Raw genomic sequence first — 127473 nt, forward strand, 5'->3', positions numbered from 1 at the left:
ACTCAATTAGGCCAGTAACCTTCAGAAAGTCAAAAGCTTGGCTGGTGTGACACATGTTCCATTTAATGCAGCAGTGGGTTATCTTCTGCAGTTGGAAGCCAGATCCCTGTGTGGGAAAAACTGCATCCAATTTTGTTTCTTGTAGTTGCTGACCATTTACATTTGGAAAATGAACAGGGCACGTTCTTTATGATAGGAAGTTATTTGATCTTTTTGTTCAATCTAATTCCATTAATCAAGGTGTTTTGCTGACTGAGAGTTGTTTTTTTTAATGTAAGGTGATTACTATGTTCTCAATGGCAACAAGTTCTGGATTACCAATGGGCCTGATGCTGATGTCCTCATTGTTTATGGCAAAACGGACATTAATGCCAAGCCGGCTTCCCGTGGTATCACCGCGTTCATTGTGGAGAAGGTAACATTTTGTCCTGTAATGTCCTTCTGGGGATATTTAGCGCATTAGACGTTTGTAAATGACAATTACTTTCTCTCTACGTTCAGTGATTGAAAAGATTGGCTCAGGGCTGCATCAGAGTCAAGATTAGAGTGGAGCTGGAAAAACACAACAGGTCAGGCAGTATCCGAGGAGCAGGAAAATCAACATTTCCAGCAGGAGCCCTTAATCAGGAATGAGGCTGGAAGCCTCGGGGATGAGGCTGGGGAGAAGGTAGTTGAGAGTGCAGTAGGTGGATGGAGGAAGAGGTAAAGGTGATAGGTCGGAGAGGAGGGTGGAGCGAACAGGTGGGAAGGGAGATTGGCAAGTAGGACAGGTCATGAGGATGGTGTTGAGCTGGAAGATTGGAACTGGGGGAAGGTGGGGGAGGGGAAATGAGGAAACTGATGAAGTCCACGTTGATGCCCCAGGGCTGAAGGGTTCTGAGGTGGAAGATGAGGGGTGCTCTTCCTGCAGGCGTCGGGTGGGGAGGGAGAGGGGTGGATGAGGCCCAGGACCTGCATGTCCTCAGCAGACAGGGGGCCGGCGGGGGAAGTTAAAATGTTCGGCCATGGGGCAGTGGGGTTGATTGGTGTGGGTGTCCTGGAGATGTTCCCTAAAGCGCTCTGCGAGAAGGCATCCAGTGAGTCTTGGCAAAGTGCTGTCCTCTCTCACGTGATCAGGTATCAGCTGATAGAGCTCACGGCTGGGAGTGGTGATCATGGGTCCTTGTGTGTGGAGCTCACAGCAATCGTGGCATTGTGTGTGTATATGAAACTCAGGCTGGGAGCAGTAATCGAAGCTGTGTGTGTATATGGAGCTCAGGCTGGGAGCAGTAATCCTGGCTGTGTGTGTGTGTGTATATGGAGCTCAGGCTAGGAGCATTAATCGGGGCTCTGTATGTATATGGAGCTCAGGCTGGGACCAATAATCGGGCTGAGTGTGTATATGGAGCTCAGGCTGGGAGCAGTAATCGGGGCTCTATCTATGTATATGGAGCTCAGGCCAGGAGCAGTAATCGGGCTGTGTGTGTGTATATGGAGCTCAGGCTGGGAGCAGTAATCGAGCTGTGTGTGTATATGGAGCTCAGGCTGGGAGCAGTAATCGGGGCTCTGTATGTGTATATGGAGCTCAGGCTGGGAGCAGTAATCGGGCTGTGTGTGTATATGGAGCTCAGGCTAGGAGCAGTAATCGGGGCTCTGTGTGTATATGGAGCTCAGGCTGTGAGCAGTAATCGGGCTGTGTGTGTATATGGAGCTCAGGCTGGGAGCAGTAATTCCGGCTGTATGTATATATGGAGCTCAGGCGAGGAGCAGTAATCCGGGCTGAGTGTGTATATGGAGCTCAGGCTGGGAGCAGTAATCGGGCTGTGTGTGTATATGGAGCTCAGGCTAGGAGCAGTAATCGGGGCTGTGTGTGTATATATGGAGCTCAGGCTAGGAGCAGTAATCAGGGCTCTGTATGTATATGGAGCTCAGGCTGGGAGCAGTAATCGGGGCTCCATGTACATGGACCTCGGGCCAGGAGCAGTAATCGGGCTGTGCGTGTGTGTATATGGAGCTCAGGCTAGGAGCAGTAATCGGGCTCTGTGTATGTATATGGAGATCAGGCTAGGAGCAGTAATCGGGGCTCTGTGTGTGTATATGGAGCTCAGGCTAGGAGCAGTAATTGGGCTGTGTGTGTATATGGAGCTCAGGCTGGGAGCAGTAATCGGGCTGTGTGTATATATGGAGCTCAGGCTGGTAGCAGTAATCGGGGCTGTGTGTGTGATTATGGAGCTCAGGCTGGGAGCAGTAATCGCAGCTCAGTGTGTGCAGTTGGAGCTCAGGCTGGGAGCAGTAATCGGGCTGTGTGTATATATGGAGCTCAGGCTGGTAGCAGTAATCGGGGCTGTGTGTGTGATTATGGAGCTCAGGCTGGGAGCAGTAATCGCGGCTCAGTGTGTGTATATGGAGCTCAGGCTGGGAGCAGTAATCGGGCTGTGTGTGTATATGGAGCTCAGGCTGGGAGCAGTAATCGGGCTGTGTGTATATATGGAGCTCAGGCTGGGAGCAGTAATCGGGCTGTGTGTGTATATGGAGCTCAGGCTAGGAGCAGTAATCAGGGCTCTGTGTATGTATATGGAGCTCAGGCTAGGAGCAGTAATCGGGCTCTGTGTATGTATATGGAGATCAGGCTGGGAGCAGTAATCGCGGCTCAGTGTGTGTATATGGAGCTCAGGCTGGGAGCAGTAATCGGGCTGTGTGTGTATATGGAGCTCAGGCTGGGAGCAGTAATCGGGCTGTGTGTGTATATGGAGCTCAGGCTGGGAGCAGTAATCGGGCTGTGTGTATATATGGAGCTCAGGCTGGGTGCAGTAATCGGGCTGTGTGTATATATGGAGCTCATGCTGGGAGCAGTAATCGGGGCTGTGTGTGTGATTATGGAGCTCAGGCTGGGAGCAGTAATCGAGCTGTGTGTGTATATATGGAGCTCAGGCTGGGAGCAGTAATCGGGCTGTGAGTGTATATGGAGCTCAGGCTGGGAGCAGTAATCGGGCTGTGTGTGTATATGGAGCTCAGGCTGGGAGCAGTAATCGGGCTGTGTGTGTATATGGAGCTCAGGCTGGGAGCAGTAATCGGGCTGTGTGTGTATATGGAGCTCAGGCTGGGAGCAGTAATCGGGGCTCTGTGTGTATATATGGAGCTCAGGCTGGGAGCAGTAATCGGGGCTCTGTATGTGTATATGGAGCTCAGGCTGGGAGCAGTAATCGTGCTGTGTGTTTATATGGAGCTCAGGCTGGGAGCAGTAATCGGGCTGTGTGTGTATATGGAGCTCAGGCTGGGAGCAGTAATCGAGCTGTGTGTATATATGGAGCTCATGCTGGGAGCAGTAATCGGGGCTGTGTGTGTATATATGGAGCTCAGGCTGGGAGCAGTAATCGGGGCTCTGTGTGTGTATATGGAGCTAGGTGAGATGGAAACAATGGTTTTATATACCAAAAGATGTGGTTTAGACTATCCCCAAAATAGCTGCGTTCTTCCACTTTGACCCTGTTGTAAGTCAGGAATTAGATCTTTCTACATGCTGCCAAGAATGTCTGTCAATGTCTACCTTCTCATCAAAATCAACCAACTGGACTGTCTGGCCGTACTTTTGTTTCATCTGTTACTGCCTGACCAAAGCTATTTTGTCCTGTCTGGTCCAGTCCCTTCTCACTTACATCCACCATTCTTCTGACACTCTGTCAGCCTTCAAAGATTACAGTTTACACACGCCAGCTCCCTCAATGTCACCTTGGGCATGCAATCTCTTTATACGTCCATTCCCCCCCCCCTCCATCAGGATGGTCTCAGGGCTCTCCACTTCTTCCTGGAGCAAAGACCTGGACCATCCCCATCTACCACCACCCTCCTCTGCCTGGCCGAGCTCACCCTCACCCTAAACAACTTCTCTTCTAACTCCTCTCCCTTTCTCCAAGTCAAGGGGTGGCCATGGGTACCCGCATGTACTCAGTTATGCCTATCTCTTTGTGGGGTATGTGGAACATTCCTTGTTCCAGTCCTGCTCCAGGCCCTGCCAATGTCACTTTCTGCAGTACATCAATTATATTGATGGTGCTATTTCCCCCCGCTTGTCTGGTACTGGAAAAATTAATCAGTTTGCTTCCAATTTCCATTCTTTCCTCACCTTCACCTGATCTATCTCCTGACTCCTCCCTTACTTGACATTTCTGTTTCTATTTCTGAGGATAGGCTGGCCACCAACATCAGGGAAAGTGAGGATCGCAGGTGCTGGAGATCAGAGTTGAGACTGTGGTACTGGAAAAGCACAGCAGGTCAGGCAGCATCCGAGGAGCAACAGAATCGCCGTTTCGAGCATAAGATCTTCATCAGGAAGAAGCGTTGATTTTTCTGCTCCTTGGATGCTGCCTAACCTGCTGTGTTTTTCCAGCACACACTTACGACTCTGACCACGAATGTCCACTACAAACGCACCAACTCCCACAGTTACCTCGACTATACATCCTCTCACCCTGCCATTCTCCTAGTTTCTCTGTCTCTGTCGCATCTCTGATGATGCTGTCTGCCACCTTCTTCCTCAACCAAGGATTCCCCCGCACTGTGGTTGACAGGGCTGTGTCGGACCCATTTCCTCCACTTCTTCCCTCCCACAATTATAACAGGGTCCCTCTTTTTCTTATACTCCCACCCTCCCTTGTCAGTATTTTTGCAGGAGTCCTTCCCTTCTAAGGCCCCATACATATATGTCCCCATTCCCCCCCCTTTCGTTTGTTCTCTCTACGCCCTTTTCTCTCTCAGTCTGTCTCTGTCTCTCTCTGTGTCACTTCCACTGACCCCCTCTGTTCCCCCTTCTCTGTCTCATTTCACCCCACCGTCTCATCTTCTCTCCCCACCCCCCCAAACTCATCACCTCCCTCACTCACCCTTCTGTCACTGTCTCATTTTCCCTCTCCTCTCTCTCCTGCCCTTCAGTTGCTCTCTTTTGCCTCCCCTCTCTCTGCCCCCTTGCTCCCTCCTCACTTCCTCTTCCCTCCCCCCCATTCTCCCTCCTCCCTGCTCTTTCCCCCCACTCTCTCACCCCTCGCTCTGCCCAACTCCCAGTCCCTCCCTCTCTCTCTCTCTCTCCCACCTATACCTCTCCCCCCAGCCTTCTCCCTTTCCCCCCACCTTTTCCAAGCTGTTTCTTGATTAAAGGACTCAAAATATAAACTCTGTTTTCTCTATATTGTGTCTGACTTGCTAATTGACCAAGTTGATTACAGGAGGGCTGATTATACACATCTACCTGCTTTCTCCATTAAAACCTTGTTCCAGTGTGGCTCAGAGTATTTGTCCATGCAGCCACGGTTCGTAATATTTGGTGACCTTTTCTATCTCATGCTTTATTTTTGGTATCCCCTTTACCCCTTGTTTGTCTTTAAGGGCATGCCTGGATTCAGTACGGCTCAGAAGCTGGATAAACTGGGAATGAGAGGCTCCAACACGTGTGAGCTAGTCTTTGAAGACTGCAAAGTGCCAGGTATTAAACTGTTCAATTTTTGGCTCTAATTTGGTACAAGTGGATTCAAGACTAACTTCGAAAAGTAATTACAGTACTACAGTTATTAGTTGATCTCATGTAAAAGTTAACCCCCTTTTTTCTTCCAAATAACCTGGAATTTTCCATATATCTCGTGTAAAGGTCGACCCTAGATCAACATTTATGAGTCAGTATGCCGGTCATCACATCCCGCTCCAGCTTTCCAGTTTGCTGGTTGTTCTGCTCTGCTCCTGGTCTTCCAGTCTGCTGGCTGTTGTCTACTGCTCTGGGTTTTCAGAATTACCATAATTAGTTTTTTTTATTCGTTTAGAGATCACTTGGGCTTCTGCTCATGATACGATAGGAAGTTTGACGGGCATGAATTTCAGACCCGCAAAAGTAGCATCCATGTAGTAGTCGACCCCATAAATTTAACCTTAAAAGGTAATCAAAAAAATTTGACTATTACTTGAGTATACACTAAGTTAAAAATCACATAACACCAGGTTATTGTCCAGCAGGTTTATTTGGAAGCCACCTGGTGAAGGAGTGGCACTCCAAAAGCTAATGCTTCCAAATAAACCTGTTGGACTATAACCTGGTGTGTGATTTTTAACCTTGTCCACCCCTGTCCAACACCGCCGCCTCCAAGTCATTGAGTATATATGGTAGGTAAAATGTTGAAAAGGAAAAAGAAAAATTTGAAATGGATAAGAAGCAGGGACGAATGGGGTTATTTGGATAGCCCTTACAAAGGTCTTGCACAGGCAAGATGGGCTGAATCACTTCCTTCCAAACTGATGGAAACTGATTTGTCAATTCGGCAGGTCTAGCCCTTGAGGATGTTGTAAGGATCTGCTTCATAAATGTTTGATATATCATTCTGTGGCCATGCAACAGATAGTCGAACACTGCTCACCACTCCTTTCTTTCTCCAATCCGGATACAGACTAATAAAACTACAGTTATCAGTTACATTAGGGTAAGTGAGGCAAACATGTGTGAGTGGATCTGTTTTGTACTTGCACAGTACATTATAAAAATGTTGCCTTGTTCCCCCAACTATTTTCAAATCATACAACAATAGACAGTCCAATTTGCAGTTAAATGTTTATGCCAGTCAGCTTCATGAATTTTAATAAGTACTGGAGTAAATCAAATTGACAGGGTTCTTGTGACCTTTGATTTTTGTGCTGAAGAAAGTGACCAGGTACAAATCTCTGAAGTGATTAGATACACAGTGCATTAAGGATTCCTAGTAAACAAAGTAACTAAGGTGATGTAACTTTTACAAAGGTCTGTTGCTATATTGGGGAGTGTCTGCCTCACTTGCATACACAGCTGCAGCACTGACCTGAACCCACTTCTTAAAGACATGATGTTCATGTATCTACATGATATCTGTGATTTCAGCCAAAAATATCTTGGGAGAATTGAACAAAGGAGTCTATGTTTTGATGAGTGGTCTCGACTTGGAGCGACTTGTGCTGTCTGCTGGCCCTCTTGGGTAAGTAGTGATCTTCACTCAATTATCATTGTTCATGTGTCTCATCCTCTGAACAAATGCTTGACAGTCTGATATGAAAGACATTGTTAAAATGCAAAGAGGCACTTTTCAGTCAGTATATCTCAGATCTGAACTTTGCACTACTGGTTTCTGCTCTGAAATCCAGTGGGACTTTGAATGATTTTCTGCACTAGCTGAGATTACCATGAAGGTCCAGGCTTCTCAACTTTGCCCCTGACCAGAGATGTGGTAATGCTCAAGCAATACCCTCATTCTGTGAATAAATAAAATAGTTCGACTACTACCGGGTACAGCTAGGCAATTTAACGACAAGAGGCATGTCAGCTGAGCCAGTTTCTTTCCAGGCATGTGGCATCAATCAGGGTTCATTGGCATCATTGACCATAAGGCCATCTGCCCCTTCGAGTCATAGAGATATACAGCATGGAAACAGACCTTTCAGTCCAACTCATTCATGCTGACCAGATTTCTTGAAATATTCCAGTCCCATTTGCCAGCACCTGGCCCGTATCCTCGAAACCCTTCCTATTCATATACCCATCCAGGTGCCTTTTAAATGTTGTAATTGTACTAGCCTCCACCTCAGGAAGAAGGGCTTATGCCCGAAACGTCGATTCTCCTGTTCCCTGGATGCTGCCTGACCTGCTGCGCTTTTCCCGCAACACATTTTCAGCTCTGATCTCCAGCATCTGCAGACCTCACTTTCTCCTCTGACACCTAAAGAGCAAGCTATTTGTTACGACTTCCTTTGTCTGAAAGTGCACTCAAACCAATTTTTGTTGAGGAATCTTAAGTAACCTGGAATCATTGTGTAGACCACCTTGAGGATGACAAGGCTAATGCATACATGAAATAGGAGCAGGAGTAGGCCATTCAGCCCATTATGGCTGATCATCAAATGCGGAGTTGGTACAGGACATTGGTGAGGCCCCTTCTGGAGGACAGTGTCCAGTTCCAGTCGCCGAGTCATGGGAAGGTTCTTATTAAGCTGGAGAGGGTTTAGAAGAGATTTACCGGGATGTTGCTGGGTGTAGAGGTTTGAGTTATAAAGAAAGGCTGGATAGGCTGGGACTTTTTTTCACTGGAGCGTAGGAAGTTGAGAGGTAACTATACAAAAGTTTAGAAAATCATGAGGGCTATCAATAGGGTTAATAGTAGGTGCATTTTCCCTAGGGTAGGGAATTTCAAGACTAGGAGACACATTTTTAAGGTGAGAGGAAAAAGATTTTAAAAAAGACATGAGGGGCAACTTCTTTATACAGAGGATAGTTTGTGTGTGGAATGAACTTCCTGAGGAAGTAGCGGATGTGGGTACAATGAAAACATTTAAAAGACATTTGGGTGAATACATAATAGGAAAGGTTTGGAGGGATATGGGCCAGGAGCAGGCAGGTGGGACTAGTTTAGTTTGGAACTATGGTCAGCATGGACTGGTTGGGTCGAAGGGTCTGTTTCCTTGCTATATAACTCAATGACTCTATCATCCTTTCCCAATCAACATTTACATAATACTCTGCCATTCTGCTTTTCTTATCAAATTACACAACTTCACCCATATCCATGTTACACTGCATCTGCCACACATATGCCCACTCACTCCACTTATCAAAGTCACTCTGAAGTCTCTTTACATCCTCCACACCACTTACAATCCTAGTTTCGTGGATGGCTGGGACCCAAGCACTCATCCACTGTCATTACCTTCCACTCCAGAATGACCCAGCTATGCCTCTCTATTTACTGCTAACCAGTTCTCAATCTATGGCAGTATATTACCCCCCAACCCTACGTGCTTTGATTTTGCACATTAACCTCTTTATGTGAGACTTCATCAAAACCTTTCTGAATATCTAAATATAGCACATCCAGTATTTCTCCCTCATTTAGACTAGTCATCTCCTTAAAAAATCTAGTAGGTTTGTTAAAAATGGCTTCCTTTTCACAAATCTATGTTAACTTTGTCTAATCCCATTGGTATTTTCTACATTCCATTGAATAGATTTCAGTATTTCAGCTACAACTGTTAAGGTGACCAGACAGTGATTCCCAATATCTCCCCCCCTCTGCTTTTTTAAAGAGTGGAGCTACATCTGCCATAGACTGTTCCAGAATCTGAAGGTTGTTGAAACATAATAAACACATCCAGTGTTTATTACTGGATACTTACTTCCACATAGATTGGTGCCACAGTCTTGGCTGTCACTGCATTCCCTCGAAGAACAATGTCCCTGTCAGAGGAGAGGGAAATTGTCCAGAGGACTCCTGCTTGACTGACTTTTACTCTGTTGGACGGTCACTGATTCCCTTTCTACCTGTGCACATTTTACTGCAGTGCAACCACTTTGTAATATGTGCCAATCACAAAGAGAGCAAGGTAAATTAAGACTCGGTATGAATAGTCAAATTTCGATTTTTAAATGCCTGTAGATTTAGAAACAAATGCCAGAGCATAGTACACTGTGGAGCAAGCGCAGGTAAATAGAATCAGTATAGTTTGGTGTTTGTTGGTAGGCATATACATGGCAGACCGAAGGGCTTGTTTCTATGCTGCATGACTCTAAGTCAAAGGAAGACTGAGAGTTAGCGTCCTACAGTATACTTTTTGGGATCTGGGAAAGAATGAGACGCCTGGGATTTGGCTCTTCAGTTTGATTTAACATGTTCACATTTACTGTCCATTTGTAGCATCATGCAGGCCGTGCTGGACCATGCTCTCCCTTACTTGCATGTCCGAGAGGCGTTTGGTCAGAAGATTGGAGAGTTTCAGGTAAGGTACCACAGAGCCTTTGAATATAAATGGAATAGCAATCTCACTAATTTTGTTATTGCTTGTGCGGAACTCTGAGGTTTGTCCATGGCAGCAGTGTCCAGAACTGGAATTTGATGCTAGGAAGGGTGTCAGCATGCAGACATCCGGAGCAGCCATGCAGCTTCGAGGGAGCGCTGAATGTGAGAAATATACACTTTTTATTTTAATAAATTCATTCTTCCTACTTCCTCACGTTAGGACACACATTGCTGCAGATCCAAAAGGACAAGGCAAAAAACATTCTCCAAAAAACCCAAAGCATTGCAGTTGCTTGAACTCGGAAACAGAAACTGAAATTGTTGGAAAATCTCAGCAGGTCTGGCAGCATCTGTGGAGAAAAATCCAGAGTTAATGTTTCGGGTCTGGTGACCCTTGCTCAGAACAAAAAAAACAGAAAATGGGGAGAAGAGATCGGAAGGTCAGACAGTAACTGAGGAGAGACAAACAGAGTTAACATTTTAAGCTTTGTGATCTCTCAATGCATCTTGTTGTGTGAGCAAAGCACTTTGAGAAATCAACTTTAAATATATAAGGAAAGAAGCCGAAGTAAATATAGGCATTTTAGAGAACCAAGGCTGGGAAAATAATAATGGGGAAGCAGGAATTGCAGTGTAGTTGAAAAAATAATTTTTATCAGGCTTCACTGTGGAAGACACTAACAACATTTCAAAATTAATTAAAAACATACCAAAGAGCAAAAGAAGAAAAGGTAATAAATTTAACCATCAATAGAGGAAAAAGTGCTAGGGAAATTAATGAGATTAATTGCTGATAAGTCTTCTGGAACTGATGGGATGTGTCCCAGGATAATGAGGGAAGTAGCTAGAGAAATAGTGGCTGCACAGGTAGGCATCTTCCAAGAGCCCTTAGTTTCTGGGAAGTCCCAGAGGATTGAAAACTGGACAGCAGAACTGGGATAAGGGGGCATTTTCAGGATGAACTTTGTGAATGAGACAAAAATAGGTGGGAAGGAAAATGGTGAGGATGGCACAAAGGGATTATAGGCAGTTTTAAGTAAGTGGGCAAAAATCCCTCTTGAACAGGAATCCAATCTTCCATCACTTTGTTCATGTTTAGCCAGAACAATTTCTTATGTTCTGTTGTTTCCTTTAACTCAGTGTCATTTGTCTGCTAACCTTCCTGTGAAGTACCTGGGAGTGTAAGGGCACTATAGAAATGGACCCTGCCCAGGTATGATCACCCTAAATATGGTTAAAAGAACTCTAATTTTAGAGGATAAAATCATCTTAACAGCACAACCTTAGCCATTTTGGACATCATAAACCTAGCAATTGAGTTTTGTTTCCACTTTGAGCGTCTAGGTTTGAATCTGACTCATTGACCTGCTATTGACAGAAATGAGAAGCCTTTCCCTAATTTTAGCATTTCTCTCTGTCTTACTCTCCTGTTCTTCCATTGACCTCAATCTTTGGTGCAGTTATATGTTCATGACAATGTTTTTGTTTTGTCCGTGTATATATTCATTTTACCCAGAGCAATGTTGGGAGTTGTAATGAGATGGGCCAACTGTTGTATCTCCTTGATGTGTTTAACTTGATATTTGTTGCACTGCCTCCTTTACTGCAGCTTTTACAAGGCAAGATGGCTGACATGTATACCAACCTGAGTGCCTGCAGGCAGTACGTATACAACGTGGCAAGAGCTTGTGACATGGGACACATGAGTGCAAAGGTAAGGCTAGAGGAAGTTGAAGTTTATCCTTGTGGACCACTGTATGAGCAGCCTCATTGTCAACAAAAGCCTAGTATGTAATCACTTTCTAAAATGTTTGCACAAAGTCTTGCCTCACTCATGACTTGAGTCTGAGGTTGAATTCAGCATAATCTGCTGATTGTAGGAGTCTGACTTGATACAAGTTGGAGCAGCTTCAATCTAGTCCCTTGTGGATGTACCATAGCGATGATTGGCATTAAGGTTGAAATCTCACCTACTGAATGGCTCGTATGGGAAATTAGAAATGACCACACAGCTACAGTAGAGTCATAGTCATAGAGTTTTACAGGATGGAAAGAGGCCGTTCGGCCCATCATGTCCGTGCCGTTCATCTAGTCCCACCATGACAAGTGTTGTCCACTGTTGAACTAAAGACAGGTTATTGGGCAGGATTGAGGGAGATTTCTGGGTTGAACAATGCTGTATTAGATTAAACAATGCTTAATGTTAACTTGGTGACGGTGATAATGACATCTCACCTTGACAGTCAGAAATTCACATCACCACCTATATGTTGTTCTGCAACAGCTTTGTGGCTTCCTGGAGTGGGAAGCACACTTTCAATGAATGTCTAATCTTTGTTTTGATAGTTTGAACAATCAGAGTTGGATGCCTATGGAGAAGCAATACATTGATGTTTAAAATAAACACTTTTTTAAAAACTCATTGCAGCCTCACTGAGGATAGCGGCATAATTGGAAATATCATGCTACTGCGGTAAGAATGCTTACAGTTTAGGTACATTTTGCAACCTTCTAGGAAATGCAGGGACGAAAGGATTCCTTAAGAATGTGTAGAGAAACTTAAAGAAAAATTTCTAACAGGACACTTGTCTCTCATGATGAAATCTGTTTAAGGGCTCCTTCAGCAGAAAATTGGTAGCAGAAAGCCTATGTGCGCTCTCAAACAGTCCTATGGTGTCGCTCGCTTGAGAATTGTAGAGGTTTCAAGGTACACTGGTCTCTATCTCAACTGCTCCCCATGTGAAAGTATTCCAGGGTCTCACTGAAGATGTTGTGAGAATTCCCTTCAAGCTGCAGTATTCAAATAGTGACCATTTGGCACATTTCCCTTACCAGAGGAAATAATCTTTCCCTTCATTCTGTCAAATCTCTTTAACATTTCTTTTTAAATCTGCTGTTTGTTTTTTTTCTTTTATTTAAACTAACCAAGATCTTTTATGAATCCACATCTCTATTTCCCAAGTTATCTATTTTTATTCCTGGGATGTTGGTGTTGCTGGTAGGACCATTATTTGTTGATTGCCCTTAATTGCTCAAAACCTGGTGGCTTGCTCAGCAATTCCAGAGGGCAGTTCAGAGTCAACCACATTATTGTGGATCTAAAGTCATATGTAGGCTGGAACTATGGCAGATTAGTGACAGCAGATTGGCTATATTAGTTATTCACGTTTTTTTAATGATAATTATAGAAGTTATTAAATGAATTGCAATTCTACCAGCTGCAGTAATGTGATTTGATGCTCCTGTCCCCAGAGCTGGAGTGCCAGTCCAATGATACTACCACTGCACCATTGTTTCCCCTTTTCCAAGTGCAGTATCAGTACCCTTTCCCACACGTCCTTGCTTTGATGTTATTTTCCTTTCTGCTTTCACTGCTGCTTGTTTTATATCTTGTTTAGTTGTGCTTTTGATTTAAAACATCTTTCAAGCAAAGACTTAAAAAAAAGCTTACTGATCAAATGTAGTTCAAATGCTGTGTACAAACAATTGTAATTAATGATTAAAATTATCTATATGCCTGTTTCTTCTTTCTCAATGTTTAATAGTCAGTGCAAGATTTTAAATTGCAGCCACCCCTACTATTATCTTTTTTGGGTGGATCCATAGTGTTATTCAAAACAGAAGAGAAAACTGCAGTGTCCTGGGCAGTATCAATTCCTCAACCAACACCACTAAAACAGATTATCATACTTTATATTCTCATATTTCTGTTGAGGGAACTAGCTGTGCACAAATAGGCTGCTGCATTTCCTACATTACAACAGTGACTACACTTCCAAAGTATATTAGAGTCATAAAGGTCTACAGCATGGAAACAGGCCCTTGGGTTCACCTAACCCATGCTACCCAGTTTTCACAATTAAACTAGTCCCATTTTCCTGTGTTTGGTCCATATCCCTCCATACCTATCCCATCCTTGTACCTGTTCAAATGTTGCTCAAATGACAAAATTGTACTCACTTCCACCACTAAGGTGTCACCTTTATTCTGATAAAACCTGAAGTTTCTTGGGGCAGGGATTTACATATTAATCAAAACCTGCACCTCCATTCTAACTGATTAAAAACTCGATAGCCATCTGGGTTTGTTCAGTACATTTGCATAAGTTGCATGACCCTTTGATCTTTGCCTATAAATTCTGTGTCCAATGTATTCTGTCTCACTAGCTGCCTGAGAAAGTTTGCGGTTTCAAGTAAACTTGTTGGACTGTAAGCTCTTGTCATGTGATTGTTGACTTTGTCCACGCCAGTCCAATAGCGGCGCCTCCACCTCATGACCACTATCTCTGGCAGACCATTCCAGACACTTATTACCCTCTGTGAAAACAAAATGCCACTCTGGACTCTTTTGTATCTCTCCCCTCTTACCCTAAACCTATGCCCACTGATTTTAGACTCCCCTGACATTGGGAAGAGTGAGTTTTGAGAAGATTTGTAGCTTAGTTTGAGGTTCTGGATGTAGGTTTGCTCGCTGAGCTGGAAGATTCATTTCCAGATGTTTCGTCACCCTACTAGGTAACATCTTCAGTAAAGGCTTCACCTGGAGGCCCACTGAAGATGTTACCTAGTAGGGTGATGAAATGTCTGGAAATGAATCTTCCAACTCAGCAAGCCAACCTACGTCCAGATTGGGAAGAGTTATTGGCAATCTACCTTATCTATGCCTCTCATGATTTTATAAACTTCTACCAGGTCACCCCTCATCTCCTATGGTCCAGGAAAAAGGTCCCAGCCTATATTATTGGAGACAAAGTGGCTTAGAACATTCTGAGGCCTTGGAAGCTGCTGCTATGTATAAAGATTATGCCTTTTCACATATTAGAAATCTGCACGACATTGAGATCCATCAGGTCGGTTCTGTGAGATATTGTGCAGTGTGGAGTATTGATCAAGAGATTGTACACTTTGGGTCCAGTTATCTAACACACTTTTGAGACCAAAGTATCACCAGAGCTAGAACCTCATTTACCTCACCTTCCTTTTTCAGGATTGTGCTGGTGTGATTCTCTATGCAGCAGAGGCAGCGACTAAAGTTGCCCTGGACGGCATTCAGTGTCTAGGTGAGTGCTCTCTCCTTTAAATGATTGATTGAGGGTGAAGGGTTGAGAACAACCCAGTGAGGCCACCACAACAGTGAGAGAGGGAAAGCAAATAATAATTGGCTAAGAAAAGGCTGACTGTAGTAGTCCCCGCACGTCAGAGCAAGTTGGAACAGGGAACCTCTGCAGTGTCTTCATAGTCAAATGCTGTTTGGAAGAGTGCCTAGGGTGGAAATTTTGGAATTGCCAAAGGCAATTGAATTATTTGATAGGCTAGGTAGAGAGAAAGCATCTTCTCTTGTTGGGGAGTTCAGAACAATGGGGCTCAGTGTTAAAATTCGGGCTGATGTCAGGATGTTTTTTTTTGTTTACACATGCCTAATGGAACTTTACACTTGCCTCTCTCAAAAAAGCTATTGCGATTCTGCCAACCAAACGTTTGAAAGCAAGGCTGATAGGTTATTGTTGGGTAAGCCTGTTAAAGGATAATGATCCAAGCTGACAGAGTCTTGGATCTAATGGGACGGTGGAAGATGATTGGGGTGCGGCAGTAGCTGAATGATCCTAAGTACTGGTGGCTTGGGAAGATCGAGAAGCCAAATACTCAGGAGGACTTGCCAGATTTATGCAGAGAGAGCAACATTTCAGCTGGAGAAACTTTATAAGCTGGAAGTGAAAGATGCGTCAGTTTTCAAATGACCAATGTTTTCTCATTTTCTGTCTCACTGTAAAGGAGATGTAAGTGAACCCCTGAAAATGAAGGAATCATAGATGGACCTGCACATTGCAAAAAGTTTGGGGGGACGAAGGGTGGACAAAAGTATTTGTCATAGTGTTTCTGATTTTCTTTCTGATGCAACCTCTTTCCATTTCTTCCCATTACACATAATACAGCTGAACTAATCTCTACTTTTGTCAATTAAAGATTCAAATTCAAATTCTCAAACTGCCATGGCAAGACTGAAACTCTGAGTTACCATAAACCATAAAATTAACCATTATAATAGGACCTTCACCCTATAGAGTGTAAGATCTGATGTCTACTGCTGTGCTTTGTAATTTGTCTAATAATTGGGATTGGGAACTGGCTGAGTAAAGACATGGTCTTCTTGGAACTTACGCAGACAATATGGTTTTTGCTAATCATCTCTTGTGCTAATCTGCTCGTACCTATGTATTTGCAATTGCAGGCGGCAATGGATACATCAATGACTACCCTATGGGTCGCTTTCTACGGGATGCCAAGCTGTATGAAATAGGAGCTGGAACCAGTGAAGTCAGGAGACTCATCATTGGGAGAGCATTTAACGCCATTTACAAATAACCTAATTTCCCAACCACTCCCTAAAGACAAGGCCTCGTATGTGTCTCTTCATTCTACACATCGCACAACTTAGTGCATTGCAGCAATATTTCATTAATTTTTTAAGATGTGTGTACCCATTGTATTTTGAAGTGCCTTGGACTCTATCAGGACATCCAACGTTCATAGAAATATCGGTTGCAAGGCTAGAATTGTGGTAAAATCATGAATATTGATTTCAATCGAATATTCGTGTTCAATGGAACAGGAAGGAGAGCATTCTGCAGTTAGCAGAGCAACAGGATGCTCTATGCAATACAAAAATTGGTTCTGCATCATCACTCTGGTCTGTTGGTTAATGCGCTGTGTGATGTTTTATTAATTTGCAGACGAGAAATGAAATGCAAATGTCACAGGATTATCCCTCTGCACCACCTCATACTTATGTGACAGGATTATTCAGTGTTGCTGGTGCAGTTGCATATAATCTATACATACCACCTTTCCTTCAGGATCTCATTGTACTTTTCAAGTGTTCAGCTGTCATTGTTGCAAAAACTAGAATGCGAGAGTCAGCAGATGGTTGACTTTCCTTCCAGAGCAGCGACAAAGTTGCAAGCTGTCCAAAGCGGGTCCCCCTTTGTTCAAAATAATAAATGCAACCCCATCTCCCCTGGCGTTGCTCACAATAGGTCAGAGGGTTTCAGGAGAGTTGTACTGTGTATCACTCATTATATTATCCTGCTGTGGTGGAGTTTTGTATATAATTAACCTTCCCCTCAAGACTGGAAGGTCTCTGCAAAATCTGAGATCAGTCAGAGTCACATCATTAAAATGGGAAGTGCTTGACTCGAGACCAGAAAACAGCATTTAATCTTGCTACTACATAACATTTCAGAGTGAGATATCCCACTTGTGACAGGCTCTGGAAAGTGGATGAGCTTTGTCCAATTTTTACTTTTAATGCTGGTTTTATTCAATCTGGGGGTGTGGGTGTCACAGGCAGGACAGGCATTTATTGCCCATGCTTAGTTGGTCGTGGTAGCTCATCTTTGAACCGTGATTTTGATACAACCGAGTGTCTTAGCAAGACCCTTCAGTTCCCATTCAACCATGTTGGTGCAGGTCAGGAGTCATGTGTAAGATAGATTAGGTAAAAACTGCAGGTGTTGTTCCGTTGGACACCTTTTTGGATTTTGTTTCAGATTTCTGTGTTTTTTTTTGTGTGGTCTCAAACCGCTAAGTCTGATTTCTGTCCTGGAGGAACAGGATGTTTGCGAGAAAACCAGTGACACACATACCAAGGAGCGAGAGAGAACCTGCTCACTGCTTCATGTCACGTCTCCACACTAACTATCAGCCTCACAATTAGACTCCTAAATTTGGGAGTCTTAAAAAGTGCTGAGGAACAAGCCCTTGGTGTTCAATTTGTTTATTATTAAGGTGTGTTCACTGCTGTTGCAACTCAGTGTATTTTGCAGGAAGCCATTGAGCTAGTGGGATCTATGAGTAGAGTAACACATTGTCAACCCAGCTCCTGTTATACAGATGTTGGCTGGAACTGCAGCTGTACTCGATGGTAATAGTAAAGCAGGGGTCTGTTTTATCTTCTGTTTGTTTTTCTAAGGTGAACAACAGCTTGTCTTTTATATCACACCTTTTAACAGTAAAATGTCCAAAGGTGCTCCAAAGGAGCGTAGTGAGCCAGTCATTTGATACAGCCTCAGGAGGAAGCATGACAAGTGGTGACCAAGTACTTTGATCAAAGAGGTAGGTTTTAAACAGCAACTTTTAAAAGCAGAGAGGGATGGATAGCTAATTCCAAAGGTTAAAGCCTTAAGCAGCTGAAGGCATGGCAAGTTAATGGGAACATGGAACATAGGCACAGGAATGCACAAAATCATCTTGGATAAAATTAAAATTACAGTGTTTAATTTTCCAGGTTCTCTTATTCCCAAATGAACCTGCCTATTCCTGAGAGAAATGTAACAAAACTGGACTTGGAAGAAGAATAAACTGTGATAGATTTGAGCCTCCAAACCCTTTACATCCTTGTCTTTTTAGATATTCAATGGGTCTTGCCTGCGAGTGGTTAAATTTCCATTAAATTATATTTCCTTTCAGTATATCTTGCAGCTCTTATCTTTTGGGAAGCTTAACACGTAGAAACCCACCTGTCACCAGTTCTGGAGTTTCCAGTTGTAACCTGCCAAGAAGCATGTGATGCACAATGTGAAAGCCATGTAACAGGAGTGTATAAGTGTGGGCTGAGGGGAAAGAATAGAGAAGCTAAAATTCTTCAATCTGGAGGTGGGGGTGGGTGGGGGAGAGGGAGGTTAATTTCACTGAAGTATAAAATATAAAATGATTTGCACTCAGAACATTGCTTCAGGGTAAGTCAACAAGTTGAATAGAGGGGATTGTGCGTAAAGGAGTGACAAGACCATTTACCAGAGAGATGAACTGAACCCTCTGCTTGCTCTGGTCATCTGTATAATCATTGGTGAAATCTGGCTGCATGCAACGCTGTGGAATCTGCTCACTTGTGCACTGTGCCACTTGTACTGTTCCTTGTGACACACACAATGAGTATACACGATGGGTCTAAATGCAAGGTTACCTACTCTGGTTTAAAGTCACATTGCTTGACTACCCTACATTCCCACCGGTGGTCATGCCTTTCCGCAAAGAATTCCTTCATAACCCGATTAAATAAATCTTGAATGTCAAAGCATTTTATTTCAATCTCCGATATTGTTATAACAATTAATGTGGTGATTATATAAAATGATGAATCACTTTTATGCCCCCTTGACGTTTCTCTGGATTTGTCTGCAGCACTCTAGTCCTAACCCTAACCCGAACCCTACTGCAGATTTGCAACTCTAGTCTGCTGTGAATGGTTGTATATATATCAATCAAAGTTGAAAGATCAGGTGCTCTTGAGGATAGATTGTTTGAAGCATTCATCAATTAACTCTTTTGTCTCAGGTCATTCACTCTTGATTCTTGGATAGGTGGTGCTTGATTTACTAATCTGAACTATGTCTACAGTCAGATTAAAGAAGCGTTTTACGAGGCATTCAGCTCTGGGTTGTCTTGACACAGGGATGGAATTATATCCGAAGAGACTGGAGAGTGATGATAAAAAAGTGATGTCTTCATGTGGTGATTGTATCTGATGACCTCTTTATTTGGGTCACAGAGCGCTACAGATACCTTTTAATGTTCAGTTCCTTCTCTCTCAATAAATACCTACATTCAGCAGCAAGCGTTAATGTCACACTTTGAAGAGTAAAATACCCCAAGACATTCGCAGGGAGTTATCAAACACAATTTAATAATGTACCACATAAAATGATGAGGGCAAATAACCAAAAATGTGGTCAACAAGGTAAGGTTGTAAGGAATATCTTAATGGAGAAAAAGAGAAGTCGAGAGATACACAGAGGGGATTCCAGAATTGGGGCTTTTCACTCAGTTGTAAGTAACTAATGCATACTTATTGTTTAACTTACTGCTGGATGTCTGTTTAAATTGAATGGACCTAATCTGTAATAACTTCAGATTTGGATATAGTCTTGTTGCTTGTAGTTGCATTCACTCTGAATGACAACACCAATGTGATCTCCTATCAGGGAATTACTTTTAATCATTGAATACTCTGTGGGATATTTATGAGTAGACTATAGATGTGATTATACAGTTGATTCAATAAAAGCTATGTGCAACATCTTTTGGTATTCTATATTTGATGAAGTGCGTGGGAGGAGCAGCTCATGGTGGTATTTGGCTGTTTGCTGCAGTAAAGTGGGTTATCAAGCAAATGGACCAGGAACAGTGCTGTCCTATGAAGCCCTAGGTTTGCTAATTCAGGACAGACGGGATTAAAAAGGCAAGACATCCATGTGTTGACAATTGTATATTGTGATACAGGTTTGTTCATCTATGTTGTGTGTGCTATTGTATCTGATGATGGTTACATCAATAACAGAATCTTTGATGAGGTATGCCCAAAGGTGAATTGGATTTCAGAGAAGACATGCTACACACTCAAGGAATTTAACTCTAGGCAGGAAAACCCGGGAATAAGTATTGAATTCACTGGAGACAGACCTAAAAGGATCTCAAAGGAATTTCTGATAATGACATGAATCACAAGAGTCAGTCATGTGAAAAAGCTCTGTACATATACAGCCACTAATGGCTATTGCTTGATATCAAGTGGTAAATTCATATTGATCTGCAGGTTAGAGCAGAGCTATTTATAATTCTGCCACAGTGTATACCCTTGTAGTTAATGTTTATGTTTCAGATATTGTTCTGTATTGAATACCATTACTAATAGGAAAATATACCTTCCAGCATGTGTTTGGACAGCTCTAATTTAGGATTTTAGGTTAGGATAATATCCATTTAAGGCTATTATCCTAGTTTTTAAAAGAAGGTCACATCAGAGCCAGGGAACTATGTGCTCAGCAGCTTGATATTCCTTAGTAAGAAGATTCGAGACGGGATTGGAAAAGATCCCCTTTGTGATCAACAGGAAAGGGAAGAGTATTAGAAATTCAAAATGTCACTTCTAGGGGTAAAAACCATAGCTTACTGTGTCAAATTAGAATTTTACATGATGCCACTAAGGTAGGAGTTGAGAAAAGTTCATGAGATGCTGCCTGGCTGATGTTGTAGAAAGCCTGTGATTAGATGCCTCATGAGGTCATTTCATAAGGTAGATTCTTGCGATATCAACAGAAATTTAAAATGAAGGATTGTGAATCATTGCCAATCTGGCAGCTAAAATGTTCAAGGTTGCAGATGCAATTCAGCCTGGAGACCAGCTTATTTAGTGGGATACCCAGGATTGGTTCTAGGCAATGTTCCTACATGTTGAGACAAGTGATGTGCAGGTAGTCCTTGCTGTGTGATAAATAATATGGGGATGCAGTCACGGATGAATATTTATAGTGTCTGCACACAATTAAATGTTGAAGGAAATATCTGTTCCATCAGCTACTCTTCATTATCTGGAATTATTAACCCTGGCAGCTATGCTGGGGCAAAACCTTTATAAGACTTAAGACCTCAAAGAATGCTCAATGTACTTGCATAATCTTGCAGCAGTCACGCACAATCTTCTGGCCTGTTTCCCAGTGAAAGCTCAGGGCCAACTTAGTGAAATCATGACAAAAGCTAATGGTGGTGTGTTTCTATTATCATCATTCAGTATAAATCAAAAAATACATTGATGCTGCAGGTTGCTACTCAGGCTACATCCATCTGTTGTACCCAGTTTTTAGGCCTTTAGAACTTAGAATATGAAAGCACAGTACAAGCCCTTAGGCCCTTAATATTGCGCCGACCTGTGAAACCTATACAAAGCCCATCGAACCTACACTATTCCATTCTCGTCCATGTGCCGATCCAATCACCATTTAAATGCCCTTAAAGTTGGCGAGTCTACAACCGTTGCAGGCAGTGCGTTCCAATCTTTACTACTCTCTAAGTAAAGAAACTACCTCTGACATCTGTCCTGTATGTATCACCCCTCGTGCTAGTCATCACCACCCTAGGAAAAAAGGCTCTCACTGTCCACCCAATCTAACCCTCTGATTGTCTTATGTCTCAATTAAATCAACCTCCTTCTCCCTAACGAAAACAGCCTCAGGTCCCTCAGCCTTTCCTCGTAAGACCATCCCTCCATACCAAGCAAAATCCTAGTAAATCTCTTCTGAACTCTTTCCAAAGCTTCCACATCCTTCCTATAAGGTGGCGACCAGACTGCACGCAATACTCCCAAGTGCGGCCACACCAGAGATTTATAAGCTGCAGCATGACGTCATGGTTCTGAAATGCCATTCCTCTATTAATAAATGCCGACACACCATATGCCTTCTTAATAGCCCTATCAACCTGGGTGGCAACTTTGAGGGATCTATGTATATGATCTCCAAAATCTCTCCTCATCTACACTACCAAGAATCTTACCGTTAGCCCAGTACTCTGCATTCCTGTTACTCCTTCCAATATGAATCACCTCACACTTTTCTGCATTAAACTCCATTTGCCACCTCTCAGCCCAGCTCTGCAGCTTATCTATGTCCCTATGTAACCTACAATATCCTTTGGCACAATCCACAACTCCATCGAATTTTGTGTCATCTGCAAATTTACTAACCAGTCCTTCTATGCCCTCATCCAGGTAGTTTATAAAAATGACAAACAGCAGTGGACCCAAAACAGCTCCTTGTGGTACACCACTAGTAAAGGAACTCCGGGATGGACATTTCCCATCAACCACCACCCTCTGTCTTCTTTCATCTAGCCAATTTCTGATCCAAACTGCTAAGTTGCCCTCAATCCTATGCCTCTGTATTTTGTGCAGTAATCTACCATGGAGAGCCTTATCAAACACCTTACTGAAATCCATATATACCACATTAATAGCTTTACCCTTGTTCATCTGTTTAGTCACTTTCTCAAATAACTCAATAAGGCTGGTGAGGCTTGACCTACAATTCACAAAACCTGCCCTAATCCAACTTATTCCTATCGAGATGATTATAAATCCTATCTCTTGCAACCTTTTCCAACACTTTACCCACATCTCAAGTAAGACTCACTGTTCTATAATTACTAGGGTTGTCTCTACTCCAATACTTGAACAAGGGGACAAGATTTGCTATTCTCCAGACTTCTAGTACTATTCCTGTAGATGTTGACAACATGAAGATCAAAGCCAAGGCTTGGACAATCTCCTCCCTGGCTTCCCAGAGAATCCTAGGATAAATCCCATCCAGCCCAAGAGACTTATCTATTTTCACACTTCCCAGAATTTCTAACACCACGTTCTTGTGAACCTCAATCCCATCTAGTCTAGTATCCCATTTCTCAGTATTCTCCTCGGCAACATTGTCTTTTTCCAGTGTGAATACTGATGAAAAATATTCATTTGGCACTTCCTCTACCTCTTCTGACTCCACGCACAACTTCCTACTCCTGTCCTTGATTGGCCCTAATCTTACTCTAGTCATTCTTTTATCCCTTATGTGCTTATAGAAAGCTTTAGGGTTTTCCCTGATCCAATCCGCCAACAGGTTATCATGTCCTCTCCTCACTCATCTTACCTCTCTCGTTAGGTCCTTCCTGGCTACCTTGTAACTTGTACCTTTGTTTGGGGATTATTGGCGATTTGTAATGCACATGAGTAAGAAAAAAGCTGTGCGAATGATCAATAGTGTCAAGACCTCCGGTCAATTTAAGATTCTTGTTGAATTTAGAGCAACATGAATGTGGAGACAGCTAATAGAGGTGTGTAATGCAGCTGTAGAGTATCTGTATTGATGGCCAGGAGCTCAGTAAATGTCTAGCTATCAGGCTGCAGCCACCATGAGATGTGGTCAGAACTAGATGGATTCTTTCAATGGTTCATTTTGCCTGTTGGCATAAAAACATGCCAAAATGAGAGGCAGATTTTACACTATTACTACACTTCTAATGACTTAATTGGCTGGCAAGCGTTTTGGCAAATTGTGTGGAAGGCACTTTAACTCAATCCCCTGAGAACAGGCAATGTTCATAAAAGTTTGATCCAAATGCTGTTCACCTCCTGCTATTTCTGATGCAGAGGAGTACACCATTATTGATAATGGAGTGTCTACCTTTCCTGTGTGGATAGACATCACAGCAAGCAAATGTTTCCAATTCATCCTCAAACTTAAAGTTCTGTTCAGGACCCACCTAACTCCACATACACCCTGATAGGTGAAGTGGCCAGAGGCATTACTCAGCTCACAACCTGTGACTGATTATACATTGCTACCATTGCACCACAAAGATAAGGACAAATCAACATCTATCCACATACCCCAAATATTATTCCTTGGAACTGACTATTGTGTAGTTGCAATAATGATCATGTCTGATACTATAACAGGAGATATAATTATGTCAAGGCAAAATATAAAGATGATGGAAATCTGAACCATAAACACGAGTTGCTGTTTACAGTTCAAATCCAGTATGACTTTACTTCTTTCTTCACAGATGTTGCCAGACCTCCTGAGTTTCTCCAGCATTCTCTGTGTTCCATATCAGATCAGATACCATTTAGACTCTAGCTCATTATCAATAGCCTTGCATCCTGTCCTTGACGATGACCCATTTTGATCCAGTCTTATAGGGGTGGGGTTTCCAATGCCTATGGATGCAGTTCATCTCCGGCATAAACACAAACTGTGGTTCTAATATCACTGCTTGCTCTCCTCAGTCAATCAGTCCAGAATCTCAAACACTCAAATCAATCTGGTTAAAAGGTCCCTGTTGGGCAGAAACCCTGAACTCATTCAATTGCTGATGAATGTCCTCCAACACATACTGGAGACAAGCATCCTCCTCAACACAAAAATGCTGCATCCATTTACCTGTTCTCTGATGAAGCCATTGTAACTGCTATAGTTTTCGTGATTAAAATCCTATTGGATACCAAATGTCACTGTTATGGTTTTTTGTTTGGCATGAAACTGATCATGAAGAAATGTGTAATGTGTTCCATTGTGACATAGATAAATCACCTGTAACAGCCGTGGAAAACAGTGCGATTGAGCCAATGTCGTATAACAGTTAAAAATGCAAGCAAACAGCTTATCTGATTGAGTTACTATCGTATAATAGTTAAATTTGTTTCTGCTGCTGATAGGGTTCCATGACTAACAGAGTGTTGAACAAACTTATATAAACACATAGCTGAAAATGTGTTGCTGGAAAAGCGCAGCAGGTCAGGCAGCATCCAAGGAACAGGGGAATCGACGTTTAACACGTACACAAGCTACCACAAACCAGGCCTAACTGATGTTGCAACGGTTCAAGTGACTTACTGATGGAATGTCATGTTGTGATTGGCTTATTGTGTTGCTAAGGCTTGAAAATTACATATAATTAAGATAAGCTATCAGTGTCTTCATGTTTAAAAATGTAATCCGACCTTACAATCGACATAGTTACACACTTATTCTCAGCAGCCAGAATGTAACAGTCACTGCTTCTTAATAAAAATTCTTTAATTTTTACCGATTGATGACTGGTCATTCTAAGAAGAAAAAGACAGTATCCAACAAGCCTAAAGTCCAAGTAACCCCCCCTTAAATTTTATTTAGCTGGGGAAAAGTCGCCTTTTTTTTGTAAAACTGTCTCAGAAATTCACAAAATGATGGTCTCAGGGAAACAGATAACAGCCTATTCCAAAGGAGAGAGAAATAACCTTAAACAACACCTGCTTACAGGTAAAAATTGAGAAAAGTAAGAGTTCAGTTTACATCCCTCCCCAGTGCACAGCACTCAGGAAACTTTTATTAAGTAATGAAAGGTAATACTTAAAATAAACAAGACAGCGTTATATTCACTCAGTGTTGGTCTCATTTCCCAATTTAGATTAGGGAGCAAGATCCTTATCCTCAGTTTCAAACTTAGTGTATGGTTTTTGTGCTGGTTAGAATATACGACATAGAACATAAAACAGTACAGACCCTTCGACCCTCAATGTTGTGCTGGCCTTTTATGCTACTCTAAGATCAGACTAACCTACATACCCTTCATTGTACTATCTTCCATGTGCCGTGCCTATCCAAGAGTCACTTAAATGGCCCTAATGTATCTGACTCTACTACGACTGCCAGCAGTGCATTCCACCCATCCACCAATCTCTGTGTAAAGAACCTACCTCCAATCACCTTAAAATGATGCCCTCTTGTGATCGCCATTTCCGTCCTGGGAAAAAGTCTCTGACTATCCACTCCAGCTATGCCTCTCAACATCTTGTACACCTCTAGCAAGTCACCTCTCATCCTTTTACACTCTAATGAGAAAAAACCCTAGCTCCCTCAACTTTTCTTCATGAGACATGCCCTCCAGGCAGGCAGCATGCTGGTAAATCTCCTCTGCACAATATTCCAAATGTGCTCTAACCAGGGCTCATAGAGCTGCAGCATAATTTATCTCTTTTTGGGCCACAATACGTGTGATTAATCAGTGACATTCCTGAACTTGTTGACATCTTTAATCTCTCCTTGCTACGATCTGAAGTCCCCATCTCCTTCAAGGAGACCTCAACCACCGTGGGGCCGGAGAAAATTCATGCAGCGTGCCTCAATGACTGCAGCTGCCCGGTGGCTCTGACCTCCATAATTACAAAGTGCTTTAAGAGGTTAGTCATGGCTCACATCAACTCCAGCCTCCCAAATTGCCTAGATCCTTTGCAATTTGTTTACCAGTGCAACAAGTCCACAGCAGATGTCATCTCCCTGGCCCCACACTCATCCCTGGAACCGCTGGATAACATGTCAGGCACGTACTTATTGACTACAGCTCTGCCTTCAACACTATAATTCCAACCAAATCGATCTCTAAACTCCGAGACCTAGGTCTCGCTCCCATTCTGTAACTGGATCCTCAACTTCCTGATCCATAGACTACAATCAGTGAGAAGAGGCAACAAGGTCTCCTCACCATAATTCTCAACAGCGGTACACTGCAAGGTTGTGTACTCCTTATACATTCATGACTGTATGGCCAAATTCTGCCCGACCTCCATTTACAAGTTTGCTGATGACATCACCATTGTGGATCTCAAACAACAATAGTACAGAATGTAGGAAAGAGATTGAGTGCATAGCGGTATGATGTAAAGGCAACAATCTCTCCACTAATGTCAGCAAAATGAAGGAGCTGCTCATTGACTTCAGGAAGTGGGGTGGAGGGCACGCCCCTGTCTGCATCGGTGGTACTGAGGTGGAGAGCATCAAGTTCCTGGGAGTGATGATCGCCAACAATCTGTCCTGGTCCACCCACATCGAGGCGATAGTCAAGAAAGCAGAACAACAGCTCTACTTCCTCAGGAGGTTAAGGAAATTCAGTATCTCCGCAAAGGCTCTTACCAATTTTTATAGATGCACCATAGAAAGCATCCTATCTGGGTGCATCACAGCTTGGTGTGGCAACTGCTCTGCCCAAGACTACAAGAGACTACAGAGAGTTGTGAACACAGCCCAGTCCATCACACAAGCCTTCCATCTATTGACTCCATCTATACATCCCATTGCCTGGGGAAACTGGGCAACATAATCAAAGAGCCCTCCCACCCTGGTTATACTCTCTTCCAGCCTCCTCCATCAGGCCGAAGATATAAACGTTTGAATTAACATTTGAACAGATTCAAGAACAGCTCCTTCCCCGCTGTTGTAGACTTTTGAACACACCCCTCAAATGTTAATTCTGATCTCTCTCTGCACCTTCTCTGTGCCTGTAACACTGTATTCTGCACTCTGTTCTGCCATCCTGAAGCACTTTGTATGTACAATCTGCTTGTGTGGCATGCAAAACAACCTTCTTTACTGTATCTCAATACATGTGACAACAATAAATCAAACTCAAACTCAAACTCTGGTCTAGGTGGCACGGGACCAATTTCTCATTGTTATTTGAGAGTGACGCTCATCTTTGGATGTCATTTCCCCAATCATATCACTGACCTTTACTTATGGGAACTTGCCCCTCATCATAGCCTTCTTCTGTTATTTCATTACATGTTATGGATTTCCACTGAGATAATAGGGCACCGTGCAACATTTTCTTTGTCCTTTTGTTTGGGAAAAAGAGAGTATGTGTTGTCACGTACTGATTAGTAATTGGGCTCATCATTCCAAATGACAGAATTGGTGCATAAGCATTTATTCGGTTGCGTATGGGTCTTTGTGGTGCAGTGTTATGGACCAGATCAGATCCCCTCAAAATATTTTAAGAAGGTGGCCTAGATCCTAACTTTTTTCTTATTATAAAGTGGGTGTTCCGGGTGTGAAGTGACGAGCAAACTATTCGACATTAAGCAAACTACAATTTATTTAAACTCTACAGTTAAAATACAAATGAAAGAAAGAGGAACTTAGAATAACTTAACTACTGGAAAACTTAACTGAATAATTAAGTTTGGCACCTCTGCCTTTACAACTTCTCTTCAAAAAACCCAGGACAAAATAACCTTCTTAAAGTACAGCATCGTCATAGCAGTAAAAGTGTTCTTACCTCCAAGCTAGAAGGTCTGGGTTCAAGGCCACAGAGGTGTGTTGTAATATTTCCAAACTGGTTGATCAAAGTACCTATTATTTAGAGCACTCATTAGATCGGTGTGGTTTTGTTAAAGGGAACCATTTGCTAATAATGACTGCTGTTGCTGAGGACGTGTTAGATCTGTAACAGCAAAAGTCATGTAGTTGCTCACTACCTTAAAGAGATTACAAAGTAGGTAATACGTAAAATCTATCCAGATGCTCAATGTGTTAGAGCTCAGGAAGAATGTACGCTTCTGAAGGACAGCACGACACATTCAACAGATATATGTTCACAAGTAATAAAAGTCAAAATCACCTAGAATGATCAAAAAAGTTATCACAGAACCTTAATTCTGATGAAAAGGTAAATACAATTGTTATAAAACTGAAAAGAAAATGATTACTTCAACTTAAGATACCATAAGTTTAAAGGCTAAATAGTTTAGGACCGATTCAATCTTTCAACGATATTACTCTGCAGAACTGATCCTTTGGACACCAGCTCAGCACCGCCAAAGACCGATAGGTTTGAATTCTTGGGGAGTACCATGAGTATCATATTTGGATCAATCGATGTTAAGAGACATTGTAGCGTTTGCTCAGTAATTGAACTGTACCTCTCTCCCAGGTATCCATCATTCTGTAGATAAACCATGTGAACCCTCCAATTAAATTGCAGTTTGAAGTCACTGCCAGGTATTCATTATTCTGTATATAAACCATATGAACCCCTCGAAAAGATTCTAGTCTGGAATTCAAACCCCAGTATCCATTATTCTCTCAGTGTACAGTCCCTCAGTATACAGTCTCTCTTGCAGTGTATAGTCACTCAGTATATAGTCACTCTCTAAGTGTACATTCTCTTAATGTACAGTCTCTCAGTTCACAGTCTCTCTCAAAGTACAGTCTCTCTCTGTGTACAGTCTCTCAATGTAATTTCTCTCTGTGTAGAGTCCCTCTCTCTAAATGATCTCTCAATGTACACTCTCTTAGTGTATAGTCTATCAGTGTACTGTCTCACTCTCTCTCTGTACAGTCTCGAAGTATACAGTCTCTCTCTCTGTCCAGTCCCTAGTGTACAGTCTCTTAGTGTACAATCTCTCTGTGTATAATCTCTCAAAGTATAGTCTCTCTGTGTGTACAGTCTCTCTCAGTGTACAGTCTCTTGCTCTGTACATTCTCTCAGTGTAAGTCTCTCAATGTACAGTCTCTTTTAGTGTACAGTCTCTCTCTGAATACAGTCTCTGTGTACAGTCTGACAGTGTACAGTCTCTCTGTGTACAGTCTCCCTCTCTCTGTACACTCTCTGTGTAGTCTTTCACTGTGCAGTCTCTCTCAGTATAGTCTCTCAGTGTAGTCTTCTCAGTGTACAGTCTGTCTCTGTATATAGTCTCTAGCTGTTTACAGTCTGTCAGTGTACAGTCACCCTCTCAGTGTTTTCTCTCTCTGTGTACAGTCTCTCACTATACAGTCTCTGTCAGTGGACAATCTCTCAGTATACAGTCTTTCAGTGTAGACTCTCTCTCTGTACAGTCTCCCAGTGTGGAGTCCCTCTCTCAGTGTAGTCTCTCTCTCTGTAAAGTCTCTCACTTTACAGTCTCTCTCTCTAAGTACAGTCTCTCGGTGTACAGTCTCTCAGTGTACAGTCTCTCCTCAGTGTACAACCTCTGTCTCTGTACAGTCTCTCAGTGTATAATGTCTTGGTGTACAGTCCCTTGGTATACAATCTCCCAGTACACAGTCTCTCAGTGTAAAGTCTCTCCCTGTGTACAGTCTCTCTCAGTGTACAGTCTCTTTCTCTGTACAGTCTCTCAGTGTACAGTTTCATGCTGTGTACAGTTTCTCAGTGTACAGTCTCTCTCATGGTATAGTCTCTCAGTGTAGTCTTCCTCAGTTGATAGTCTGTCTCTGTACAGTTTCTCAGTGTACAGTCTCTGCATATAGTTAGCTGTAAACAGTCTGTCAGTGTACAACCTCCCTCTGAGTGTACAGCCTCTCTCTGTGTACAGTCTCTCAGTGTACAGTCTCTGTCAGTGGACAATCTCTCAGTGTACAATCTCTCTCTGTGTAGTCTCTCTCTGTACAGTCTCTCAGTGTACAATCTCTCTGTGTACAGTTTCTCCCTCAGTGTACAACCTCTGTCTCTGTACAGTCTCTCAGTGTACAGTCTCTCTGTGTACAGTCTCTCTCAGTATACAGGCTCTCTGTCTCTGTACAGTCTTTTAGTGTACAGTCTTCCTCAGTATACAGGCTCTCTGTACAGTCTTTCAGTGTACAATCTCCCAATGTACAGTCTTTCTCCGTGCAGCCTCTTTCAGTGTTCAGTCTCTGTACAGTCTCTCAGCGTACAGTCTCCTTCAGTGTACAACCTCTGTCTGTATAGTCTCGGTGTACCGTCTCTCTGTGTCCAGTCTTTCTCAGTATACAGGCTCTCTCTCTGTACAGTCTTTCAGTGTACAGTCTCTCTCTCTCAGTGTAGTCTCTCTGTACAGTCTTTCTCTGTACAGTCTCTCTCTCTCTCCGTAAAGTCTCTCGGTGTCCAGTCTCTGTCAGTCTGAGCGGTGCTGTCGCGGAGCACGATGTGCTCAGGATGCGGTTGATTGAAGGCGGCCAATGACGGGGGAGGCGCTGGGAGGTGATGCTGGGGGTTGGCCTGGATCTCGGAGGCACACACTCACACAGATAGAGAGAGGGGGAGGGATAGAGCGGTGTACTGGGGCTGGCTGAGAGTGTGCCGGAGCCGGGCTTCTCTCTCTCTGTGTGTGTGTCCCTCCTCTCCCTGCAGCTCAGGAGGAGCCTGGGCAGAGAGAGAGAGAGAGAGAGACCCTTCCTCGGTTGGTGCCTGGGGAATGGGGAGGTGCCTGTACATTTCTCCTGCTCCTGTGTGTGCCTGTAGCAGCAGCAGCAGCAGCTCTCCCCCGCCATGAAGCGGTGCCTGCCCCTGCTGTGGGATCTCCCTGTGCAGTAAGGCAGCATTACCCACCCTCTCTCCAACACCCACTCAGGACAGCAACTCTTCCCCCCTCCCCTCCCCTCCCCCCGGTGCAGCATCTCCAGCCCGGGCTCCGCTTGGCTGTATGACTCCGGGATCGACTCTCACCATCGCCTTCCTGCTTCTCCCGCTTACCTGCGGTAAGTTTGCTTTTTGTTTTTTTTAAAAAAAAGACAAAAAAATATTGGGGTCCAGCACCAAGATGGGCTGAAGCCGAGTGGCTCCTCGAGGGTTTCCGAAGTTTTGCAAACTTTTCGTTTCCCGTGGTGTCAGGTGTGGGTGGGTTGGTGTTCCTGGCTGGAGGGTGGCCTTTAATTTCATAGAGTGAGAAAGGGGGAGGAGGGCTATTCCAATCTGCTCACCCTACACCCCCCCCCCCCCCCCCATGCTCTGACTGTGGTTTTGCTCAGGTGAGTGTCTGTGTCTGGAAGGTCACTCTCTGCCACGCACCCCAGTTCCTGGTGGTGTTCACTGGAGCAGGCAACTCCACTCCACCCTCCCCTCCCCTCCCAACCCTCACCAAACAAACCCCCTCTCAGCTGGGGAGAGAGCCCCATGGTGTCATGTACATTTTGTAAAAGAGTTTCAGAAAGAATGTTTGTGATTTTTCATAGAGATGTACAGCACGGAAACAGATCCTTTGGTCCAACTAGTCCCACCTGCCAGCACCCAGCCCATATCCCTCCAAACCCTTCCTATTCATATACCCATTCAAATGCCTCTTAAATGTTGCAATTGTATCAGCCTCCACCACTTCCTCTGGCAGCTCATTCCATACACGTAACACCCTCTGCGTGAAAAAGTTGCCCCTTAGGTCTCTTTTTAAATCTTGCCCCTGTCACCTAAATCTATGCTGTCCAGTTTTGGAACCCCCCACATTGGCTATTCACCCCATCCATTTTCCTCATGGTTTTATAAACCTCTATAAGGACATCCCTCAGCCTCTGGCTCTCCAGGGAAAATAGACTTCTGTCTCAGCGACGTCTCATACCAATGACATTTCATCACAGTGACCTCTAATCTCAGTGGCCTCACGTTAGTGTGACCTCTCAATGCAGTGATCTCATCTCAGTGTCGTCCTTTTGAAGGCAGCTCTCAGTGACCTTTAATCTCAATGACCTTTCATCACAGTGACCTCTGATCTCAGAAATTTCTCATACAGTGATGACTGATCTCAGTGATTTCTATCAGTGACCTTTGACCTCAGTGATATCTATATCAGTGGTCTCTGGTCTCAGTGAACTCTAATGTCAGTGACCTCATCATAGTGACTTCAGATCTCAGTGTCCTTACCCTGCAGTGATCTCTGAACTCAGTGACATCTGTCTCAGGGAGCTCTGGCCTCCGAACTCTAATCTCAGTGACTTTTGATCTCAGTGTCCTTTACTTCCAATGACCTCTGATCTCAGTGACCTCCCATCACATTGGCATCTAATCTTTGTGACCTCTGACATCTCAGTAACCTCTCATTGTAATGACCTCTGGTCTCAGTAACTTCTCATTACAGTGACCTGTTAGTGACCTCTCATCTCAGAGACCTCTCATACAGTGACCTCTGATCTCAGTGATTTGTCTTCACAGTGACCTCTGACATCAATGAGTTCTATCTCAGTGACCTTTGGTCTTGGTGAACTCTAATCTCAGTGACCTCTCATCTCAATGACCTCCACCTACTGTGACCCCAATCTCAGTGACCTTCCATCAAAGTGAGCTCTAATCTTGTAGCTGGCTTGTTGCAGTGACCTCTCATGCATGCTGACGATATGAAATTGCAATGACATCATTGACATTAACCTGTACAGGGCTGACAGCGTTTCACTGTTACCTGTGTTCTGTGTAAATGATACAAGACCGTGGTGACAACAGACTGACAGAAAGAGTGGGGCCATTCCAAAGCTTCGGGTTATAGATTCATCCACCAGTGCAAAGCCAGAGAAAGTGAGGACGCAAACATATTGGAGTCAGAGCAATTGATAAAGGTCACAGCACAGATTGAGGAAAAAGGCATCTGTGGTTCCTGGGGTTTAGAAATAGGGGGCTCATAGTGGAAAAGCATAGAAGTGATGATAAATCTAAATCAAACCGGGTTCAGCCTTCACAGCAGTCTTGCACGCTGTACTGGGCCATTCATTTTAAAATGTAGGTGATTGTCTTCGAAAGTGTACAGAAAAGATTTCCGCAGTTGGTTTCAGAGATGAAGATTGTGTGTTGCTGGATATGGTTGTCCACCTTAAGGAGGAGATCTGATACTGACGTTCAGAATCGTGACAGATACAGAGCGGATAAAGAGTTGACGTTGCATCGGTGGAAGATTGGTAAACAGAAGACAATTTAAATTGTCGTCAAAAGAGCCACCAGAGATAGGAGGAAATTCTTGTTTGCACAGCGAGTGGTTAGGTTCTGGAATGCACTGCGTGAGAGTTTGGTGGAGGCAGGTTTAATCGTGTCGCTCGTAAGAGAATTGCATTAATTATCTGGTGCAAGAAATGATTGCGGGACTGTGGGAAAACATGGGCAAAGTTGGACTGGCTGGAGTTCTCTTGCAGAGAGCTAGTACAGACACAAGGGGGCTAAATGGCCTCTGCCCCTGCTGTGTTCATTTCACAATTCTGCTCCCTGTCCCCAGACCTCTCGCTGACCTGAACGCGCTCCTCTTCCTTGTGACTCCTCACTACCTGGAACCCATTTGCTGTTGCTAACCAACCTCCTGCTCTGAACCCACTCTGTAGTGGTGCACGCCCTCACAGCAGCATTACATAAAAGCAGTCGATTGTCTATGCAGTGTTAGCATGCCTTTCTGATGATCCAACCTTCTCCTCACTTCATACGCTGCTGAGCAGCTATGAGACTGGAGCCGATCGCTTCCCCTTCTCTGTCCGTTCACCTTGTGACTCAGTACCCTGAGCAGTCGCACTGTTTGTCGAGAGGAAGGAAAGTAGAGGGAGATGTTTTCTGGCGCAGGTATTCCTATTAACTCCTGCACTGACGCAATGAGCAGAGCCCTTTCAAAGTGGGGCACTGAGCTAATTCAGACCAGAAGGTTGTTGTCTTTACTGTGAATGCCCCTGGTGTGGGAAGAGAGGACAGCAGTGATCAATAATAAATAGTCAAAGCGGACACTGGAAATCTGAAAACACAGAGAGTGCTGGAGAAACTCACAACATTTCAGGTCTGCCATGGTATTCTTCAGAATTGTAGGAAGTCTGTTTTGCAGAAGCAACATAGACTCGAAACGTCAACTCCATTTCATAGAATCCCGACAGTGTGGAAACAGGCCCTTCGGTCCAACTAGTCCACACTGACCGTCCGAAGAGTAACCCACCCAGACCCATTCCCCTACCCTATATTTACCCCTAACTAATGCACCTAACCTACACATCCCTGAACACAATGGGCAATTTCCCATGGCCAGTCCAGCCTACCTGCACATCTTTGGACTGTGGGAGGAAACCCACACAGACACGGGGAGAACGTGCAAACTCCCACACAGACAGTCACCCAAGGTTGGGATTGAACCCGGGTCCCTGGCGCTGTGAGACAGCAGTGCTGAGCCACTCTTAGCCAAGCCTAGCCTCTCCAAAGCCAAACCCGCTGAGTTTCTCCAGCGTTCTGTGCGACAACAGCCGGGATCCTGCAGGAGTTCCTGGTGCTGCCTACAGGTGGGTAGGTTTGCGGCCTAGATAAAATCAGGCTGAACTGTGATGCAGCATACAGTGGAATAGTCTGCATACACAGGAGAGCAGGTGTGGCTCAGGGTGGAGAGGAAGGAAAACGCCTGCGAGGGTTGTGAAGAATAAAGTGTTTGGCAGACTTTAAAAGCAATCACATTGTATGGTTTAAAAGTAACAATCTCTACTGTGATTTCTTTGAGAAACCGGTTTACCAGGGCCTATTTAAATGAAAATATAGTCCAGGGAGATCTTTAATTACAGCCAGATTGTTTTCACCTTTAGCTGGTGAAACTGGATTTGATTCTTTAGTTCCAGGAAGTTAAACATTTCTGAAGTGCAGCTTGATAAGGATTCCTGAGAGCCCGCCTCCAATCTTGAACAGATTTCGCAAGATGTATTCCTCCTACCAGTGGCAGAGTGCCTTTCATTCTGCCCTTTCAGCCCGACAGGGTGAATGCGCTGTGGAGTCTGGGTGTGTCCCGCGCACTGACAGTGCTGTGGTAGCTGACTGCTGGCATACAGCCCGGGAACCTCACATTGCCACATGTTCTGCCACATTCACTACAGCTGAGGCCAGGTCAGAGTGTAGCTAAAAGGCAGAGGGGGCAGACCGCAGTGGGGCTGGGACAGGCCGCAGTGGTGGGCAGGCCGCAGTGGGGCTGGGACAAGCCGCAGTGGGGCTGGGGCAGGCCTCAGTGGGACAGAGGAAGCAGGCCGCAGTGGGTCTGGGAGCTGGCCGCAATGGGTCTGGGAGCTGGCCGCAATGGGTCTGGGAGCAGGCTGCAGTGGGTCTGGGAGCAGGCTGCAGTGGGTCTGGGAGCAGGCTGCAGTGGGTCTGGGAGCAGGCCGCAGTGGGTCTGGGAGCAGGCCACAGTGGGTCTGGGAGCAGGCCGCAGTGGGTCTGGGAGCAGGCCGCAGTGGGTCTGGGAGCAGGCCGCAGTGGGTCTGGGAGCAGGCCGCAGTGGGTCTGGGAGCAGGCCGCAGTGGGTCTGGGAGCAGGCCGCAGTGGGTCTGGGAGCAGGCCGCAGTGGGTCTGGGAGCAGGCCGCAGTGGGTCTGGGAGCAGGCCGCAGTGGGTCTGGGAGCAGGCCGCAGTGGGTCTGGGGGCAGGCTACAGTGGGACAGAGGGAGCAGGCCACAGTGGGGCTGGGAGCAGGCTACAGTGGGACAGAGGGAGCAGGCTACAGTGGGACAGGGAGCAGGCCGCAGTGGGGCTGGGAGCAGGCCGCAGTGGGGCTGGGAGCAGGCCGCAGTGGGGCTGGGAGCAGGCCGCAGTGGGGCTGGGAGCAGGCCGCAGTGGGGCTGGGAGCAGGCCGCAGTGGGGCTGGGAGCAGGCCGCAGGGGGGCTGGGAGCCTGCCGCAGTGGGGCTGGGAGCCTGCCGCAGTGGGGCTGGGAGCCTGCCGCAGTGGGACAGAGGGAGCAGGCCGCAGTGGGGCTAGAGCAGGCCGCAGTGGGGCTGGGAGCAGGCCGCAGTGGGACAGAGGGAGCAGGCTACAGTGGGGCGAGAGCAGGCCGCAGTGGGACAGAGGGAGCAGGCTACAGTGGGGCTAGAGCAGGCTGCCTTATCACATTGGGGCTGGGACAGGCTCAGCTCTGAGCGTCCGACACGTGATCTCCTGCCAATGATCATGTTGCTCCCCTATCAGAAGGCAATCACTCTCCAGTTTTAACCCAATTTTGGGATTTTTCTGCCACGAGAAAGCCCCCACTTCCAAATCGGGGTGAGGTGACGAAGGCAACTGTGTCCTTTCTCACACTCTCCTCACCCCCCAAAGTTCTGAAAATGGGGAGGAGAACTCCCCCCTGCACTTTTTCACTCTTTCTCTCTTTCTCTCTCTCTCTCTCTCTCTCTCTCTCTCTCTTTATATCCCTCACAGCAAGACAATACCAATGGAACCTCAGGATTGTGCCCGCTGGGTGCCTCTGGGGTTGGCGAGGGTTTTCTCAATTCACCACTCATATATCAGGGTGGCTCACTCCAGTTATGACCGAGTCAGAGTTCTGAGCAAGCAACGTTTCGGGGTTGTTTTCCAACTTGGAGACCGGTTTACCGGCGTGGCTTGTAGACAGGAACAGCACTGTGCAGAGCTAACGGATAAAATCGATGAAGGCGTTGCAGTGGGGATGGTCCAGGGCCCAGGTCTTGTGGAGCCTTGCATGGTCAGGAAGATCCCAGCCTCAGTTGACAGTGACTGCTGCGTCTAGGGGAAGGGGCAGGGTTGGACAGGGTACCTGGGCTAGGGATGAGGTGGGAGGAAGGGGCTGGAAATCTAGCTGTGAGGCCGAACTTCGAACGTCGACCCTCCCTGACGTCAGCATAAGTGAGCGGCAGCCTCACATCTATGGAAAAATAAAATTGGAAGGAGAAGAATTGCATTGATATAACCCTTTTCACCACCTTGGGCTGTCTTAATGCACCTCGCAGCCAATCAAGTGCTTTCGAAGGCCAGTCACTTTGGATCAGGCCAGACCTCCTCAACATCTTTTAAGAAAGTAGCCCAGGCTCTAACTTCCTCTTATTTTAAAGACAGATGTGAGGTGGATATTCCAGGTGTGATGCAGCTGGCCAAACCACTCGGCTTTAAGCAAAACAGAACTTATTTAAACACTACAGTTGAAACACAAACAATAGAAAACGGGATTTAACATAACTGAACTATTGGAAACTTAACTGACCCGACGCAGCAACTTAACGAAGGAGCTGTTCCAATTCCTGTAACATCCCATAAACATACCCCTTGGCAAAAGGTAAATTCAAAACACAGGTTCATGCTGACAGGAGAGATTTCAGAGAATAAAGTCAGTCAAGGAGTTTACTATCGACTCCCCAGTAGCAACAGAGACCCAGAGGAGCAGATTGGGAAGCAGATTTTGGAAAGGTGCGGAAGTAACAGGTTGTTGTGACTTCAACTTCCCAAATATTGATTGGAACCTCCTTGGTGCAAGTAGTTTGGATGGAGCAGATTTTGTCAGGTGTGTCCAGGAAGGATTCCTGACTCAATATGTAAATAGGCCAACTAGAGAGGAGGCCATATTGGATTTGGTGCTTGGCAACGAACCAGGCCAGGTGTCAGATCTCTCGGTGGGAGGGCATTTCAGTGATAGTGATCACAACTCCGAGTGGGATAGGAGCAGACGGTATGAGAAAGTATTTAATTGGGGGAGTTGGAATTACAATAAAATTGTAGTTATTTGGCAGGAACTGTGGAGCATAAATTGGGAGCAGATATTCTCAGGGAAATGTTTGACAGAAATGTGGAGGTTGTTTAGGGAGCACTTGCTGCACCTTTGGCAATGATCTTCACTGTCCACTAGAGTAGTACCAGATGATTGGAAGGTGGCAAATGTTATTCCCTCATTCAAGAAAGGGAATAGGGATAATCCTAACAATTACCGATCAGTCTTATGATTGTAGAGGATTCTGAGAGACAGAATTTATGATTATTTGGAAAAGCATAGCTTGATTAGAGATAGTCAGCATGGCTTTGTGAGGGGCAGGTCATGCCTCACTAGCTTTATTGAATTCCTTGAGGATGTGACAAAACACATTGATGAAGGGAGAGCAGTGGATGTGGTGTACAAGGCGTCTGATAAGGTTCCCCATGGTAGATTCATTCAGAAAGTAAGGAGGAAAGTAAGAAGTACAAGGAAATCTGGCTGCCTGGATACAGAATTGACAGGCCCATAGAAGACATAGGGTGGTGGTAGATGGAAAGTATTCAGCCTGAGGCTCGGTGACCAGCGGTGTTCCACAGGGATATCTTCTGGGACCTCTGCTCTTTGTGATTTTTATAAATGAGGAAGTAGAAGGGTGGGTTAGTAAGTTTGCCGATTACACCAAGGTTGGTGGAGTTGTGCATAGTGTGAAGGGCTGTTGCAGGTTGCAACGGGACATTGACAGGATGCAGAGCTGGGCTGATTAGTTCTGGCAGATGGAATTCAACCTGAAAAAGAGTGAAGTGATTCATTTTGGAAGGCTGAATTTGACTGCAGATTACTGGGTGAAGGCAGGATTCTTGGTGGTGTGGAGGAACAGAGGGATCTTGGGGTCCATGTGCATAGATCCCTCAAAGTTGCCACCCAAGTTGATAGGGTTGTTAAGAAGGCGTATGGTGTGTTGGATTTCATTAACGGGGGACTGAGTTCAAGAGTTGCGAGGTTATGCTGCAGCTCTATAGAGCCCTGGTTGGACCACACTTGGGATATTGTGTTCAGTTCTGGTCGCCTCATTATAGGAAAGATGTGGAAGTTTTAGAGAAGATGCAGAGGGAATTACCAGGATGCTGCCTGGACTAGGGGGCATGTCTTATGAAGAAAGGTTGAAGGAGCTAGGGCTTTTCTCATTGGAGTGAAGAAGGATGAGAGGTGACTTGCTAGAGGTGTACAAGATGTTGAGAGGCTTAGATAGAGTGGATAACCAGAGATTTTTTCCCAGGACAGAATTGTCTATCACAAGGGGACATAATTTTAAGGTGATTGGAGGCAGGTTCTTTACACAGAGAGTAGTGGGTGTGTGAAATGCACTGACAGCAGTGGTATAGAGGCAGATACATTAGGGCCATTTAAGCGACACTTGGATAGGCACATGGATGAGATTAAAATGAAGGATATGTAGATTAGTCTGATCTTAGAGTAAGATAAAAGGCCAGCACAACATTGTGGGCCAAAGGGCCAGTACTGTTTTATGTTCTATGTCGCATATTCTAACCAGCACAGAAACCATACACTAAGCTTGAAACTGAGGATAAGAATCTTGCTCCCGAATCTAAATTGGGAAATGAGACCAACACTGAGTGAATATAACACTGCCTTGTTTATTTTAAGTATTACCTTTCATTGCTTAATAAAAGTTTCCTGAGTGCTGTGCACTGGGGAGGGATGTAAACTGAACTCTTACTTTTCTCAACGCCTGCTTACTTTTATCCGTAAGTAGACGTTGTTTAAGGTTATTTGTCTCTCCTTTGAAATGGGCTGTTAGGGACATTTAAGCGACTCTTGGATAGGCACATGGATGATAGTATAATGAAGGGTATGTAGGTTAGTTTGATCTTAGAGTAGGATAAAGGTTGGCACAACATCGCGGGCTGAAGGGCCTGTACTGTTCTATGTTCTCTATGTATTAAGAATCATCTGCTGAAGCTTGTAACCTTTCTTTGGACTGCAGCAGCTTCTCTACTACAGCAAAAGGAAACTAGAAAGAAAACTTGAACTGAAAGAACTGGCCACTCCCCTGTCATTGTTAAACCAGATATTGTGATCCCTGTGCCTTTACGACCTCACTTGGGGGAAAAAAAAAATCAAGGACAAAATAACCTTTTCAAAGTGACAGCATTGTTACACTATTGTAACGTAGGTGGTGCACTAGCCCATTCTTTACACAGGAAGATCCCATGAGCAGCAGCCTTGCAATGACCCGGATCATCTGTTTCACCGTCTTTGCTTTAGAATGGACGCAGACCAGGGTACTGGAAGGTGGGAGCAGGGATGGGCAAAGGTGCCCTCCCGTCTTGATTGGTCAATTGAGCTGCAGCCCTCCTATAGCACCATGGGATACTGTTCGTTTTTTAACATTGAGAGTTAATGGCCTCTGTTAGGAACAGGATTGGTGACTGAGTGACTTGACTATTTTCCCAGCTTCCTTATTTTTTTCTTTTTCACTTGTGGGACAAGGGGACCACTGGCTAGCCAGCATTTGTTGCCTATCCAATCCGTCCTCGAACTGAGATACTCACTGAGTCATATCAGAGGACACCACAGTGGGTTGAGGTCACTTGTAGGCCAGACAAGGTGAGCATGGCAGATTTCCTTCCCTAAAGGGACATTGGTGAGCCAGATGGACAATCGACAGTGGTTTCACAGAGTCTTAGAGCTGTACAGCATGTAAACAGACCCTTCAGTCCAATTCGTCCATGCCGACCAGATATCCTAATCTAGTCCCATTTGCCAGCACTTGGCCAATATCCCTATAAACCTTCCCATTCGTGTACCCATCCATATGCCTTTTAAATGATGCAATTGTACCAGCCTCCACCACTTCCCCTGGCAGCTCATTCCACACATGCACCACCCTCTGCATGAAAAGGTTGCTCCTTAGATCTCTTTTATATCTTGTCCCTCTCACCCTAAACCTATGCCCTCTAGTTCTGGACTCCCTGACCCCAGGGAAAAGACTTTGCCTATTTACCCTATCCATGCCCCTCATGATTTCATAAACCTCTATAAGGTCACCCCTCAGCCTCCGACGCTCCAGGGAAAACAGCCCCAGCCTGTTCAGCCTCTCCCTGTAGCTCAAATCCTCCAACCCTGGCAACATCCTTGTAAATCTTTTCTGAACCTATTCAAGTTTCACAACATCCTTCTGATAGGAAGGAGACCAGAATTGCATGCAATATTCCAACAGTGGCCTAACCAATGTCCTGCAACATGACCTCCCAACTCCTGTACTCAATACTCTGACCAATAAAGGAAAGCATACCAAATGCCACCTTCACTATCCTATCTACCTGCGACTCCACTTTCAAGGAGTTATGAACCTGCAATCCAAGGTCTCTTTGTTCAGCAACACTCCCCGGGAACCCCCATCAAGTGCTCCAGTCCCACTCCAATCCGCCCCCACCAAAATGCAGCACTCCACATCCACCCATGATCATCAGCAGATTCTTACTTCCAGATTTGGGGTCTTTTCTTTGTTTTCAGTTCAGAGTGATCACCTGACCCAAAACGTTAATTCTGATTTCTCTCCCTAGGTGCTGCCAGACCTGCTGAGCTTTTCCAGCAATTCCTGTTGTTGTTTCTGATTTACAGCATACGCAGTTCTTTTGGTTTTTGTGTGTTTTTTTGATTGAATTCAAATTCCACATCTGCCACGGTCCCCAGAAGATTAGCCGAGTTTCTGGATGAATAATGTAGCGGTGACATCACTCCCTTTATCTGACTTGTTGCATATTAGAGGCGAGGAGAGCTGGGTGCAGCCATGATGACTCATTTATGCTCTGACCTTTATGGAGCTCTGCCTGGTGCTGTCACTGCTGTGTAAACAAACTGTGCCGAGGCACGCTGAAGGTGGGAGCAGGGATGGGCAAAGGTGCCCTCCCGTCTTGATTGGTCAATTGAGCTGCAGCCCTCCTATTGCCCAGTTTAGCTTTGATTTCCCTGTGTATGGTGCTGCTAAGTAAATCTGACTGTGAGAAGCTGATGTGGCACTGGACTCTGGGCTCTCAGTAGTACAGATGGAGAGGTCAAGGTTCAACGTTGTTCCGTCCCTCACTCCATTGGCCCCCCCTCCCGCCCCCCCCCCGAGTAACTCCTTCATTAGGGTGGATGGGAGGTAGAAGTGGCCTCATGGAAAAATAGCTGGGGAGCTGACACATGTAATGTATCAATAGCTGCACTTAGAATCAAAACATCCAGTTTAATTAGAATCATAGAGTACACAAGAGGCTCTTTGGCCCATTGAGTATGTACTAACAAAAAGCCACTTGAAATCTACACTTATCTCACTTTCCATCTTGAATGCTGGAACGTTTCAAGTACTCATACAAAGGTTGTGAGGTTTTCTGGCTCGACTACCCTCCCCCAGGCAGTTCATTCCAGACCCCACCACAATCTGGGTAAGAAACATTTTCCTCACATCTTCTCTAAACTTCCTGCCGCTCACCTTAAAATTGGTCTGTGGTAAGGGGAACAGGAAAGGGGTTCAGTGGTCAATGGAGACATAGAGGTCCTTTATACCTTCATACATCAGAACATTTGTGAATGAGAGGTGTTCCTAACTTTGTATCTGGTTGTCCTCCTTCTGCAGACTCTACGTGACCCATCTGGACAGATCCCAGTTTGAGGAAGGTTCTCCCATCTAGACACATCCCAGTTTGAGGAAGGTTGTCCCATCCAGATACATCCCAGTTTGAGGAAGGTTGTCCCATCCAGATACATCCCAGTTTGAGGAAGGTTGTCCCATCCAGATACATCCCAGTTTGAGAAGACCTTCAGCCTACCTTACTTAGCACATCCTTTCAGACTGACTCCAGAATTTTCCCCACAGCCCCTCCCCCACACCCACCAGTGTAATAATTAATCGATTCTTCAGTCATTCCTAACATTACTGTATCTGAGAGTCCACAGTATGATTCGACCTTTATTCCAATTTGCATTTCCTTAACAATTCCATAAAATTATAGCACTGGCCTCAAATATTTCTAGGGGAACTGAGTTCCACAGTATAACCACACTGAGTGAACACATGTCTCCTTATTTCCCAATTGGATTTATCAGTAACTACCTTATAGTTTAGGTTCCTCAGTTTGGATTTTGCCAACGTGGAAACGTTTCTCTTTCCCTATCCTTTCCATTGATATTTTTAAAAATTGGTCAACCTACATCCCTTTCTCAAGCAGCAGACTTGACATGTTCAGTCTGGTATCTTTCAGTTCTGTTGCCATCCTTTACCAAATTTCTTTTAAACCTTTCACAGTGCTTCCAAGTCCCTTTCACAGTGTAAAGACTAGGTATGTACATAGCCCTGTGAACACAATCTGACCAGAGTCCGATATCAGTTTAATGAGGCTTTGACCACTTCTGAATTCTAGACTCCTACAAATAAATCTCAGTGCTGTGTTGGCACTTGTAATTGTTTTGCTAAGCTGTATTGCTGCTTTCAATGATTTATTCATCTCTTCCTAGTTCCCTTTGTTCTCCAACCCATTCAGTTTAGTATTTTGTAAGATGTGCCTGATACTTTTATTGTTGTTACCATTTATCTAAATTAAGGTTCCATTTGTTACTCACATGTCTAGTCTGCAAGTTCTCAAGTAAACTGCGTCATTCCTCAGTGTTTGCTACAGCCTTCAAATGTTGATATTGCTCAACTTGTTCCTGAGTCCAAATTCTGAAGGTGTATTAGAAATAACAATGGCCCCACACTGATCCTGCTGTAATGTTGTACTTTCCTTCAACCTGAATGACTATTCTTTATCCCTGTTCTTAGCTTTCTGCTTTTTACAAATTCACCACCCATTTCCTTTCACCCTGCCTTCACCTTCCATATGAATCCACTGTGTAGCAGTGCAGAGAAGGCCTTTTGAGAATCCAAGTGTATGACTTGTGACAGGAACCAGCTCTCTTCAAAGAATTAATCTTTTAAAAAAAATTACCATTTCTGTCTCTCGACCATCAGCTCTGCCTTTCTTTCAGTATAGTTTCCAGAATGTTACCTTCTGCTTATGCTCGATCGTTTCTGGGTTTTGTTTTGCATTGTAGAGGAAGATTAGGTGTTCGCTAATGATTTGACAGAGTTCCAACTTTTCAATCGACCAGTATAGGCTAATGTGCAGCCTTTCCATTGTCAACAGAAAGGACAGGGAAAAGGAAATGTTTCCACGTTGGCTGAATCCAAACTGAGGAACCGAAAGTATAACATAAATCCAGTTGGGAAATAAAGAGAAATGTGTTCCCTCAGTGTGGTTATACTGTGGAACTCAGTAACACAAGAAAAATTTGAGGCAACTAGCTGAGGTACTTTCTGAAGAAACCGGAATGAGAGAGGAAGATATTGAGAGAGGCTGAGACAAGGCAGACAGAATGAGAGGCGTCTTAGGTGAGCTATAAACACCAGCACAGACGATGTATGTCATCCGGGCCTGGAATCTTATCATCTTAAATATTTGCTGATACTTCAAATATTTCTTTCTTCCACCTGAGTGTGTTTATGTTTATTTTAAGCTCAACACTTTCGTGAAGTAATTCCTGATGTGTCCACCTTTTAGTGCTGTGATCCTTCTTTGATGTCCCTTTCTGTAACTTATGGGTGACCCCTCCCTCACCGCCACCACCCTTCCCATATATAAGTGGGTGAGGGTTGGATGAGATGTTGAATCTTAAAAAAAATCGATCCCGATACCAACCTATTAAATCACATCTGTGTTTAACAGAGGTGGATAAAGCGTGTGGGGGGGGGGAGAGTTGGCTAGGGTTTGGGAGAGAGCTAATTTGCCTTAGAGGTGAAGGGCGGTCGGGAGAGGGGTGATACAGATGCTGCCGACCAGTTAAATATTTCAGTGAAGCTGACAGCCGTTGGTTTAACCTGCTTTCTAGATTACAGTATGGAGACAGGCCCTTCGGCCCAACAAGTCCACACTGACCCTCTGAAGAGTAACCCACCCAGACCCATTCCCCGACCCTATATTTACCTGTGACAAATGCACCTAACACTATGGGCAATTTAGCATGGCCAATTCACTTAACCTGCACAAAATTCCAGTTTGCCTAGATCTTCCTGGCCTCATGAGCCTCGACAGCTGAAAGTAGGCCGCATCGGTCCCTTAATTATCACCTTAACCCCATCCCACCACCCCCCTGTCACTGGGTCAACATCCTGGAACTCTCTCCCCAAGGGGATTGTGGGTCAACCTACAACACATGGTTCAAGAAGGCAGCTCACTATCTCAGGAATCGGCAATGAATGCTGGCCCGACCAGTGACACCCACAACCCATAATACTCTGTGCAGCCTTCTCCATATTTAAGGAAGGATGTGCTTGTGATGGTGGTAGTTCAAATAGTTTTTTTTTGTGTGTATTACCCCTCTGTCACTGTCTTTAGTCGTTATCTTTACCTCCTATGACTTTTCCTGCTCTTTGACTATTTATGCTTTTACTCCTTCCTTTAGCTTGACCTTTGCTGTCTTCTCCTGCTGCTTTACTGTTAGGTTTCTGTCCTTTCTAGCTGTCCCTGTCCCACCCTGTGTTATTCATTTATAGAACACAGTGTCTCGGACCCTAGGATTTTACCACAGAAGCAGCTCATATACTCTGTGTTGCATACATTGACATCTCTGCTTTCCACACCACTCCTTTAGCCAGCTGATAACTTTCCCACTCTGTCCCAGGCGAGTTTATTACTCCTGACATTTTGTTTTTAGTTCCTGACTTCTGATATTCCCTCAGTAGGATCTCTTCCCTATTCTGTTGCTAATTCCAAAGCGGACCACAGCAACTTGCTGTCTCCCCACCTTGCTGTGTTCCATCTACCTCTCAGTCTGCTGAGCAACCCATCCTTCAGATTTCTTGCACCTGACTGTAAAGAATGCACAAACCACTGACATGGAACCCTTTACTTAGAACGATAACCTTTCTCCTCTTAGCTTCTTTGCTCGGTAGCTTTCCCTGCCCTGATCAGCGATTCTGACTCATCTCCCACTGTGAAATCACCTCTTGGAGGTCTCCTTCCAAATTTGTAAAGTCTTTCCCAAATCTGTCCTTGTAACTCAGAACTCTAAGATTCGGTGACCTCCAGCCCATGAGTCTGCTTGTTCTTGTGTCTCGGGGGTCAGACTGGGCACACTATGCTTCTCAAGGTGTGGTCAAACTGGAGCTCTGGGCCGTGGCTCCACAGGGTCCCATGCAATAGTCGCACCCACCAATACCACAGTGGACAGACGTTTCTGTGCAGATAGGACCATCTCCTCACCAAACTATCAACTCTTCTCTCTTGTTGGCTCCCTCACCAGCTGCCGCACAGTCAGTCTAGCAGGACTCGGGATGCACGGTTACTCGTGGTACTATTGAGCCACATCTCAGTCAGTAGACACTGAAGACCCTGACTGAGAGTATATTCAATGCAGCCTCTAATGTGGTCCTCAACATGGAAGAGCTATGATCCGTCAGCTGAGGGAAGGTTTTCGCTGACAATCAGTCAGAGCGTTCCGATCCCAGATTTGACCTGCATTGCCACTGAAACCACACCTTGACATTATTAGAGCCACACTGTAAGCAACTGAGCAGCTAACCGTTGTTCTGGATTTGTATATATTGAGATACCAGTCTAACAAGACTCCTCATTACCTTTCATATTCATCCTTAGTTATTTCCATACCATTCTCAGACCATGAACAGCATCTGTTTTTTTCCTTACTTCGCATTTATCTTATGAAATGTCTCCTCACGTTTTTAGTTTCCCTCGCAAGTGTTTCCAACTCATTCTGTCATTTCTGAGCACCTGCCCCTCCCAACCACCATGAGTTCCATTCCTGTCCTTTTCCCAAAGGCCAACATTCCCTCCCCCCCCCAATTTGCTGGTACTTTTATTCGGCACCCATTTTATTTCTGTAAATCAGAGAGAGTACCTGCCTTTACTACCCTCTCGGGCAACACGTTCCATACCACCCTCTGGGTGAAAAAAATAACCTTTCTTCGGGTCCCCACTTACTCCTCACCTTAAACCTATATCCTCTGGTCTTAGACCACAGGGAAACGATTCTCGCTATCTACCCTGCCTATGCCTCTCATATAAAACCCTTTCCCCCACAACCAGCCTCCTCTGCTCCAAAGAAAACTAACCCAGCCTGTCCAGTCTCTCCTTGTGACAGCCCTCCAACCCAGGCAACATCCTGGTTGAAGCTCCTCTGCACCCCCTCCTGCAATCACGTCCTGCCGGTAGAGTTATCCAATTAGTCGTGCTGCCTGGTTCCTTAGTCCCCTGAATGTTTTTCTCTCCTTTTAAGTACTTATCCAGTCCTCTAATTATTGGTTCCTGCTATCCATTTAGCCAGTACATTCCAGATCATAATGACTTGCTACTTTGAAAGACTTTTTCATCCCCTACCCTTTTGCTTCGTTTACTAATTATCTTAATTACGTTTCCTCTGTGTTTTTTTTTGGCACTTAAACAATTTCTCCTTCTGTTAGCAACTGCGTCCAAATTGCCCTTCCCCGTCCGTGTTCTAAGGGTGGCACGGTGGCTCAGTGGTTAGCACTGCTGCCTCACAGCACCAGGGTCCCAGGTTCGATTCCAGCCTCAGGCGGCTGTCTGTGTGGAGTTTACACCTTCTCCCCGTGTCTGCGTGTGTTTCCTCCGGGGTGCTCCGGTTTCCTCCCACAGTCCAAAGATGTGTGGGTCAGGGTGAATTGGCCATGCTAACTTGCCCCATTGTGTTAGGTGCATTAGTCAGAGGGAAATGAGTCTGGGTGGGTTACTCTTCGGAGGGTCGGTGTGGACTGGTTGGGCCGAAGGGCCTGTTTCCAGACTGTAGGGAATCTAATCTGAAAAAACAGCCCAGTTCTGTAGCCTCTTCATGTTAAAACCAAATTGCCTTCTGTGGGCCAGTTCCAGTGAATCAGCAGCATTGATTGAACATCCTTTCTGATGTGTGGCGCTAACTATCATATACAATATTCCAGCTGAGGCCTAACTAGTGTTATTCATAACAGGAAGTCTTGAGTGACCATTGCACAGAGAAGTTTTATTTCAAAAAGTTGGTCACTTTCAGTGCTCAGGCACTTAAAAAGAAAGCCAAAAATAATATCTGCTGCTTTGAATCGAATTTATTAAATTGTTAGGTTAACCTTGGATCTGGACAGTGATGTACAGTAGGTTCTGATACAGCGCGATGGTTCCATTCTCATTCGATCTCACGTTATAAGAAAATCGTGCTGTAGCCGTGCCGTTTAAATTAATGGGGGCCACAAGTAAGGAGAGTTGGCGTTCTACAAATAATGGTCTAAATTCTTCAATCGCGCTAAAACCAACTCGCTGTACCGGTCAGACCAGATGTCAGTTAGTGAAGACCGATAACTCGATCCTCTTTTATAAAACCAGAGCTGGGAGCCACAGTTTTACCTGGTGTCAGCCTGCAGTTCGGTTGCGGTGGTTCTACTGAAGTGGTCTGATGTGCTGGTGCGCTTGATCACTTCCCCTTTCAGAACAGAGTCATGTAACTTCTGCCCTGAGTCATGTAACGCCCTGTTGGCTGGCACTTAATCAGCACCACCCATTCTGACAGGCTGGCAGGTAACAGGACTTCGACTGGAGAAAGCTGTAGCCTAATACCTTCGCTTTTGTACATCATGTCTCTCATTACAAAGCCAAGAATCCCATCTGCTTTTGTATCAGCCTTGCCATGTGTCCCTGCCACCTCGTGTTTGCTAGTTTTGTCCTTTTCGGCTCCCGCTTTCACTAGACTGCAAATCAGTCTCTATTCTTTCCCCTCATTCTTCCTACAAAAATGAATCATTTCACACTTCTCCGCAAAATTTTTCATCTGCCATATGCCTGCCAATTCTCCGCCTTCCTGAAGGCTTTTATGATTCTGCTCACTGCGGGCGACGTTTCTGAGCTTTTGTTGCAAACGTTGGAAGTTTGTCTTACGTACACAGGCGCAGGTCACTGTACGTCGCAAACTGAGTTGTCCAGTGCTAGCACTAAAAAGCGAACCTGCATGGCCTTTGGGAAGATAGCACAGAGGCCTCTTCCAGTGTTGACTCTGGTTAAATTTAGTGGTATGGGATATTGAAAAGCTGTTATGCACAACAAACTCTTTCAGGGAAAGTTTGACCCCACTGTGACCTGTGGGGATACTGTGCGATGTCTCATTTTTGTTTCAGATTGTTGGCACCCCCCGCCCCCCTTGTCCCTTTAATCCCACAGGCCTCGACTTTGCTGTCAAGCTCATTAAATAGTATTTTTCGACTCTATTATCTGAAAAAGATAATGTCCACACATTGTATCTCTTCCGATGAGGAAACTGCTGGGGCAGAGCACTTTGTCCAATCAAAAGTGGCCCTGCCTAGACTGAAATGACTAAACTAGGATTGGTTGACTTGCAGGTTGAGTCTGTAGTTAAGAAAGCAAATGTAATGTTGTCATTCATTTCAAGAGGGTTGGAATATAAAAACAGTGAAGTGCTACTGAGACTTTATAAATCTCTAGTTAGGCTCCGGTTAGAATATTGTGTCCAGTTTTGGGCCTCACACCTCAGGAAGGACATACTGGCACTGGAGCGTGTCCAGCGGAGATTCACACGGATGATCCCTTGCATGTTAGACCTAACATACGATGAACGGCTGAGGATCCTGGGATTGTATTCATTAGAGTTTAGAAGGTTGAGGGGAGATCTAATAGAAACTTACAAGATAATGTATGGCTTAGAAAGGATGAACGCTGGGAAGTTGTTTCTGTCAGACGGTGATACTAGGACCCGTGGGCACAGCCTTAGAATTAGAGGGGGTCAATTTAGAACGGAAATGAGGAGACATTTCTTCAGCCAGAGAGTGGTGGGCCTGTGGAATTCATTGCCACAGAGTGCAGTGGAGGCCGGGCATTGGGTGTCTTCAAGGCAGAGATTGATAAATTCTTGATCTTGCAAGGAATTAAGGGATATGGGGGAGAGTGTGGGTAAGTGGAGTTGAAATGCCCATCAGCCATGATTAAATGGCGGAGTGGACTCGAGGGGCTGAATGGCCTTGCTTCCACTCCTATTTCTTATGGTCTTATGGTAGTTAACAAGACTTGCTGCATCTCCATGTTAACTCTGTGCAAACCAATCAACACACTCTCCTCATGCTGTCTAAATTGTTGTTTCCTTCCTAAAACTTTTTTTTTGCATTTCAGTCCTGATGGGTGCAAGGCAAAGAGTTCTTGGCTTCATGTCACTTTTTTTTAGCAATGCTTGCATTCTGTACTGTTGAGCAATCACTTTACTAAATGTATTTTGAACTGTCGGAGACACGATACCACAAATTTCCACTTCAGTTACTACATTAATGAACTTAATTAAGCACACTTAGCTTTTTAGACTTTCCCTTATTAAACCATATTATTGATAAACTGTCTCCTGATGCATTGGTCTTTTTCGTGCTGGGATCCTCAAAGTATTGGATATCAGAACACTTTCCCACCAATGGTCATTAGATAACAGTCAGGAATGGGAAATCAGTGTCAATCCTCTTCTCCCGTGCCCAATCCCTGCCTGGATCCTGCCATAGCTCTGAGATGCTCGGAGCTAGTAATCTCTTTTGGCTAGCCCAGCATGAGATGGGCTTTGGAACAGAGCATCATGGGAATAGAAGGGGGCAGTTCAGCCCTTCAGGACTATTCAATCATTTGAATAGATCGTGACTGATCTCTTGCTGAATTCTCCACCTGTCAGAGGTCAGGAAGCTCATCGAACAACAAAGTTATCAATCTGCATTTTGTTGTCCTCGAAAAGATTCCCTCCCCCTCACCTCTGCTTCTCTCACACATACACTCAAAAAAAGGCCTCAACAATTATGTTTGGGAAGAGTTTCAGATTCCTACTTCCTTTTGTGTGAGGAAGCCTTTCCTGACTTAGGAATAGGAACAGGAGTAGGCCATTCAGCCCAACGAGCCTGTTGCACCATTGATCTGTGGCCTAACTCCACATGTGGGCCATATCCCATAATACCTCTGCTTAACAAAAAAAAACCTGTTTATTTCAGATTTAACATTAACAGCTGATCCAGCACCCGCTGCCATTTGTGGAAGAGAGTTCCAAACCTCTACCTCATTTCTCCTGGAAGCTCTGTCCCTAATTCTCAGCAGCTGCTCCCTCCTCTAGAATCTCCAACCAATGGAAATAGTTTATTGTTACCTCCTTCCCTGTTAATATCTTGAAGACTTCGCACAGGTCACCCATTAACCTTTGAAATTTAACGGTAACAGGCCTAATTTGTATCATTGCTCCTCATAAATCAGGCCTGACTGATTTAGATTTAATTTTAAGCACATATTTCCTTCTGGACCCTACCACAACAGGAAGTCATTATTTTCCCTCTCTCTGTCCAAGCAACTGCTTTGACTCTAATCATGTCAACTTGGTCATTTTTTAACCTTCTCTGTACAAGGGAGTCCAAGCTATACTGGCTAGATACAACTTTGGCCTCTTTCTTCACAGGACTATGAGGAGATCTAACGCTTAGTACAACCTGGAGGGGGCAGGGCCAATCTTTGAGAATCCAGTTGTCTATAAACCCTACTATTGATCATAGAATCACAGACTCCCTACAGGCCCTTTGGCCCAACAAGTCCATACTGTCCCTCTGAAGAGTAACCCACATAGACCCATTCACTGAACCTATTACTTTACACTTACCCTGACGAATGCACCTAACCTACACATCCCTGAACACTGTGGGCAATTTAGCATGGACAGTTCACCTGACCTGCACATCTTTAGATTGTGGGAGGAAACTGGAGCACCCGCAGGAAACCTACACAGTCACGGGGAGAATGTGCAAACTCCACACAGACAGTGGCCCGATTCTGGAACTGAACCCGGGTCCCTGGCGCTGTGAGGCAGTGGTGCTAACCACTGAGCCACCGTGCTGCCCATTGATGTTCTTGTTCAGCAGATCCAGCTTGGTGGCCTGGTTTGGCTTATTCCTTGCCTTTTCTTATTTTGCCAGGGTTGGAGTTTGTGCTGAACCCCACCAACCTGACCGTGTCCCTGGGCCTGAACGCTCAGATACGATGTCGGCTGAAGGGGTTCACGGAGCCGCCGTCCATCATCTGGGTGAAGGACGGCGAAGAGCTGCGCAGCGCGGATTTCATAAACATTCACGTCGGCGAGGACGAGTTTCTGAGCAACATCAGGTAATCCCACTGAAAACCTGGACCAGGATCCCTCCCTGTCACTGGAGTGGGTGAAAGCTCCACTCCATGGAGTTGACCTGAAGGCGATGGTCCCACTGTACAGCCAAGAGGGGGATGGGAAGGGGAGGGGGTTTGGTGCACTGTCAGAGAATCTTGGATGAAATATTAAGTGTGCCCCGTTCCATTAATGTAGAAGATCTCGCGCTAATATGACAAAGGAGAGAATGCTTCTGTGGTGCTTTCTAATATTTAACTCTCATCCAACCTCCTTAAACCAGGTTCTCACTTATTAACTCATAACTGTCCTAGGAGCTTCCTAAGAGTAAATTAGAGTCATAGAGTCATACAGCACGGAAACAGACCCTTTGGTCCAACCTGTCCAACCATGAGCCTAAACCAAATTAGGCCCACCTGCCTGCGCTTGGCCCATATCCCTCCAAACCTTTCCTATTCATGTACTTATCCAGGTATCTTTTCAATGTTGTATCCACATCGACCACTTCCTCTGGGAGTTCATTCCACACACACAACACGCTTTATGTAAAAACGTTGCCCCTCATGTCCTTTTTAAAATCTTTCTCCTCTCACCTTAAAAATGTGCCCCAAGTCTTGAACTCTCCTACCCTCGGGAAAGGTCATCTGCCATTCACCTTACCTATACCCCTTTTGATTTTATAAACTTCTATAAGGTCACCCGTCAACCTCCTACGCTCCAGTGAAAAATCGTCCCGGCCTCTCCAGCAACTCAAACCCTCCATTCCTGGCAACATAATAGTAAATCGTTTTCTGAACCCTCTTCAGCTTAATAATATCCTTCCTATAAACAGGGTGACTAGAACTGGACACTGTACTCCATTGCAAATTGAGTGCATTGGTTCCTGTATTATATAATAGTGATAAACTTCAAAACTACTTCATTGCCAGGGAAGCACACCTGAGTGTGTGTAAGCTTCTGTAATCAGGGTTATCCAATACACAGCCCGTGGGGTGTTTTGTATCTGGTCCACCGACTTCCAGATGACTCACTTTACCAGATTGTAAAGCTTGAATTTCTCCCAGGACTTTCCTGACAGGATATTCCGATGTTGATGGTTAAAAGGAGAGTGTGGGTGCAGGGGTCGTATGTGTGCTGCAGGTTAGAATTTGGACAAAGGATTAGTTCTGGAAAATGGCTGCCATAAAGAAGGATGTGGTGGGGAGGAGGAGGAATGAGGAGAGAGAGAGAGAATGAAAGAGAGGGAGAGAGAGAAAGACAGAGATGGTCAGAGATGGAATGGGACAGAGGAGAAAGAGGTAGGCAGGTGGGATGTAGAAGAGAGAGAAGTAAGGACGGAGGGGGAGACATTGGGACAGAGCAGGAAAGTGGGGCAGAGAGAAAGAGAGAGATGGGGAAAGAGGAAGGTGGAGATGAACAGAGAGAGAGATGAGGGGGACAGAGGAAAGTGGGTGGAGAGAGGGGCTGGGATGAGAGATTGGCGCAAAGGAGAAAGAGGGGGCTTGGGAGAGACTGGAGGGGAGTGAGTCAGCATTAGCTCCCCACACGTATGATGACCCCACCCTCCCTAATGGATCCAGCAGTCAGCATTCTGCACCCCTCCTGCCACCCCGCCAACCCCAAGGTCTTATACCTCCCCTGTCACCTCCAGAGCCCCTCAACCAAAGTAACACTGGCCCCATCGATGGAGAAAAGGCAGGAAAATGGCCCCTTGCTAGGAAGGTTGGAGAGCCCCAGTGGTGCACAAATACAAATCTTTCTTACTGTGCTAATACCCGTCAGAGTTAGACATCAGCTTGTCACTAGAGCTATAGCTAAGGCCAATGAGTCTGGTTCCAGGGGCTTTGGGAAATCATTGTACTCCAGTGTGGTGGGTCAGTCCATTCTCCCCAGCTGAGGGGTGCTGAGCTCATGGGGAAAGTGGATAAAATGAGTGCTCTCCCCCCCCCTTGACTAAAGCGTCCATAGCGACTTCCCAATTTATCAGGGAACCTGTAAAGCAGAGGCCTGTCATCATCAGTGGGGAGTGAAACTGAGTTCACATTTCGAGTCCCCCGTGACTCCTCTTCACAAATACGTTTCTTAACGGTATTTTAAAACCGCACTAGATGGAATCCTGAAGTCATGAATCAGCGAAGATTAATGGCACAGAGAGAGGTCACTTGGCCCTCTGTCACTGGTACCCAGTGATACCCAGCCTGATCCCGGTTGGTCTGTTATTTCCTGGGATTATGGGACTTCAGGTGCAGATCCGAAAACCTTTTCAAATGAGCTGAGGGTTTCTGTCTCTACTCCCCTTTCTCTCAACGCAGGTCCTAAAGCTGCCCTCAAAAGGCGAAATTTTGCTAGTCTTTTAATCCAAGTGGCCTTGGTCGGGTGTGATCTCAAACATTGCTCAGGGCATTTTGACCTCGGCAGGAAGTGGACCAGGTTTGATCCTGGCACCAGCCTTTGCCTGCTATCTGCTGGTTGGCACTTACCACCTGAGTGGCCATGATCCTCAACTGGTCAGGGGGCATGAAGTTCAATTGCTGGCATGACCCTGACCGTGAGTTCAGGCCACTTGGTCCGGATTTCTGATTGAACTCTGCCCGGCCTGTGTGGCTCTGTTTCGCAGAGTCAGAATCCCGACAGAAAGGAGAAAAGCACACACAAAAAAATCAGATCTTGCGTTGTCTCTTTGAATTAAGTCGATGATGTTACTTCGGTAGTTGAACCAAAAAAAAGCTTATTTGCCGTCAGGTTCACGACGCCAAATCTCTGCTTCTCTCTTTCATCAGGTTGGTGGATGTGCAGCAGACAGACATGGGCTGGTATTGGTGTGTGGCGACTGTGAACGGTGTTCATACCAACTCCAAGAAGGCATTTCTGGCTGTGGAAGGTGAGGAAGGAAATACAAATGTTGTCCTGGGCAAGGGAGAGGCAGTCAGCGTGTGTCGGGCTTTGTCAAAGCGGATTTGAGATTGGGAGATAGGGACGGTGCCGAGTGGTGTCAGAGTGCTGGCTTCATGCATATTGGCCAGATTACAGCTCGGATAATCATACAAGGCTTAAAAAAAAAACGTAGAAACAACGAAGATCGCAGTAGGAGGAGGCCACTCGGCCCTTCAAGCCTGCTCAGCCATGCGTCATGATTGTCCAACCCAATAGCCTAATCCTGCTTTCTCCCTATGACCTTTGATCCCGTTTGCCCCAAGTGCTACATCTCATTGCCTCTTGAAGACATCCAATGTTTTGGCATCAACTGCTTCCTGTGGCAATGAATTTCACAGGATGCCCACTCTTTGGATGAAGGAATGTCTCTTCATCTCTGTCCTCAATGGTCAACCCCAAATCCTCAGACTGTGACCCCTGGTTCTGGATGCACCCACCATCGGGAACATCCTCCATGCACCCACCCTGTCTAGTCCTGTTAGAGGTTTATAAGTCTCGATGAGATTTCCCCCCCCACCCCAACCTCATTCATCTGAACTTCAGCGAAAACAATCCTAACCTCATCAATCTCTCCTCATACATCAGTGGACAATGTTGTAGGGCTCCCATCTGGGATAATGGTGCTGGGTTCAGGAAACTGGAAATTGCAGGGTTTTTTATCGAAAGTAATTGTCGGGAGCGAGTGGTATATGATACTCACATTTTATTGTTTACAGGGAGAGATCAGTGTGTAGCATTTAGACAAATGGTCATTGTATATATCTGAGGTGGTGGACATTACAAGATCAGTATTAAACATTAGTATGGGTGCATACTAACAATAGTGATTTGGAATAATGATTCTATCTGTTTGAAAGTTGGGTGGTAAATTCAGGACAGGTACCTGCAGACAGTAGAGTATCAGTATTATTTCTTGGGAGAGCTCCTATATTTAGGTCTTAAGTACTTAATCTGTGACAAGTTTTCTTTTTTTCTCTCCCATTAGGTCTTCCATACATTACAGTGCAGCCACAGGACACCATCGTGTTTAAAAATACACCCTTCAACTTGACATGTGCTGCTATTGGAAGGCCAGAGCCGACCGAGATTGTGTGGATGATGGGAGAGGTGGTAGTTGAAGGAACAAGAAAAGAATCCCCTTCAGTGCTGACCCTGAAAGGTACGTCTTGTGAGTATCATCTACATTATAGTCATCTAATGTTAGTTGTTTGTTATATTGTTAGTGATTCCAAGCTCTCCGAACGCTAGGGCCACTGTCTCACTGGGAGTTTGTCTCTGTATCGATAGTGAACTGTCTCACTGGGAGTTTGTCTCTGTATCATAGAACATAGAACATAGAACAATACAGCACAGAACAGGCCCTTCGGCCCACGATGTTGTGCCGAACATTTGTCCTAGCTTAAGCACCCATCCATGTACCTATCCAATTGCCGCTTAAAGGTCACCAAAAAATTTTCAGACTCTACCACTCCCACAGGCAGCGCATTCCATGCCCCCACCACTCTCTGGGTAAAGAACCCACCCCTGACATCTCCCCTATACCTTCCACCCTTTACCTTAAATTTATGTCCCCTTGTAACACTCTGTTGTACCCGGGGAAAAAGTTTCTGACTGTCTACTCTATCTATTCCTCTGATCATCTTATAAACCTCTATCAAACTCCCCTCATCCTTTGCCGTTCCAATGAGAAAAGGCCTAGCATTCTCAACCTATCCTCGTACGACCTATTCTGCATTCCAGGCAACATCCTGGTAAACCTTCTCTGCACCCTCTCCAAAGCTTCCACATCTTTCCTAAAGTGAGGCGACCAGAACTGCACACAGTACTCCAAATGTGGCCTAACCAAAGTCCTGTACAGCTGTAACATCGCTTCACGACTCTTGAATTCAATCCCTCTGCTAATGAACGCTAATACACCATAGGCCTTCTTACAAGCTCTATCCACCTGAGTGGCAACTTTCAAAGATCTATGAACATAGACCCCAAGATCCCTCTGTTCCTCCACCTCACTAAGAACCCTACCGTTAACCCTGTATTCCGCATTCTTATTTGTCTTTCCAAAATGGACAACCTCACACTTGGCAGGGTTGAACTCCATCTGCCACTCCTCAGCCCAGATCTGCATCATATCTAAGTCCCTTTGCAGCCAACAAGAGCCCTCCTCACTATCCACAACTCCACCAATCTTCGTATCATCTGCAAATTTACTGACCCACCCTTCGACTCCCTCATCCAAGTCATTAATAAAAATTACGAACAGCAGAGGACCCAGAACTGATCACTGCGGAACTCCACGTGTATCGATAGTGAACTGTCACACTGGGAGTTTGTCTCTGTATCGATAGTGAACTGTCTCACTGGGAGTTTGTCTCTGTATCGATAGTGAACTGTCTCACTGGGAGTTTGTCTCTGTATCGATAGTGAACTGTCTCACTGGGAGTTTGTCTCTGTATCGATAGTGAACTGTCTCACTGGGAATTTGTCTCTGTATCGATAGTGAACTGTCTCACTGGGAGTTTGTCTCTGTAACAATAGTGAACTGTCTCACTGGGAGGTTGTCTCTGTATTGATAGTGAACTGTCTCACTGGGAGTTTGTCTATGTATCGATAGTGAACTGTGTCAGTATTGATCACACTAACTGTCACTGTTGACATTAGCCTGAGAAGGTCACCTGAGACAGTTCACGATCGATATTTTACTTACTCACAGTGAGTTGAGTACAGTCCCAGTGTATCAACGTCTCTAACTGTTAGTGGATCCCAGCATTGGCCTCTGACGCTCTCGGTGTTGTTGGGCTCTTTGGATGAAATTTGATGATTGCATTGGAATCATCTCTCAGATCCCTCGAATGGCGGTTGATGACAGCATTGCTGCAGTGCCCTTTGCTCTCTGAATGGGATTTATGGCTGTCAGTGGGCATCCTTCAATCAATACCTTCCTTCCGATAAGATTGTCCTGGGCGGGGATTAGATTCCACCCGTGTCGCCCAAATGAATAAGCAATTGTGTGTTCGGAGCTGTTGGCATTTTGCTGTGCTTTCTGGCAGTAAGACGTTTGGCACTGGAGGGCTGTGTTCACACAGGGTACCATCCCAGCTAGGTTGTAGGGAGGGGTGTGTTCCTTTGTGGCCGAGAATGTGGGTTTTGTGGCGACGAGGCTGTTAAGAAATGCCAATGCTGCCCGCCTGATGTGGCACCAGTTGTATTTTCCAATCAATTCCCTTTCCTGAAGCCAACAGGAGTTCTCGTCCTCCCACTTGCCCCATTGAGAGCCGATTAGATTAACATGCTCCGAGAGTGCTCCAGCTTGAAGCCAGCAGGTTACAGCTTGCGTTGCTGCTCGTTTGTGAACTGCTTGGTGAATATATTTGCTGATCTGCATTTTTTTTTATGCAAAGCAGCTGTCAGCAGCTTCCTCCCCCCCTGGCCACCACCCTGTCCCCCTGCCAGCCACATTCCTTCTGACAGAGCTGCGCAAGCTCAATGCGTTTGGAGGAAGGTTTCTTGTAACTGCTGGCCCCGGGGCTTATTGCCAGAACACCACGGTTTGCAGCATCCGCACGTGCCTGGAGACCCGAACATGCTGTGCAAGGCTCAGAGACAGAATTCAGCGTGAACAAACACACACGCAATTTAATTCCATGCAAACGATTCATATAACAGGGTACGCACACAGACTGGAATCTATTTGAGGGGTTTGGATGGTTTCTGTATAGAATAATGGATACCAGAGAGTGAGCTGCAGACTAGAATCTAACCGAGGGGTTCCGATGGTTTCTATATCGAATAATGGATCCACTCGCTCTCCATGTTGAGAGACCACATTTTGAAACAGAACTTGTTGACTGTGGCCTGCAGTGGCCCGTATTATGCCTGCCTGTGAGTGTGGGTTATCCAGCCTGGGGCTTCCATTTGCCCAGAGGCTGTCGTTTCCCCTGCTGAACTTGCCAGTGTAAGAGCTACCGATAGAAACAGCCCATCCAGAAGTCACATCAGGAAAGAATTCCTCGTGTAGAGGGTGGTAGAAATCTGAGAGTCATAGAGATGTGCAGCATGGAGACAGACCCTTTGGTCCAACCCGTCCATGCCGACCAGATATCCCAACCCAATCTAGTCTCACCTGCCAGTACCCGGCCCATATCCCTCCAAACCCTTCCTATTCATATACCCATCCAAATGCCTCTTAAATGTTGTAATTGTACTAGCCTCCACCACTTCCTCTGGCAGCTCATTCCATACATGTCCCACACTGTGTGAAAAAGTTGCCCCTTAGGTCCCTTTTAAATTTTTCCCCCTCTCACCCTCAACTTATGCCCTCTAGTTCTGGACTCCCCCACCTCAGAGAAAAGACTTTGCCTATTTACCCTATCCATGCCCCTCATAATTTTATAAACCTCTATAAGGTCACCCCTCAGCCTCCGACGCTCCAGGGAAAACAGCTCCAGCCTGTTCAGCCTCTGTCTATAGCTCAGATCCTCCAACCCTGGCAACATCCTTGTAAATCTTTTCTGAACTCTTTCAAGTTTCACAACATCTCTCTGAGTCACTTCCCACAAAAGCAATATGGCTGCCGGGGACTTAACTGGAGACGCAAAGACTGAGGTGAATGGGTTTTGGTATTGTTGAGGTATCGAAGGAGGCAGTTGAGGTCACATGGTCAGACGACAGGCAGAGCAGCTGGCGTAGACTTCTCCTGTTCCTCTCATGCTGACCATATTGGCCTACCTCAGCCTCAGCCTTAGCTGGAACTGGCCACTTCCCAGACTTTCCTGATTTACCGTGGTATCTCAGTCTGTCCCTGATACAAAACCAACCCACGGCCAGCTTCTCCCTCCCTTTGTCTCTTTGGTTGTGGACGTGTGATGGGATTGGGCGAAGGTCTTTTAATCGTTGAGTGTAATGCCCTGTCTGTGTGCCCTCTCTGCCCGCAGGAATTGAAACACCGACCACCTTCACTTGTGAAGCACGCAACTCGAAGGGTGTAGCTGTTTCCAGGACGGCTAGCGTCAAAGTCAAAGGTCAGTTCACAATGGCACCGCCTGCAATTCCTGCCTGTCAAACTCTTTATCCATCCTCTGCTCCTTATTCCAGTGCTCTCCTGAACCAACCTTCGTACAACTGAGCTCATCAAATAACCTTGTTACCTCCCAACTCCACACTGGCAGCAAGTGCTGTGTTTACCTGTCAGCCTGTACTCCCAGGGTTACATTGGCTCCCACTCTGAGAATGCCTGAATTTTAAATTGTGAACTCCCTGCCCTTCCCTATCTGTGTAATCTCTCCAACCGTCCAATGCTCTCCTCGTGCAACCCCCTCCCCAACTTTAATGGGTCTCACCATTCCAGGCTGTGGCCTTCCCGCCCTCAGTTCTGGAACTGACTCCATTCAACACATTGTTCCTTTAAGGTGTTCCTCTTTTTCTCTCCCCTCCCCCCACCCCTCTTTCTCTCCCCCCCACCCCTCTTTCTCTCCCCCCCCACCCATCTTTCTCTCCCCCCCAACCCTCTTTCTCTCCCCCCCACCCCTCTTTCTCTCCCCACACCCCTCTTTCTCTCCCCCCCACCCCTCTTTCTCTCCCTCCCCACCCCTCTTTCTCTCCCTCCCCACCCCTCTTTCTCTCCCTCCCCACCCCTCTTTCTCTCCCTCCCCACCCCTCTTTCTCTCCCTCCCCACCCCTCTTTCTCTCCCTCCCCACCCCTCTTTCTCTCTCCCCCACCCCTCTTTCTCTCTCCCCCACCCCTCTTTTTCTCTCCCCCCACCCCTCTTTCTCTCCCCCCACCCCTCTTTCTCTCCCCCCCACCCCTCTTTCTCTCCCCCCCACCCCTCTTTCTCTCTCCCCCCACCCCTCTTTCTCTCTCCCCCCACCCCTCTTTCTCTCTCCCCCCACCCCTCTTTCTCTCTCTCCCCCCACCCCTCTTTCTCTCTCTCCCCCCACCCCTCTTTCTCTCTCTCCCCCCACCCCTCTTTCTCTCTCTCCCCCCACCCCTCTTTCTCTCTCTCCCCCCACCCCTCTTTCTCTCTCTCCCCCCACCCCTCTTTCTCTCTCTCCCCCCACCCCTCTTTCTCTCTCTCCCCCCACCCCTCTTTCTCTCTCTCCCCCCACCCCTCTTTCTCTCTCTCCCCCCACCCCTCTTTCTCTCTCTCCCCCCACCCCTCTTTCTCCCCCTCACCCCTTTCTCACCCCTGTCCCCTTTCTCCCCCCACCTCCACCCCTGACTCCTTTCTCCCCCCACCCCTTTCTCCCCACCCCCACCCCTCACCCCTTACTCCTCCCACACTCCTTTCTCCCCCCCACACTTTGCCGCTTTCTGCCCCCCCCTTCCCTATTTAAGAGAGAGAACTTTTTGCTGTTGCTTTGTGAGTCGTGGTAACTGTTGGTAATGTGGTTTTAATTGGAGACCGCTAATGCACGTCCCTCTTTAAGGGGGAACTGCCCTGTTTGGGGGAAGGCTGTCTCGGTAACAGTGCGCAGTTCAGTCCGTCGTGGTCCTTCAGGCTGCCTGATGTGTTTCGAGGACAGTCACACCTAAGAGTGAGGTGCTGCATGATTCCCAAGCACATGCAGTGATAATTCACTCTTGTTCTGTCGTTTTCAATCCAATGAGCAGACACATCCTGGATGCGGAGTATTGGGTAGAGCCTCTGTTCTGGGGGGGGGGAGCACTGTGGTTGGGCCATCATTACCCACACGATACACTCGCTGGGCAGGGGAATTGCATTGGCACCACGGTCCGAGGCCCGTTCCTTGCCTCTTGCTGTGCACCAATTGTTGTTTCTTGTTCAGTCCTGCCAGCCAAGCCCATCAAGGTGAGAGTTAGCAACGAGACTGCCGCCAACGTCAGCATCAGTTGGACTGTCACCTTCGATGGCTTCTCGAAGCTGCAGAACTGCACAGCTCAGGTACGTTCAGACACGCCCCGCAGCAGAGTTCAGATAAAACTGGTTCCCTTTGGACGTAATGGGCAAGATTTTAACACCTTCAAATGTCACCTGCTGACACAGAGTTAAGATCAGGCGAGTTAGAAAGCAAGCTGATCCCTTCTTTTATGTAGAACGGTGCGGATTCAAAATAACACCACAACCATTCAGAGCAACCGGTTGATGTGATCATAAGATTAGATTAGATTCCCTACAGTGTGGAAACAGGCCCTTCGGCCCAACAAGTCCACACCGGCCCTCCGAAGAGAAACCCACCCCCCTCTATTTACCCCTGACTAATCCACCTAACACTACGGGCAATTTAGCATGGCCAATTCACCTAACCTGCACATCTTTGTGACAGTGGGAGGAAACCGGAGGAAACCCACGCAGACACGGGGAGATTGTACAAACTCCCACACAGAAAGTTCCCCGAGGTGGGAATTGAACCCTGGTCCCTAGCGCTGTGAGGTAGCAGTGCTAACCACTGAGCCATCATGTCGCCCACTTTACTCCCAGCTCACTTTGTCAAACTTTACTCAAAATATCCTGACACTCCAAACTCCTTTGAATATTTCACTTGTTTCCCCCTTAAACCTATTAATTCCCTGTGGTAATAAGTTCCACATTGCTACCCCCCCACCCCCCCCGAGCAACAGAATTACAGAATTATTATGGTGCATCAGAGGCCATCATGAACAAATTCCTGTTTGATTCTCACTGGGTTTATTAGTGAGTCTTTTAGAAATGTCATTCAACGTTGCCCTGTTTAACAGCGCTTTGATTTAGCGCCATTAAGTTCAGAGAATCTGTAACCTCGGGTAACACATCGGACTCACTTTACTGTTACTTGCGAGCCTCGCAGCGCCTCCCCCTGCCTGACCCTTGGAGGTGCACCGCCAGTGTCGCCAGCTTCAAAATGGCCCTCTGCCTGCTTGCCTCTTCGAGAACATTCAGTCCCTAGCCTGGACAACAGCTCGTCAATCACTCATTTGGGCTCGTGAACAAGGATTTTCCAATCCGCGAGCCCTTTGCCTCTGTCGGATTTTCAGGCAGGCAGTGTTTCTTCCGCCGCGGTGTGGGAGCGCAGCTGCCGTTGTTGCCTCCTGGGCGTCAGCGCCCAGGTTCTCCCCGCTCCCAGCCTGCCGAGTGTGGAAGCTGCTGTTGGCTCGGAGTTAAAAACCCAGCTGCAGCTGCTGCTCCTCAAAGGAGCAGGGTCTTACCTCACACGGGAAGCTCTTGGACAAGTCAGGGGTCAGGAGCTTCTGCAGTGACACTAGTATCTGTTTATTTTGTCGTGAGTGCTACGTGCATTCTGATAGTTTTGCCTTTCTGTTTTCTTTATAATGTTGCTTGTTGGTGTACTCCGAGGTTAGTTTTCCCTCTCTGCTCCTTCCTGCCATCTCTAACCCTCGTATCCCACAATCCTGTTCTCCTCTCGGACCTTGTCTCTATTCTTTGATATACCCCACATCATTCCCTCGCCCACGCTAGTTTAGTATATTCTCACTTTCCCCCGATTTCTGTGGTTGGCAAGATCAAGTGTCGATTGTCCCAAAGGTACATCCTGCTCTTGCCCCTGAATTGGAATCCACTTCTCCCATACAAGTGTTTGAGCTACACTTTCATCTCTCTTTTACTTTGATGTACCCTGCGCCAACTTGCACAAGACTGAGCTAATGATCCAGAGATTATAAATGCTGCAGTGTTGCTTTCCATTTCGTGTTGCGTTTGACATGCTCTGTATGCGGAGCCCCTCAACTTACACCATTGGTATCTACGTGAACCACAACAGACCCTGGCATCAGGAAGGCAACACAGTTGCCTCGCCCCTCGCTCTTCGGTGCCTCCTAGTGTCTGTGTGGGTTCCTTCCGGCTGCTCCGGTTTCCTCCCACAATCCAAAGATGTGCACATTAGGTGGATTGGCCTAAATTGCCTCAAAGTGTCCAGAGATGTGCAGGCTGGGTGGGTTAACCATGGGAGATGCAGAATTACAGGGAAAGGGTGGGGGCTGGGGGTGGTTCTGGGAGGGATGCTGTCTGGAGGATTGGTTGAATTCAATGGGTTGAATGGTCTGCTTCCACACTATAGGGGTTCTATGATTCTAACAGAGCCAATCCCCATCACTATATTATCACCTACCAATACTACTGCATTCTTTGCTGCTCCCTACACCTGTGCCACAGCCAGTTTGTACATCTATCCCGCAGTCCTGGATCTCATCCAAACAAGCTCAGAGAACCTTAAAGCTATCGGACTATTGCAGAGCCTGACTGTGCTGCACCTCTGGGTTCCCTAACCTGCCCTACTCTTCTCCCCCGACCACACAGCAGATCCTGTCCCATCCTTACTGGTGTGACTGCCTCCTGGTACAAAGGTCCAGGTATCTCTCCCCCTCCCTAATGCTAGTGTCTGTCGTTCAGCCTCCAGCTCATAAACCCTGACCCAAAGCTGCTCAGCCTTCCAACATCAACCACAGACACGTTTGCCTGGATCATAACGGCATCCAGGAGCTCCCATATACTACAGTCTTGACGCATCACCTGTTCTGCCATTCTGAATGAGTTTTGTGAAGTATTTAATTCACTAGTTTATGTTGCTTTTTATTAACCAGACCTCCTGTTTGTATAATATGTTATATTTTAAGAATAGAATAGACCTTAACCACTTAATGTTCTATTTTGTTTTAGCCATCTTTATAGATTTCTAATGTTTTCTCCTGGTTTACCACTGAGGTTCCCAGCATTTTTAATCTTTTACCTTGATTCAACTCTATCCTCACCTTGGCTCGTTAGCCATAGATGGTGCATTCTTTTCCATCTAGTTTTTCTTTCTCGAACCAACAACCTGGTTATGCTTGTGATGTCTGAGTTCTCTCAATACCAAAACTGATCAGTTTCTTCCTGAATTTGCTTCAGAAAATGCTAGGAGGTAGAGAAAATAGGAGCACCAGTAAGCCTTTCAGCCCATCAATCGTGCTTAACCATTCAATAGAGTCATAGAACATTCCATTTTCCACACCTCAGCCCATTGGCCCATCTCATCAAGGTCCCGTTGTACTCTGAGATAATATTCTTCACTGTCCACTTCACCACCTTTCTTGGTGTCATTGGCAAACCTAGTAACCATTCCTCCTACATTTACATCTAAATCATTCCTATAGGTGACAACAAAAACAGTGAACCCAGCACCAACCCTCGCAGCACACCACTGGTCACAGGCCTCCAGTCCAAAAAGCAAACCTCTACTTCTTTTAAACCAGAGATAGAAACAGAAAAAGCCAAGACTCCCCCAACACTGCCCCCATCAGACACTCCCAGACAGGGCACGTGCACTACTGGTTTGAAACAGAAGTTACCTCGACTTCCCTAAACAAAAATGAGCTCTCTGTTACTTGAAGAGAAATAAAAGTAAGTAAATAAACACACACAAATTTGGTTCTCCCTTGACTATGACCCCACCATTCACTCCTAGGGCAGGGACCACAAGGAGCTAAAATGTAAAATAAACTGTCCTTCACACAATTAAAATCAAATTTTTGCTCCGTTCTCATCCAGGGACAGGGACAACAAGCGTTTCAAATGCACAGGCAGGCTCCTCTCCAGATAGGGATGGTCTGGAGTTTAAATGAAAGCCCCCTTTGGCTCTTCCCGGGATCCAAAATCAATACAAAAGATAAAAAAAGCGGCCCCTTTCCAGGTACAAAACCGAGAACAAGCACAGACATTTAAAAAACATCACATGGCAACTTGCGCTAGTCAAAATTTCATTACTCAACCTGATGATGCCCTCCAAGCCGCCCCCCCCCGGCACCCATTGTTCATGAAAGGCCTCCACCGTACCGCTCAGCATTGCCTGTTTCAGGGACACCCGAGCACAGATCTAATCCGGAGAGGGGCAGAAAGAACTGATGAGCCCCTCTTAGGCTCACTGCCTGGACCTGTTCTTGGCCAGATTGGCCACGCCCTGGGGCAAAACCATGAGAGGGTTCTGAGATTTGTCTGCCCGTCCACCCCACACTGGTACAGAGTGTGAGACGGTGTCAGTGAGGGAGGGACTGGTACAGAGTGTGAGACGGTGTCAGTGAGGGAGGGACTGGTACAGAGTGTGAGACGGTGTCAGTGAGGGAGGGACAGGTACAGAGTGTGAGACGGTGTCAGTGAGGGAGGGACAGGTACAGAGTGTGAGACGGTGTCAGTGAGGGAGGGACAGGTACAGAGTGTGAGACGGTGTCAGTGAGGGAGGGACTGGTACAGAGTGTGAGACGGTGTCAGTGAGGGAGGGACAGGTACAGAGTGTGAGACGGTGTCAGAGAGGGAGGGACAGGTACAGAGTGTGAGACGGTGACAGTGAGGGAGGGACTGGTACAGAGTGTGAGACGGTGTCAGTGAGGGAGGGACTGGTACAGAGTGTGAGACGGTGTCAGTGAGGGAGGGACAGGTACAGAGTGTGAGACTGTGTCAGTGAGGGAGGGATAGGTACAGAGTGTGAGACGGTGTCAGTGAGGGAGGGACTGGTACAGAGTGTGAGACTGTGTCAGTGAGGGAGGGACTGGTACAGAGTGTGAGACGGTGTCAGTGAGGGAGGGACTGGTACAGAGTGTGAGACTGTGTCAGAGAGGGAGGGACTGGTACAGAGTGTGAGACTGTGTCAGTGAGGGAGGGACTGGTACAGAGTGTGAGACGGTGTCAGTGAGGGAGGGACTGGTACAGAGTGTGAGACGGTATCAGTGAGGGAGGGACAGGTACAGAGTGTGAGACGGTATCAGTGAGGGAGGGACAGGTACAGAGTGTGAGACTGTGTCAGTGAGGGAGGGACAGGTACAGAGTGTGAGACGGTGTCAGTGAGGGAGGGACAGGTACAGAGTGTGAGACGGTGTCAGTGAGGGAGGGACTGGTACAGAGTGTGAGACTATGTCAGAGAGGGAGGGACAGGTACAGAGTGTGAGACGGTGTCAGTGAGGGAGGGACTGGTACAGAGTGTGAGACGGTGTCAGTGAGGGAGAGACAGGTACAGAGTGTGAGACGGTGTCAGTGAGAGTGGAGCAGTTTTGGAGTGGACTAAATAACACTAGAAGCCTGCTATTCCTTCCAACATTGCTGAACTGGAAACAGTGTATTAGTTGAGTATAATCTAACAAGATTATGTGAACTTGTGTATCTGTGTCTCTCTCTCTCGTTAGGTTTCTGATCCCAACAAGGTAGATGCTCGGACAAAATCCAACATCTCCTTTGAGAGGACCTTCAGTGTGCCACCATACAGATACGTCATCAGTGGCCTGAAGCCTTTCACATCCTATGGTGTTAGACTCATGTGCAGCAATGAAGTTGGGCAATCTGAATTCACCGACTGGATCCATTTCCAAACATCTGAAGCAGGTACGGTCATCCACGATCATGCGTGAGGCTGCGACTCAGTGGTTTCTACAGTTACTGGGTTGTTCCAAGCTTAATATTTTCATTTATTAGCTGCAGTACATAGCGAGATGATTACTGAGTTGTGGCTGCAAGCTGATCGAGATTAGGACTTTGTACATTGAAGGTTATGTGACATTTAGGAAGGAGAGGACGTTCGGAAAGGGTGGAGGAGTGGCTATGTAAATTAAAGATGATGTTAGCACAATAGAGAGGAATGACCTAAATTCAGGAAGCAGATGAGAGAGGTTTAATTGCTGGTCTCAAAGTGAGTAGCAGTGACCATAATATGATTGAATTTTACATACAGTTTGAGCAAGGGAAGTGAGGGTTCAAGATTCCTATTTTTGGTTTTAAACAGGGGCAAACAAGAGAGCATGAAAGCTGAGCTAGCAAAAGGGGATATTCCACAAAGTCCCAAACAGATACATTCCAACAAATAAGAAAGATTCTAAGGGACAGATCAGCCATCTATAGTTAAATCAAAAGTCAAAGACAGTTTCAGACTCAAAGAGAAAGATAAATAATTCTGCAACAATACATGGCAGGTTAGATGATGAGACTGAATCTAAAAAGAAGCAAAGAATTATTTTAAAAAGTTAATAAAGGAGGGAAAAGTTAGAGTATAAGGGAAAATTTGCAAAAGAGTAAAAATGAAGAGGAAAGGTTTCTTCAGATATTTGAAAAAGACAAGAGTTAACAAAGTTTGTCCTCTAGAAATGAGTCGAAGGACTTAGTAATAGGAGCTAAAGAGGTGGCAAACGAATTGAACATTTTGTGTCTTTCCTAGAGAGGATAGAAGGGACATCCTGGAAATAACTATAAATCAGGAATTGGAAGTGAGGGAGGAACTCAAGAAATTAACAATTACCAGGGAAGTAGTGCAGAGTAAATTGTTGGGACTGCGAGTTGACACGTCCCCAGGTCCTGATGGATATCATCCTGGGGTCTTAAAAGAAGTAGCCAGTGGAAGAGTTGGCAAGTTGGTTTTAATTGATTCGATTCAGGGAAGTTTCCTTTAGATTGGAAATAGCTAATGTAACTCCTTTCATGAAAAAGGGAGGGAGGCAGAAAGCAAACTACAGGCCAGTTAGCTTAACAACTGTCAATGTTAGAAGCTCTTATTAAAGATGTTATAATGGGCACTTGGAGAACACAATACAATACAGCAGAGGAACAGGCCCTTCGGCCCACCAAGCCAAGTTAAGTGCAAAGTAATCAGGCAGAGCCTATGTGGTCTTGTCAGAGACCTTTTTAATTAATCCTTTTTACTTAACTCATTGAAGTTTTTTGAGGAAGTAACTTGTGCTATAGATAAAGGGAAACCTGTGGATATATGTAATTCAGTTTCCAGAAGACATTTGATAAGGGTGCTGCTTCAAAGATTATTACAGAATTTGCAAGTTTATGGCGTAGGAGGGGGAATATATTTCTAACAGGAAGTAGAGAGGAGGATTGAATGGGTCTTTTTCAGGCTGTCAGGATGCCAGGAGTAGTGTGCCACAGTGTTTGGTGCTGGGGCCTAATCTTTACAATTCATATAGTGATATGGATGAAGGGTATTGAAACATAATCTGCTGATGATGGAAAGATAGGTAGGAAAGTGAGCTGTGAGGAAACACATGGAATCCACAAAGAGATCCTTCTTAAGTCACTGTAGCCCCAAAGATCAATAGGGCTGCTCTCTCATTAAAGAGGGAGAGAGAGAGACAACTGGTGGTGGTTTAACCTGAGGGTCACCTTGCCTCAGGCAAAGGGGAGAGGTTGAGAAGGAGAGTCCATCATGGTAACCTCAACCGGTGATGGGAATCAACCCACGCTGTTGGGAAACACTCCCCATTGCAAACCAGTCAACTGAGCAAACTGACTCCCACAGATAGATATGAGTGGACAATGATCTCACAAATGGAGTATTATGTGGGAATGTGTGAAATTGTCAGTTTAGCAGAAAGAATAAAAAAGGAAGCATATTATCAAAATGCTGAGAGGTTTCAGAGCTCTGAGATGCAGAGAGATCTGTAGTGTATAAATCACAAGCAGGTTAGTATGCAGGAGCAACAAGTAATCAGGAAAGCTTGTTATGGTTTGTTGTAAGGGGAATTTAAATAAGAATAAGGTTATGCTTTAGTTAAACATGATGAACATTACGTCGCATTGGTGAGAGATTGCACCTGGACTACTGCATTCAATACTTGTACTTATGGAAGGATGTTCATGAATTGGAAGCAGTTCTGAGAAGGTAAACTCGACTACCACTTGAAATTAGTGGATTGCCTTATGAGGTAAGGCTAGACAGAGCAGACCTTTATCCTGTTGAATTTAAAAGAATCAGAGGTAACTCAATTGAAACATATAACATCCTGAGGGGACTTCACCAGGTGGATGTTGAAAGCATGTTTCCTCTTTTGGGAGAATCTACATCTAGTGGGGTCATAGTTTAAAACTAAGGGGCACTCATTGAAAATAGAGTTGAGGAAACATTTTTTTTCTGAGGGTTTAAAGTCTTTGGAATTCCCTTCCTCAAAAGTGAATGCAGAATCTTTAAATATTTTTAAGGCTGAAATAGATTCTTGATTATCAAGGTGTGGGAAAGATTGTTGGGGATATGCAGGAATGTAGAGTTAATGTTAGAATTAGATCAATCATGATTGTTGAATGGAGGGGCAAGCTCAAAGGGCTGAGTGGCCTACTCTAATTGGTATGTGCTTGTGTTCACAAGGCCTTGGGGGGCACTGGCCTCACTCTGAGTTACAGCTCCCCCTTCACTGACATTGCTGTCATTTATTGTCCATCTCAAATTGTCCTTGAGAGGGGTGGTGGAGCCACCTTCTTCTGTGTGACTGAATGACTTGACCAGGCCATTTCAAAGGTCAGGTAAGAATCAATCATCATCGATATGCCAGACCAGCTACAGGTGGCAGATTCCCATCCCTTAAGGATGTGGGTGAACCTGATATTTGTTTTTGAACAACAGTCACATTTAGTGACATTTGTTTGTTTTTCTTCTGTGTTTCATTCAAATTTTCCAACTGCCACAGCACGGTGGCTCGGTGGTTAGCACGGCTGCCTCACAGCGCCAGGGACCCGGGTTCGATTCCAGCCTCGGGCAACCGTCTGTGTGGAGTTTGCACATTCTCCCCGTCTCTGTGTGGGTTTCCTCCCGGTGCTCCGGTTTTCCTCCAGCAGTCCAAAGATGTGCAGGTTAGGTGGACTGGCCATGCTAAGTTGCCCATAGTGTCCGGGGATTAGCCATGGGAAATGTAGGGTTACTGGGATAGGGGAGGGGGTTTGGGTCTGGATGGGACGCTGTTCAGAGGGCTGTTGTAGACTCAGTGGGCTAAATGGCCAGCTTCCACTGCAGGGATTCTGGACCCAGTATCACTCTCTCAATCACGAATACAGGCTTCTGGTTTATGAGTCGTTAAGTGTGGTGCTGGAAAAACACAGCCAGTCGAGGAGCAGGAGAGTCAACATTTTGAGCGTAAGCGCACATTCCTGATGAAAAGCTTATGCTCGAAATATCATTTCTCCTGCTCCTTGGATGCTGCCTGGCCTGCTCTGCTTTTCCAGCAACACACTTTTCGACTCTGATTTCTAGCATCTGCAGCCCTCGATTTCTCCTTCTGGTTTGAGAGTCCAGTTCCATAAATTGTGCCACTCTCCCAGAATAGTTTTGGAAGTTGAGTTGAGTTCAATCGGTCAGTTTTCTCTGTGGGTGAGCTAATCCCAAAAGAAAAGTCAAATTTAGCCTTTCATGACCTCGGGGTGTCTCAAAGCGATTTTTCATACCGATGAAACACTCTTGAAGTGTGGATACTGTTGCCATCATAAACGTTGACATCACAGAGTGAGGCCATTAGGCCCATACTATCCGTATAGATTGCCCACAGGAGCAAGTGAACTGCTCCCACTTCCCAGCCTGTCATTCAGTGAATCTTTCCTTAAAGGGACCTGAGGGGCACCTTTTTCACACAGAGGTGGTTCGTGTGCAGAATGTACTGTCAGAGGAAGTGGTGGATCCAGATACAGTTGCCACATTTAAAAGTCATGTAGGTAGGTGCATGAATAGGAAAGGTTTAGAGTGATATGGGCCCTCATATGCAGGCAAATGGGACTGACTTAGTTTGGGAAACGTGGTCGGCATGGACAAGTTGGACCGAAGGGTCTGTTTCCGTGCTGTATGACTCTATGACCTCACTCTCCAGTTTTGCATTCCAGATCCTAACCACTCGGTGCAGGGAACTGGGTAACCAATCCATTGCACAGCAAGCTCCCACAGACAGCGAGGTAGCTATAATTTATTTTAGTGATGTGGATCTAGGGATGGTTTGGTTTTCAGGAGACATAAACTGATCTTCTTCAGCTAGAGCCAAGGGCTCTTTTACATCCGTGAGAGAGGGCAGGCAGGGGTTAATGACTCATTCAATATAACCCTTTTATCAGTGTGACTCTCCCTCAGGACTGCACTGGGAGTATTAGCCTAACCGTGGTGGTCTAGTCTCTGGAATGCAATTAGAGTGGTTTAAGTAGTCAAGTAGTTTACTGACTAAGCCACAACTTACACCCAATTTGGTATCATTGACAGGTCCTGATGTTGTGTGATAGGGTAAAGTGAGAGAGATGGAAAATAGCCTGTCGACTCACTATCACGTGCTTAGCACAATCACACAAAGTCTTTCCCAATGTGTTTACAGTAGCATTGTCACTGATAACTGTCCTCACGTTGCAAAGTTTTATCGAGACCTTAGGACTCTTGTAGTGACCTTGCATCAAGGTCAGAAAACTCCACGTTCAAGTATCACCTGTCCCAGGGTATGACACATCACATCTGAACAGGTTGATTAAAAATACCCAGGCTTTTCCAACCGTTACTTAGTTCTTGATATCTTGTTATCATTTCCACTGCCTTTAGCAATAGTTCTGAATGCTCCTCTTTAATTAGCTCCAATGTATGGGTTAATATAGGCAACAGTAACACCGACAGCAACAGTGAGGCCAGGGTCTGTTCTGCAGTCAGGTTCAGGGTAACAGGTTTAGGATATTGACCGATACAGATGCAAGGCAGGGAAATGGAGTTAAAAAGCACTGAAAAGGCTGAGGGAGCTCTTGTGGTGCAACCTCTGAGTCCGGAGAACGAGGTTCAATTCCCGGCTGCTCCAGAGATGTGTCACAACACCCCCCGAGCAGCTGGGCCAGTATCCGCTTGAGAAGCTGAATGGCCTCCTCCTGCTCTAGTTTGTGCATTTGCTGCAGTTGAAACGTCGAAGAGGGTTATCCAGAAGGACTCGGAGATTTCAACCCCTCAGGGTAACAGGGGATGGTGATATAGCAGGGGCTATCACAATGGAGGGACGGGAATCCTGTCTAACACGAGCCAACTGCATGGGCATCATTCCAGTTAGCTCTGAAAATGGCTAGGAGCACGGGAAACGGCAATGTCTATGTGCTGAGAAGCATTTTGATTCAGTGGTTTACAACTGTGAAGGGTTGTGGTGCAGTAAATAAAGAATACTGTTTCCATTGGCTGAAGTGGCAAGAAGCAGTGTAGGTTTGATGGGCTGAGCGACCTCCTTCTGCACTGTAACAATTCCAGGAAGATTTAAAGTGATTGGCAAATGAAGGAGGCGACGTAAGATTAACCATTTTTAATATAACAAATGGTTTGGAGCTGGAATGCCCGCTGGGGTAGATATTTAGTTGTAGGCTTCCAAAGGCCATAAGATATAAGACCATAAAACATAAGGAGCAGAAATTAGGCCGTTCTGCCCATCGAGTCTGTTCCACAATTCAGTCAAGGCTGATAAGTTTCTTAACCCTGTTCTCCCACTTTCTCCCTGTAACCCTTGATCCCCTTGATAATCAAGAACCTATCTATCTCAGTTTTCAATATACTCAATGACCCGGCCTTCACAGCCTTCTGTGGCAATGAATTCCATAGATTCCCCACTCTCTGGCTGAAGAGGTTTCTCCTTATCTCTGTTCTAAAAGGTTTTCCCTTTACTCTAAGGCTGTGCACTTGAGTCCTCTTCTCTCCTACCAATGGAAACACCTTCCCAACATCCACTCTGTCCAGGCCATTCAGTATTCTGCATGTTTCAATTAGATTCCCCCTCATCCTTCTAAACTCCATCGAGTTATAGACCCAGAGTCCTCAAATGTAACTCGTATGTTAAGCTTTTCATCCCTGGGACCATTCTCGTGAACCTCCTCTGATCACGCTCTGGGGCCTGTACATCCTTGCTGAGATATGGGACCCAACACTGTGCAGAATATTCCAAATGTGGTCTGACTAGAAGCTAAGAGAGCCTTCGAAGTACATCCCTGCTTTTGTATTCAAGTTCACTCAACGTAAATGCCATCATTGCATTTGCTTTCCTAACTACTGACCCGACCTGCAAGTTTACATTGAGAGAATGCCAAATTAGAACTCTCCAGTCTCTCTGCACTTTCTGAATTTTCTCCCCATTTCGAAAATAGTCCATGCCTCTATTTTTCCTGCCAAAGTGCATTACCTCACACCTTCCCACGCTGTACTCTGTCTGCCACTTCTTTGTCCACTCTCCTAACCTGTCCAAATCCTTCTGCAGCCTCCCCGCCTCCTCAATGCTGCTGTCCCTCTACCTATCTTTGTATTGTCTACAAATCTCGCCAGAATGCCCTCAGTTCCTTCATCGAGATCGTTAATGTATAAAGTAATAAGTTGTGGTCCCAATACTGACCCTTCTGGAACACCACTTGTCATCAGCTGCCATCCTGAGAAGGACCCTTTTCGCCCCACTCTCTGCTTTCTGCCAGATAGCCAAGCTTCTATCCATGCTAGAACCCTGCCTCTAACACCATTGGAGCAGAAAAAGACTATTCAGCCCGTCAAGTCTTTTCCACCATTCAATAAGATCATGATAATCTTTAACTTTCCTGCTTTTATTCCATCACTGATTAAAAAATCCCTCTTTCTCAGCATTGAATATACTTAGTGACCCAGCCTCGACAGCCCTCTGCGTTAAAGAATTCCTCATATTCACTCCCCTCAGAAGGGAGAAAATTATTCTCATCTCTGTCTAAAATGGGTGACCCTTCATTCTGAGGTTATGCCCTCTGATCCACAAGGAGAACCAACCTTTCTGCATGCACCCTGTCAAACTCCCTAAGAATCTTGTAGGTTTTGATAAGGTCATCTCTCATTCTCCCAAGCTCTCAATGACTACAAGCCCGAGATTCAAGATGGCGGTGACCCAGCAGGTCTGAGTTTGCAGGGCTCTGGCCAATACTCGGGAAATGTGGGGTGCCCACCCTTACCTCACCTGTTAAATTACTTAAAATGACTACAAGCCCAACCTACTCAACACCTCCTCATGAGGAAACCCCTCCATAGCCAGGATCAACCTTGTGAACCTTCTCTAGACTGCAGCCAATGCCAGTATTTCTTTCCTTAAATAAAACTGTTGACAGTATTCCAGCTGTTGCCTGATTCATGCCTTGTATAGTTTTAGCAAAATCTCCCTACTTTTATATTCCATTTCTTTTCATTCCATTTGCCTTCCCTATTACCAGTTGCACTTTGATGCTAACCTTTTTTGTGATTCATGAACGAGAATTCCCAAATTCCTTCTGTTCCACAGCTTTCTACAGTCTTTCTCCATTTAAATAATAGTCAGCTCCCCGATCTTCCTGCCAAAGTACATCACCTTACATTTTCCCATGTCATAATTCCATCTTTCAAAATTTGGCCCACTTGCTTAACTCGCCTGTATCCCTCTGTTGACTTTTTGTGTTATTACTATTTCCCTTCCCACCTATCTGTGTATCATCTGCAAACCTGGCTATAGTACATTCACTTCTGTCATTGAATATTGTAAATTATTATAGGCCCAGCACTGATCCCTGTGACACACCACTAGTTACAGGCTGCCATTCTGAAAATGCCCTCTTTATTCCAACTCTCTGTCTTTTAATAGTTAGCGAAACCAATATCCATTTCAATTTACTATCCCCAACAACACAATTTGGAGACACCAGTGTTGGACTGGGGTGTACAAAGTTAAAAATCACACAATGCCAGATTATAGTCCAACAGGTTTATTTGGAAGCACTAGCTTTCAGAGCACTGCTCCTTCATCAGGTGATTGGGGAGAATAAGTTTATAAGACACAGAGTTCATAGCAAAATTTATAGCAAAAATTCCCAACAACATAGGCTCTTAATTTATTAAACAGTCTGGTGTGCAATACCACTGCTTTCCCTTTATCTGCTCTGCTTAATACCTCCTCAAAGAACTGTGATAAATCTATCAGGCACTATTTCCCCTTCATAAAGCCATGCTGATCCTGCCTCATGATACAATGTATTTCTAGTTGCTCTGCTATTCCATCCTTAATGATAGACTGCATCATTTTCTTAATCATAGATGTTAAGCTAAATGGCTTGTAGATATATGCTTTTTTTTAAAATTTCTCTTCCTTTTTGAATAAGGGTGCTACATTTTTCAGATGGTTTCCAGTCCTCTGGGACTTTTCCAGAAACTAAGAGTTCTTGGAAGATTATGACTGGTGTATCCACTACCTCTGTAGCTACTTCCTTTCATTCTTGGGATATGTCCCATCAGGTCAAGAGCATAATTGACTTTTAATCCAACTAGTTTCCCTAGTACTTTTCTCCATACTTGTTCTGCAGTGATGGTAATTGTATCTATTTCCTTGTCCTCCCCCCCACCCCCACCTGCCCCACCTTGATTAGTTAGTAGGATTGGAATGCTGTTATTATCATCTATCATGAAGATTTATGCAATGTGTTTAATCCTCTGCCATTTCCTGATACCCCATTATTATTTCCCAGCCTCATTCTCTAAGGGACCTACATTCACTTTGGCCTCTTTCTTCCTTATACGTTTAAAGTAGCTCTTAATGTGTGGATCGGATACATATTGAAAGATTGCAGGAACTTGAATCAAAACCTATCTTTGAAGGAACCAGCACAGACTTGATGAGGATCGACTGGCCTCCTTCTATTCTCTGGTCCTGTGATCCTAGCTCTCGAGAATTGTCAGGATGGCTGGAAATTAATGGACACCATCCTGGGGAAAAAAAAAAGCGAGAGATGAAGGCAATGGACAGGGTTAGAAAAACGTGGAGTCTCCATTTTGAATTGGGAATGGATACTAAAGTGTACATCCCATATTTGGGAATGACATTGTCTGAGCACCGTAGAAACTCGTTCCAGGAAAGGAATTAATTAAAAATGAATAAGGAGAAGCGTTGTGGAAATCCAGGTCGGTGGGATATGAATATTGCTGAAAAAAGACAGTGCGAACATTGGCTTCCCCTTAAATTGGTTTTCTTGCAAATTGTCCTGACGAATGCAAGACAAAAAATCTTCATCAAATTTCAGCTATACTCAACTCGTGTGTACCAAATGACTATGTTAGTGATTTAGGGGAGGATACAGTTGTGTGCTTGGGCTAACAATCCAGGAACCCAAGCTAAAATTCTGAAAACAGAGACTTCAATCCCAACCCCAGCACATTCACTTAAATTTAAATTCAGTTCTGGAATTAGAATGTTTATATTAAAAATGTTAGCGCAAAACTGTGGTTGGTTGTTGTAAAAACCCAGAGAAAGTGAGGACTGCCAGGTGCTGGAGATCAGAGTTGAGAGTGTGGTGCTGGAAAAGCACAGCCAGTCAGACAGCATCTGAGGAGCAGGAAAATCGACGTTTTGGGTATAAGCCCTTCATCGGTTTCCTCACGACTGTTGTTAAAATCCCAACTGGTTCACTTTAAGCCCTTTAATGAAGGGTGGCTGTCATCAATATCTGACCTATATGTGACTCCAGCCCCACAGCAATGTGGTTGACTCTTAACCATCATCTGAAATTGCCAAGTAAATCACTCATTGCAATTAGGGATGGGGAAACAAGTGCTGGCCTTACCTGCGATATCCATATCCCATGAAAGAATTAAGGAAAGATTTCTACGTGTGTAGAAGTGGGGGTAAGCCATCACTGTTTGGGCATGTTCGTATATCTGTACTAGTGCCAGTATCTCAGCTGTGGTTTCAGAACTGTGCCAAGTGGTGGCATGTACAGGCCTTTGAGTCTGCAGCCTAGATCTGGCACCACCTCTATAGCAAGAGATTTTTAACAGGGACGTGCAAGCCACTGTACATGAGTCAAAGGCTGCATTGGCACACCGGGGTATGGCACTGTCTGTGTGGATGAGGGGGGGGGGGGAATGACGTGTCAATCCTGCAGCGAGTTGGATTTTGCTTCTCAGGAGCTGGTCCCCAGTGGCAAAGAGACAGTCATGTTGGAGTTAGAGGGGAATTGGAGCTTGGTGCACAATCTGAAGACTTGTTGGGGGGGGGGGGGGGGGGGTGTTCCTTACACCAGTAGTGATGGAGGTGGTTTCGCTCCATTGACACATGGTCTGTTTCTCTCATGCCTCCAAGTGCACCCCCATAAGGAATGCAGGCTACTTCTATGATGAATCATTGTTGGTGATACATCATTGTGATGTTGCAGAAGGGAATGATATACGTAGCATTCTATTGGGATACTACAGTTGAATGGAGAAGGCAGGAGGGAAGAAAGGTGGTAGTTTATATACACTTTCCTCTGAATTGATACTGCAAAAGTATTGACTGTATATCTGTTGTCTGCCAGTACTACATGCTGGACAATGTCCAATGAGCTCAATAACCCAAACTCATTTTCCACCATAGGTGATAGTGTGGAGTCAAACTTTACGATATCTGGATTAACAGCAGGAGTAGGCCATTCAGCCCACTGAGTCTGCACCACTATTCGATCATGGCTGATTGGTTTCTCAATCCCATTCTCCTGCCTTCTCCCTGTAATCCTTGATCCCCTTAGCAATCAAGAACCCATCTCTGTCTTAAATACACTGAATGGCTTGGCCTCCGCAGTCTTCAGCGAAAATGAGTTCCACAGACTCACCATACTCTGGCTGAAGAAATTCCTGCTCATCTCAGTGCTAAACGGCCGTCCCTTCCTTCTCAAGCTGTGCCCTTAGCTCCTACCCTCTCCTACTAGTGGAAACATCTGCTTCATGTCCACTCTATTCAGGCTCCTCAGTACTCTGTAAATTTCGATTGGATTTCCCCCATACCCTTCCAAACTCCATTGTGTACAGATCTAGAGTTGTCAACCCCACCTCATACAACAAGCCTTTCATTTCTGGGATCAGTCCTGTAAACCTCCTCTCGACTCCCTCCAATGCCGACACATCTTTCTTTAGATAGAGGGTCCAAAACTGCTCACAATATTGCAAAGGCGGTCTGACCAGAACCTTATACAGCCTCAATCATGGATCCCTGCTCTTGTATTCTAGCCCTCTTGAATATGTCTCTGTTCTTCTAACCTCACACTTTTTCACATTGTATTCCTGCTGCTACTTTCAATTCCATTACTTCATAAGCACAGCAGCAGTCATTCCCATGAATGCCCTGCCCTGCCCCGTCCTGTCACAGTGGTGACTCCTTATATTTTCTGAAACTTCCTACCTTGGTGTTTGGACTGCCCCTGCCTCCCTTTTGTGGCTTTGCTTATTTTTTTCTCTCTCTCTCTCCGTTTTCTCTGTGCTAATCATGCTCTTCCAACATCCCTCCATTTGCGTTTCGCTTTTAGTCCCAATCCCATTCTTTTCCTTAAACGCAATTGTACCATCCTGGTGATGGTTTTCTGAGTTTTGTTTCAGAATAAATCTCTTCTCTTTCCCAAACGAACCAACGTGATGTGAAAAGTGGTGGAGGTTGGTACAATTACAACATTTAGAACATAGAACAATACAGCGCAGCACAGGCCCTTCAGCCCTCGCTGTTGCGCCGACCTGTGAACTAATCTAAGCTCATCCCTCTACACTATCCCATCATCATCCATGTGCTTATCCAAGGATTGTTTAAATCTCCCTAATGTGGCTTAAAAGGCATCTAGAGGGGTACATGAATAGGAAGGGTTCAGAAGGATATGGGCCAAATGCTGGCAAATGGGACGAGATTAAATTAGGATATCTGGTCAGCATGGATGAGTTGGACCGAAGGGTCTGTTTACATGCTGTACGTCTCTATGCCTCTTGCACAGTAACATAACCACTTGAATATTGTATCCTAAAAATATGTGACTGTGCTCTCTGTCCTAGTCATTGCGATATAGAACTACTCATTAGATCTGTCCAGCCTGAGGAGATGAATATTTCATTTAAGTGCTGGCTGCGGTGACTGACTTTGAAGCAGTTTCTCTCCAGTTACTTAGATGATTGGATAGGCAACATAAAATTGTCCCTGATTTACCATTGATTAATGTTAAATTGCGGGTCTCCTGAGAGAGATAATTAGGACGGTTATTTTATCAGAGAAGGCTCCCATTTATTTTGTGGCAGCATTTTACTGGGAGTGGGTGGAACTGCGCCATTAGCTAAATTAAAGGACCTTTGACCTCGACATGACCTGGGAGTGACCGGATGAGATCCACCAAGGTTTCACTCTGCATTTGGTCTGTCTGATTTGGAAATGCTGGACAAGTCAGCCTTGAAGGTGGTCCGCTCTGTGCTGTGCTTGCTGGGGCAACCAGATTTTAATTCAGAATAATTCCCTTTCTAACCCACACACTAATCACCATCGGAGCATTTGACATGAGGTTATGTCCGTCATCCTGTTTTGAACTAAGGTATACCCTGTATTGTTTCCAACTAAGCTTGCGTTAGACGCACTGTGTAGTAGTGGCAGTGTCACTGGGCTAGTAACCCCAAGATCCAGCCCACTGCTCTGGCAGGCTGAGAGTTCAGATCTCACCACGGCAATTGGAATTCAAGAATAAAATATGGAATGGGAGAGAGGGTGGACAAAAGGGAAAAAAAAACTTGCCTAATTATAACCATTCAGCATCCAAGGAGCAGGAGAATCGACATTTCAGGCATGAGCCCTTCTTCAGGAATCATGCCCGAAACGTCGATTCTCCTGCTCCTTGGATGCTGCCTGACCTGCTGCGCTTTTCCAGCAACACATTTTCAGCTCTGATCTCCAGCATCTGCAGTCCTCACTTTATCCTCTAATTATAATCATTGTCAGTTCTCACTAAAAACTCATTTCATTCATTAACGTTCTTCAGGGAAGGAAATCTGCCATCTTTATGTGGTCTGACCTACACATGACTCCAGACCCACAGCACTGACTCTTACCTGACCTCTGAAATGGTCCTAACAAACCACTCAGGTTAATGGCAATTAAGGATGCCTCAACCAGCAACACCTTGCATCCCGTGAATCAATTAAAACAAGATCATTCTGACCCAATAAAAGCCACCCTCCTTTCACCAATCTCCATTTTGATCCCATCCACCTTTAAAGAGACATCCTCCATCTATTAATCTCCATGATTTGTTGACCAATAATAACTGATACTGAAAATGTGTTGCTGGAAAAGCGCAGCAGGTCCGGCAGCATCCAGGGAACAGGAGAATCGACGTTTCGGGCATAAGCCCGAATTCCTGAAGAAGGCCTTATGCCCGAAATGTCAATTCTTCTGTTCCCTGGATGCTGCCTGACCTGCTGCGCTTTTCCAGCAGCACATTTTCAGCTCTGATCTCCAGCATCTGCAGACCTCACTTTCTCCTCAAAAATAACTGATATTCAAAACGCAAAACTATCTGCCCTTGAAATCTTGGGCCAAGCTCAGAGTGGTGCTGGAAAAGCACAGCAGGTCAGGCACCATCCGAGGAGCAGGAGAATCGATGTTTCGGGCAGGACCCCTTCATCGGGAAATTGCACTTGAAATCTTGTCAGGAAAATAAAAGCCGGCTGTGCAAAAGATGCAGGTTTAATGTCCCTCCACTCTGTTTGAAAGTTCCATCATCTGAACGTAAACACGGTTTCTCTCTCTCTCTCACAAATGCTGTGCACTTGGTCGAACTGAGTGTGCATTAACCAATCGGTCTGTGCCAGGATAATATAAAGAGGGGCTGAATGAATTTCAATGCGGCTCAGAAATAAGAAGCCCTTTGAGAAGTGGAAATGCTGCAGGGCTTTGTGAATAATGCCCACGTAGTTTCCAAGGAGACTGCATGAACGGGGCAGTCACGTGAAGCCCGTTTGCTAATTAGACACTGGAGCAGGGCATTGTGTTCCACACGGAACTTCGTTTGAGCTGAGTTCAGTCGGAGTTGCTCACGTGTCTTTTATAGTGTGCTGTATTGATGGCTTTTAAAGGGAGTGATTGCAACAAAGAATAATGCAAGGCTTTGTGTCACGGTCGCAGGAGATCACAATCAGTTTGGGAACTCAAAGCTGCCCTCCACCCCTTCGGTCCCTGGGAGAGACAATCATTTCGTGTGTGCTAACTGCCAGCGGCCTGTGTCCTTGGAGCATGCCTGATGGGTCTGTTCACTCGGCAGCCAAGGCTTCTCTCATGGGCTTGGCCGAACCTATACATGTGTCACACTGCAACTTTGTCGGATTTTGTTTTTCCTCTCTGGTCCTCCCACATACAGTCACGAGGCCTTCCAGGACCTGAGTGTGTTGCTGAGTAAAAAGAATATTTCTGAGAGATTTTTTTTTTCCAATCAGTTCAGACAATCGGGGTTATGGGGAAAAGACAGGAAAGTGGATCACCAGACCAACTGTGATCTCGCTGAGCAGTGGAACAGAGGCTCCTGCGTCAAAGTTTTATCGTCGTACGTCAATCTGGGCAATTTGCAAGAATATCAATCAAGTTTAAATGTTGGTTTCCCCGTTTATGGATATTCTTGCAGATTGTCCAGATGAGTGGAAGATGAAAAGCTTTGACAAAATACGGTCCTTCTCAACTATGATCCCACATCACTGAAGTCTCTCTAACTTGCTATTTGAGGCAACTTCCAGTGTTCTCTTTCCAAAGCCTTGCTATCCTTCCTGAAACACAGGCACAAAACTGCAGCTGAGGTTAGTTAATCTTCAGTGCTACATCCTCACACTAGAAGTTAGTGTCACTACCTCCTTTTCTGATGTCTGAGGAGGGGTAAGGCAATTCCAAGCAATGCAATGGTGCCTTAAATAAGTGACCACACGGTGTGACAACAGGTGAACATCCCAGGCTGTTGAATCATGAGGTGCATCACGGTTTGATCAAACAGGTCCTAATGTTGCGTCTGTGCATGCAGAGATGATTCCATAAGGATGCAGGATGTTCCGGAGCAAGCCCTGACTGATTGATTCACATCCCCCACCTCCCATATCTCGGTAAATCCAGAACTTTAAATTTGCCCTAGAAATCCTGATCAGGGTCGATTTCTGACCCTCGTTCCCATTGCAAAATACCCACTCGCCTTTAGGTGACTTCCTGGTCAGAGGCGACCTGTTACAAACGGATTCAAGAATCCTCAAAGCCAGCAGCAGCGATCATCAACAGATGATAAGGTGCCCCCTATCATTCTGAAGTTTAAACATCCTGCAGATGCTCTGTAAACTGTTATGAAGTTTTACATGAGGTCCATGTGGGGTCGTATGGGAGGTGGGAAGGAAGGGTAAGGGGACACTTGGGTGTACGAAATGATGCCTGATGGGGGAGGGTGGAGAGTGCTGGGTTGGTGAGTAGGGTACCAGCAGTGTGAGTAAGGGCTGCCAAGGTGAGTAATGGTGTATTAGGTGAGAGGGGAGTGCCAGGTGAGTCAGGTGGGAGTGCCAGTTGAGAGGGGTAGGGTATCAGGTATGTAGGGTGCCAGGTGAGTTGTCAGAGCACAGGGTAGGTTGGGGGATGGGTCCATCAGGGTCAGGTCTGGTCAATGGAGGAGAGCGAGGGTAACTGTTGGGTCTGGCAGGGAGGTAGTCAGATGATTGGTTGGTTTGGCAAATTTGGTTCAGTGGGTGCTGATGTCAGGTCGGGGTCTGGTCTAAGTTAGATCTCACATGGAGACATCCAGATGGGATAGGGTCAGGGTTACACCCGTAGTCTACACTGCTGCAACATCTATCAGGCAATCAGACTATCAGGGCTATTACACTATGCTTTAAGTTACTCAGAACATATTGGGAAACAAATGTGGCTTCAGGAGTTCAGATGGATACCTGGGAGTGAGTTACTGATTGGAATTTAATTGAAGGGTTCAGATGGTTTATATATAGAACAGTGGATACCTGGGAGTGAATTACTGACTGGAATTTAATCGAGGGGTTCGGGTGATTTATATATAGAACAGTGGATACCTGGGAGTGAGTTCCTGACTGGAATTTAATCGAGGGGTTCGGGTGGTTTATATATAGAACAGTGGATTCCTGGGAGTGAGTTCCTGACTGGAATTTAATCGAGGGGTTCGGGTGATTTATATATAGAACAGTGGATACCTGGGAGTGAGTTCCTGACTGGAATTTAATCGAGGGGTTCGGGTGGTTTATATATAGAACAGTGGATTCCTGGGAGTGAGTTACTGACTGGAATTTAATCGAGGGGTTTGGGTGGTTTATATATAGAACAGTGGATACCTGGGAGTGAGTTACTGGCTGGAATTTAATTGAGGGGTTTGGGTGGTTTATATATAGAATAATGTATACCCAGGGGTTACAGCCTGGAATCTAACTGAACCCAAGATAATGGTATTGACCGCTCCTTTAAAGTACTAGAGTGTTTTAGAGATATCTATATGGTGAGAATTGTAAATGATATTAATCTGTGATACTGTCAGTCCAGTTCCTGGCAGATAGAGCTTGGCAGATCGAAACTGCTCCACTATTTGGCATTAAATTCCAACGCTGCAGCAAGAAGCCATTGGAGAATTATTCTGAGCAATTGAAATGCAGTTGCCTGCAGGAGAGATGTCGGGCTGAATTACTTTGTTGGCTTAACGATAAGGGAGCTTTGCCATCTGGAACAGTTTAATGTTGACACTGGTATTTGTAGGAAGGGTGCAGCTCTGACATTGGGTTGGGGAGCACAAAATGCCTTTCTCGTTGCAAGAAGTTGGAGCTAAGCTTCTCTTTGAAAGTCTTTTGGGGAGGGCGTGCTGTGGTTGAACTATGAGGCGTGTGTATTCGACTCTCAGCATGAACCTTCATTCTTCGTGATGGAGAGGGAGCAGCGATTCACCGAGGTGGAACGAGCTATTTCTCAGCTTCATCGTCTCTGCTCAGAGTGTTGCCCTGCATGTGGTTTACATCGCTTACTGGTCCCCTGGAATAGAGAAAGGAGGGTGTTTGAGGCATTTATTGAATAATATGTGTCAGTGTAACTGTATCGCCAATGCTCATCATTCCCAAATGCTGCTTATCATGAACTTCACAGCTTTCCCTATCCTTCTCAATTTCTTTGCCTCTCTCTCTTATTGCCTGTGTTTGTCATTCTCTCATTTTTCTCTTTATCTGTGTAGGTTTCCTCTTTATGTTAGCATGTCTCCTTTCCCCTTTGTGCCTATCTTTCTCTCTAATCTGTGCTGTGTATGTCTTTCTCACTCTCCTCCTCCTGAGTTCTCTCTGTGTTGGTTTTACACTCTCGATTTGGCTGCCTGTTCTCTCGTTCCACTGTCACTGCCCTCAGCTGTCTCCCACACTCTGAGCACCACCTTCAATGCCCTCGCCCCCGTTAACACCGTTAACCGTTCTCAGCCGCATCCCAGCACCCCGAGACCTTCGCAGACTTGGCAAACAGTTTTAATTGGACAGATCACGAGCTGAGCCGACCAAACCACTACTTGGTCCAAGTCTTCCCTTCCAAACCTACTCCTGATTATAGCATCATCCTGCAGTGTAAAGATAACCCCCTCAACCCCCTCCCCTGCTGCCCTCAGCCTATTCTCTCTCCTGCAAATTGTTTTTCTCACTTTTCCTTTTAGATTTACATTTCGGTTTTATTGTCACACACTAGCACTATCATGTAGAAGGACACATCTCCACGTTTGTGTTCCCCTTTTGCCCTGATGGTGGAAACTGAACACAGTGCTCAAACTAACCAAAATACATTACATCTTGGGGGTAAATGAATGGAGAATTGGTGATCCCATAGGCATTGGGAGAATGGGGATAGATCATAGTTCACTGTAAAGCTTTCCACCAAACGGCAAGGTCCAGATTCAAATGCAAGTGAACTGGCACTATACCCTAACTATTACCAGTCAATGGGCCAAGTTTCCTTTTCATCCTTTGCATATAAATGCGAGGTGCTGCATTTTGGGAAAGCAAATCTTTGTAGGACTTGTACACTTAATGGTAAGCTCCTAGGGAGTGTTACTGAACAAAGAGACCTTGGAGTGCAGGTTCATAGCTCTTTGAAAGTGGAATCGTAGGTAGATAGGATAGTGAAGAAGGCGTTTGGTATGCTTTCCTTTATGGGTCAGAGTATTGAGTACAGGAGTTGGGAGGTCATGTTGCGGCTGTACAGGACATTGGTTAGGCCACTGTTGGAATATTGTGAGCAATTCTGGTCTCCTTCCTATCGGAAGGATGTTGTGAAATTTGAAAGGTTGCAGAAAAGATTTACAAACATGTTGCCAGGATTGGAGGGTTTCAGTTACAGGGAGAGGCTGAACAGGCTGGGGCTGTTTTCCCTGGAGTGTCGGAGGCTGAGGGCTGACCTTATAGAGGTTTACGAAATCATGAGGGACATGGATAGGATAAATAGACAAAGTCTCTTCCCTGGGGTGGGGGAAGTCCAGAACTAGAGGGCATAGGTTTAGGGTGAGAGGGGAAAGATATAAAAGGGGCAACTTTTTCACAGAGGGTGGTACGTGTATGGAATGAGCTGCCAGAGGAAGTGGTGGAGGCTGGTACAATTGCAACATTTAAAAGGCATCTGGATGGGTATATGAATAGGAAGGGTTTGGAGGGACATGGGCCGGGTGCTGGCAGGTGGGACTAGATTAGGTTGGGATACCTGGTCAGCATGGATGGGTTGGACCGAAGGGTCTGTTTCCATGCTGTACATCTCTACGACTCTATTCTTGGACTGGCATCTTTCTCCCTGTTCCCCCGTCACTCGTGCCCACTCTGAGCTCATCTTGTCTATGTAACCCATCTCCTGCATCCGCACGACCCCTGAGATGCAACCTGTCCAACTTCCCTCCCTGGTCCTCACCTCATTATTAATGACTCTCCCCTCCTCAGGCTCTGCACCTTTAAAGCTCTGACCTCATCCCACTCTTTGAAATACCCACTCCACCTTTGAAATACCCACCCTTGGCAAACTCATCCAACCCCTTCCATCAGGTGGAAGACGCAAAAACATAAACACGCATACCAACAGATTCATGAACAACTTCTTCCCCGCTGTTATTAGATATCCGAATGGACCTCTCAAATTTTAAATCTAATATTGATGTCACTCTTTGTGTGCTTTCTTTGCAGCTGTAGCATTGTATTCCTCACTCTGTGCTATTACCCTCATGCACTTTTCATGGTATGATTGGCTGTTCTGTACGCAAAACCAACCTTTTCACTGTACTTAGGTACATGTGACAATAATAAAGCAAATCACATCACTCCGCCCCCCCCCCCCATGTGAATTTGGTCACTGTTGCCACCATGTTGTATAAAGAGGTCAGCACCCAGGTGAGTGGTCATGAACAGCCTGTACTGAACATAACTGCACAGAAGAGATGGTTACCTTACAAACTTGGCTGGCAGTTTCATGCGATCTGATGTCCCAGTGGAATAGCTCCGGAGCCATGTGCTGAGCAGTTATTTTTTAATAGGTAAGCCTTTACTCTGTTGTTGAGGGAATCTGCTATAACAGACGATCCATTATTGGAGAGAATTGACTGGAACAAGCAAGAGAGAATTCAATACAAGAGGGAATCTTGTAGAGAGAGGTTACTGAAGGAAAGATTCAATTACTGGAGAGAGTGTACTTTGAGATGGGATTTTGTAGATGGAATATCTGACAGTAGACACTCTAGTTCTGGAGGGAATTTGGTGTGAGAGAAATTGTCAGACAGCAGTGACTGAAAAGAATGAATGTGCGGGTCAGTGAGGAAGGATATGATGTGAGTTGCTCATTCAGATGGCTTTCAGTGGGTGGAATGGTCTCTTTCTGTGCTGTAACAGTTCTCTGGTTCTGTGAGGTAGAGGGAATCTATAGAGAGATCTAATTTAAAGTAATAGATAATCTATTTCTCAAGGGAAATCGAACATCATAAGGAATCTACTGGTCAGAGTGATCTCCTACTTCAGGTAAATCTAGTGCACTGGAGATTTTTCCAATGTGGAAAATCTACTGACAGAGGGAATCCATTTATAAGGGGAAAGCAAGAGTCAGGGAGAGTCTATTGGCTAGAAGGAATTTAATAGAAGGGGCGATCTAGTGCAACTGGAAAATTACTACTAATGGGGATCAATAGGAAATCTACTGTGAAGTGTGATCCACTGCCAACAGGAACTCATTACCGTCAGGGATCTACTACAAGATAGAACCTACTTTACAAATGGGAAAATAGAGATTGGCAGACAGAAGGGATCAAGTGGTAGAGGAAATCTATTACTCTAACAAATCTTCTGCTAGAAGGACTCTGTTGCTTGAGAGGATCTGTTATTGATGGAGGAACTGGTGCAAAAAGGAATCTAACACAAGAGGAGGGGCTTGGCTGCTGGATTTCTAACTCTCTAACCTCCACCAGCCTGACAACACAGTGCGGATACCTGTGCTCCTCAATCTCTGGCATCATGAGCAACAGTTGACATCTTTACCAGGGACCCGCTTTCCCTTGACTGGGCCCCAAGCTTCAGAATTCTCTCCCTGCCCCTCTTCACCCATTGACCTCAATGTCCCCCTTTAAAACACTCCTTAAAACCTACCCCCTTTTGACCCAGCTTTTAGTCATCTGACCAAATACCTCCTTGCGGGTTACGGGGTCGTAATTTGACTTTAGAATGTCTTATTTTACTAAAGGTCGCTACACAGATACAGGTTGTTGGTGCAAGTGGGAATTAGAAACGGAGGGGGACATACTGGAGGTTTCCGTTGCTGAGGATACTATGTCTCCTTCTGAGTGTGGTTCTGTGCAACTGACCCAAAGTCCAACCCTAGGGTCCTGTCAGAGAGCTCCCTGTGCCAATGCGATCTAATAATGTGCCTATAGAGTTAACCTTTGCTTGTGTTGCAGGAGATGTACCCACTTCTTCTGCTGGTGTTAGTAATTTAACCAACAGTGCTACCCTCGGTCTCTTGCTCATCATTATTATTATGACTGTGATTAATTTCTGTTTTAGATTTTTGCAAGCATACTTTTCCATATATAGCTATTGGTTTTGCCTCTTGACCTGTTTTATTATTTGTTCGTGGGATGTGGGTGTCGCTGGCTAGGCCCAGCATTTCCTGCCCATCCCTAATTGCCCAGAGGGCAGTTAAAAGTCAGCCATACCACTGTGGGTCTGGAGTCACATGTAGGCCAGACTAAGGAAGGATGGCAGTTTCCTTCCCTGAAGGGCATTGGTAAACCAGATGGCGTCTTCCCAACACTTGACAATGGATTCCTGGTCATCATTAGACTCTTAATTCCAGATTTGTTATTTTTGCTGTTTTCCCTTGTTGTGTTTCTTTTTAATTTTTTTTTTGACGGAGGAGTATTATTGATTAGGGTCTGGTTGAGAAAGACCTGTGCCCGAAACGTCGATTCTCCTGCTCCTCGGATGCTGCCTGACCTGTTGCGCTTTTCCAGCGCCACACTCTCGACACTGGTTGAGGCCAAGTGGAAATTGGTGACCGAATGACGGTGATATGCCAATTGAGTGAGAACTCGACAGAGTGTAAACAGGGAACAGGTAACCAGAGCAGGCTGGAGTTGGTGATGATCTGAGTTGGAATAAACCGAGTAAGCTTGTGCCTGTCTGTCTATCCAACATTTAACGCCTGGTGCTCAAACTGACGTCAAGGTTTGCAGTTTGTTCCAATCCTGTAGGCCCACCAGGACATGAACATGAGTAAGCAGGGGCTGAATGACCCACGTCTTTTCTTCCCCTTCTTCTTGTGCCCCCTGGCAGACGAGTACAGGTTGGGCATCTACCCATGCGAGAAGGTACTGACACTGATCCCTTTAGCCCCCACCCGGGATGGATGCAGTTTTTGTTTTGTCTGTTGTCCATTTGTCTGTCAGGGAACCTGCTGACGGATTCTGCCCTCTCCTGCGGTTTGCACCATAATTCACGATCTGTTTCTCTTAGGGCCAGAAGTGCCAGAGCGAAGGACTTCCTGGGCCCCTGTGATAATTGGAGTTCTCTGCGCTGCCTTAACTTTAATCAGCGTGCTTCTCGTTGTGTACCACATCCGCAGAAAGGAAATGCAGTTTGGGTAGGTTCATCGTCATTCTGCCATTGGCGGCTGTGCATTCCATTACCTCACCCCCTAACGTCGGTTCTCAAACTGGACGTTACACTGAAGTATTTGAGTGAACGCAGTAAAATAATCCTTCCCCTGCCTCTGATCTGGGTTCAGTTCTGCCTTCACTACAGAAGGCATTACTGCGGTTCAGAAGGGCAAAGTGGAGTGCTAAGAATGGTGTTTGTAGGGTCCCTAACAGACTTGCCAAGGTGAATGTGGAAAGGATATTTCCTGTTCTGGGGGAGTCCATAACTAGGAGGCACTGTCTTTGAAAATTAAGGCTCACCTTTTTGGAACTGCGATTTTGTTTTTCTCTCTCCCTCTGAGGGTTGAACGACTTTGAAACCTTGCCTTTGGCAGGAGGGTCGCTGTCAGTGATGGAGGTAGAGATGGATTCTTGTGAGCCAGGGGAGTGGTGTGGTGGTAGTGTCCCAGCATCTGAACTAGGAGGCTGGGATTCGACTCCCATGTGTGTAAAAGCATCTCCGAACAGATTGATTAGAAAAATAGGTTAAACTAAGGAAAGGAATCCAGTGAATCCAACTGCTGACTTGTTCTTGTCATTCTCTCCACAGGGAGGCCTTTGGCCCTATTTCTGACGGAGTGGGGCAGATGGTACAGTACAGGGCAGGAAGAGTCTACAACCGCAGGGGGGCAGAACGCATCGAGGCGACTTGTACGTAAAATCGTTTGATTCATCACATATGGTCATAGATTTGTCTTTGTAGCCAAATAAGCATCACATTGAACAGTCAAGCCCAAATCCAGGGCCTTGTGGTTTGGATTAAGCGTGCCCATAATCCATTCAGGAATGTAGCAACAAGAACCAGCATTGGTAGCTGTCTCTCGCGTTGTATCTGTACATTGTTTCGTGTCACTGACCTCACCCCCAAGGTTTTATCTGCTTACAGTTAAGGATGTCATCCTGTTTGATGTTACAGGCACCCTCTCACTCTTGAGACTTTCAGACTCAACTGTTCCAATGTCCTTCTGACTGATCTCAAAGAGATTATCCAAAACGTTGCTGCCTGTGTATTACCCTGCAACAGGTCCCATTCCCTTGTCACTAGTCAAGCACCAAATGGAACAGTGTCATTCTGGTTTTCAAATCACCTCATAGCCTGTACTGCTGTGATCTCCCCTAGTTCCACAACCCTCCAAGATATCTGGGCTCCTCTAATTCTGACCCCTTGTGCTTTCCTAGTTATAATTTCCTGATTGGCAATATTTACTAGTTTGCTACTCACCAGTTACTATGGGTAGCTTTGCGTTCAGTTGCCTAGGCCCCAGAATCCAGCATTTCAATGCCTCGGCCTCTCCGCTTGGATTTCCTGCTTTCCGATGTGTCTTAAAGCCAACATTCCTGGCCAATTAAAAACGGAAATTGCTGGGAAATTTCAGCATTGGTGGAGAGGATTCAGAGTTAACATTTCCGGTCCCAGTGAGCCTTCCTCAGAACCAATGGTAGCTCGGAAAAGGTCGGTTTTAATGCAGGAGATGGAGTTGAGGGAGGGTGTAAGGAGTAAATGCTAGGTAGGGATAGAGCCCATTTCTGGCCAAGTGTTAGCTTGTCTGTCCTCATGTTTCTTCACATGATTCAGGATCATATCTTGTTTTCTAATGCACTTGCAAAGCACCTTGCAATCTTTCATTACACTACAGGGCTACACCAACATAAGCTGTCATTGTTTATGGGACCAGGACATCAGAGCGATGTTCTGTTCAGACAATTTGAGGAGGTTCGCTTCTGCGTTAAGCTGGAGAGCATCAAAGGATTGACACCTGAGCCACAGATCAGTTCGAGAATTAAAGACATGGTTGAAAGAGTGATGTGAGAAGGTGGTGTTTTGATTATGGGGGGCACTCGCATCAGTACTGAGGGAAGCCAAAGCTATTCTGGGGGGGGTTCATTCAAATAAGTGTGGAACCAGTGTCCTGGCCAATGGTATAACTAGTGCAACAGTGGGAGTGGGCTGATGGAAAGATTCGGAGAGACTTAGAAATCTAAAGAGAAAGATCAAGGCATTAGAACTGTGTCACCATCTGGGGAAGGACCAGCAAACTGGGTATGAATAGACAGAGCTGAAAATGTGTTGCTGGAAAAGCGCAGCAGGTCAGGCAGCATCCAAGCAACAGGAGAATCGACGTTTCGGGCATAAGCCCTTCTTATGCCCAAAACGTCGATTCTCCTGTTCCTTGGCTGCTGCCTGACCTGCTGCGCTTTTCCAGCAACACATTTTCAGCTCTGGTCTCCAGCATCTGCAGCCCTCACTTTCTCCTCAATGAATAGACAGAGTTCAACAAAAAATGTACATCAGTGGAGAAGATCATTGCAGGTAATAGATTGGAGTTTGTAACAAAAAGGCAGCGCAATAATTGTGGGGATTTTCATCTTTGTATAGACTTGGAGAATCAAATAGCAAGAGTGCTCTGGGAGATAAGTTTGTGGAATGCTTTTATGACAGTTTCCTGCAGAACTGACTAGAGATAAGGTTATCCCAGGTTTAGTGTTTGTAATGAGGCAAGGGTAATTAGCAATGACATAATATAAGATCTTTGAAGAAAAAGTGAGGTCTGCAGATGCTGGCGATCAGAGCTGAAAATGTGTTGCTGGAAAAGCACAGCAGGTCAGGCAGCATCCAGGGAACAGGAGAATCGACGTTTCGGGCATAAGCCCTTCTTCAGGAATGAGGAAAGTTTGTCCAGCAGGCTAAGATAAAAGGTAGGGAGGAGGGACTTGGGGGAGGGGCGTCGGAAATGTGATAGGTGGAAAGAGGTCAAAGTGAGGGTGATAGGTCAGACTGGGGTGGGGGCGGAGAGGTCAGGAAGAAGATTGCAGGTTAGGAAGGCGGTGCTGAGTTCGATGGATTTGACTGAGACAAGGTAGGGGGAGGGGAAATGAGGAAACTGGTGAAATCCAAGTTCATCCCTTGTGGTTGGAGGGTTCCTAGGCGGAGGTTGAGGCGCTCTTCCTCCAACCGTCGTGTTGTTGTGGTCTGGCGATGGCCATCTCATTCTCCCAATTCCTTCGTCTCTGCCGCATCTGCTCCCAGGAGGACCAGTTCCGGAAACGTACAGCCCAGATGGCCTCCTTCAAGGACCGCAATTTCCCCCCCGATGTGGTCGACGATGCCCTCCACAGCATCTCTTCCACTTCCCGCTCCTCCGCCCTTGAGCCCCGCCCCTCCAACCGCCACCAGGACAGAACCCCACTGGTCCTCACCTACCACCCCACCAATCTCCATGTACAGCGCATCATCCGCCGTCATTTCCGCCACCTCCAAACGGACCCCACCACCAAGGGTATATTTCCCTCCCCTCCCCTATCAGCATTCCATAAAGACCACTCCCTCCGTGACTCCCTCGTCAGATCCACACCCCCCACCAACCCAACCTCCACTCCCGGCACCTTCCCCTGCAACCGCAGGAGGTGCAAGACTTGCGCCCACACCTCCCCCTCACCTCCCTCCAAGGCCCAAAAGGAAACTTCCATATCCGCCACAGATTCACCTGCACCTCCACACACATCATCTATTGCATCCTCTGCACCCGATGTGGCCTCCTCTATATTGGGGAGATAGGCCGCCTACTTGCGGAGCGTTTCAGAGAACACCTCTGGGACACCCAGACCAACCAACCCAACCACCCCGTGGCTCAACACTTCAACTCCCCCTCCCACTCCACCAAGGATATGCAGATCTTTGGACTCCTCCATCGCCAGACCACAACAACACGACGGTTGGAGGAAGAGCGCCTCATCTTCCGCCCAGGAACCCTCCAACCACAAGGGATGAACTCGGATTTCACCAGTTTCCTCATTTCCCCTCCCCCCACCTTGTCTCAGACAAATCCATCGAACTCAGCACCGCCTTCCTAACCTGCAATCTTCTTCCTGACCTCTCCACCCCCACCCCAGTCTGACCTATCACCCTCACTTTGACCTCTTTCCACCTATCACATTTCAGTGACCATAACACAATTGAATTCCACACAATTGAATTCCATGTTCACTGAGAAATTGATATATTCCAAACAGATACAAGAATCTTAAATTCAATGTCAATTACACAGATAGGGGGAGAGAGCTGACCATGGTTAGTTAGCAGGTAGACAAAAAGATATGGCAATAAACAAAGAGTTTGAAACATTTAAAGAAATAATACAAAGTGTGCAAAAAAAATTTCCATTTGAAAAACAAAAGCTCAGCAAGAAAGACCATAAGTCATAGGAGCAGAAATTAGGCCATTCAGCCCAACGGGTCTGCTCCCACATTCAATCATGGCTGATAAGTTTCTCAACCCCATTCTCCCACTTTCTCCCCATAACCCTTGATCCCCTTGATGCTCAAGAACCTATCTGTGACAGTCTTAAATATACTAAATGACCTGGCCTCCATAGCCTTTTGTTGCAATGAGTTCCACAGATTCCCCACTCTCTGGCCGAAGGTGTTTCTCCTTATCTCCATTCTAAAATGTCTTCCCTTTACTCTAAGGCTGTGCCTTCAGGTCTTAGTCTGTCCGAACAATGGAAACATCTTCCCAACATCCAGGCCGTTCAGCATTCTGTAAGTTTCAATTATATTCCCCCTCATCCTTCTAAACTCCATCGAGTATAGGCCCAGAGTCCTCAAATGTTCCTCATACTGTTAAGCTTTTCATTCTTGTGACCATTCTGGTGAACCTCGTCTGAACACACTCCGAGTCCAGTATATCCTTCCTGAGATAGGGGGCCCAGAACTGTGCAGAGTACTCCAAGTGTGGCCTGAGCAGAGCCTGACAGAGAAATACCCATCCATGGCTCACTTAGGAATTCGAGGGTAATACTAGATTCATGGAATAGTAGCAAAGCTTGAGAATAAGTCTGAGGTTTGTGAACGTCTTAGAAGCTGGCAAAGGGCCAACAGAAAATTGGTAAGAATATCAAAACAATTTGTTTGAGCTTTTGTAAGTGAATAACAAAGGAAGGGAGTAGCTGAAGTAGGTGGAGATTGCTTAGGAGCAGGAGAGAGGAGGAATTATTGTGGGGAGTGAGGCACCGAACAAAATCTGTGCTTTAACAGTGGAGGGCAAAGGTTCATACTATAAGTAGAGGGTAACCTAGGGCTGATTAATGGAGTTATGAAAAATATTGACAAACCTCGAGGAGCTTAAACCTAACAAATTCCTACAACCTGCTAACCTCAGGTTCAAAAAGAGATAAGCTGCTGGAAAGGCACAGCAGGTCAGGCAGCTTCTGAGGAGCGGGAAAGTCGACGTTTCAGGCCAGGGCCCTTCATCAGGAACGAGGCCCTCATTCTGGACGAAGGGCTCCGGCCCGAAACGTCGATTCTCCTGCTCCTCCGTTGCTGCCTGACCTGCTGCTCTTTTCCAGCAACGCACTCTCAACTCTGACCTCCGGCATCTGCAGACCTCCCTTCGAAAAGAGATAGCTGCCTGGAGATTAGATGCGTGAACAATGGCTTTCCAAAATTGCCTAGATTTGGGAATTGGCCCGTCGGATTGGAAGTTGCCAAATGTTATATCATTTTACAAACAAGGAGGAAGAGAAAGAACAGTGAGCTCTAGACCAATTACTCATCAGTCATTGGGAAAGCACTGGAATCTATGATAAAGTAATCATTAACAATGCAGTCAGTGAAGCATTGTCTGATTGGAACAAGTCAATATAATTTTACTAAGGGGTTACCTAGTTTGACAGATTTCTTTGAGGATGAAATAATAGGGTGGATAAAGGACCAGAGTAAAACTAGAATACTAAAAGGTGTTTGATAAAGTGCCACAGAAAGGAGACTGAAGGGTGACCTTATAGAAGTCATTTAAAATCATAGATAAGGTAGATAGCCAACAGCTTCTCCCCACGGTAGGGGAGCCTAAAGCCTAGAGTGCAGCGGTTTAAGGTGAGCGGGGAGAGATACACAAGGGTCCAGAGGGGCAATTCTTTTCACACTGAGGGTATGGACCAAACATAGGAAAATTGGACTAGATTACTTTGTGAAAACTGGATGGCATGGGCAGGTTGGGTCGAAGGGCCTGGTTCCATGCTGTCAACCTCTATGACTCTATAACAGCCATGACGTGGAGGAGCCGCTGTTGGACTGGGGTGGACAAAAGTTAAAAATCACACAACGCCAGGTTATAGTCCAACAGGTTTACTTGGAAGGACTAGCTTTCGGAACACAGCTACCTGATGAAGGAGCAGTGCTCTGAAAGCTAATGCTTCCAAATAAACCTGTTGGACTATAACCTGATGTTGTGTGATTTTTAACATTGTCTTTAAAAGCCAATAGGCAGGATAAGGTCTCATGTTGTTTGTTAATACAGTACCGTACAGAGAGTAATACTTAATGGACAAGAAGCAGAGACATAACAAAGAACATATTTAAGTTGGCAAATAGTAAATACTGGAGTGCTGCAAGGGCCAGTATTGAGGCCTCAACCACTTTACAGTCAATGTGAATGATTTGGATGAAAAAAACAGGGAGTTTGCTGAGCCAGGGACCCACCCCTCTGCCAGGGGTAAATGGGGACTGAGTGGTAAGTTGCATATCCCTGGTTCACTGAGACAGATATATATGTAAAAGTGCAGCTTGCCTTAAAACAGATCTGTTTTCATTAGCAGCATGTACAAAACACAAGTTGTGAAGCTTACACTTTTCAGGCGAAGGTATAAATTGATCAGAGTTCTTTGGAAAGGTATGATGCCCATTGGAAAGATGAAGTACCTGTTCAGATATCCCCAGGGACACCTTCAGGAGAGGCCAAGTGCTCTTTGGGATTGTTAAAAACGGCCATGACTGTGGATAAACTAATTGGAACTGTCAGGATGCCAGGGCATTTACATCTCCTGGCCTTTAACTCTAAAAGGTCTGACGTTTTTGAAAATAATTCAGTCTTTGTTATTCCCCTCTGTTCGGTTGACATAAGCCTGACGCTCACCGTTACAGGATTTGTGCTACATGACTGTTTTCATAAGCTAGGAGAAAGTGAGGACTGCAGATCAGATCGAAAGTGTGATGCTGGAAAAGCACAGCAGATCAGGCAACATCCGAGGAGTAGGAGAATCGACGTTTCGGGCATTAGCCCTTCATCAGGAATTAGCTCTCATTATCACAGTGGGTGGACTGTCAGGTCAGAATTTGATTGACAGCTCCAAGTGTTTGTAAAGATTTTGAAATGGGGTGATAAATACCCCATTTTTTATATAGAAGGAATTAAGTAGTTGAAGAGGTTTGAATCTAGTGAATGGATTTTTATCACAAGAGTATTTATTTTTAAACAGTGAGATCATCCTAGGCACTTTGAACTTTATTTTATCTCAGCATTGGTTCTGAGGTCTGCACCAATGATGGCCATTGGATGAGTTGGCATGGAGGATGTAAGGGCAGGAGTCAGTCAGGGGGGGGTGGTTTGTCTTGAGGATGGGTAGAGGCATTCGTTGTGATGGAGGTTTTGTTGGGTTGGGTGTGTGATTGGCTGGAGTTGGCATGAGCTGAAAATGTGTTGCTGGAAAAGCGCAGCAGGTCAGGCAGCATCCAAGGAGCAGGAGAATCGACGTTTCGGGCATAAGCCCTTCTTCCTGAAGAAGGGCTTATTCCCGAAACGTCGATTCTCCTGTTCCTTGGATGCTGCCTGACCTGCTGCGCTTTTCCAGCAACACATTTTCAGCTCTGATCTCCAGCATCTGCAGCCCTCACTTTCTCCTTGGAGTTGGCATGAACAAAACACAGGGAGTGCTTGGGGATGTGAGTGCTGAGGACTGGTTATATAGAGGGCTGCTTTCTCTTTTTGTTTTAATCTTTCCCTAACAAGTATCAGACCACCAGGGCGGTCCTCAACATGTGACGATCTCTGCAGCATTTCTGGAATGACAAGTCAGACCCAGCTCCCATTAACACCCACCCCTCTAGCAACACAAATACGGCAGCAGTCATGGAGAGAGAAAAACAGAGTTCGATTCCAAATCCAGCGCAAGTCTCCTTCAGAACTCCAGTTCACCTGCTGAGTTCCTCCAGTGTTCTCTGTGTTTGCTTCAGATTTCCAGCATCTGCTGTACTTTGCGTCCATTGAAGAATAGTAAGGGAAAATATTAAAAATCAAAGGCTTTCCCAGACCAGGAGCCAATGTAGGTCAGCGAGTGCAGGCATTATAGAGGATATTGTCTCTTTAATGATAACATCGTCATCTCTCCTGGACTTCTGCCCTATTTCCAATTGGGTGCCCTGAGGTACACTCACTGTGGGGCATATGGAATAACTCTCTCTCCAACTTCCAATTCTATCCAAATTGGATTTACCATTCATGCATCCCACCTGAGAGAGGCTAACATCTTGGGTTGACCGTTTCCTCGATGTGGAAATAGTCAGTGAGCAGACCAGGATGAGAGTGGGTGAAAGGGCAGGTGATAACAGGCAGGGCAGAATACATAGTGACAGAAGACAGGGATTTGTTAGAGTGCGTGGCAACTGGCAGAAAGGTTGGTAACCAAGCAACACATTGGAAGGGATTGACAAAAGGCCTGGATATGAAATTGAGAGTAATGAGCTAGATGATCTGAAATGCTCTACCGGAGAACTTTCAAAAGAAAATTGGATAAATACTTGAGATTCTGGGAACAGAATGGGGAAATCGGACTAATTGGGGAGCTTTTTCACAGAGTTAAGTAAAGAGGTTCCTTCTGTCTTACAATGGTCTACTTTTCAGATGACTAGATGTAAACTGTGAATAGATAATTAGAGGATGTGGAGAGCAATATTAACTTAGGATTTCTCAAAATAGGTTTGAAAGTTATATCTCAAAAGTATCAGCTCGCTGTTTCGTGCTGCCCCTATATAGAAGCAACATGAATGGGTTCATCACTGACAGGATCCGCTGTCAAGCCAAAAAGACATTCTGCCTATCAGACAAATGAATAGAGCGGTATGTGAATTTTGATGCCGGTGTATTGCCATACGTCCCAAAGGCTGCAGGTTGTGTCAGACAGCATATCCTTTCATCTGCTCACAACATAAGGAAGTACTGGCTGTACCTGAACCAGCCAGTGCTTATAATTAGTGATTCTGCAGTTGGACAGCATTTGTCAAATAATCCTAAATGTGTTCCAAAAGTTAAGCTGATAACAGATGCGGTAATGTTGCTCAGGCTTGCAGTACGGTGAACATGAGTGCTCTGGAATCTACACATATTAATGCACAGAGCCATTTACAGACAGAGACAAGTCCATGCCCTGCATCTGTTTCAACTGAACCAAATGGTGGCAGCCATTTGCTAGTTCGTTTCTCAAGGAAATGCCTAAACCAATCAGAGTTCAGCTACCTGGTTTAAAATGTAACCAAAGCCTGGCAGTCAATTGTCAGTCATCATTAAATTGTGCATTCTCCATGGCAACATTTTTACCAATCAAAGACCATTTGCCAAACAAGGAGCTCTCTCCTCCTGTGCTGTATAAAAGTGGGGGGTTTTTTTTTCCCCCTTGAAATGGTATTTTTGTGAATTGTCCCAATGAGGTGAAAATTCAAATTTTCAACAAAATGTGTCTTTTGTCAGCAATATTTCAGAGGAATTGACGGCTGAAACAGAATTCTAATTATTTTAACCAGTTGTTTCCATGGGCGCATGGAACTAAAACTAGGGGGCACAGCCTCAAAATACGGGAGAGGGGGGTTTAGGACTGAGCTGAGGAGGAGCTCCTTCACCCCGAGGGTTGTGTACCAGTGGAATTCCCTACCCAGTGAAACAGTTGAGGCTAACTCGTTGAATTTTTTTTTAAGGCAAAGCTAAATAGATTTTTGAATAGTAATGGAATTACGGGTTAAGGTGAGCGGGCGGGTAAGTGGAGCTGAAAGAGATCAGCCAGGATCTTGTTGAGTGGCAGAGCAGGTTCGGAGAAGTGGGAGGGGGGGGGGCAGATGGCCTACTCCTGCTCCTAGTTCTAATTCTAACTAGTTAATACCTTTATGAAAAGGACAGACACATTATGGTATGGATGCATTAAGCATTGGTGAGCAGATTTTTTCAGCTTGTAATTTACCCATCTCCTGTACCTCCTCAGCAGCTCAATTTATCAAAAATAAATCCAACCGTGTCTTGAATTTTCTAACACTATCCGCCCCCACTATCTCTGTGTGCAGTCTGTTCAACACATTCACCTCCTTTTGCATCAAATACTTAAATCACGACCATCTGTTCATCTACCTTTACATTAATCACATTGTCAAAATAGCACAAACAGGAATCTGTAGGAGCCCCCATTGTGCTTAAAGGAACACACAGGGAGAACCTGAACTTGCGCAGAAACCCCATTGCTGCGTGTACTGCTGCAGTCAGAGTTCAATAATCAATTTCTTATGTTTGCTTAATGTAGATTGTAATGATCCACTGATGGATCACTTGGGGTGGACTGTAGTGTTACTTAACTATGACAGATCGAGCTGAACTCTAATGCAGAATTAATCAAAAGTGTAATTGTTAGATGTGGGTGGTGCTGGCATCAAAGCTAATCAAATCAATGCTTGCAAAGAAAAATGCAGAGCTAATAGGTCAGAAATAATATTTTGCTATCTTGTCATTCGCTTATTCACTCCAGTTAAGAGCAACTTCCGGTACTCATTCAGTTGCCTCATTTAGCCTCTTGCATTGTCCTGCACCTCTCCCAGTGATTCTGTATGTGCCTCTCAGCTCCTCTCAATATACTGTGCAGCCTCCCAGTGATTCTGTATGTATCTCCCTGCCCTTCTCAATATACTGCACAGCCTCCCAGTGATTCTGTATGTATCTCCCTGCCATTCTGAATACATTGCGCAGCCTCCCAGTGATTCTGTATGTGCCTCTCAGCTCTTCTCGATATACTGCACAACCTCCCAGTGATTCTGTATGTATCTCCCTGCCCTTCTCAATATACTGCACAGCCTCCCAGTGATTCTGTATGCATCTCCCTGCCCTTCTGAATACATTGCGCAGCCTCCCAGTGATTCTGAACCTCACTGCTCTTCTGAATGCACTGCACAACCTCCCACTGATTCTGTGTGTATCTCCCTGTTCTTCTAAATATACTGCATAATTTCTGGGTGAATCAGTGTGACTTTCTCTGTCTGATCTTTCCAATCTGGTACACATCTCCCAGTAATTCTGTGTGTATCTCTCCGCTTTTCCAAGTGTGCTGCACAATCTCCCAGTATTCTGTATGTGTCCCTTGCTGCTCTCCTCAATATTATACCCATCTTGCAGTAGTTCAATGTCTCTCTCTCTCTCTCCCTCCCTCTCTCTGTCTGCCTACTCTTCCTAATATGGTACCTTGTCAATAATTCTGTGTGAGTCTCTCTGTCTTTTTTTCTCAACGTGGTTGCTGTGTGGGGAGGTTTATGAAGGAGGGAGGGAGGTGGGTGGTGCTGGCATAATAATGGAGAAAGATCTTGTGATGGTTCCCTCTGGCTTGTTCCTGCCCCCATCCGATGGTCCCAGAGGCAGTTTGTGTTTGGTGACATAGCAGCTCACCTGCCAATGGTGAGAAGCCGAGTGAAGCTTTTTAAGCGGGCATTTGACAGCACGTTGCCAAGGGCAGTGTGATTCTGATGGCACGGACCTCAGGCTGGGTCAGTGACTGGGTGGAGGTGGCTGTGTGGTGGGAGACTGTATTGTCATGGAAACGAGGCCCAGTCTGACCGGGATTGGAGCTGTTTGACCAAGGCCATCAGCTAGCAGAGGATTATTAGAAGGAACAGCTCACATGTACTCTCCTCAATGGCTTCTGCTTCCCTCAGCCCCTTCTTGAACCTTCCCACTCCAACCCAGCTGCACCCTCTATAGAGGCTTTCCCCTCGTCAACTCTGTCTGCGGAGCCACCAGGCCTCTAGACCTTAGGGAACAGGTCCGGAATGCTCCCTCTGGTCCAAAAGATTCAGCACCTGTGGAATTCTCCTTGTGTCCATCAGTAATTGTGTGTGTGTGTGCGTGCGTGCGTGCGCGTGCGCGCACCACACTCTGTGCAAGTGAAAGTTGATGTGCTACCTTAGTAACAGTGATTTGTTTTTTTGTCTTGGTACAGTCGATACTTTGGGAATCAGCGACGCTTTGAAGCAGAAGTTGGAAGATATTTTCATTCATGAGAGACAGCTGGAGCTGGGGCGCACGCTGGGCAGAGGTCAGCCTGTCTGTCTTTGATCTGCTCACTCCCTCCCTCCCTCCCTCCTTCTCCTGAAAACACTGGTGGCTCCTGATGCTTCTTTGCCCCTTCAGAGGGGCTCTTCCAGGACAGAAAACTGCCACACATGAGGAGAAGGTGGCCCTTTCTGAGTCACAGGTTCAAATCCAACTCAAGCTCAGGTTGATGCTGCAGTGCGTCGGTAAGGGAGTCAGTCTCCCCTCTCTCGGGTGAACGCTCAGAACCTCATATCATTGTTTGATGAAACACGGCTGAGTTTCCTGCGATGTCCTGGCCCACCTATTGAAACAATGAAACAGATTCCCTGCCTCATTATCATCCAGGCCCCTCTCTGGCGGCCTTGCTGGGCGCAGATTGGCTACTGGATTCCCTGCCCTAGAGCAACCTCTCGCCTCAGGAGTATTCTGAAAGTCAAAGGTGCTCCATAAATGCTTTTCTAGACTGGGCCTACACATGAAGCCACTGGGTGATGTCCCAAGCCTGCTCCTGTTTAGTACGGACTGTGTTACTGTCTGACTTGGCAACGTGAGTTTCCATTTTTAATTTCCAGGGGAGTTCGGCTCTGTCAAGGAGGCTTACCTAAAGATGGAAGACGGGTCCACACAAAGATTGGCTGTGAAAATGCTAAAAAGTAAGTGCAGCCCTTGTCCAAACTGAGGTTGCAGTGCAGTAAGAGTAGGGAAGCCTTAAGAGAACTGTTCAGGCCCAGAAGGAGACCAGGCCTGGAGTATTGTGCACACTTTTGGCCTCCCTGTCTGAGGAAGGATATTGGAAATGGTTCAGAGAAGGTTCGCTTGACTGACTATAAAAGCAAGATGCGATGTGGGCATCAATAGCTGGGTCAGCATTTATTACCCATCCCTAGTTGCCCTTGAGAAAGCGGTGGTGAGCTGCCTTCTTGAACTGCTGTAGTCCATGGTGCTGTAGGTAGATAGACCCACAATGCCCTTAGGCAGGGAATTCTGGGGTTTTGACCCAGCGACAGTGAGGGAACGGCGGTATATTTCCATAGCAACATCTGTGTAGAGAGATGTACAGAGTTAATGTTTTGAGTCCAATATGATTCTATATTGGAACTAGAATGGTCTGGGCACCTGTCTTATGAAGGAAGGTTGGTCCTTTTTCCATTAGTGCTTAGTAATGTGATTGAAACATGGCTATTAACATTATTCTGTATACAATATGACAGGCTGGATGTTTCCCCTTATGGGAGAAACTGGAACTAGAGGGCACCGTTTAGAAATCAGTTTCTCATTTCAGACTGAGATGAGGAGAAGTTTTTGTCTGCCTCAGAGAATTGTTTGTGGCTTTCCATCCCGAGACAGAGCGGCAGAGACCAGGTCACTAAATATGCAGCAAACTTGGTTTTAACCGGCACCTTATGGACCGTCACTCTCTCAATAAACCAGCTAATAATTATATACTCCAAATACTGCAAAGTCTATGGTAATGTTCTGTCCAGTTATTTTAGTTTTTAAATTTAATGATCTCTGTGTCAATATACTTGTTGTTTAATCAAAATGGACATATAAAATTTCAATTTTGAGTCAATTTCTCTTTAAATACTGTCATCTACTGGCATACCCAAGTAGTCGTAGAGTTATACAGACCCTTCAGTCCAACCAGTCCATCCCGAACATAATCCCGAACTAAACTGGTCCCACCTGTCTGCTCCTGGCCCATACCCCTCCAAACCTTTCCTGTTCACGTAATTATCCAAATGTCTTTTAAATGTTGTGACTGTACCCGCATTGACCATGTCCTCGGGACGTTCGTTCCACACGTGAACTGTCCTCTGTGTAAGAAATTTGCCCCTCGTGTCTTTATTCAATCTCTCTCCTCTCACCTTAAAAATGTGCCCCCGGTCTTGAAATACCCCTCCTAGGGAAGAGTCACCTACCATTAATTCTTTCTGTACCCCTTATGATTTTATAAACGTCTATAAGGTCACCTCTCAACCTCCTCATGGTCCAGTGATAAAAGTCCAGGCTATCCCGCCTTTCTTTATAACTCAAACCTAGTCTGTAGAGGGTGCGAGTGAGAAGGTTCTCTCCAGGTAAGTGTTATTTAAGGCAAAGTTGTGTTATTATTTAAGTGATTTAAATAAAGCATAACAGCGTGTGGTGTGTATTTTTACATTGATTATGTGGACCTCTCATTCACCTCTTGATATTTGATCACTCCTGGTCACAAAGGTGCTGGTTAGTAAAACGTTTGCTATGTTCAGGGCTGACTTTGACGGATCCTTTGTCATGAGGATCACTGAGGATTGGGAAGGGAGGGGAGGGGGTAGCAGCCGGCAAAGTGGAGTTGAGACCACAATCAGATCAGCCAAGATCTTGATATGACGTAACAGGGGTCCAGTGAAGAGACAGCTCTCCCCATCCACCCTCTCGATCCGTCGTCACTTGAGAAAGTCAAAGGTGAGAGAAGACCATTCGGCCCAACTGAGCCCGATGTCCCTTGCTCGAATTCTAGGTTCAGCTCTCTATCCTGGAAAATATGAGCACGTCATCTAAAGCGATGCTCCAGTGCAGTACTGTGGGAGCACAGTGCCAACTTTGAAACCAAATAATGCCTTCTCAGTTGGACGTAAAAGTTCTTGTGACATTGTTTTTGAATAATAACAGTGCTACTGATTAATATTTATCCCTCAAACAACATTCCCTGGAAGCTATTGGAGGGAAATTTGCTGTGTACCAATTGGATGTTATGTAAAATACAATACAACAATGACAATATCATTGCTGATATCAGATATTCTTTGAACATATTCCCAATCAATTGTCCCAGCCATTTCAAAACACTTTATGCTCTATTTTCATTTGAGAGCCTAATTTCTTCCGAAGAATTGAGTAACTATATTACAAGGTTTGTATTTACCCAGGACGAGTATAACGTGATGGTTCAGCTTTAATTTATTTGGAGCCACTTGTTATGATTGCTCCCAGGTTCCCAGTAAAGGTTGTCCAGTTCTGATCATGTTTCAAATTTTAAAAAGCTTATCCAGGTGCAAGGAGAAAGACAGAGACATGGACAGACTCACAGACAGATAGTCAGACAGACATAGGGACAGAGAGACATATAGACACAGACAGACGTTCAGACACAGACTGATGGACACATGGACAGAGAGAGACACACAGACACATGGACAGACAGACAGACAGGGAGCATAGACAGATGGACATCTAGGCACATGGTGGGGGTGTGTGATACAGACACACGGATAGACAGGTACATGGACAGACAGGCGGACTAACAGACAGATGGGGCACGTGAGGGACCCTGTATGGGACAGTTACAGATTCTGAAGATTGGTGGGACTGAAAGCTATTCACCCCCTAACTGAAGCTAACGAGGCAGAGAGATGGTCATCACCAGGGCTGGAAACCATGGTAACGTGAGAGTCGAGCTTGCAGTTGCTGAAACTGCTTAAAGAAGCTTCCGGTTGATTCACATTTCTCTTTGTTATGAAACCCAGAGCCATATCAGGGCGAAGTGGGTTAAATTATGAGAACAGATTATCTAGGCTTGTCCTACTCCAGCAGAGAAAATTCCAGGATGATCTAATCGAGGTGCTCAAGATCATAAAGGATTTGTTGGGGCCCATAGAGAGATACTATATCCTTATGTGGGGATTACCCAGAATCCCCATGGAGCACGAACCTCAAAATCAAAATCAGGGAATACTTCCTCACACATAGGTTAAGGAATTCTAGAAATGTATTTCTCATAACCCTGATTAAACTGTGAGCCAATTGGAGACTTGCATTTAGATAGGGGTATTGAGGGATATATGGACAAAGGTTTGATTTAGGAACATGAATAGGCCCTTTGAGTGTGCCCTAGCATTCCTCATTCCCTCCCCTGATAACCTTTCACCCCTTCACTAATCAGGAGCCTGTCTTCCTCTGCTTTTAAAAAATATTGGAAAACTTTTGCTTTCACCTCCTTTTGAGGAAGGGAGATCCAAAGGTTCACAACAGACTGAGAAAATAAATTTCTCCTTGCCTCTTATCTGAAATGTGCGTTTTGAAACACTGACTCCTAATTTTAGATTCTTCCATGAGAGGAACCACTCTCCCACATCCACACTGTCAAGATTACTCATGTGTCAATCAAATCACCTCTTCCTCTACCAAACAAGCCCAGTCTGTCCAAACCTGCCCAGTCCAGGAATTAGTCTTGTAAACCTCCCCTGAATGGCTTCTAATGCATTTACGCCTTCCTTAACTAAGGAGTAAATATCACCAATCTGTCCTAGTCCATTCACGTTAACACTACAGTCAAGAAAGCACATCAACGCCTCGACTTTCTCAGGAGGCTAAAGAAATTGGCATGTCCACAAGGACTCTAACCAATTTTTATAGATGCATCACAGAAAGCATTGTACCCAGCTGCATCACGTCTTAGTGTGGCAACTGCTCTGCCCAGGACTGCAAGAGATTACAGAGAGAGCTGTGAACGCAGTCCAGTCCATCACAAAAACCTGGCTTCATTCCGTTGACTCCACCTCCAGTTCGCGGCCTTGGGAAAGCAGCCAACATAATCAGCCTCCCGCCCTGGTTATACTCTCGAAGATTGCGCCTTAAGTATCAACTTGTAAGCTTTCCACTCTACACATTTGAGTACATGTGACAATAAAGCTAGTTCAATTCAATTCCACCCTCTTCCATCGGTCAGGAAACACACAAGTTTGAAAACAGGTACCAACAGATTCAAGAACAGCTTCTTCCCCGCTGTTATCAGACTTATGAATGGACTTCTCATACACTAGCACTGATCTTTCTCTGTACCTTTTCTGTCGCTGTAGCACTGTATTCTGCATTCTGTTCTAATGTACTTACGTAAGCTATGATTTGTCTGGATAGCGGGCAAAACAGTACTTTTTACTGTATCGCTGTACATGTGGCAATATGAAATCAATTCAAATCAAAGCTTTACACAGTACTTCAGAAGCAGTCTCACCACCACTCTATTACATTAGCATAACCTCCCCAAGCTTAGACTTTTGTATCAAAGGGTATGGATTGCAGGTGGGTAAACGGAGTTAGGCTACATGTTAGTTTTGGTCAACTTGACTTGCAGAGCTGGTACTTGGATTGTATTGTTTGTTTCTCACGCCTGTTCCAATGTTACTGGATCTTTGTCCCTCTCTTAGCTGAAATCAATGCGTCTGGAGATATCGAGGAGTTCCTGCGCGAGGCAGCCTGCATGAAGGAATTCAATCACCCAAATGTCATTAAGGTGATTGGTGAGTGTTGCACAGGCTGGTTTATTTACAGAGTTGTCTGGGAAGTGGTGGTGGGGTGCGGGATGCAAAATGGGGACAGGGCACACGTCTGACTCCAGACCCGAAATTCAAATCTTGTAGCTCAGGTTCCCGGAGGTTTTGATTCTGGAATAACTGCACAGAGGCTGGTTCCCGTCGCCAAGTCACTCTTCCTTTACTTGTGCGCAGTACACTCAGAGTTAGTCCTCAACTGAGGAGACTGTAATCTCCTGGTTATATTGGTCAGCTAAGGCTTTGCTGATTGGCCCAGGTTAAAAAACCCAAGTCAGTCTGATTCCAATCATGACAGTTTCCATCGCTTTGAGCTCTTGTAGCACAGTGGTAGTGCCCCTACTTCTGAGCCAGGAGGCCCTGGTTCAAGTCCAGCCTGGTCCAGAGATGTGCACAGTAATACATATCTGAGCAGGTTGACTAGAAAATATCTACTGGGAGACCAGGTTGGAAGACCCATTGGAGAATAGTGCCACCTGGTGTTCAGTTCCTTGACCTGGTGTTCAGTTCAGCCTTCAGGTCCCAGCTAGGGCCCTCCCAGGAGGTTTCATCACATGACCTCCCGCCTCTACCCAGCCGGTTGTCCTCCCAATCCCGTCCTGGTTGTCTGGAGATGTCTCTACTTGGGAGTGCAGTTACTTCCCATACCGGTTAGGAAGCGTCTCACTTGGTATCACCCAACGGAATGATTCAGTCAAACTGCCAACATCGAAGCTCTCAAAGGAAATGGAAGTGACCCGTTTCCCCCTGGCCTTTGCTACCTGCAGAGGTTAGTGACTGGAGAGCCCAGGTCACCCCTGGAGGGGTTCAGCATAGACACCTAATGGGCTGAAATACATTTCATGGGGAAGAGAGTTCCAACGATTCCTGGCCCATTGAAAGAGTACTACATCTCCTTATCTCTATCTTAATTTGGTGACCGTTTCCACATGTTATGCCATCACTGATAATGCAGTCTAGCACATGAACATAACACTTACCAACACCTTATACTATACCTCCCTCCCCAGTCTTTCTCTCTATCCCTTCACTATACATCAGCATCTGGCATCCTTTCAGACTGTACATTCCAGATGATAGTGACTCGCTACCTGAAGGAATTCTCTCATCTCCCCTCTGGTTGTTTTCAGTCTGTGTCCTCTGGGACTGACTCTGCCACTGGAACATTTTCTCCTTGTTTAATCCCTCTTACTTTTGAAAGAGAACAGTTCCAGCTTGTCCAGTCTCTCCATGGAGAGCTGAATTCTCTCATTCCCTGCTGTAGTGTAATGGGTTTGGAAGGGTTAATGGCTGGTCCAGTGTAAGAAACACCTCCCAGTGTGACAGATTGTTAGAGAGAGAGAGAGAGAGAAAAACAGCATGCCTTCTGTAGGGTCCGTCATATTTTGGTGAAGATCTATGTAGTTATTGAGTATAAAATACACTAGTCAGTGTGCACATCTATCGAAGACTCAGTCACCACTTCTAGTTAGATCAACCAAACATACAACACTTGATTCTCCAAGAGTGGCTAGCCTGTGGAATTCTCTGCCACAAAGTTTGGTCGAGGCCAAAACGTTTGAGTGCTTTCAAGAAGGAGTTAGATCTAGTTTTTAATTTATTGTTTAAATTCATTGATGGGATGATGGTGTCGCTGGCTAGGCCCAGCATTTACTGCCCATCCCTAATTACCCCAGAGGGCAGTTAAGAGTCAACCACACTGCTGTGGGTCTGGAGTCACATGTAGGCCAGACCAGGTAAGAATGGCAGTTTCCTTCTCTTATGGGCAGCACGGTGGCTCAGTGGTTAGCACTGCTGCCTCACAGCGCCAGGATCGGGTATGATTCTATCCTCAGGCGACCGTCTGTGTGGAGTTTACCCATTTTCCCAGTGTCTGCGTGGGTTTCCTCTGGGTGCTCCGGTTTCCTCCCACAGTCCAAAGATGTGCAGGTTTGGTGAAATTGCCCATAATGTTAGGTGTATTAGTCAGAGGGAAATGGTTCTGGGTGGGTGACTCTTCAGAGGGTCGGTGTGGACTTGTTGGGTCAAAGGGCCTGTTTCCACACTCTAGGGAATCTAATCTAAATGACATTGGTGAACTAGATGGGTCGTTCTGACAACCAGTAATGGATTTGTGGCTATCATTAGACTCTTAATTCCAGATTTTATTTTGTGTGGGGAGAAAGCAGGAACATGCAACTGAGTTGGATGATCAGCCAGGGTCATATTGAACAGCACAGCAGGCTGAATGGTCAACTCCTGCTGCTATTAACATCTGAGTGTGGTGCCCAGAAGTGAACACAGTAGCCCAGCCAAGGCTTAATCAGTGATTTATAAAAGGTTCAGCCTGACACCTTTGCTCGTTTTAATATGGCTGGATGGATAAAGCTGAGAATCAGTTTTCTTAACTGGCATTGGCGTCCAAGTATCATGTAACATAGCGTCTTCGGGTGCTGAAGTGTAACCAACTCTTCCAGATTACCTTTCTCTTTCCCAGGAGTGAGCCTCCAGAGTCGAGCCCATCGCCGGCTTCCCGTCCCCATGGTCTTGCTGCCCTTCATGAAACACGGAGACCTTCGCACCTACCTTGTACTGTCCCGGCTTGGAGACCAGCCAGTGGTAAGTCAGACTCACTTCGGAAACTCCCGAGTGGCCAACGCGATGGCCTACCCCGTTACTGATTTGCCCGCGAGATTAAAGAAGGGTTACTCTGCTCAGTGAAGGCCCAGGGCTTGAAGTGACTGTGTGCTGTACACTCCACCCTGGCCTGCTCCCAGTCCGCAGACCCCAAACTGTTGAGCTGAACCGTTGGCTTCAGTAAGCCCTGATGCTAAAAGGGGCAGCTGACTGCTGACCCCACACCCGTGTCCCTCCCCCCCCCCGGCAGGGAATATGGATAGGGAGCCCTCAGGCTCGATTATGCCGCCTCCTGCAGTGGAATAGTGAGCTGTCACTCCGCATACACGTGGCTAACCATAGAGATGAGGAGCAGTAAAGTTTTGCCTCAGTGAGTACTGACAAGATAACAATATTTGTCCCAAATGCCGACCTCAAACTAGTAGCCACTGACGGCAGATTCCCCTCAATTACAGGGAATTCATTCCAATAATATTCCTCTTCAAGTGAACATCACGAGTGGCAGGCTGTGGGTGAATCCTCCCAGTGGCGTGGATTCCCTCACCCCATTTGTCTTGGAGAAGTATGTTCTGGATTCTGATACCACTGAGAGCGTCCAGTGAGCTACAGAGTGGTATCACACCCGGGCTGCTTAAAGGGGCAGCTTCTGCAAGATGAAGCAATCGGGAAAATCCCTTGTCTATCGGCAACCATAACCATGTTGCTGAACATTGTTGGTAAGGTGTGCCTTTGGCATGTTGCCATGGAGACTCTCATGGCACTAAGCTCCTCTCCTCTTGAAACATTACGAAGCCCCAGCTTGATTTTTTTATGATGATGTTTTTGGAGGGTGAAGCTGGGTTTGGTGGTATCAACGGTTGAGCGAGTCCAGTAAAACAGATTGACTTTGGGCCCGTCTTGAGCTCATGGTGAAGACAGTTTGCCCCTATTCAATCGTATACATTATCCCCTTAATAGGGAACTCATTTTTAAGTCTGTGTTGGACATAGATGTCTGCTTTCGTTTGAGCTGTTTTGGTGAATTCACATTGTTGCTGTTGTAAATGTCACTTGGACGACTGCTTCCTGCGATTCTGGTCATCAGTTCACTTGGGAACATGTATGGAACTTCTGTGTAACTCTGTTTGTGACATACTTATCTGTGTCCCACCTTGCGATACTGTCTTACTCTCCCTGTCTTCATTGCTGATCCCTCTTTCTCACTCTCTACTTTGTGTCCTTGGCGATTTTATTCTCTCTGCCGTTTTTAACAATAAAAATTGATCGCGCCTGCATTACCTTTCTGTACCTTAGTTGGAATTGTCTCTGTTTCTTCCCATTTGTGCCCACCTACTGATGTGTCTGTCTCTTAATCTGTCTCTTTCTGTGCCCTAGTTCTTGACATGAGTCCATGTTTCTCTCTGTCTCCTCGTTTAAACTTCAAACTAATGAGTTGAAGGTCGTTGCCTTGATGCCTCTGCAGCTGCTGATTTGCTCAACCATCCCCTCACCCCTTCACAGGTCTTCTCTTCCATCTTTGTCAGTTTCCTTGGTGTGGCAGCCATCTTTGCTCCCGCCAGTCCATGGGGCACAAACCCGGGTATCGTCTAGTCCACAAGTGTTTTCTCCTTCAATTTCCTGTCCTGCCCAAATTTGATCTGGGCTTTGATGGCCTCTGTCAAATGCAGATCAGTGCATTGGGTGGTAATTCATGGAGTTGACGGGCATTTCACCAGGACAGCTCCATCTTGCCTCGTTTTCGCAGGTCCCCATTGGTGACCCTTTGCCTGGGTGATGAAATCCCACTGCGGTGCCCCCTTCAGGAACTGCAGGTCATTGCGGGAACACCCATGACTGCTGTCAGCTTTGCAACCAGAGGAGACTCAGGATAGCCAAGGAACCTGAGCCTCCGTCGTGTAAGGGTGGGACAGGGTTTACGGGAGATGGGATGGGAGTCATTGGCAAGGGCAGGAGCATGGCTCCACCATTTCCTTGATAAACCCTGGTTGTGGTTTGCTTTTCAGTCTCCCTTCATTGTGATGTTCCTCTGGTTGAGAATTAGGCAGGCTGACTATGGGCCTGGAGGTAGGGTCTCTCACTGGAGTAAAATAATGCTCTTTCCATCTTCAAGGAAGGGTAATAAATTCTGCCTGTTATCCCTGAGAGGTTACTGTGTTCTTTTCTTCATCTTGGCTTGCACAAATCTTTCTGCCCCACTCCATTGTGGCGGGAAGTGTAAGGAGTTTCCCTGCTACCAAGTCGTGGATTATCCATTCCACTGTTTACCCTCTTCCTCCCCCAGCCAAGCATCTGCCCTGAGCAGATTGTGCACATCACTTTACCTCCTTCTTGTCTTCCCCGTGCATCCTTATCTCCTCTCTGCCTGGTGCGGACCCGATGGCCCCGTTTTTCACCATGACGATTCTGTAACTTGGCCCGAGCCCACCTTAGCCTTCACCCATTTGCTGGTGCGGGTACCTATGAACCTCTGACCTCCCAATGTTTTCCAGAGCAACCTTGCCTACCCCACCCGACATCACCTTCGGCCTGTCCGATTCTTTGCTGCCCGTCTGCCATTCCTGTCCCACTAACCATCAGCCCCTGTTCTCCCAAGACCAGGGACAACTCTCCATCTTTCATTTCAATCCCTTCAGTCATTTTTTTTTTGCTTCTTCCTGCCAGCCTACCATCCCATAGTCTCTTGTTCTCAGTCTTCGCATGTGTCCTTCACTCATGTCCTTTAGGGGAGGAAACTGCCATCCTTACCCTGGTCTGGCCTACATGTGACTCCAGACCCATGGCAACATGGTCAACACCTCTGAGGCAATTAAGGATGGGCAATGCTGGCTGACATGAATACAAAAGTTATTGAATTGGCAGCAAAGTGCTTTAAGACATCCTGTGGTCATGAAACACGTATGTAAATGCAACACTTTTAATTTTGTTCAATCATCGCTTTCTAAAGCACCTCAGGATATCTCATCCTATTTGCTCCCTTGTCCCTGGGAGGTTTTGATTTGTGTTTCCATCTTCCCAGTTGTTGATATTCTTTCTTGCTGTCTCTCTCTAGGACATCCCCGTACCAATCCTCCTGAACTTTATGATTGACATTGTGAAAGGGATGGAGTATCTCAGCAACAAGAACTTTGTCCACAGGGACCTGGCCACACGCAACTGCATGTACGTGAGCACATGGACGGCCTTTCCTTGTTCCGTCATGGGATGTGAGCATTTATTGTCCATCTCCCATTGTCCTCGAGAAGGCGGCGGCGAGTTTGAGTTTGCTTTCTTTTTGTCACGTGTACTGAGATACAGTGAAAATTGTTGTTTTATGTGTTATACAGGCAGATTGTACCATACAAAGTGCATCAGAGAAGCAGAGAAGGTGCACAGAGAGAGTGAGAGATCAGAATTTATATTTGAAAGGTCCATTCAAAATGGCGGGCAAGACGCTGTTCTCGAATCTATTAATGTATTCAAACTTTTATGCCTTCTGCCCGTACTCATTTAGGTCTGACATTTGAGTCCTTGATCCTTGGTGAGTCAATCTGCTGCACCTCTGGGAGTGGGTGTCCATTCCTTGGTGCAGCGAAGGGTGAGAGAGGACTTGATAGAGGGGTGTAAGATTATGAGGGGCACTGATAGGGTGAATCGAAAGGCAATTTTTCCATTAGTAGAGGGGTCAAGGTAACCAGGGGGGCATAGCTGTAAGAGCTAAGTAGCTAAGAGGAGCGTTGAGGAGAACTATTTTCGCTCAGAGGGTGGTGGGAGTCTGGAACTCACTGCCTGAAAGGGTAGTTGCCTCGTTCTGTGCTGTAAATGACTGTGAATCTGTGTGGTGAGGGTGCATCACAGTGCCCTCAGGGAGGGAATGCCAGGATTTTGACCCAGTGACACTGAAGGAATGGTACTGTATTTCCGAATCAGGGATGGTGAGTGACTCGGAGGGGAACTTGCAGGAGCTGATGTATGTGCACCCCTTGACCTTCTGGTTGGTAGTGGTTGTGGGTTTGGAAGATGATATGGGAGGAGCCATGGCATGTTCTGAAGTGTGTTCTGTAGATAGTACACATGCACGAGTTGTGGGGTGGCACCAGTTAGCTCAGTTGGCTGCACAGCTAATGTGTGATCACAACAGCATGGCATGATCCCCCTTTTGACTAAAGTAGATTCAGGGCTTACCTCCTTGTAGTAAAGATCACACCATTTTGCACAGGGTATGGTAATAATCATTAAGATCTACCTTTGTGCAGAGAACTCAAGAGAAAGTATACCTGTTTGGTAGCTTCGCCAAGTTCACACCTCATTCTTAGGTGTGCCTGGTACTGCTCCTGGCAGCACGTTCCATTGAACCAGGGTTGATCCCATGGTTTGATGGTCATGGTGGAGTGGGGGATATGCCGGGCCATGAGGTTACACATTGTGCTGGAATACAATTCTGCTGCTATTGATGGCCCAGGCACCTCATGGACGCCCAGTCTTGGGTTGCTGAATTTGTTTTAAACTATTCTTCTTAGTAAGATCATTCTCCCAAGACACAATATGGAGAGTGTCCTCAGTGTGAAGCTGGGACTTTACTTCACAAAGACAGTGCAGTGGTCGCTCCGACCAATACTATCCAGGATTGGTACATCGGTGACAGGTGGATTGGTGAGGGCTGGATCCAATGGGTTTTTCCATCTTGTTGATTCCCTCAACATTTGCCTAGACCCAGTCTGGTGGATAGATCCTTCAGGGATCATCCCATTGCAGTGCTATGAAGCTGCTCTTGGTTATGGCTATTGATGCTCTCCATTCAGAGTAGACTATTTGCTGCTTTTCTGCCCACACTGCTTCTTCAACAACAGAGGGACGGATCACTGAAGGAGGCTGATAGTTGGTGATCAGCAGCAAGTTTGCTCGCCATTTGGCCTTGCGCATAAGATTTAGGGTCAACGTTGAGGACTCCCAGAAGAATTCTGAGAATATGAGTAGACTGTTGTTTGACTAGACTGAGGGACAGGACTTTTAACTTTGACGTAGGTCCCAAAGTTTTGTGAGGAGGACTATGAGGGCAAGTTGGACTGGGCGTGCCTTTTCTGTGCCCAGGAGGTCTGTCTGATTTTTGCCTTATTCACATTTTCTGTTCTGTACAATGGAGCATTTGCTAGTCATAGAGTCAGAGAGATGTACAGCCTGGAAACAAACCCTTCGGTCCAACTCGTCCTAGCCGACCAGATATCCTTCTTAGAGGGCAGTTAAATTGTAAAACACATTATTGTGAATCCAGACTCACATGTGGACCAGGCCAGGTGAGGTTTCCTGCCAGAGCTAGTTTTAAAAGTGGTGATTGAGACCAGGAGGTGGAAGTGCTGCTTTCATTTTCAACAGATCCAAGGTTTGCAGAAAAAGAAGGGTGCAGGGAGGAAACCTGAACTGAGCCGTACCATTTGAACTTAGTGTGGAGTTCAAACAGACCCCATTTTGCCTTAACTCTGTAGTGAGAGAGTCACAAATTTAAGGAGTAGATGCAAAGGCTATTCGATACAGCAGGTCTGTTTGAATGTCATTATCTGAAGTTATAGAAAGTCTTTGCTGTTCAAACATGGAAGGGGAAAAGAACCAAATTAAGCTGACAATGAGAGTTATAACAAACTCTCCTTGATTTACAGGCCAGCTGGTTTAGCTTATTGTATGCCAAGCAATTTCAGTAAGAGTTCCAAGTTCACCTTTCTCCAATTTTTATTTGAGAAGAAGGTTTAAAAGAGAAAATGACAGTGAAGAGAGAACTGTGAATAATATCAGCCTGTGCGAGGTCCCAGATGGGAAATTGGTCTGTGGGTGTCGTATAAAGTGAACCTTTTCAAGGTGAGCTCAGAGAGGAGAGATAGCAAAGAAAGTAGAGAAATGGGGCAGGGTGTGGCTAGGCCAAAGGCATCTTTAAAGGAAGCTGGGGCTGAGGGGGCAGAGACAGATACAGCAGAGGTCTGCCCCCTCAGGTTAGTGTACAAGGTCCTATGTCACTATTGTGATAAAAAGCTAGGGTGCTCATTTTTACTTGTTCACGGGATGTGGGCATCACTGACCAGGCCAGCGTTTACTGCCCATCCCGCATTACCCTGTGGGCAGTTCAGAATTAACCACTTTGCTGTTGGTCTGGGGTCACATGTAGGTCAGACCAGGTAAGGGTAGCCAATTTCCTTCCCTTTAGGACTTTAATGAATCAGATGGATCTTTCCAAAAATTGACCGACACAGTTGCTGTTTGTCTGGCTTTCTTCAAGTTCCTGGTTTCTATTCAAATTTCACTATGGTGGGATTTGAACCTACGACCCTGAAATCTTAGCCCGGTGTTCTGGATTACTAGTCCAGTGACATTACAGCTAATGTCTCCCTGGTGCACAAGCCAATATTTATGTCTGAACCAATGTTTATAACAGATTTACCGGTCGCTATCTTATTAGCTGCTTATAGGCGGCTTGCTGAGTACCCATTAACTGCTAACATTGCAACAGTGACCAAAAGTATTTCATTGGCTGGAAAGTCACTTAATATTTTTTGATTGGTTTATTACTGTCATATGTACCTAGTTGCAGTGCAAAGTTTTGTTCTCCTTGCAGTACAGGCAGATGATACCATACACAGTGCGTTAGGGTAATAGAACAGAGCGAATGTTACAGCTGCAGAGAAGGTGCACACAGAGCGAGATCAACATTAAATTTGAATTTTGACAGGTCTGTTCAGAAGTCTAATAACAGCGGGGAAGAAGTTGTACTTGAATCTGTTGGTACGGTGTTTAAGCTTCTGTATCTTTTGCCCAATGGAAGAGGTTGGAAGAGATTATAACCGGGGTGGGAGGGGCCTTTGATGATGTCGCTGCCTTCCCCAGGCAGTGAGAAGTATAGCTGGAGTCAATGGATGGAAGGCTGGCTTGTGTGATGGACTGGGCTGTGTTCACAACTCTCTGTAGTTTCTTATGGTCCTGGGCAGAGCAGTTTCTGTACCAAGCTGTGATGCATCTGGATAGGATGCTTTCTCTGGTGCATCAATAAAAATTGGCAAGCATCCTTGTGGACATGCCGAAATTCCTTAGCGTGCTGAGGAAGCAGAGGGGTGGATGTACTTTCCGGACTATCCTATCAACGTGGAAGACAAATGCGCTGATGGCCTGTATCCAAAGAGGGCTGGAGAGGAAAGGGGTTGGTAGTTAATGCTGCAGTTGTACTGAGGTCTGGACGGGCTCCATGTGTAATCAGATTGGGGCGCTTTAGGATACATTGGGTTTGAGGTGAGAGCTGTACAATACAAAATGGCTCCTCCTGTTCTTGTGTGTGTTTCTGAAATTCAACCTGATTGTCATTCTCATTCCAAGTTCTAATGCCAATCTGATTGTCATTGTGCATTTATTAATGGGGTCACCTCACATCTTCTTGTTCCCTCCAGGCTGGACCAAGATATGCGCGTATGTGTGGCAGACTTTGGCTTATCACGCAAGCTGTACAGCGGTGATTACTATAGGCAAGGTAGCACCAGCAAGCTGCCCGTTAAATGGATCGCCCTGGAGAGTTTGGCAGATAACGTATACACAGTTCACAGTGATGTGGTACGTACTAATTCCGTGCGTGCACGACAGGTCTTCCCAAAATGGGGCTCAGCATAGAATCCCTACAGTGTGCGAACTGGCCACTTGGCCCAACACCAACCCTCCAAAGAGGAACCCACCTAGACCCATTCCCCTATTGCTTTCCATTTACGCCTGACTACTGCACCTAACCTACACATCCTTGAACACTACGGGCAATTTAGCATGGCCAATTCACCTAAGCTGCACATCTTTGGATTGTGGGGGAAACCCGGAGCAAACCCGCGCAAACATGGGGAGAATGTGCAAACTCCACACAATCACCCAATGCTAGAGTCGAACCTGGGTCCCTGGTGCTGTGAGGCAGCAGTGCTAACCACTGAGCCATTGTAGAGAGAGAGAGAGAGAGCAAAAAGTTAATATTTCAAGTCTAAAATGGCTCTTTGGAACTGCATAAAAAGATCCAAAGTGTTTTATACCATAGAACAAGGTGGGGAAGAGCAACTTGAACAGGCGGGAAGGTCAGGGGAAGGATAGTGGGCAAGGTCAATTAGAGATAACAGAACAAAGGTTGAAGGGAGTTGTAATGGTTGTAGAGAAGAGAGGTGGGGCAAAGTACATGTTAATAGCTGAATATAGGTCAGCTAAAACGAGGCGTGTCATTTGCCATGTGGTTGGCTGCCTTTATCCTGCCTTGTGCTCATCTGAACCTGGCCAGGTCTTGTAAGGAAGCCTTTGTCCTTCCTAATTCTGAGCGTCTGAACTCTGGATCTGAGCTGGGTTTTCTTCTTCACACTGCTTCCCTCACCTTTCCCTACTCTAGAGCCCGTCTTGCAGGCCAGCCTTGTCCAGCTACATTTTTTGCTGTCATCCATTTAGGTTGTCAATCATGCAGCCTTACACAGTAGGCCCGGCCATGAAGACTGCACAGCCCCTGACCTCATTGTGTGTTGTATCCATTCTCAGGCTTTCCCCAGCAGTCTCCTACTCCTCCTGGCCCCATCGAAGTCTGAGTCTGTCAGCGAAAGGTGCTGTGAGGAGGCAATTACGTGAGCACTAAGGGCGATGCTAGAGTGGAGCAGGATGGGAACTTCCCATTGACCTGGAGCCATCACTGGACTCCAGAAGGGTAAGGGGTGGATACTAGGTGGTAGGGTGTCTGACGTGCGTCATTTCTGTTTGTTTATTCACATTCTGATTCCAGTGGTCATTTGGAGTCACCATGTGGGAGATTGCAGCTAGAGGTCAAACCCCGTACCCAGGAGTTGAGAATGCGGAGATTTATGACTACCTCATCCGAGGGCACAGGCTGAAGCAACCCCCAGATTGCACTGATGAACTGTAAGTAACAATCCTGATGACTGAGCTGGAAATAGAGGGATGGATTTTCTTTTGTTTTATTTTTTTTTCTCTTTTTTTTTTCTTTTTTTTTCCAACTCTCAAAAGGGAAAACACCCGGGTGGCCAGTGACAAGCACTGCCCTTCACATCAAAGGGTAATGCTGTGTGATCAACCTGCTGGTTATATTTTTTGAAATTAACCCTCACACTACCACCTAAGTGCGGTAGTGCTTATTTTATCCCCAGCACCCATGGTGTGTGTGTGTGTGCAGGTGGGAGACACAGTGAAAGACACAAAGTGCACAAATCTTTATTCAATTTCCACCACCAGGAGGATAGGAAAACACTCGAGTGGCCAGTGACAAGCAGTGCCCTTCACATCGAAGGGCAATGCTGTGTGATCAAAACAGTGAAGGGGAGAGTAGGGACTAAATCAAAATAGAGTTGGAAGGGACGGATTTTCAGAAACAAGTACACCAAATCCCGTTGGCCTATAAACCTGTGCTTGCTAATCTACATTGGCTTCCTATTTATTTCACAAGGGGAGGAGGATTGAGGGAAGCAAGCACTGAATTTTATTTTATGAACACAAAACGCTGCCGAGTCTCAGCAGGTCTGCCACCATCTGTGGAGAGTAAAACATTGCGAGTCCAGATTTGTGTTTCGAAATTCTAGCGCCCACAGTATTTTGCTTTAACTTAATTGTACTAAATGGGGCAGTATTTCTTTTGATAAAGGTGACTCCAATAGATGGATTTGCAGCAGTGGGGACTTGGTAACTTTACGCACAAGGCCCAAGTATCTTATTAAAGCAGCTGCGGGACATAAAAATGTTGTGACACCTTCTGAATCCATGACAATACCATCAAGAAGGGCAAGGGCAGCACCATCATCAACAAGCCACTCAGCAACTTGTTTTGCAACGATATTACCGTTCCTTCACTGTTGCTGGGTCAAAATCCTGGACCCTGTTTTCCTATGGGTGCGGCTACATCCCAAGGATTGCACTGGTCAAGAAGGCAGCTCCCACATCTTCTCAAAAGCACTGAGAGATGGAGAATAAATGGTGGCCTAGCTAGCAATAACTATATGCTGTGAATGAATAAATATGAAACATGTTTCACTAGTTATGCTATCACACCCTTTGGCTGAATGGCCTACTCCAATACCTAAGTCTCTTCCTTGTAACTTGCTAAAAGTAGAGTCATAGAGATATATAACAGGGAAACAGACCCTTCAGTTCAACTCATCCATGCCGACCAAGTACCCTTAATTAATCTGGTCCCCATTTGCCACCATTTGGCTCCTATCCCTCTAAACCCTTCCTATTCTTTTACCCATCTAGAGGCCTTTTAAATGTTGTAATTGTACCAGCCTCCACTACTTTCTCATTCCATACACACACGCCCCTCTGTGTGAAAAAGTTGCCCCTTAGGTCCCTTTTATATTTTTCCCCTCTCACCCTAAACCTATGCCCTCTAGTTCTGGACTCCCCCACCTCAGAGAAAAGACTTTGTCTTATTTATCCTATCCATGCCCCTCATGATTTTATAAATCTCTATAAGGTCACCCCTCAGCCTCTGATGCTCCAGGGAAAACGGCCCCAGCCTATTCACTCTCTCTCTATAGCTCAGATCCTCCAACCCTGGCAACATCCTTGTAAAACTCTTCCTAAAGCTGAGTGACATTGTTGTTAAGAGCGTGTTAATGTTTTTGTGTTATGGCAGGTATAAGCTTATGCACAAGTGTTGGCACACTGACCCCAAGCTCAGGCCCTCCTTTGAATCATTGAGGATATCGCTGGAAGGCCTCTTACTGGGCCTCTCTACCGTCGCAGAGACAGAGCAACATCTCTACATCAACTTACAGGAAGGGGCAGGAGCTACTGCGTCCAATCAAGGCTGCAGCATGGCCTGCTGGGAAGTGGATGGTCAGAGTGCGGACAATATGGAGGTCTTGGCTATTTCAGACACCGCTGACTATCGCTACGTGACTGCTCCTCTGGGTTTCATGGAAGACAGAACAGAGGGGACCCCGGCAAATGAGTCGGAAGATCCGGTTCAGGACGGGCCACTGGAGGATGAAGTCACAATAAATCTTTAGCAACAGGAAACTTAAATACTGAGCAGTGCAATAATGAAACTGAGGGGGTTCCTCTCAGCTGTGCCTTGGTACCACACACGGGTCGAACACTTGTAGGTTACCACCCTCACTGGGATCCAGATCCAAAATAGGACCTTTGAGATTTCAACAAGAACTGGAGAAAACAGTTTATTTATATCTCTTTGAGGATCAAATGTCATTTGCTGGACAGATTTCCGTGCATTTTCTTTTGATCTGAATTTAAACCTGAAAGTTCTTTTTTAAAAATTGTTCTCATTGCGCAGGCAACTTGATTAAAGGTGCAATGATTTTAGATGTTGGCTCGATTGTCAAGTCTGCTGTCAGGCTTTAGAAAGGAGCACAACTTCAGATAAAGGGATGACCAGACCGTATTGTCATTAAATAGGCTCATGTACTAGTACCAACATATTGGCATTAATTATTAAGCCAAAACAAAAAAAAGAGATTGAGGCGGCACGTTGGCTCAGTGGTTAGCACTGCTGCCTCATAGCACCAGGGTCCCAGGTTCGATTCCAGCCTCGGTCAACTGTCTGTGTGGAGTTTGCACGTTCTCCCTGTGTCTGGGTGGGTTTCCTCCTACAGTCACAAAGATGTGCAGGTCAGGTGAGTTGGCCATGCTAAATTGCCCTTAGTGTTAGGTGCATTAGTCAGGGGTAAATGTTGGGGAATGGGTCTGGGTGGGTTGCTGTTCGGAGGGTCGGTGTGGACTTGTTGGGCCATAGGGCCTGTTTCCACACTGTAGGGAATCTAATCTAATTTGCAATTATGTCGCACTTTTTTCACTCATTGGGTGTCTCAAAGTGCTTTCCAAGTGAGAAGTGCTTTTGAAGTGTTGTAATGTAGGCTATGTGGTGACACAGTAAGTTCCCACAAGCAGAAATAATCGGCTTTTATGAGTTTATGGGAATAACGTTGGCCAGGGTTCCAGGGACGGAATCATTTACATCCAGCCAAGCGGTCAGCTGGGATCTTGGTTTAATGTCACATCTGAAAAACAGTACCTCTGACTGTGCAGCACTCCCTCGGTACTGCACTGGGTTTCACCCTGGATTATTGGACTCAGTACTGGAGTGGAACTTGAACGTGTAATCTTGTGACTCAGATATGAGAGTACGATCAACTGAGACACTAACAGCTGACACTTGCTTTTGTTTTGAGCCTCACAGCCATTGCACACTGTGGTTTAGAGAATGTCCCATAAAAGGCAGTGCAATCATAACTAGCTTGTCTGCCTTGTTGTTTTAGAGACTTGTGTCAGCCAGAATGTCTTTGAGTAATGCCATGAAATCCTTTGTGTCCACTTGAAATGGGGTCTCGTATTAACATCCTGTTCAAAAGATGGTACTGCTGACAATGCAGCACTTGTTCTGTACTGCGCTGGAGTGTCAGCCTAGACTTTCTGTTTTGAGCCCCATGTCTGTCTTTTGAACTCAGAAATGACGTGGCTACCCTCTGAGCGTCAAATGACACCACTGTGTTAATATGAACCCCCTTGTACCTTGGTGCATCTGTGTTAAACTGTGTTGTTTTAACCCATAGATGATTCATGGAGAATCTGTCTGTGTGGAGTTTGCACGTTCTCCCTGTGTCTGCGTGGGTTTCCTCCTTCAGTTCAAACATGTGCGGGTTAGATGGATTGGCCATGCTAAATTGCTGTGTAGTGTCCAGGGATGTGCAGCCTAGGTGGATCAGCCGTGGGAAATGCAGGGGATAGGTTGGGGGGCTAGGTCTGGGTGGGTTGCTCCTTGGATGTCTGGTGCAGACTTGATGGGCCGAATGACCTCTTTCCGCACTGTAGGGATTCAATGATTCTATAACGACTATCGCTCCAGAAATCAAGGGGGACACGTAACAATCTTAATTCATCACCTTTTCAACCATAGTGATATAAACAAAGAAATTAAAAATTCAGAGATTCCAGTGAAAAGGATTATAACCTAAACTAAGAGAGCTCACTGTGTTCTTCAGCAATACCTTCCAAACATACACCTACCCTGAAGGACAATGGTGGCATGTTTACAGGAACTTGCCCCTGAAATTCACGCATCGTGCTGATTTGGAAAGACTCTGCTGTTTGCCTTCACTGTTACTGGATTAAAGTTATTGGAACTTACTAGTAAAGTGTGGGTGTGTGTGGTTTGCTTGTACAGGACACAGATGAGGCCTCTTCTGGAGAACTGTGTCCATTTCTGGTCACCCAGTTATAAGAAGGATATTATTAAGCTGGAGAGGATTCAGAAGAGATTGATCAGGATGTTGCCAGGTTTGGAGGGTTTGAGTTTTTGAGTTATGGAGACGGACAGGCTTGGATTTTGTTCACTGGAGTGTAGGAGGTTGTGAGGTGACCTTATAGAAATTTATGAAATAATGAGGGGTGCAGATAGAATTAATGGTGGTTATCTTTTCCCTAGAATGGTGGATTTCAAGACTAGGGAGCATATTTTTAAGGGAGAGGAGAAAGATTTAAAAAGGACATGAGGGGCAACATTTTTACACAGAGAGTGGTTCATGTGTGGAATAAACTGCCAGAGGAAATGATGGGTGCAGGTACAGTTATAATGTTTAAAAGACATTTGGATTAGTACATGAATAAGAAATATTTGGAAGGATATGGGCCAAGCGCAGGAAGGTGGGACCCGTTTATTTGGGATTATAGTCGGCATGGACTGGTTGGACCGAAAGGTCTGTTTCCATGCTGTATGACTATGTTGTCTCTCCCCATCATCACTTCAGTGTAGGGATGGGTAACAAATACTAATTTCCTCACCCCATCCCAAGGACAAAGATTAACTAAACGGTTTTCTCTGGTGTGGGAGGTGAGCATGTTGATATTGCTTGTAGTTCTCCACCCAGCCTAAGCCCTGTCGGCTGCCTCAATCACTTGATTCCAAGAGATGTAATCTTATAAACAGAGTGGTCATGAATCTGAATTCAGGTTGTCACTTTGCATAGTTCGACGTTTTCCAAGCAATTTGGGACTCTTTCAAGAATCTTAATTCTGTTACCCAATGTTTTGCACGTACAATGGTACAATAACACCCACAGCATATTCGAACCATAGAATCCCTACAGTGTGGAAGCTGGCCATTTGGCCCATTGAGTCAACACTGACCCTCCAGAGAGCATCCCATCCCTGTAACCCTGCATTTCCCATGGCTAACTTACCCAGCCTGCATGCCATGGGCTATTTAGCATGGCCAATCCACCCTGACCTGCACATCTTTGGGATCACCTGTGGGAGGAAACCAGAGCACCTGGAGGAAACCCACCCAGACACGGGGAGAATGTGCAAACTCCACACAGACAGTCGGCCGAGGCTGGAATCAAACTGGGTCCCTCGTGCTGTGAGGCAGCAGCGCTAACCACTGAGCCACTGTGCCATCCACGTTTGTGCTGATTGAATCAGTTAACAGATAATAATGCACTGTCTGCCCTTCCTGTCAGTGGTTAATGCACACTAGCTAATGTACATATGGCAATGCAACAATACATAATATAGTCCCTTCTTGAATTTGCACTAATTGCTAATTGGAAGTTGTGCCAAATGATAGCTGCCAAGCATCTCCTCAGGCATTGTGCCTAACCTTTCAACAATTCTTGTTCTCTCCACAGTGAGTCCTCAGTTACCAACCAGCTGTTCATTAAATGGCTTTAATGCCCCGATAACTCATGTATATGGGCACGGGGAAATCCAAGGGCCTGCTTATTATCCAACGTTGCTAGTTCTGCTGACAGTGAACACATCTTGAGAATGTGCTTTGTGCCACAGCTCGTTGTTAAAATTAATGAGCAGGTTGAGTGCCAGGGTGTATTGCCTGCCATCTCTGCTTCCCGTTTGAAGATTAAAAATGACACACTTTCGGTGAGCTGTTCCCAATGATAACATTGTCATGGGGTTCAGAGTGGCCTGGTGCACCTTCACCTGTCTGGATCAGTGAGACCTTCAGTGCTTTTAACATTTGCAATGTGTTTCAGGAACACCCCACATTGCCTGCTCTTTCTCTCAGGTTGGTGGTTTCAGTGGCTATTAGTTACACACCCAGACAAAAACAAAGGACCTGAAGACCTGAAACAAAAGCAGGACTTGCTGGAGAAACTCAGCAGGTTTGGCAGCTTCTGTGGGAAGAAAGCAGAGTAAACATTTTGAGCCTAGAATGACTCTTCATCAGTGATCTTCATCTGATTGGACTGAAAATGTTCACTCTGGTTTCTTGCCACAGATGCAGCCAGACCTGCTGAGTTTCTCCAGCAGTTTCCATTGTTGTTTAGCTATACGCCCGGATTTTGTTTTGGGAGGGGGTGTGAGCTGTACTTTACCGATGATTATTTAGGAATACATACTAAGAAATTCTTCAACCGAAACCAGCAGTTTGAAATGGACATTGTCTTCTTGAATAAATGATGTGGAACTACCGGTGTTGGGCTGGGGTGCACTAGGTCAGAAGTCACGTAACACAAGGTTATAGTCCAACAGGTTTATTTGAAAATCAAAAGTTTTCAGAGCACTGTTGCTTTGTCTGGTAGAGTCTCCACCTGACTAAGGAACAGCGCTCCGAAAGCTTGTGACTTGAAACAAACCTGTTGGACTATAACCTGGTGTCGTGTGACTTCTGTTTTTGAATAAATGGTCAGTAAGCCTTAACTTATTCTTTTACAAGCTTGTAATGCTGTGACATAAATCACGATTAAAAGCAGTATCTTAGTTCCCCTTATAGTCAGCTGTGAAGAGATACCATCCAGTACAGAATTAGATCATGAGGATGTGAAGTTTCTAAGCTCAATTTCCATTACCATATATAGTTGTGTAAAAGGTGAATTTTTGGACTATTTTTTTAAGGTTAAATTTATGGGGTCAACCATGGATACTACTTTTGAGGGACTGAAATTCAGGCTACAGTCCAAAATACCATATTATCAGCATAAGTCCAATTGATCTCTACACAAATAAAGAAAAAAAGCACAATGAATTATGATAATATCACTGTATTCCATCAGCGCTGCTGTTGATGTATATTTTGTTCCACAAATTCAGATGACACAAGTTTCTTGTCAACTGTAGATGCTTTATTATCGGACAGCCGGTGAGAGATTCTCAATGTCCTCAAAAGTAGTCGTGTGTCTACTTGTGGTAACTCTTAGAGTCATAGAGATGTACAGCATGGAAACAGACCCTTCGGTCCAACCCGTCCATGCCGACCAGCTATCCCAACCCAATCTAGTCCCACCTGCCAGCACCAGGCCCATATCCCTCTAAATCCTTCCTACTCATATACCCATCCAAATGCCTCTTAAATGTTGCAATTGTACCAGCCTCCACCACTTCCTCTGGCAGCTCATTCCATACACGTACCACCCTCTGTGTGAAAAAGTTGCCCCTTAGGCCTTTTTTATATCTTTCCCCTCTCACCCTAAACCTATGCTCTCTAGTTCTGGACTCCCCGACCCCAGGGAAAAGACTTTGTCTATTTATCCTATCCATGCCCCTCATAATTTTGTAAACCTCTATAAGGTCACCCCTCAGCCTCCGACGCTCCGGGGAAAACAGCCCCAGCCTGTTCAGCCTCTCCCTGTAGCTCAAATCCTCCAACCCTGGCAACATCCTTGTAAATCGTTTCTGAACCCTTTCAAGTTTCACAACATCCTTTCGATAGGAAGGAGACCAGAATTGCACGCAATATTCCAACAGTAGCCTAACCAATGTCCTGTACAGCTGCAACATGGCCTCCCAACTCCTGTACTTAATACTCTGACCAATAAAGGAAAGCATACCAAACGCCTTCTTCACTCTCCTATCTACCTGCGACTCCACACACAAAGGCAGTACCTTTTGTAGGAATAATACAAAAAGTCTATAAGTCACATGGTTGATTATCGTTACATTGTTCAAGATGGGCAATTATAATTTTATAAGGCCCGATGAACGTAGATGTCCTGCGATAACAAGTAAATGGATTACAGGGACTGATTATCGTATTCTTCATGGTCTTGTGTTGATGGGAAGAGATTAAAACAGAAGGGTTTTGCCTGTTCTCAGTGGGGATTCACATACCTATGCTAATATGGAGAGGAAGCAAGATAATGGGAGCAGGAGGCAGTTTAACAGGGTTGTGGTCAAGACTATCAGTCTTGTCTGGGGAGGACAAATACCTTTGCCTGAGGCTGCAGAGGAATCCACATGTGTGGCTCCAATGGATTCCTTCTCTAAGATTCAGTCAGCCTCCTCCCTACTGAGATGCTCTGTCTCTTCTGTAAGAGGACATACATAATTGATACTGCAGTGAGTCTCTTTGGTAGTGGAATGTTTAACCCTTGAGTCCCTGGTATGCCTTGACAGAGAAGTAAAACATGGCACTGATCCCTTTGTGGCTTTCAAACTTTCTCATTCCCTCCTACTGATCATTCGATGATCAACCAGGTCCCCTCAGAACCTAAAACGCAAACAACAGTGACCATAAGCACTGGAGCACTAGAATGCAGGCGATTACGATTAGTATTGTAATTCCGATATGTACCAGCAGGCTTCCCAGTCCTCCAAGAATGCCCCGTAGTGGCCACCGCTCCATGCCATTGTTAAACCCATTGTCAAGAGTTTGGAGAGTCTGGATTTGCTGTGTGATG

At 45.6% G+C, this 127473-nt stretch overlaps 2 protein-coding genes across 6 annotated transcripts in view; both read left to right on the top strand.

Annotated features, from left to right (window-relative positions):
- ivd (isovaleryl-CoA dehydrogenase) overlaps positions 1-19846 on the top strand; it is a 104382-nt gene extending 84536 nt beyond the window's left edge. For both annotated transcript variants that reach the window (XM_087990120.1, XM_043698213.2), the window contains 7 exons: positions 279-415; positions 5359-5455; positions 6869-6962; positions 9669-9750; positions 11380-11484; positions 14757-14829; positions 15999-19846. In XM_087990120.1, coding sequence (XP_087846246.1) covers positions 279-415; positions 5359-5455; positions 6869-6962; positions 9669-9750; positions 11380-11484; positions 14757-14829; positions 15999-16132 — 722 coding nt within the window. In that variant the 3' untranslated portion in view covers positions 16133-19846. The remainder of the gene's footprint in view (positions 1-278; positions 416-5358; positions 5456-6868; positions 6963-9668; positions 9751-11379; positions 11485-14756; positions 14830-15998) is intronic.
- Positions 19847-30835: 10989 nt separating this feature from the next.
- On the top strand, positions 30836-121154 carry tyro3 (TYRO3 protein tyrosine kinase). Of its 4 annotated transcripts, none has more exons than XR_006312856.2 (17): positions 30836-31341; positions 52067-52253; positions 55029-55129; positions 56168-56341; positions 60114-60200; positions 61966-62081; positions 67283-67478; positions 89638-89764; positions 90370-90470; positions 101834-101929; positions 102501-102581; positions 107115-107207; positions 109714-109835; positions 112902-113011; positions 117253-117412; positions 118358-118520; positions 118596-118719. XR_006312856.2 is itself a non-coding variant. In XM_043698215.2 (17 exons), exons 1-17 carry the CDS (start codon positions 31287-31289, stop codon positions 120832-120834), a joined length of 2319 nt encoding a protein of 772 aa, XP_043554150.2. In that variant the 5' UTR covers positions 30839-31286; the 3' UTR covers positions 120835-121154. The 4 variants fall into 4 exon arrangements, 3 of the variants coding, with proteins under 3 accessions (XP_087846248.1, XP_043554150.2, XP_043554151.2); XM_043698215.2 differs by lacking the exon at positions 118358-118520 and adding an exon at positions 120459-121154 and having other exon boundaries at positions 30839-31341; positions 118596-118732; XM_087990122.1 differs by having other exon boundaries at positions 118358-118729.
- The last annotated feature ends 6319 nt before the right edge of the window (positions 121155-127473 follow it).

Source organism: Chiloscyllium plagiosum, unplaced genomic scaffold (assembly GCF_037043375.1).
Source record: "Chiloscyllium plagiosum isolate Xiang-an unplaced genomic scaffold, Cpla_swu_hap1 HiC_scaffold_8, whole genome shotgun sequence".
In the NCBI taxonomy this organism is placed as follows: Eukaryota; Metazoa; Chordata; class Chondrichthyes; order Orectolobiformes; family Hemiscylliidae; genus Chiloscyllium; species Chiloscyllium plagiosum.

Coding starts and splice junctions, on each gene's coding strand:
- tyro3 (XM_043698215.2), top strand. CDS start 31,287: ATGACTCCGGGATCGACTCTCACCATCGCCTTCCTGCTTCTCCCGCTT. Junction 56,342..60,113: donor TTCAGTGCTGACCCTGAAAG/GTACGTCTTGTG, acceptor CTCTGCCCGCAG/GAATTGAAACACCGACCACC. Junction 102,582..107,114: donor GGCTGTGAAAATGCTAAAAA/GTAAGTGCAGCC, acceptor TCCCTCTCTTAG/CTGAAATCAATGCGTCTGGA.